This window comes from Ictidomys tridecemlineatus, chromosome 16 (assembly GCF_052094955.1).
Source record: "Ictidomys tridecemlineatus isolate mIctTri1 chromosome 16, mIctTri1.hap1, whole genome shotgun sequence".
Lineage (NCBI taxonomy): Eukaryota > Metazoa > Chordata > Mammalia > Rodentia > Sciuridae > Ictidomys > Ictidomys tridecemlineatus.
In genome coordinates, this window is record NC_135492.1 from 5658609 (window position 1) to 5802787 (window position 144179).

Genomic DNA, 144179 nt, shown 5'->3' on the forward strand with positions numbered 1-144179 from the left:
CTCTCCTATTTATTTGTCTTTAAGATGGGGCTAATGCCACTTGCTTCCCAAGAGTATAGTGAGAATTAAATGAAGTCATAGATAGTTAGCACTTGGTGCCTAGTGAGTGCTCCAAAAGCCAGGGTGAAGACAGGCCTTTGTATTTTTGCTTTGTTGGCACCCAGCTTTAGCTCTTTTGGCAAAGCCTTGGAAAAATTAGCAAAACCCTGTTTCAAAAAAATACAAAAATAGGACTAAGTGATGGGGAGGTTGCTCAATGGTGAAGCATGCTGAATTTCAGTCACTGGTACTAAAAATGTCATTTAATTTAGGACATTGTAATTATTTTATTAGTATGTTCATTTGTGACCTCTACATTTATGTAGAGGTCATTTACCAGTCTCATTTCTCAGGGCCTGAATCATCTCTCTTATTATTTTTTCCATCAGTCTTAACTCAATTATTCTTCCTCTAATTTTTTTTGAAATCCACTTCTTTTTTAACTCCATTTTTCTTTTACCTTTCTCATATGAGATAAAACACTTGACAATTGAATTTCTGCATCTGATTTATTTCATTTAATTTGATGTTCTCCATGTTCATTCATTTCCCACAAATGATATAATTCCATTCTTGTTTATGGCTGAGTAGAAGAGTAAACTTGTGAAAATATGTGTAGATACTATTTTCTGGGGATGTCACCTGCCAGCACACAGGACCTTCAGTGTCCAAGCTCAGCCTGCCGTTGTGTGAACCAGGGAATTAAGATGCAGGAAGCAAAAGGTCTCATGTGAACCATTTGAGGTCTTTAAATCTGTGGCTCTGACTGCTTGTACATTCACCAAACCGCCTGGTAACATCCAGAGTGTCCTTTATTGTCTGCATTGATGACTAACCTGTCTCAGTGGTCTGTTTTCAGTACAGTTTTGTTCTCAAGAGAAGAGAGTCAATATGGAGGTAAAATCTCCTGATTCTCCAGGTGTCAGATGTAGGATTTTGCTCCTTACCTCAATTCTTTCCTTTTTGTCTATTCATGAAACAGCCTTTATCTACTTTACATTAGTCCTCTCCTCATGTGGCACATTTGTATTCATCCTGGCCTTGAGCTCTGATTGGGGGCACAAAATCTAGAGTCAATGCAGACCTGGGCCCACTGGCCCCATGAGCTTAATTATTTTATTTATTTATTTTTTTTTACTTTTCAAGGATTCATGTTTCCCATATTGTGAAGTGGGATTGATAGCTAGTAATGGTGACACGTAATGATGTCAGGAGCCATTGATGAACATGTACTGGACTATTGTTTTTGAGGCTTTTATCCCTGATCTCTTCACTGGCAATAAGAACTCCATGAGAAGAAGCCATGTTTACACCCATCTTGCAGGTAAGGAATGCTCAGCTGTGTCGAGTTAACTTGCTTAAGGTCACACAGCTAGCAAATGGCAGCTTCTTTTTTGCTGTGGGAACAGAGGAAAAAATGCACAGATGAGCATGGTAGAGTATTGGCACAGAATGATCAGGTTATAGAGCAGGAAAATGAGGTACAGATCCAATGGAAGGCCTGGGGTTAACCAATATAAAGGCAGGGCCACTGAGGAGGTGAGAGCAGAGTCCAGAGTGCAGGGTAGAAGGAGGCTTCACTCCTATCTTAAAGAGGTCAGAGAGTAACACCACAGAAGCCCTGGGCCTGCCTTACATGAATGGGGCCAAGTGGGTGGTTCCCAATTTTGACATGAAAAAATGCAGAATATGAGGGTTGGGCTTGGTGGAAAGCCCCAAGCTCCTTGCTGTTTTATGTGCATGTACATAGGCAAATACATGGAGGGATGCCCAGAGAGTTGATAACCTGTGTAAAATTCAGGGAAGAGTTCATATTGAAGGAACAATTGAAAAGACAGAATTATCACTTTAGATATATTTTAGTCTGTTTGTGCCACGACCCCTCGCCAGCAAGGAGGACACGACACAGGATTTTTCTTTCAGCAGTTTATTCAGGCCTTTACTTATGTGTCTCTGGAAGCTTCTACTACTACTACTACTACTACTACTACTACTACTACTACTACTACTACTACTCCCGAGCGCCCCAGCCTTGATAAAGCACATCAAGCACCAATGCACAACTGTCACGTGGACCTTTCTCATAGGGTGTTTTACAGCTACGTGCCATCTCTCCCAAAATAAGGAGTTGTTTATCACAGGCCACGGCGCTTATCAGCGCCATCTTGTAATGGCGACCCCGGTCCGCTGACACGGCTCACCACAGTTCCCCGTTTTTGTTTTATTAAGACAATACAGGCGAGAGTAGAGGTCCTATCCCACTGTGCAGAAGTGGATGCATAGTATGACTCAGTCCTAAGGAGGCGCCTTCCCCAGATCTGACTCCATATCAGCCGACGCCTTTTTTCGTGGGGCGGGGCGTGGATGCGTCAAACCCGCATGCAATAGGACATGCTCTCCTTGAGGTCCCGGTCCACTGCGGGATCACTCAAGTGCAGTGCCTTGCCTCGCATCCTGTATCGTGACGATGTTGAACAAAAGGGGATAGCTGGGACTACCTCTGTAGGACAACCACAATTAAGTTGGCGACACCCTGAGAGAAAAGCACGGGCTTTAAAGCCATAGCTAAAGACCAGTGTGGAAACCCTTCTGCGTGCAATGGCAGCAAGGCCTGCAGAGTGCAAGGGCTTTCCAGCAATAGAAGAAAGACAAAAGAAGGACATGTCGAACCCAGTGCAATGTTAGAATAACTTGGGGTGCAATGACCATGTCAAAGATTTACTGTTTAAGATGCGCAAGCCAGACTTGAGGTGAGTTGCCATTTTCTAAAGCTGCAAGAGCTTGTATGATCATAGCCTTATCGTGATCACTGCGGGCCTTAAGGAGACAGAGAAACCCCAAACAGAGGAACATACCGAAGCAACACATTGCACCAAAAATGCCTACTCCCACCCACTCCTTAAAAAAGGAAAAAGCAGAAGAAATCCAACAGGCAAATTGTCCCAAAGTCACTGGTACGACACGGGTGCTGTTCAAAACAGCTATCTGAGTCAGTTGAGACTGGATCAAATTTTCCGCCACCATGGACCAATTTCCGGCCAAGTACTCTCTGATGATGCGGGAAGCGTTTCTGAAATCATTCAATCTAACAGAGGTTATACACAAATGCGCACTTTGGTCAATGCAACCCAAAAGTACCAGGTCAGACAATTCTTCTCTGAGCTTGAAGTAGATCTATTCTTTGGTTAGCAGCTAAAATCCCTGACAAAAGATGTTGGTTAACTTTATTTTGAGATTCAAGTATGGTGGAGATTTGTTGAACAACTTCATTAACAGTGACAGCAGTTTGCACCTGGCTGGCCATGGCTACTCCGGCCGTAACTGCTGCAGCAGCAAACACTGCTACGGCTGTCACTATAGCTGCTGTGATTTTGAGCAGCCTGTTCTACTGCACCCTCTAACATGAATGCTCTCCAATATAGATATTTTCCTGGGGAGACACAGGCTCGGACTAAACTTGCCCAATCTGAAGGGGTCATACAGAATCTAGTTAGGCCCTCCACCTGAGTAAGAGTGAAAACAGCGTCTATACCATAAGTACGAACGGATTCAGCCAAAGTCTTAATCATTTTAAAATCTAAAGGCTCATGGTACCTTCCCCTATTATTGTCCTGAAAAACTGGGTATGCTAGTCCCATGTCTGTATTAACTGTTCTCCACACTTGGGTATGGAAAGTCCTCCCAGAGCTTTGGATTCCTCCCACGTACGGGGGCAGAGCAATGGGTGGATCTATGGGTGGAACATCAGGCATAAAGCCCTCCTCTAGGTTCTCAACTTCCTCCCCAGAACTGGATTTATTACCCTTCTCACAGCAGGCTTTTACATCTGTTGTTTCCCGTTTTTTCTTTTCTATCTTAGTCTTACATAATTGTTGTAATAACTTGTCCAATTCCTCAGAACTGTCCGAGCTACTTGTGTCCTTGGGAGTTTTTAACTCAGTCAAGTCCGGATAGAGCCTTCTCCTCTGTTTAACTTCAGACTCCCTTGTCTGTTCACCACTCTTACTCCTAATACTTTCTGCTACCTCGCTATGTGACCCCTCCAATTTTCTTCATGCAATTGCTCAAGAACGGCCTGACCCTCGCTCACAGCTTTCTGGCATTTACCATTCATTATACACCCCCTCACTAATTTCCAAAGCGGAATGGTACTGCCCTTTAAAGTTCCTTGTTTGTAAGCGAAATCCAGTGGCTCAAGAGACTGAGGCAGAAGGATCAAGAGTTCATAGTCAGCCTCAATAAAGGTGATGAACTAACAAAATTAGTGAGACTCGAAATAAAATACAAAATGAGGCTGGTGATGTTGCTCAGTGGTGGAGTATCCAAGATTTCAATCCCAGAAGGGCCAAATCAAACAAATAAATAAAAGGTGCTATGAATAAGGCTGGGCCTATGATTCAGTGGTAGCACAATTGAATTCCATGGCATGTTTGAGGCACTAGGTTTGATTCTCAGAACCACATATAAATAAACAAAATAAAGATCTGTCAAAAAAGAAAAAAATTATTTTAAAAAATGGCAATGTATTTCAGTGGGTAACCACCCAAATGGACTAACCCTGTACCTCTTCTCTATCTGGGATTACCACCATAACACATATGAAAAAAGAATATCTCAGCCCGGCCACCTATCCACCTTTTCTCCTTTAGCAGCCCATGTGGACCCATTCGTTACTTGATGCCCATTTTTTCATGCCACCGTGTGACTATGCACTGGGCCTGCACTAAGCATCCTGAGCACAACTGGTTGTTAAGGTCCAGGTTCAGGTATCACTAATTCATTCCACTGGGACCTTATATTTTATAAAATGGGTTTCTAATAATTCAAAATGACAGGATTAAGGCTGAAAGTACAGTTCAGTAGTAAAACGAGTGTTTCCCATGTGACTGGCTCTGGGTTCCTCTGCCACACGACCAGCGTGAGCTTCATGAAAAAAGATTCGGTGCATAAGAAATTGCTAGTGAGTTTTAAATTAAAGAGACTCTAATTACCTTTAGCACAGCTCCAAGATGGCTGTTCCTAGTTCCAGACTCCAGCCACCTAATGTGGTGGCGAGGTTTACAGAAGGGACTAGCAAGAGAGGGAGAGCATGCCAGGGAGTGAGCTTTTATTGGGGAACAAAAAATTCAAGAGAAAATCTCATCCAATGAAGGATAAGAGGGGCAGCATCCCAAGGCCAAGGCTGGAAATTGGGTCTTCAGTTCAGTGGCCAGGCACACCTCTGCATGGACAAGCCCTCGGACCTGGGAAAGGGTGGGGAAGGCTTTTTAACACAGGCTGTGTTTAAGCACCTCTCACCCAGGCAGGGAGTTATCTCAAATCACGTGTAAGGATGGCCTCCCAGATTCCAACTCCAGCATGTAAAAAAAAAAGCCAGGCAGGCCTGGTGGCACATGCCTATTATCACAGTGACTATAGAGGCTGAGACAGGCGGCTTACAAGGCTAAGGACAGCTCCAGCAATGTAGTGAGGCCCTTAAAAATCTTAGAGAGACACTATCTCTAAAATATAAAAAGAGTTGGGGATGGCTTTTCAGTTCTTAAGCAATCATAGTTTCAGTGCCCACAACCAAAACCAAAACAAAACCCAAACTAAAAGTGAAAACAAACTGTATTTCCCAATATCCTTTGAAGGTAGGGGTATCTATGATTCTGTGCTGGCCAATGAGGTATCAGTGGAAGCCACTTGTCCTCTATCTCTTTCCCCTGATTGCTGTATTGAATGGATGGCAGAATGAAAAACAGGAAGGGTCCTGGGACATGTTGGAATAGCTGGATAGCCGTAGCAGCCCAGACTACCAACCACTGGGCTTTTTTGATTTACAAGTAAAAGGAAATCTTTTACAGTATTGTATGGGTATATTTTTCTAATAGTTGAAAGACAGATGCATTGATTTTTCTTTTTCTTTTTCTTTTCTTTTTTTTTTTTTTTTTTTTTTACTTTCGGTTCATTGTCCTCAGGTACAGGAATAATGTAGGCCAAGAGAACACCAGCCATCTTTGTCAACAATTCTTATTCAGGTCTCTGGGGATGAAAAGAAAGTACAACAGAAAACCTCGACTTTACCTAATCTGAGCCCTTGGGCAGAGTTAGGCCTGAGTCATCTCCAGGATCTCCCAACTGCCCCAGAATGTTCTCAGAGAGTGAGTATCTTTTCTTTTGATTCCCACACTAAAGTCCAAAATCTCAGGGCTCCTATGCCTCTTCTGAGAACTGTTCAACAACAGGCTAACACTGGTTCCAATCTCAATTCCTGCACTGATGGGACATTGGGAAAGTGATTTTAAGCAAGGCTTACTGTTCCCATTTTTGAAGTGGGTCTTCTCCATAAAAGACTTGAATCTAAATGAACATAGAAGGAAGAAGCCAGGGTCCAAGGACTGAAGATGATGCTGCCTCCGGAGTAAAATATAGACCTTGATGTAAAACAGTAGCCTGACAGCAAAATGTCAGGTGTGGGCATGGACAAATGTGTGAGAGACTGACTTTTCACAGCCTCCATTATAGGTGAAAATGAGTGCTAAAATTGCAATATGTAACATAAGAAGAAGTAACTATATTTTTTTTCTTTTACTTTTTTTTCTTTTTCTTTTTCTTTCTTTTCTTTTTCTTTTTTTTTTTTTTTTGTACAAGGGTTTGAACCTAGGGGCACATACCACTACCACTGAGCCTCATCCTCAGATTTTTTTAAATGTTATTTTTAAACTTTTGAGACACCTTGTTAATCACAATATTAGTGTATTCTTATATTAAACAAGCACTTTGGTCACAAAATAAATATGTCATGTTAGCAACTACTTCTCTTTTACTGATTTTGTTTTGTTTTTTCTTTAAATTCAAGTGAAAATGGTTTATTTTTATATTTAATAGCTTTTTACAATTTTCCCCATTATTTTATTTTATTTTTATTTTTAAGTGGTGTTGATGATATAACCCAGCACCTTGTGTGCACTAGGCAAGCACTCTCCCAGTGAGCCACAAACCCAACCCACATTTAACCCCATTTTATTCAAATTCTTTTCATTCTTTTGACCTACCCTTGCTTTTTTATTTACCCTCCAATCTATGTGACTAAAAAGGCCCTTAGAAATGATACTACCTAATGTTAATTCTGGTGTTTGGGGCACTGGGTTTTGGCAAGATTCCCACCCTTTGGCCACTTTTTCAGTATTCTACTGTATATTTTGAATTCTTTATAGGAGCCTTTAGCATTGCTGTAGAACAATGCAAACAGTTTCCCAAAATATGGCACTATTTTTGAAAGATTTGTGGACATTGAATGACATGATGAGAAAAGCACCTGGCATGGTGTGGTTGTGTGATTCTGAGAAGACATAAATTTCATTGTGAGGTCACAAATGGTATTCTTACGTATAATTGACAAATGTTCTTCCATTTGTTATTTATTATACTTCAACTCATCCTTCAATACCTACTTTAATATGAAGAATTCATACTCTCAGCCCATACCTATGCCCAGCCAACCAGACCCCTTCTCTGAAGACTAAGAATCTGAGCAGCAACAAAGCAAAAGGAGAAAGGCTTCCAGTGTGCTCATATAGCAGTAGTGTCCAGGAAAGACTATAAAGGGGTTTTGGGCACTGAGATCACCTGGCAAAACCGAACTCCTGGTTTTATTGAATTTTGCCATCAGGTTCCCTTGACCTCCCCAGTGTTATCTAAAGCATTTTTTAAAAAGCACCCAGTTCAGTTTCTGCAGCTTGAAACCCGAGTCCCCAACTGCTGCCCTATCTCTACAGCATTGAGTCAGGCTGTCAGAATAAACAATAGTTATGCATAGGTCATTATAAAGATGCTTTTCTTCTGAGACTCAACCTTGAGAAAGATGGTCATGATCAGACACTTATGCTCCCTCATTCTGAGATCCCCCAGGCTGGCTGGCGAAGAGATCACAGATGACTCTTGTTTGCAAAAAGCTGTGTCCATCCTGTGCTGAAAGGGTAAGATAAGGTGCTTAAGGCCACAGAGCTAAAGAAAAGCAGAAGGCCATATCCTTTGCAAACATTCTATTTTAAAATTCTGGTGGACTCTTTCACATATAAGGCATGGATCTTGCTAGTTTCTTGCCAGTGCCTCTTCTGCATCCATAATACACAGATAGTGTTGAAAATGTGCTCACGTTTATGCAAATAAAGTATTATCATCAGCTGAATTTTGTAAATGGAGATACTCTGACTTAGGTTAGCAGAGTTGTTCAAGGTCAAACATTAAAGATGTGGGGTTCAAAGGTGACCAGAGCCAAAAGGTAATTGTCCCTTAGACTCAGTGATGTCACAACCATGGGCATCTCTGCAAGATCCCATTTTTTAAAATTTCAGATTGAGTTTTCAAGGAGCAGTAGAAAGGCCAGGTGACAAAGGGAGGCTGGTGTAGGAGTGAACTTGATGGAAAAGCATGGATAATGAAGAAGAGCAGAGCCATTTTGTATGTTAGTGGATGTTGGTGGCTAAGCCAGATTGCAAATATTCCAGATCTAGAGGAAAAAACCTGCAATCCAAGAGTGTTAAATATGTCAGTGGAGGCTGAGCCACATGTACAGAATGCAGAGGATCAAGTAGATGGAGTGGGTGTGGCTCTGCATAAGAGAGAAGGTAAGAGGCAAGATGTTGGGTGAAGCCCATTGAAATAAAGTGGAGAGGATCTAGTGGGGTTTGAATGTTTGGCAGAGCTGGTGAGGCAGAGTCAAGCTGAATGAGAGGAGTCCAACCTATAAGAACAGTGGGTGGGGAGGAGACAGGCAAAGCAGATGGGATGCAGCACCCCATCCAGCACTCCTTAGGTGAGCACAGCCTAGGAACCAGGAGGTGCAGTGTTGCAGAACCAGAGGGCATGGTGGGTGTGTGCACAGGAGGAAAATGGAGTCAGGTGAGGCATCTGGAAATTCTGTCAGGAGATACTGTGGACCCAGTGGGGAAGCAGAATCTTTGGACTCTGAGATAGAAATGTGACCTCAGGGTCTGCTCCATTGAGGGTCTCAGTTTTTCCTCTTACACACTGAATCAATGGAGGGAGGCTGAAGATGCCACAGCACAGCCTTTTTTGATTCCTCCCTCTCATGGGATGCTGTGCACTTTCCATATTTCAGGTTGATTGGGTTCCATGGGGTTTCTGGAAGAGGTCCTGGGGGTATCACTTGAGACACTTTGTTTTGGGGAAACAAAAATTTTACTGGCATGTTCACAGAGACTTCTCTTAGTGCCTGCTATGTACATACTGAGACATGGAGGTCCAGAGAGGGTAAGCCTGTGATGCAGCCATAACTTGCTGGAGCCTAGTTTTGATAGTACACTATCACTCATTCACTCAGGCACAGGAAGTGTTTTCTAGCACCTAGGCAGTGAAAAAAACCATAGATGGGGGAGGAGGCCTTCATCTTTTCCAGGGGCAACTTTGAGGAACTCCCTAAATCTGTAAAGTAGAACACGATGCAATGCCTGCCTCTCAGGCTGGTCCAGCTTAATGATTCTCTGAAAGCAGTTTGGTATGGATGGGGCAGGAGATCTATTTCGACAGTATTAACATTTAGGGTTTTTTCTTTTAAACATTTATTATTTAGTTGTAGGTGAACACAATACTTTTATTTTATTTTTATGTGATGATGAGGCTTGAACCCAATGCCTCATATGTAAAAGGGGAACATTCTACATCTATGAAAAACCACAGCCTTCATTTAGTTTTATATATGGTAACATAACCCCTTGCAATTAGAATAAAAATATAGTACCAGGCTCTGTTCTAGGCAAAGAGGACACAGATATGTAAAAAACAGCAAGGAATCTCTGCTCTCATTCTTGTGGGGGCTACTATTACCCTGGTCTGAAGCAAGAATTCAGGCACTAAAGGGACATGGAGTACTGACACCCTTTAGGCATCTGATTTAATATTACCATCCATGGCAATGTTTTGCCTTCTCAATTATTCTAAAACACACCCCTCACCATGTCACTTAGCTGCCCCAATTTTTTTCTACCTGTGAAAAAAAGGCCTCCTTAAGGATCCCTCCCTTGCTGGCTTCTTCAGTGGCATCTCCCCATCCCTCTCTGAGGTTTCAAGAATTCCTGTCTCATCCCTACTTGTACTTTCTGTTCTGCTTAATGTGGGTACTTTCCCATTGTTAGAAGTGCTAACTCCTAATTAGACACTAGACAACGCCAGAACTCTACTTTTGACTTTTTTTTTTCTAGCGTCCACCAGAGTATCTGCATACTTATTGGCTGGCTTGGTTAGAAACATTTTAGAAAGCCCTTTAGTATTTGTTTTACAAGCAGCTTTTTAATTTTTTTTTCATACATACTTACAGCCAAAGACATCGACCAGGGAGTTCATGGAGTTTTTCCATAGCCCCACAATGAGAAAACAAATGGGCTGTTTCCCAGGCTCAGGAACCAGAACCGTTAGTCTGCCTTGGAAGGAGAAGCAAAACAAAAACAAACAACACTGTGCTGTAGTCAGCTCCTTGCCCCAGGGGAGAGCATTGCTCCTCTATTCTCCAATGATGCTGTGTAGGTAAAGCAGCTCTATTAAGCCAGTCAGCATGTCCCACCCATTGGAGCAGCGATTGACTTCCTGATGGTCACATGATATAACCCTCACCCAGCACAGCCAAAAGGAACCATTTTCTAGGTTTTGGTTGGAATTATCAGGGAAGCATACTTCCTTTTTCTGTTGGAATGTGAGAAGATTGCAGGGATGAATTGGGTCAGATTTCTTGTAGTTCATGGGTCTGAGCATGGACTAAACTCAAGGGAGCAGAGCCTAGAAACCCAGAGATATAAGCTCCATCCCTGTGAGGTCATGTGAGTCCTGGATTAAGCTATGTCTGAAGCAGTAATGACCTCTGGATTCTTCAGGTGTGTTAGCAAAGAAATTGTTTTTCCTTTTATTAAGCTTATTTGAGTTAGAGTTTTTGTCATTCGAAGCAGAAAGAATCATAACTAATATAGTTATGGGAAGTTGGGTTTGAGGAAAGGTGTAAGGTAATCTGTAAGATGGAGAGGCTGAACTATAAACAGAGACAGGTTCTAAAACTCCAGTAGAAACACTTTCTTTTTTTTAACTCATAAAACACTTTGCTTCTACAGTAGATATGGCATGCATCACCCACTGCCTTGAATTACAATTACAGTTCTTGTATAGTAAGTACAAATTTCACAACCATAAACTCCGGTGTGCAGAAATGTAACTTTCTTTATTGTTTTATAATTGAGCTTAATTTAGCTCACACACCCTCTTTTCTGCTAATGGTGGAGAACTTAATCTTGCCAATTCTGGGCGATTCTGGCAATCCTGGTTTAAAGTATGGGATCTTTTGCAGGGAATCAGTTGAGGATTCCAAATCACTTTCCCCGGGGGTGATCTATGGGCCTGGCGAGTAAGCAGACCATCTGGTCTGGGCTAACCTTTGACCGTGGAGGGCAGCAGCCCATGGCCGGTCCTTGGCGGTGGCAGCCAGTCCTGGCTGTGTCCTTGCCCATCCCCCAGTTCAGCTTCTGCAGACTCAACCACGTTCTCTGTTGATCTCCAGCTTGGGCTGCCACGTGGTCTCTGGGCTCATAACAAAGACCTTTTCTCTTCAGATATGCCAGCTGTTGACCTTCAGCTGCCCTTGGCATCCCACTCCAACATCTGGGGACTCCCTGGTCTTTCCTAATCAGCAGGAGTGAGGAGTGAGGAGTGAGGAGCAGGGTCAACTCAGCCTCCTCTCTGCCTATATCAGCTCTGCCCCCCCCTTCTCAGCTCCAGGGACCTCTTGTCAACTTGACTGGACCAAAGAATACCCAGATACTTCGTTGGACATTGTCTATGGGTATGTCTGTGAGATAAGCCTTTGAGTTCATGGGCTGAGTAAAACTGACGTCTTTCCCCAGGTGTCATCCAGTATGCTGAGGGTCTTAATAATTTAGAAAGGTAGAAGAAAAAAAGACTGTGTGTGTGTGTGTGTGTGTGTGTGTGTGTGTGTGGTATTTATATCTCTATCTATAAAATCTTTATCGCTGTCTCCTGTCTGCTTGAGTGCTTGAGCTGGGACATTGATCTTTCGTCCTTAGCACTCCTGATCCTCAGATTCTCAGATCTTCAGATCAAGATTCACTCTTATATCATCCCTCTGTCTCAGGCCTTAGAACTATACCACTGACTTTCTTCATCTCCAACTTGCAAATAACAGATCGTGGAACTTCTTAGCCTACATTGTTGCATGAGTCTGTCTATCAATCTATCATCAATCCATCATCTATCTATCTGTCTATCATCTATCTATCCATCTATCATCTATCTACCTACCTATCCATCCATCATCTATTCATCCATCATCTATCTACCTATCCATCCATCATCTATCTCTCTATTCATCCATCCATCAATCATCTATGTACCTGTTCATCTATCATCTATCTCTCCATCCTTCCATCCATCCATCCATCCATCCATCCATCATTTATCTATCTACCTGTCCATCATCTATTTATCTATCTTTCAATCATTTATCTATCTTTCCATCTATCATCTATCTATCCATCCATCATCTATCTTTCTACCCCCCATCATCTATCTACCTACCTATCCATCCATCATCTATCTATATATCCATCATTTATCTATCTATCCATACATCATCTATCTCTCTACCCATCATCTGTCTGTCATCACCTATCTGTATGCATAGGTCTCCTGTTGGAGTTGTCTCTCAGGACACCCTGAGTGATCCACCACCACAGGCTCACCACAGCTCATCTTGATCTCAAGAAAGGTGCAGGGCTCACTCCAACTCATTTCTCCTGCTTTTCCCCTGTGAGCCCAGCAGCCCCTGCGCAGGAATGCCAATTGTTCTCACTGTGAGCTGTGGATTGATTTCTTTTCTTAGGCTTGCTCTTGATTTCACTTGGAATACAATAAAAACCCCTTTTCTCTATCACCTGCTTGAAGCTTTAAGCTGAAAACCTTGGTTTCCCAGACTGTGCCTCTGTTATAGATTCTGAGTTGGTTCTGCATCTTCCAGGGGCAGAGTGGACTGCTTGCTGGAGGTCTCTGGGGGTCAGCTCTTCCCTGCAGCCACTGACAGAACTTCCACTTGCAGTTCTGTTTCGGGGGAGGGGAGACTGTGGGGGTGAAGAGGAAACTGAAAAGAAGAACTTTGGAGGAGGAGGACCGCTTGTGGGAATCCACAGCATGGTCTGGCACCAAGGGGCATCACAGCTGTTTTTCCAGGGTTCTGTTCTTCACATAGAAAGATCACATCTGCCTCCTCTGCTATCTGCCTGACACCCCCTTAGTGGGCCCAATGCTTCCCTCTCTACGGAGAAGCACAGCAGCCAGAGGGTGTCACTTCAAGTGTAAGTGCTCCTTTTCTTTAGCCACTTGGCCCTGGTGATTGTGGTTTTTGTAGCAGCTGAAAGTTGGCCCCAGTGCTTTTAATTAGCAGCCTTATCATCAAGGAGCTAATAGCGAGTTTTCTGCAGTGTCACTGGGTGAGGTGGCCTCTGAGTCTGTTATGGATGTGACCTTGGCTGTTATCCTCAGTGTTTTGGGTTCGATTGTGCCTGCCAAGAGGCTATGTTGAAGTTCTAGCCCCCCTACCTGTGAAGGGGACCTTGTTTGGAACAGTCTGTAAGTAAAGGATCAGCTGGACTAGGGTGGACCCTAAACTTAATGACTGGTCTTTTTAAGAGGGGACACAGATGCAGATATGCAGGGAGAAGGCCCTGCAAGAGTGAACGCAGAGATTGGAGTGGGACATTCTCCAAGGTAAGGCACAGTGGGCGGTGTGGGTTAGAGCCACCAGAAGCTGGACAAGGCTGTGGAGGGAGCCAGGCCCTGCTGACTACAGATCCCCCGCCCCCTAGTGCTGTGAGGATGCTCTGCTGTTTAATCCACTGGCTTCTACTTCTTCACTACAGAACCTCTAGGAGACTAGGACCCCCACCTATTTGGTGACCCCCCTCGGTCACACGTCTTGAGGGTGGCACTCTCTTCTTGCTGGGCTTGAGCTCCCAGCAGCTGTGGTCTGAGCTTCGGATGGTTCAGAGATGTGCTCCTTGATTATCCCTCTCCTGGGATGGAACAAAGCTGCCTCCCCCAGGAGGTCTTGCAGCTCCTTTGGTGGGTCTCTAGTGGGTCACTGGCCGATTTGGTATTCCTCTGCTTTTGGTGGGACCAGCTCTGTGGCACAGTTGGTGCTCTGCTCTGGGGGCTTTCCTGGGAGACAGGCTGAGGTGCTCTCTAGGAGAGGTCTTGTTCTCATTCCCTGTTCTGCCCTCTCCTGCTTCCCTTCCTCTTCCTATAGGAAGTGCAATAGCACTCTGTTGTCCCCGGTTCCTGAATCCCTGTCTCAGGTTTTGCTTCTTGGGATGCTCCCCAGAGGCCTGGAATGTGCTTCTCTGAGGGCAGAGCCTCATCACAGAATGAGGCCTTTGTGAGCTGTGATGGTGGAGCTTTAACCCCCTGGGAATCACCCAGAGAGCTTGTGAACTCAGAGTCAGTCTGGGGTGGAGCCCAGGAGCTGGCATTTGTAACAGACTCTCAGGGCTGCTGGTGGTGGTACCAGGACCACTCCTTGAGACTGGCTGGCCTGAGGTCGTGGGTGGGTGGGATCTCCTTGGGTCTGGGCAGAACTGACCGCCTGAGGGCAGGTGGCTAGGAGAGGTTTGGGGAAGCGAGTTTGCATGTGGGATTTTTGAGATTGGGCAAGGAAGTAAAGGGGACTGTGTGGTGGGTTGGGGATTGGGAGGTGTGACTTCAAAGGCGGATTCCTGGGCCTTACCCCTTGACCTGTGTTTAAGCCTCTAGAAGTCAACAGCTGTGGACAGAATTCTGAAGAGCTGTTTATCTTGAAGTCTGAGGGAAACAGGAGTCCCCAACACCACTCTACCAGGCACAAGAGACATGGCTGGACTCAGAAGAAAGAAGGGGGCACCATCACGTGTGTCTGTGCACATTCTTGCACCCGCAACAGGCACAGGTGAGCCCCAGTGTGTGCAGATGTGAACGCACACAGATGTGGTCACAGTTTCTTGGGTGTTTTCTGCTTTCCCAGGCAAGACAGGTCATCACCAGCAGCAGATTCCAATACAACACTCGACACTCACCCGGGCCTGGATTTGTTCGGAAACCTTCACTCTATGGTGCAGGAACCTATCCTTGTAAGAAGGCTCTCATCTCCTCACTGTGGTTCCAGCCTCGCTGTCCTGCCTTGTGACGTCCTTCTGCAGCCCCTCTCTTCTCTGGCTCTTCTGTGTGGGCCACACAGAGCAGAGCCTAGCACCACCTCTGCTTTTGCTGTTCTCTTTGCCTCCGTGACTGTAGGAACCCTACCTGACAGACAGGGGATCTGAATTCTCACTATAGCCTCTGCCTCTCAGCAAGCCTGGCTTGGGCTGCACTGTGCCCTCTGCCAGCAGGTGGCAGGATGCCCATCCTGTTCACATCACCGACAGGTTCCAGGTACCTGCAGCACCCACCACCCCATGGGCCTCCCTCTCTTGAATAAATTGCAAGGGTGGGGGGATCTTAGGTTCAGAGGTGAGTTAATCCTGTTCTTATTTACAGAACATTACACCCTCACTCTGTCTGAGATGCTGCTCTATTAGACATTCTTTGGTTTCATCCTCATAGCAGTCCTGCTCCTCTCCTGGCCTCCGTGGTACCTGTTGGAACCAGTTCAACCTGTGTTTGCCCTTGACCAGGTGGAGACCCTGACCCTGGCAGCTGGAGTGGTACCACAGACAGGTGCCTTCTCTGGATGGTGACAGCAGCTCTCCCTGCAGGGAGCCACCCTTGGAGGAGGCCCCAGCAACTGCCTGTCTCATAGAGGGTACAAAAGGCCAGCGGCCTGGAAACGAGGGCACTGGGATCTGAGTTTCACCCTAGACCTTTCTGGGCATTCCCCAGGCCCACATCCTGGCTGAGTGCCTTTCCTTGTCCTGTTCTGCTCCTGGCCTGCCCTTTCCCAGGAAGTTCTCCCTCAATGTGTGCTGGCCTCTGAATCCTCTATCAGACTCCAATGACCCTAGCAAGACAGGGCGCCTGGATCGAGCAGCTGTGTGTGAGTATGGCCTCCTTGAGGAGTGTTCTATGCATGCACACTCTCCTTGGCTCCCACACACTGGCATCTGGCACCTCTCCCGGTGTGCTGCACCAACCCAGCCTGCCTCTGCCATCTGTGTCATCTGGGGGCAGCCATTTCTCCAGTGATAACAGGTTGCCTCGTTCTCTGTGATTTCTATAAGTCGGGCATCAGAGGTAGTAGAGAAGATCTTCCTGCAACACATCTTAACTGAGATGGACAAAAAGATGTGATGACATCACCTGTTGGATTGGTGATTATGACTAATTCAAGTAGATGTCAGTTTTGTCCTCTAGAAATTCAAGGTGAGTTTGATTTCCCATATCAGAATAAGATTCAAATGATATCTACCAAGAAATTTGACATGGCCTGTGCTCATCTTTAAACTCAATGCCTCAGGTAGCCTGTAGGCATACCTGGGGAGCTAAGGCAATGTCCCTCCTGGACAACTGAGAGTCATTTGAAGGCTATGAACATGAGGCATGAAAGGTTAGTATCAGCTCTCTTTTTCATGAAACATGATAGATATCAGGAAGGCCTGGAAATAAACTCAGTGTTCATGATTTGCAAAAGGATGATAATAAATCCTGTCCTAAAGGGAAAGATCACAGTAAAATCAACCCTTTCCAGCCTTTTCTCAGGGCACAGGTGCCCCAGAACATCGGCAGCAGAGGCTGCCCTGCCCCACCCACTTCCTGTTCCACCATACTGCAGAGATGGGCAGAAATGACACTCCTCAGTCTCCCTGTGATGCACATGGCCACTGGGGTGATTTACAGGGACCCATAACAATGCTATGGCTTAAAACACAAAATTGTACTGTCTTGTGGTTCTGGAGTCTGGAAGTCCCAGATCAATGCATCAATGGTGCTCCCTGTCTCTTCCAGCTGCTATTGGTGGCCAGCTGTCTTTGGCATTTTCTTGCTGGCAGCACCCCTGGCTTTAGGGTTTGGTCCATTTCTATCACATTCTTCTTTCTGTTCTGTCTCAGCCTATTTCTTCATGGCTTGTGATCAGCTCAATCTGTGCTTCTCTTCAGTTCTCAAAGTTCCATCTGCTCTCCCCCACCTTGGTCGGTTCTGACACCTCTCTTGGGACATCCTCTCCCTACTGGGGATTCCACCCGACACCTGACATCTTCTCGAAACCTCTCCTGACCATATCATCCCTCACGGCTCTTCCCCACTCCTACAACTCCTATTTTTTTCTGAATTGATGGTTCTGGCCTTGGTATCATTATTAAATATTTCATGAATGCTTGTCTTATCTCTCAGAGTTGGGGTCTGCTTATTGAGAACTGCCTTAAATCCTCAATTCCTTTTTCTGTTTGAACTGGAAAAGACACCCTTTCATGGGAATAATAAGAAAGTGCAGGATGAGGAGGAAAATCAGTGTGAGTCAGACTTTTGTTTTGTTTTGTTTTAATTGAAATGGAAGAGCTATGGCTGGCATGGTCCTTGCATCAGAGAACAAGTCTTCAACCAACGAAGCTGTTGGAAGAGGAGGGACCCAGACCAGCCCCTCGGGGCTGCTCAAAGACGTGTTGTCTACATAGGCAAATCATAGCACCTACAGAAGGGGACAGATGTTAGTTAAACAAGACTAGTACGAGGAGCCCTCAGTGGATGTCATGATTCATATTTGCGCTGGCTGGCATGTGGGGAAGAGCAGTTGTGTTGCAGGTGAAGTGAGACAAATGTGGAAAGACATTCCAGTCATTTGAGGGATTTTTGTTACATATTCCAGACAGATGATTTTGGAGTTCTGTCCTTGGGTCTTGACAGATATGCTCCCCTTAGCTTCCCCAAGGTTTCTAGCAGAATGGAAGGAGTGATCTGTAGGTTTTTCCTCCCTATTTAAAAACACTTCCCCAGACTTGAAAAGTTGAGAAAGTATTGCCAACTCAGCATTTGCTGCTTCTTTTTGGTGATTTCTAAAGAGTGTGCAGTGTAAAAATAAAGCCCATCGTCTGGTTTTGTGGGTAACTTGAATCAGGCACAGTTACCCATCTGCTAATGATGGGTTTGCCACCTGCTACAGGCACATTCCAAGGAATATATTGATCCTTCCTTCCTGGATATCCCTTAGGTCCCAAATTGTATGGCATAATGCATTCCTGATGACAAAAACTCAGAACTCAAATCCAATGGCCCAAGGCTTCAGTTCTCCCAGTCTTCTCTGAGAAGGGAGATGTTTAATCCCATGAGGAACCCACCCTTGACATAACATCTCCATTTCCCCAGACTGAATGCCCAGCCGCCCAGCAGGGATTGCTGAGAACAGGACTGCCAAGAGGAGACTGGACCTGTGAATGGAAGAGAGCCCACAGAGCTGGCTGCCATTCCCAAAGGCTAATGGAGGTCAAGTGTTATGCTTGGTTTAGGAGCCCAAGAGCCCTCAGCTCCTGCTTCTTCATACAGCCTTGGGGCTGGGGCCTCCTCCCTGATCCTGGCTCAGACCCAATCATAGCCCAGGCAACAGATGCCATGGACCTCTTGCCAGCCAAGAAGCTCCCCCAAATAGTGCCAAATATGTGATAGTGAGATGCCCTGCAGGTTGAGTGTTCCTAACCAGAAATATATTGGTTTATTGGATTTGGAATTTTGGAATATGTGCACATACATACAGAGAATTCTGGAGACAGATTGCACCAGATTCACTTATGTCTGACATACGTAGCCTGAATGTAATTTTGTACAATATTTTTAGTGTACCTATGTTTTGACTGTGACATAACATGAGATCTGGCATGAAATTTTCCACTGTGGTGTCATGTGGACATTTAAAAAGTTTCAGATTTTGGAAATTTCCAGTTTCAGATTTCCACATTGGTTCCAAGTTCTCTTTTTGTTATGTGTTTTTGTAGTACTAAGGATTGAACCCAAGGTTTTGCAAATGTCAGGCAAGAGCTCTGCTCCTTGGCCACATCCCAGCCTTAGATTTTCTTACTGAGGGAAATGTGCAACCTGGATTGCCAGTTTTGAGGCAGACCTTGTTGCTTATGATATTCAGCTACAGACTCAGCACAGAGTATCTGAGGCGCCCTTTAAGGTGTGCCAAGGACGGCTTCAGTTCTTCAGCTAGGATTCCTGCAGGGGCAGAAATGTTTGCCTTTTCCTCAGTTACTGAAGACAAATGAAGGGTATTTCTCGAGTGGGATAAGATCAGGGTGGGAGTGGACCTACCTTGAGGAAAACATCTTTGTTTTAAGAAAGAGAAGAAGAGAATCTCCCTGGACACAGACAGGTCATGGCCACCATGCCCCATACTTCACGAGCACTTTCTCTCGTAATTCCTTGCAGCTGTCCTTATAAAATAGGTATTATTCCCAAGGATTGGTGGGGAAGACTCAAAGAAGATAAGTGTCTTATGACTGTCAACCAAGAATAAGATCAGTCTCATCAACAGCAAAGAGTATCACATTCATTTGGGTCTAATTAGGATTGCAGTCTGGGAAAACACAGATTTAAGCAATTTTGAAAAGGTTCTCCAAGATTTTATAAAAAAGTGGCTGTATTTGCACCTTTAAACCTCAAGGGGGTTCTGAGTTTATGTCACTTGTTAGTCAGGAGCTATGATTGTATGAATTAAGCTGTCTTTTAAAAAAGGGATTGTGTGTGCTCTCAGTTTCTGTGTGGTCTGGGGAAAAGCTCCTTATACAGAAAGTCAGCAGAAGTTAATACACAATGTTTCAGAAAATTGCTCTTTGGTCCAGTTTTAAGATCTTTGTATATGCACATGTGTATGTGTGTGTCTGCAACACAGCTCAAAGTTCAATTGCAGACATTGTCCTAGACCAGATTTAACAAGTGCCTTGTGACTCTATTTTAAGTGCCCCAAACATTGCTACTCCATTTTGAATTTATTTTGTGCCATTTTTTCATTACTATGACAAAATACCTGAGATAATAAACTTAAGAGGAGAAAAGTTTTATTTTGGCTCAAAGTTTCAGAAATTTTGTTCATGGCTGCTTTGGGGTGGCACAGTACATCATTATAGAAGCATGTGATGGAGGAGGGCTGTTTACCTCATGGAAGTAGGGAAGGCAGGGTGTTGGGGAAAAGAGAGATGAGAGAAAAGGAGGGGCCAGGGTCAAATATTCCCTTTAAGATCATGTCCCGAATGACCCAACTTCCTCCCATTAGGTCCCACCTCTTAAAGGTTGCAGTATCTCCTACAGTGCCACAGGCTAGGAACAAGTCTTCAACACAGGGTCTTTAACATTCAAGATACATGCTAGTATTTCTTTTAAATGACAAAGACCCTACCCTTGACCCAGCTTTAACTTGGCCTTTAATCCCTCAGGGTCTGTTATTGGTCCACTGAGTCAGGTTTTAATTAAGAATTCAACTGGGTCAGTTAAATGAATGTCCCCACCCTTGATATTTGATCAACTCCCTCATCCCGTACCCTCAACATCTTACCAGCCACCTGGCCTTCAGCAACAGTCTTGTCCAATCTGGGATTCTGCAGGCATTTCTGAGTCTTTGTAGATGAGGAAACTGCACTGACTCTTGGTGCCAACATCCTAAGCAATAGCAGACATCTGTGTTCGAGAGCAGGTCATGCATTCTGGCATGACTAAGAACATGAAGAGAATTAAAGTACTATGAGTTAGGAAAGGCCAGTCGGAAGATGGGAGGGACACCTCACCACACCATCGCTGTATTAAACAGCCCAGAACAGAAAGTTAAGTGAAGAACACAAAGGATTTTTATTAGTATTAATGAGAATCCCCCCAAGTTATTCTTAAAGTACTTTCTTTCAACTCCCAATTGATTTCACTAAAACGTTACCAATATCTCATCCCTTCTCATACCCAGCAGGTACCAGAATTCCATGAGCTTCCACTACTGGCTGCTCTAAGCCCCTGACAGAAGGGAAAGGGAGGTTTGTGAATGTGCCTACCCAGAGAATGACTTCAGGAAACAGCCAGATGGCTCCACATGCCTCTGTCTACCTGCCATAAATAAAAACCCTCAGCTGCATGGCTTGCAACAGAGCCAAGTATGTGGTTCCTCCTGCACCACTTGGACCACAGGGGTCAACAGACCCAAGTGACCCACCCAAAGGCCCTCTGAGCTTTCCAGAATCATATTCCTAATTACTAATAGCTTAGCCCCAAATTGGACATAGAGGTTCAATCTGGGATGGCTGCAGGTGAGTTAGTGATGTTACTGCTGTTGGCTGGAGACGAATCCTTGATTAGAAGTTTATTAAAGGACAGCAGAAAAGATTTCTTCCGGAGGTAGAAGGGGACCCAAGAGGTGGAATCCGTGGAAGTGCGGTTGTCTCCCCTTTTTATAGTTTTGGTGATGGAATGTAGGTTGGAAGGCCCGAGGGGTGGGACACAGGTGGGCCAAAGAAGTAATCTGGCAACAAGGACTTCATTAACACTTCTTTGGGATGGAATTTGGCCTAGGGCCTTTTCAGGACTTCATTAACATTGCATTCTTAGCATGGCCTCCATTTTAGATTTCACTTGGTATTAGATGCGATTTATTCAACTACACTTACTACCTTACTTTAAATCTGGCTTCAGTGAGACAGTGTCTGGAATTGTCCACCTATCAGAGCCCATTATCTCCTGCTCTGTTGGAGCCTGGTTCCATGATTTATGACCAATCAGCACCAAGGGAGCCCTGGTTAGAACATAGACTCCCAATCCCCACCTCCCAGACCTGAGGAACTGGTCTGACATATCATGAGCCTCCCTCTTCATGAGGAGGTAGGAAAGGACCACAGAAAGGGGTCAGTGGAAGGACCCAACAGGGGCACAGGGAAGTGGCCTGGGGACACGAAGCAGGACAGCTGGGCTCTTGGGGAACAAATGAGGAATATTTTGCTTGGAAATGGCCTGTCACTATGGATGCTTTCCATATTGGCCAGCATGGGAACAGAAAGATTTTTCTCCTCATAACTCTGTCCCTGTCACAGGCCAGTCACAAACCTATGCTGATCTATGAACAGGGCAGGCTGACCCACCCTTCCCTGACCTCACCTCAGAAGGCCCTGTCCAACATTTCCACCTCCTTCTTGGGCAGATAAAGTCAGAGAAGTGCCAAAACCATCTTATAGGGCAAAACGTGTTCATAAAAGCATTGCCCTGGTGCACAGTATTTGAAAACCCTCTTCCACATCGACCCTGCTTTTCCCTTCTGGTCCTATGAGTAGCTGGGTTCTTGGCCTCTGGTTCCCTGGCAAACCAAATTACAGCACAGGTAATGGCCCTGGTTGTGGTCACTTACATGAGCCTAGAGATATTGCCAGAGGGCTCTCCGGCCAACCTAAGTTCTGCTTTCCTGGCTCCATGACAAAGTCCTCAGACAGCCCACATGCATTCCAGGGGCCAGAAAAAGCCTCTGCCACATGAGGTACCAAGGCAGCAGTAGTGCCCACTTACCCAATGTCCACCACAGCAGGACTGCTTGTCCAAAATTTTGCATACAGTATTGATTGCAAGCCTGTGATATATGCAGTGTTCCACAGCTTAAAAAAGTGGGTTTCAGAGAAATTCAAAGTGCCTCTCCCAAATCCAGCAGCCAGCAAGTGAATTATTGCTGTTCCAGTATTCCAATAAACTAGACTCTTTTCAAGTACTGAGATATGGTAGATGTGTCAAAATTGCTTTACAGCAACAAATATACAATTGGTTGTTGTAAAATCTACTATTTTGTTGTTATAAAATAATGCTGATTTTTTTAAGAAAGGACTCTGAATAACTTTATGAATTTTATTCAAATCAATGACTTAATTATCCAATCAAGGAAAAAAACCCAGATCCTATATTCAAACTGCATGTCTGAACAGGTCTGTTCCTGAGTTGCCAGAATAAATAAATATTACATTATCAGCAAAAGTTTCTATTTCAAGAATAAATCTTAGTCTGCATTTTTAAAGTTTCCAAACAAATGGAACAAAAACAACAGTATGAAATTGATGTAGCCACCTGCCTTGTCTTTATCATCTTCACCTGAAGAAAGCAAAGAGAAAAAAGATCAAACAACACACTCTCAGAAAAAGCAAAAAAAATTTGTACTTAGCTCCTGTCTTCCTCAGATATGGCTGCCAATCAAAAGACCAGAGGTGGGGTGGCTTAAATAACAGACACCTATTTTCTCACAATTCTGGAGGGTGGAAATTCAAGGTCAAGGTGTGGGTGGGGTTGGCTTCCCCTGAGGCCCTCTCCAAGGTTTGCAGATGGCCATGTGGCCTTCCCTGTGCCATGCATGCTGGTTTCTCTTCCTATTCTTCTAAAGACCACAGGCATATTGGATTAGTGTCCCACCCTTCTGACCTTACTTAACCTCAGCTACCTCTTTAGAGGCAATGTGTCCTACTGCAGTGACACTAGAGCTTAAGGCTCAAAATGTGAATTTGGGAGAAGATCACAATTCAGTCTGTAAAGCTCAGCAGTAAGAACACATTCCAAGAAAAAAAGAGTATTCAAACACACCTCTTTACAATGGTCAAATTTGAAATTAGCTGATAATCATGCCATCACCAATTCTTCTCTAATTAAAAAAGGTATTTTCAGCAGCTGGAAGAATTTTCCCCCATACAATCTCTCTTTTTGGTCTTGGGGATTCAACCCAGGAGCGCTTTACCACTAAGCCACATTCCCAGCCCTTTTTACTTTGTATTTTGAGACAGGGTCTCACAAAGTTCCTTAAGACCTCACGAATTGCTGAGGCTGGCTTCAAAATTGTGATCCTCCTGCCTCAACCTCCTTAGTCACTGGGTTGACAATAGTGTGACATCATGTCTGGTTCCATACAAGGTCTTGAATGAATCAGTGATGCAACAATGTATTTTAATATGGCACTTTGAAAAAGAGATCAAATTGGGCTGGGAATACAGCTCCATGGTAAACACTTGTCTAGTACATGCAAGGCCCTGGGTTCAATCCCCAGTACACAAATGATAATAGTTAATAAATTAAATTGAACCAAAAAAAGATAAAATGACATTTTATAAATTTTCACTCTTATTTAAATTATTTTCACTTGGGGTCAATAGTTCTTTATTAATATTTTATTGATATTCATTTAATCTGCTAAGAATTTATATGGGAATGATAAAAATGTTTTACATTTATAGTTTTATAAATTTACATTTATTGCGCATTGCTGCATATGTCTGCAATGTTTTGCATTTGCAAAATTATTAATCAATGTAGCTGGGTTTATTAATAAAATATGGACAGTGTTGGGACACACCCTTCTGCTTCCCACTGCTGTTCTTAGGAGCTGGCTTCTCTTATCATGAGATCAAGTTTCCTGTTCCCCCCAAAAAGGAAACTCCCTTTCTCTGACCTTGGGGGGCCATAAGTTAGTCACTATACTTTTAAATTAAATGGTTTCATGCTTGACTTATGGTTAAATAAAATGCATGGGAAGCCATTATTCACATGACATCTGTGTGGACCCCCGGCAGACCAGACCTAGTGGAACTCAGGCTGAAATTCCATGAAAGCAACCCACACTGAGTTGTTATCAGACCTCCAGATCATAGGACAACCAGTCCCCAAACAGAAAGGTCCTAGCCACAGGAGGAGGAAGCCCCCTCCGCTCTTACCATAAACCAAGCTCTTTCTACACTGTGCAGTTTCCTTGTTTCTGCTCAAGCTGCTCTGCCATGCCCACCAGAACACCCCTCTATTACTAAATGTGATGCCACAGACTCATGAGTTGCTAGTAAAATCTCAAATTTTTAGACTAAATTTGTCAAAATGTTCTTTTTAAACCACCATGTGGTACTATGCAACAGTTCTCAGCACTGAAGAAGTCTATCCTTTGAGGCTGGTTTTGGAGGATCTAAGGAGAAAGCCAGGCCCTTGGGATTGCTCCTTCCTCCCAGTCCAGTCTCTGAGAACTAAATGGGGTGACTGATAAACCTGGGGAAGCTCAGTCTTCTCAGTAAGGAAGGTCCCTTCCACCTAACACACAGCCAGGAACAGAGAAATCCAAATCTCAGCTGCACCCCATCATCAATTAAAAAGGCTCAATGCAGCTCACCCAATTATAGCTAAGACCTTAGGTCAGTCACATCAGCCTGATGAGCCTCAGTTTGGGATAACAATACCTAATAACAGAGTTGTTAAAATCAATTTATGTACGTAAAATGCTGGGGCATGATGCCCTCTTGATAATCAGAAGATATTAACTCCTATTTTATGTCATGTTTAATTTGCTCAGTCAGGACATTGGAAGCCAGATCTTTTTCCTGCCAACTTTGAGAAAGTTACCTAACATATCTTGAGTCTTCGTTTTCTCACAAATGAAGGGATAATGAGTAAAGTATTAGGTATATAATATTAATATTCTCAGGAATGGATTTTTAAAAAGAAGAACTAAATGGAAGGTTCTAGATCCTAACATGATGCCTGGCTCATGGTTATGTTCTCAGTAAACCATTTTTTGAATGGAAGAGTGTTCCAGTCAGTTGTTGCCTTGCTGTGGCCAAAGTACATGAGAAAAACCACTTGGAGAAGGAAAAGCTTATGTAGGGCTCCTGGCTTCAGAGGTCCAAGTCCATAGAGGGCTGACACCATTGCCCTGGGCCTGAGGTGAGGCAGCACATCTTGGGGCAAGGGGCCCTCAGAAGAAAGCTGCTCAACTCATGGAGGGGTGTGGGAAGCAAGGGAGAGAGAAAGGGGCCCTGGGGAAGTAGCAACCTTCCAAAAAATATCCCCAGTGACCTCCAGTCACACCTAGAGTCACCACCCAGTCATTGTGATTGGGATGCACTGATTAGGTCATAGCTCTCAGAATCTGTCACTTCTGAATAATCCTGAACTAACAGAGCTTTGGTGAGACCTCATATCCAAACCATAAGACAAAGAAAGAAGATGAGAAAATCATTTGAAGTCCCACCCCAGTGATGAGGGGTGAAGTCCCCACAGGAAGCATGCTTTTCAGGCACTGGCAGCTCGAGGTCCCTAGGCTGAGGAGGCGTCCTTAGCTGTCTTTTCCAGGGCTCCTTGCCGGCTCTCCAGAGCTCTCAACATGGTGGTAGCTCTCTGGTGTTTGAGTCCTGGAGGGTTTTCCCATCACCTGAGCTGCCCCCCTCACTAAGTACCAGGGCAGGAAGGCCAATCCACGCAGCCCGAGATCCTTTGAGGTAGATGGAAAGGAAGCCACTCAGACCCCTACCCTCTGTGCTGCTTCAGGACCTTCACTCCAAGTTCCTCCAACATAAGTGGGCATATTCTCCTTGGTAAAGCCCAGCCAGAGACGGCAGCTGCTGGCTTAAAAAAGCTAATGCCTTCTTATTCTGTGGCACATTTATGTTATATATATATATATATATATATATATATATATATATATATATATATAGAGAGAGAGAGAGAGAGAGAGAGAGAGAGAGAGAGAGAGATGTCAGACTCCACATTCAAACCCTCCTGAATCCAGCCTCATCCATCTCTGTTGCCAGGCTGCTCTTTTACACGAACACTGCCTCCACCTCAGCTTCATCCATCTCTGTGGCCAGGCTGCTCTTGTACACGAACACTGCCTCCACCTCAGCCTCGTCCATCTCTGTGGCCAGGCTGCTCTTGTACACGAACACTGCCTCCTACTGCTGGCCCAGCTCCGCTGCTCACCAGGTCACAGTCTGCTGTGTTCCCCTCCCCACACTGTCCTCCAGCGTCTCCACCTTACCCAACACCCAATCCCTGGTTAAAATTCTACACATTCTCTACAAACTCTCTGCTCTAGGGAGATCTCACCTATCTCCACAGCAGTTGTGTGTCACATTAGTTCTTTATCTTTGTATTAGTTCTTTACATTTGACACTTAAACCTAGTGTGACTTTTGGTGTTGATCCAAGATCTACATCATTGTAAGATTATAATGTTCTTTAGGGCCAGGAGCACAAGCCTCACCTGTATTTGCATAGTGTACATCCTCAAATATTTGCTGAACTTGGGACCACTTACCTAGATCCAGAAGCCAATCCACAGCATTATTTAAATGGTTCTTTCTATCAAATAGTCATTCAGCAATTGTTTTCTGCACTTTTATTCTGCTAAATTTTTATACTGGTCTTGACAAAATTTCAAGATGATGTTAATGAGACAAAAAATAGAGCTTGATTGAAAAGATTATTGCACAAATGCAGATGCAGGGAGCCTACAGGGAGCTGTGGTCCACAGGAAGTTCTAAGGGAGCTAGCAGAATACCTGTTTCTCCTCACTGTAGTATATGCTCAGAGAAATATCATCCAAAGACAGGATGATATCAAGCTGATTGCAGAGCTGAGCACTGCCTCAAGGTGGTCACCTGCCTGTGGTTCTCAACCCTGGCAGCCCATCAGAGTCACTGACAGGGTTTGAGAAGAAAGTGCTTGCAGGGCCCACCCCAACTCAATAAACTCAACCCTGGGGCTGGACTCACAAGTGGACTTTGTTATGCTCCCTGGGTGATCTAGCACACAGCCAACTTGTCAGTCAGTGAGTTTTTTTAGCATGGGGGGGGTCTCAGGAGGGGCTGAAGCATTCAAGAGCCCATCTTCTTCCTGATTTCTTTCCCTCTATCTTCCTCTTCCCCAGTTCATCCCAACCCTTCCCCAGAGAACTTAAACTCAAGGAGCACAAGGGAGGAGGATGGTCAACTGGAGAGGAGCCCCACCACCACCATTATAGAGGATGTATGGCAATATCTGGAAATGCTCTTAATTGCCACTCCTGGTGAAGCAGAGTTACAGGAATCCAATGTGTAGAAAGCCAGGATGCTGCTAAATATCCAAGAAGGCACAGAACAATCCCCCCTCCTCACTATATCAAATTCGAACAGAAACCTTGGCCTACAGCCAGGAAAGATGCATTTCATGGCTGTGCCCAGGGACTTCTTAATCTGGACACAGCTCAGGGTGGGAGGGGGCTCTTCACAAACTTTGGCTTCCTGTCTGCTTGACCTTGCATGCTATGGCCACTGGAGCCCATCTGCAAAGAATTTCTTTATATTCCACATGGGTTAGTTAATCTGCTCTTATCAAAATAAGTCAGATATGAGGAAGGGCTAAAACCATGAGAAAACAGAATTTCTGAGAGACCAGGGATGAGATAAGAGAGAGTAAATGTTATTTGCAAAGTCTATAAACTCAGCAGGTGTACTATAGCTGTGCAATGCTATTAACCCATAGAAAATTAATTCTAGTTTTCATTCAATAGTAGCAACTGACATTTAAAAAAAACACTCAAGTAATTTTGAACAGCACCCTCCTGGCCAATGCCAATAGTTGACTATCTGGGGAAGGCACTGTCAATCACCATGCCTGCGAAGCAGAAAAAGAGTAATTTCAGAGAGCTTGCAAATAATCCAAACAGCAGCCTGTTTTCTGTTCTCTTTTTTTCCATTTCAAAGCATTCAAGAATCAGCTCTATGAAATTCACTCCTCTGGAAATTTTAAGATAGAAGGTCTATTAGTTCTCTTCAAATCAGAATAGGGGAAATAAGGCATGGGCCACAAAGCAATGAGGTGTATGCTTCCCTCACGCTGTGCCTAATGAATGGAATAGTCAGATGGATCAACCCAGCTGTGGAGGGAGAAGGAGCTGCACAGACTTGATTTGCAGGTGGTAAGTGATGGGTACCAGAGTCAAGAAAAGGATTCTGACTCTTCAATCAATAAAAGCACCTGTCTTTAATGAGAACGGGGATGTGTGTTAATACCAGCTCATCTTGCGGCTCCCATGACTGGGCCTTTGCCTCTTAACAACCACAAACATCCAGTTTACCTGGGAGTTTGGACATCAGGAGGGAAAAGACCAGGGTCCTGCTGCAGGACAGGACCTGCCTGGTCCAAAGGTGTGAATGGGAGTAGGCGAAGATTTTTTGAAGAGCACACTTTTGAGTTGTAACCTCTGGATTAGAAAGGGAACCATTTCCTATGAGGAGATCTTTAAAGACAAGTCAAAACTGCAGGGCCCACAACAGAACGCATCTGAGGAAGGATGGTCAGTGAGAAAGGTCCAGTGCCTCGGTTCTGTCCCGTGTCTCTTTGCTTGCTGTCAGTCTCCAGGGCTTCCCTTCTCACTCCATTTCCCCGGAGTCCTTCTGCTCTTGAGACCACAAGAGAAGGAGCAATTGAAGGTCATTTAATGATGGAATAGATGTGATGCTCACCCTTACAGCCATCCAGGGACACAGATCCATAGAAGCTGCTCTCAGCACTTTGCTCTTTCCTGTCTCCTCTGCACTTACTCTGGGTGTCTTGGAGGTGAGAAGAAAAGGAACCAGAATACCTGGACTTTTGTTTTGTTTCTATTTTATTTTTAATGTGAAATATTAAAATTGTCTGTATTTATGGTGTATTTTGATACGGTTACCCATCTTTGAACAGCTCAATCAAATAAATGAATGAATATAGGCATTACCTCACATGCTTTTTTGTGTTCAAAACACAATCTAGTCTCTTAGCAATATTCAAGTATGCCATAGATTGTTTTTATCTATAGTTACCATGTTGTGTTCTTGATCTCTTGAAACTTTTCTCCAGTCTTCCTGGAGTTTTATGTTCTTTGACCCCAAACTCCCCAAACCTTCTTCCCCCTGCTCAGCCACTGATAGCCACCATCTCATTCTCTAGTTCCAAGCTTGACTTTTTTGGATTCAGGTTATAAATGAGACCATGTAGCATGCCTTTCTTTGCCTGGCTTATTTCACTTAGCATAAAGTCCTCCAAGTTCATCCATGTTGTCATGAATAACAGAATCTCCTTCCCCTTTAAATTAAGTAGTATTTTATTCTGTGTGTGTGTGTGTGTGTGTGTGTGTGTGTACACATTTCCTTATTCACTTGTTGATGGCCACTTAGGTTGATCCTTATCTCAACTATGGATAATGCTGCAATAAACATGACAGCGTGTGTGGATACTTAACCCCAAACTCAGACTTAGCATTTCTCTTTCACATCTGCCCCACCCCCATCTTTGATAAAGAGGGCATATAATTAGACCTGATACTGAGGAGAAGTTGTATTAGTCCAACATAAAGTCCAATGTGGGATAATAGCCATGCTCTTGAGATGGCTTATGGAATTTTCCTTCTACTCTGTAGACTTGGAACAGAATGGAAGCAGTCTGATCCATAAGAATATTAAACCCAGGGTTAGGCACACTTTAATTCCATGGATGAATGGAAAAATAAATAAACAGATTGGCCAGTAGATATATGAACGAATGGAGAAATGGCTCAATGAATAGACCCAGATACATGATTCCACAAGGATGAGAAAAGTACATAGTTACATTGTTAACGACAGAAGTGCTTCATTCTTTGTGGTGGAAGGCAATACAGATGCAGAAGACCTCAAGACAGAGGCTTTATTTACATTTTCAGGAAAAAATGAGATAAGGCAGACTCAGAATGTCAAGAATCGCAGGTTTTCTCTCAAATGTGAAAGCTAGAGAGAAAATAGGAGAGAAAAAGGGACCTCATTAAAATAGAAGAAAGTTCAGTAAAGTGGAGAAGAGGGCAAGGGGAGGGGAAGGGGAGGAATGGGGGAATGAAACAGAGCAGTCAATGCTACATGTGCATACAAACATACCACTATTATGTATAACTAAGGTGCACCAATGACATTTTAAAAAGGATTAAACTTTTAGATAAGAGAAAGAAAAAGCAGAAGTCAAGGTACAAAGAATGATGTGTGGTCTGGGTGGCAAAGGATAGAGGATGGAAGGACACAAGGATTTGTGTAGGAAAGGACAATTCACAAGCCACTTCCGTCACTGCTGGAGTAAGTTCTGGGTTTCTTTACCCCTCAAACACAGTACTGCCCAGGACATGATGATCTCTTGGACTTTAAATTTCTTTTTTTTTTATTTACTTATTTATTATTTTTTTTTTTTTTGGTACTGGGGATTGAACCCAGGGACACTTAACCACTGAGACACATTCCCCAACCCCTTTTATTTTTTATTTTGAGACAGGGTCTTATGAGGTTGCTTAGGGCCTCACTAAGTTCTTCCTCCGGAAGAAGTCTTTTCTGCTGTCCTTTAATAAACTTCTAATTTCTACTCTGACCTTGCCTCGGTGTGCTTCTTTGGTGTTATTCTTCAACATCGGGGAATCATGGACTCATCACCAGCCAACAGCAGTAACATCACTAACTCACCTGCAGCCATCCCAGATTGAACCTCCATGTCCAATTTGGGGCTAAGCTATTAGTAATTAGGAATATGATTCTGGAAAGCTCAGAGGGCTTTTGGGTGGGTCACTTGGGTCTGTTGACCCCTGTGGTCCAAGTGGTGCAGGAGGAACCACATACTTGGCTCTGTTGCAAGCCATGCAGCTCAGGGTTTTTATTTATGGCAGGTAGACAGAGGCATGTGGAGCCATCTGGCTGTTTCCTGAAGTCATTCTCTGGGTAGGCACATTCACAAACCTCCCTTTCCCTTCTGTCAGGGGCTTAGAGCAGCCAGTAGTGGAAGCTCATGGAATTCTGGTACCTGCTGGGTATGAGAATGGATGAGATATTGGTAACGTTTTAGTGAAATCAATTGGGAGTTGAAAGAAAGTACTTTAAGAATAACTTGGGGGGATTCTCATTAATACTAATAAAAATCCTTTGTGTTCTTCACTTAACTTTCTGTTCTGGGCTGTTTAATACAGCAATGGTGTGGTGAGGTGTCCCTCCCATCTTCCGACTGGCCTTTCCTAACTCATAGTACTTTAATTCTCTTCATGTTCTTAGTCATGCCAGAATGCATGACCTGCTCTCGAACACAGATGTCTGCTATTGCTTAGGATGTTGGCACCAAGAGTCAGTGCAGTTTCCTCATCTACAAAGACTCAGAAATGCCTGCAGAATCCCAGTGTGTGGGAATACAAACCATCTCTCTGCTTTCTTTTGGCTTTTGCAGCAGCAAAGATGTGATAATTATCACAGCACAACACAGAGCAGATTTTTCTAGACTACCTCATATCACAGGAAGAGTTGCTGAAAAAAGTCTCTGAGGCTTCGTGTCCCCAGCAGACAGACAAAGAGGTGAGGTTGTGGCTCAGCACTCTGACTTGCCTTTTCAGGAGGCCAGTGTGATTTTACTCCTTGTGACAAACTTGACACTCACCATTCCTGAGCTAGATGGGCCATCCTTCCTGCATACTGTCACTATATTTACTTAATTCAACCTGAAAAAGTGCTTAGTTCCTTGCTCCCTGTGAATTTGATTTAGAGGAGCAGCAGCCTGCTGTTGGACAGAGGTGCTATTAATAAGTTAGGGGTAACAAGCTCACAGCTCAGTTCAGGGGTCCCTCAGAAAATAGAATGATGGAAGAAAGTAACACCATCTTTGGGAGATATGGTGTGTGTGTGTGTGTGGGAGGCATCTCAGCTCTTCTGTCATATAAACATTAAAAATAAAATTAAAGTAAATAGCCCATAAGTCCTCATTCTAGAAAAGCAAAATGAATTGAAAATAATCTCTCTAATTCCTAATAGCTCCTCCCAGAGAACTGCCTCTTTCTATTCATCTGGATGCAGCATATTCCTCAGCCTGCTTCTCAGGCCAAAGTGGATATTCACATCTGGATATTTGCTGAGAGCCATAGCCAAGTAGGAATGACACATGGCATTTTTGGTTGAAAGGTGACCCCAGCAAGCCATTGAGATGATAATGGTTATGTTAAGATGTGTATTCAATTGGAGATTAGACCCGTACTGTCTGCCTAGGCCTGCTACTTTGGAGCTCTCATGGGACTCCAGGAGAGTTCCCATTGGTTGGGGAAGTGCGGTAGGAGGGAATTCTGGAAGAGGGATTTCCTGTTGGTGTAGTGTGTGTCCCTGGACGAGCCATGTGGCATGGTTTGGCATTTTTCCCGGGAGTGTGTGTGAAGTGTGCTGGTGGAGTTCAGAAATAAAGTTTTTTCCTGCTTCAGTGGCTCATGATTTGTGTCCAGCCAGACTGCGACAGATGTTGGCCTTGAATTGTCAGGACTCAGGTATGCAGCTAAGTTCCCAGGGCTCATCCTAGGAATTGGTGCTGGAGAATTCCAGAATAAGTAAGATTATCCAATCTCCAGCTGGGGTATCACCCTTTTGAAGGTATCCTCAAAAGGTGCCTGTTGGAAACCGAACCCCCAAGGCAATCATGTCAGGAGGGCTCTACCAAGATATGATGAGGTCATGAAGGCACAGTGGATATGGTCACACTGCTATCACAGGAATGGATTTCAAGTTGTGAAAACATACTCCTTATAAAAAGACAGATGTTTGCCCCCCTTTTGTCTCTCTATTGCACCGTTTCGGATACTGCTAGAAAAGATTCTGGCTGCTTGACCTGGGGCTTCCCAGCCTCCAGAACTGTGAGAAAATAAAATTTCTTTTCTTTTCAAGTTACTGGATAACTGGACAACAAGGAGAGAAGGTGGAAAGGGAAAGGGGAGCGAGCACTAAGATGGGGGAGGGTTTTGTGCAGCAGCAGATTCCTGTCCTTGAAGGATGCATGGGATTTCATCAGGAAAATGGGATGAACATCCCAGAGGGGGAACATGGAAAGACTTTCAGCCCATCAGGGCAGACCACGCAGCGTGATAAGAGCAAACCTCCATCTCAAGGTAGAGAAGGAAGTGGGAGGTGAGCCCATTCAGGTGGGGAGGATCTCTGTGGGAAGACATCGGGGCTACTAGTCAGTGTTGCTGGACTTTCTGATCATATGAATGTCCAAAAATACAAACACTGCTTTGACACTATTCTGGGCTTACTGAACTGGAACGTTCAGGATTCTCATTTTAAAATTTAAAAATTCAACCCATTGGTCAAGACAAACTCCTCAGGCAAGTTTGGGAAACACAGAGGGTATGTGATGGACAGACACCAAGAGTTTTGAGCAGACAGGAGCAGACGAATGCTGTGTTTTTGGAAGTGATTGATGGAGGTTGGCTGATGGAGGAGGAGGCTGCCGAGGGAATCCAGGCAGGTGGAACAGGCTGGACTCACAGGAGAAGTCCATGGGATAGCACGACCAGTCTCCACACAGAACAGCCAACCGTGAGACCAACCAGAGGAGGAAGTCATTTACAACTGGGTGACTGCAGGAATGGCATAAAAATTTACAGAAAGAATAAAATTCAGGCAGGGGCTATTTGCACAGCGAGTTCATCTCAGAGACACCATGTTTCTGGTGTTTTCCTGGAAAAGTTTATCAGAAGTTGGGTTTTTGGACCTGGCATGCAGGAGATAGTCAGAGCTCGATAGTTGAACTGGCCCTCTCCTGGAGGGCGGGACATATATTTGCAGCCACAGCCACAGCACTCACGTTGGGAGGTGGAGGCTTGAGCTCACTGGGTGAGCATTACACCACCCGAGTTGTTGTGCCTTTCCGCTCCCATTCATCAGCTAATTCCTTGCAGGTACTGTGTCCTGGACTTGTTTTGTTCAAAATACATCTTTTTCCCCCTTCAGCAAAATAGAACAAAGTCGACAAAAAGTTTTGACAATTACTCCCCAGACAATAAATCTCTATGCAGCTGAGCTGTGCAAAGCCCAGGTGGGGCCCAGGTACATTTCAAGAGAAGCCCTCCCAAGACGCATGGCACCGAGTGCTGTGATCACAACTGCGCAGACACGCAGAGGGCGCTGGGCCGGGCTGGGTGCTGATTGCCAGGCCGGAAGGGGTTTTCCAAAGAGCCTCTGAGAGGCTGTCGGAGGAGAGGCAATGTGCCCCTCGCTCTGCAGCTACCTGTCCTTGGGAGACACCCAGGGAATGAGTGAGCACTGCAGGGGTTCCTCAGCCCCAGGCTGGCATTCAGCTGACACAGGGCTTGCCCATGGTGATCAGTGTGGACAGCCCCCATCCATCTCAGGGCCTGTCCTGACTGCTGTCACCTGATTAGACAGGATGCTAATTCACACAAGTATCACCCTGTTAATCTAATTAAGTAAGATTAAACTCTCATATTCTCTAAGCACAGGGGAAACACTAGAAATATAAAAGTAAGTAGCTTTGTGGATTCCTCAAGGAATACATGTGTGTGTGCAGGGTAGAAACAGCCCAATTTCCAACCTTTGGTATAGTAGAAGCACCACTGAGTCCAGTGTTTGGAGGGTGCAGGATACTTTGGGGAGCAGGACACAGTGAGGGGACCTGGAAGGAGTGGGATACACTCCTTGGTCCATTTGGAAAATGGCAGCTGTTTAGATGGGCAACTGCAAGGAGTCCCCGAGTGGTATTACCTGTGCTGAGGAAGTTTGAGATAGCATGAGAGTCTGAATAGGTTCTTGGACCTTGCTAAAATTTTGAGCAACAGAGTGATGAGATCATATTTGCAAGTTAGTAAGACCTTTCCAGCTTGAGAATAAAATAACATAAAAAGGGGCCAGAGAAAGACTGGTTAGAAAATACTATTGGCTCATTCATTCATTCAACACATATTTCTTGAATATCAAATCTGTTCCAGGTCACAGGCAGGATGCTGGAGATAAAGAAGTGACCAAAACAGTTAACAATTCAATGGGAGAGTGGGATTTAAACACAGAGATGCTAAAGTGTGTGTGTGTGTGTGTGTGTGTGTGTGTGTGTGTGTGTGCGCACGTGCGTGCACGTGTGTGTCATTTTAATGAGTGACCAGGGCCAGGCCTCCTTAGAAAATGGCACCTATTCTGAGACCAAAAGGATGGGGAGGACATACCTGGCTGTTTTCCAAAGAAAGACTGGGAGCAGGTAAATCTGTCCAGAAGCTGGTTCCCTGGCAAGGAAGAGGTTGTGGCACTCGGAATGTGGGAAGACAGCTGATGAAAGATGGCTTTTTGGAGAGGAGGTTGGCAGAGCTCCTACAATCTGTTGAGAAGCAGATGCAGCTAGGAAGAAATTCAGGGGAGGTAGTGTGGATTCGAGAGAGATTTAGAGAGGAAAATCCACAGGACTCGGTGATGAGTGGTACAGAGTATAGGCAAGGGGGCCCAGGGTGCTTTCTAGTTCTCTGGCTCAATAGCATGGGTAGATAGTGGCAAGATGGGCCAAAAGTGTAGGGAGGAGATGTGTCTGAGGGGCCTGTTGGTATATCCGGAGATTTCTCTCATTAGCATGCAGGCGAATATCAGGTTGGCAACTGTAGACTAGGAAACAAGTACAAGGGCAGATCCAGAATGTGTGTAAGATTGGGCAAAACCATGGCTGGGTCAGGTGCCAGAAATGTGAATTGATACTGTGGTGCTAAGTACCATCCTTTCATCAAGCATGAGGACAAGAGACAGAAAAGAATGTTGGTGAATTGATGTACAGGGTCACTGTACCCCTGAGCTACATCCCCAACCTTTTTACTTCTTATTTGAGTCAAGGTCTCGCAAGTTTCCCAGGCTGCCCTTGCTTGAGCTCTCATGCCTCACCCTTCTGAGTGATTGGGATTACAGGTGTGTGCCACTGTACCCACTGATAACCATATCCTGTTGCCCTTTTTACTCCCCAAATAACTCAAAGTTGGTGGGCAATCTTGATTTAATGAAACTTAAAAAAAAAAAAATTTTAGTTGTAGATGGACACAATATATTTACTTATTTTTATGTGGTGCCGAGGAGTAAACCCAGTGCCTCACACATGCTAGGCAAGTGCTCTACCACTGAGCTACAGCCCCAGCTTGATTTAATGAAATTTTATTATTTTCATGGATATCCCATTCACTAATTAGCAGCAGTTCTCTCTGGAGAAAAAGATTAGGCAGAGGTGATTGAGAAATTTTTCTTATAAAATTATTTTTTAAAACTTAGGTTTTGCAGCAAATATCACTTATATAAATAACAGATAAATGGGGGGCTTGAAAATGCTTAATTATTATAAAATTGGGTTTTCTTGCTATGTTAAATACACTTGAGATATACAGTGTCTACATGGTTCACTTTAGGTGTCAACTTGACTGCACTAACAGATTTGGCAAAGCTAGAGAGCTGGGTGAGTCTGAGCATGTTTCCCCCACATTTGAATAAGTGGACTGAGAAAGCAAGATCTGCCCTCCCCAGATATTGTCTGGGCACACCAGTCATCAGGGACTGGATAGAACAAAAAAGCAGAGAAAGGTCAAATTCTCTTTCAGTGCTGGAGCCTTCTTTTTCTAGTGCCTTGAACATCATAACTCGAGCTTCTCCATGTTCTGGACACTGAAGCATGCACAATCACCCTCTCAGACTCCTAGGCGTTTGACTTTGGAGTAAGAATTAAACCCTTTGGCCATGTACAGTGGTACACTAATTCCAGCAGCTCAGGAGCCTTTGGCAGGAGATTTCTGAGTTCAAAGCCAGACTCAGCCAAAAGCTAGGCACTAAGCAACTCAGTAAATAAAATACAAACTAGGGTTGGGAATGTGGCTCAGTGGTCAAGTGCACCTGAATTCAATCCTCAGTACGCCGCCCACCAAAAAAATAGAATTACACTATTGGCTTCTCTGGTTCTGAGACCTCTGGATTTGAATGAGCTACAACCAGGTTTCTTGCTTATCATTGACATACTATGAATTTCTCAGACTCTATAATCACAGGAGTGAATTTCTCTAAGAAATCTTCTCTCATATCTTAAGATATAGATATCTATATCTTATATATATCTATATCTACCTATATATATGATATCTATATCTAATATATATATAAGATCTATATATATCTATAAGATATCTATATCTTATCTATATCTATATCTATATCTTATCTATATCATATCATATCTTATCTATATCTACATATTCAGGAAGGTTCTGTGTTAGCAGATTAGACTAAAAAGATTTTTTAAAAGCTGTATCTTTACTGAAAACATGCAGATATTTTTCTTATTTTTTCCTAAATTGCACAGCAAGACAATTATTTACATTGTATTAGGAGTTATAAATAATCTAGAGATAATTTAAAGCACACAGAATGTTCATAAGTTAAATGCAAATACTATACCACTTTATATATGGGCTTAAGCATGCATAGATTTTGGTATCCAGGAAAGGTCCTGGAACCAATCCCCAGGGGTGACTGTAAATCCTTTTGGATCTGTCTCTCTTAAGAACCCAGACTAATACAGTTTTATGACTTTTTATACACAAATTCTCAAAGAAAAAAAAGTAACTCACCCCACCCTCTGTTTAATTCCTGACTTGACTGCCATAAATGAATTCTGGTGAGTTAGAGGTGATTGGGTAAGAAAGGACCCAGGACAATCAAACATTGAACTACAGCAGTCCTGTCTTGCTGGGCACCATCCATCAATTCCAAAAGCAGATTGACACATTCTCAACATGTAGCACTTTTTGTCTGAAGCCACAGATTGTGGAATTTTTGGAGTGAGGAATGAGTGGAGGGAGAGGTGTGAACAGGAGATTCTGTGAATGGACAATCTCTGTGACTCAGGAAACTCACCAGACTCATTTCTCCAGATGGTTTTTATCTTCTTCCTAGGGTCAGGGTTTGTTTTGATGATCTCATTCCTTCTATAAACTTAGGGGGAATATTCAAAGATTGTGGCTGATTACATAATTCATTTTGTTATGACCTAAACTCAGTAACATTCTTAGGGAAAGACAAAATGTGCTAATGAGTTTTTTTTTTAACAAGATAGAAGAGGTCTTTGCAGGAAGGAAGTCAGAGATGGATTCGCCATCGAATAAAAGAGTGAGGAGCAGCAAGCGGTGATCAGCCTGGCCTTCAAGGAGTCCAGGGCTTTCAGATGTGGCTCTTCATCTTGCTCTGTTTTAGTTTAATAGCACGTTTTATTCTTAAACAAAAAAAATGAAAGAAACCTCTTTAAAAGCAGATCAGTGTAAGAAAAATGTATTAATTCCAACGAAATTTCACTTTTCTCTTTGGGACATCTGCTGTATGGGGGCCACTACTGGACAGGTGGGCTGTATTTGGAGAAACAATGAGGAATCACCTGAAGCCAAAGAAAAGTCAGTTGATTGGTTAACTGGTTCTTTGTGTGTGGTTTCTTCAGCCATTGATTTGTCCTGCCTCCGATGTATGTTGATAAGGGTGCAAACCCCTACTGTGTGCTACAGCTCTGGAAACAAAGGGAGAAAAATAAATCAAAGAAAACATCCTTCCCGTCATCTACAAGAGAGGTAATTCACTCAAAATGACTTTTTTTAGACATTTCCAAAATTTCTTAAAATGAAGTAGGCTTCTTGAGAATTGAAGAATATAAATTTAGAAGACTAAAAAAGCTGTAAACCTGGAGGATACTCTTTAAGAGTACATGCGAGAGTCAAAGTCTCACTCCTGAAAGATGGGCAGATTGCATTGAAGAAGGCCAACCACTTGGGTAAAGTACTCTTTTTCACAATACTTATGTTAGTACCACCTTGCAAAATTCTGGATCCACAAAAGCTTTCTCAGCATTAAGCTGGTTTTGGAAGTTGGAGGTCTGGGTCTTATGACCATGACTGAAGTCTTAGCACTCTGGGGAAGTTCATTTTCATCACAGTGGATGTCCCCTGTCTGCCAGGGAAGCTGTCAAATGCTGAAATTTCAGTTTTCTTCCATGAAAAGACTTATGAGGCCACATGAATTTTCTAAATGATCATCACTTGAACTCTCATTCTGCTCAGTTGCAGGAAAACCAGTTCAATTCTCCAAGGATATTGGGAAAGCTTCAGGAAGTTCTTGGATGACCCCATCTCCTTTAGTTGCCAGACCAGCTGCCATCTCTCTCAGGACCATCACTCAATCTGCTTCATTCATGGTCCATGTGGCTGTTCTGAAAGTTGCCTCTACAGCCCTAGAGAGCTTCCTTCTCATGGCTGTTACTCCCCAGCTCCCTGATATCTCTTAGGCTGAGCACCAGCCTCCAACCCTCCAGCACATGTCACCCCAAGTCCCTCTCCTGAAGCTCCTTTCTGTTCTCCTCCTGGGAGTCATCACACTGATAGCCTCTGTGGACAAGGACAAGTCTTGATTTTGACAAAAGATGATGTGGTTTCTCTTGAAGATACCTGGCCTACCTACCATTGCTATCACCTTTGACCAAATACTGGCCTTGCCTGGACACTTGGCCTTTGTTGCTACTGGCATCAAACCCTCAATTCCTTTTTCTGCTGCAATACCATAGCCACCCCCAGTGACTGGGCAGAGCTGCCTCTGTCTAGGGCAGGATGCCCTGGCTCTTCCTTCCTTACACCAGAGGAAGTTGCAAAGGGGGTTGCCTTCCATCACTGAGTGTCTGCCCACTTGACTTCCCAGGTGGAGTGAGCAGCTTCACCCCTCTCCTTCAGAGGCTTTTTCTCCATGTATTTAGAGAATTCAGGGAAATGCCGGGACAGAGCTCAGCAGTGCTTCAGGCTGTTCCCATGTTGTATATTTCATGAGCCAAGTTACCAAATGCTGCCTCTTTTGCAGCATATTGTAGTGTAGTGTTTCTGGCAAGAATCTCACCAGAATCCTGTATCATCTCCAAATAGTCTCATGAATCACCTTGTGGCTTTATTCCACAAAATAGCCCAGGCTAATTGCTGCCTGCCTTCTGAAACTGCAGGATACAGTATCTGGTTACTTAGCTTACATTTATTGGTCCCAGAATGATTAATTCCTGCACCTATTCATCCACTGAAGAAACACTCATTTTAAATCTCCAAGGACTAGTGGTAAGGAAGTGGTAAGGAAGGTACAAATGAACTGGAGACGTGGGGTAGATCTTCCAGTAGCTTCCAATTCAGAGGGCCAAGTTCACATGTGAAACTGTCTCTGCCTTGGGTCACCTGGGAAGGGAGGTGAATGCCACCAAAACATGGACACAATTGACCGAAATGCTGAGAGAACTGAGGCAAGATCTCAGGATGATCCTGCTTGACATGGACTTGGAAAAAAAATAAGACCATGGGTAAGTATGGAATGGGGTGAAGAGATAAAACAGGAGGGAGGAAGGGATGGAGTGTACATGTGGAGGAGGCTCTGGATGTATTTGTGTAAAAGAGATTAACATTGGCCCAGCCTTAGAGGGATGTGGGGCTTAATGGGCAAGAAAGGGCAAATCTGGAAGAAAAGAATACAGGCCTCTAAATGTGCAGAGAAATGCTCAACTTATTGGGAGGTGATGAATCTATCAAGAGTGAAAGATGATAGTTTTGTTGTGTATTGCAGGTCATCTCACCCTGCAGGCCAAGATGTCTTGTCAGTTTGAAGGAAAAAATCACATTGGTTCATTCTGGAATTTCAGCATTGATGGACAGCCATCTCTCTACTTAAATGTGATGCACATGGAGTGGACAGTGATTAATCCTAGAGCCAGAGGGATCAAGGAGAAGTTGGAGAATGAGAAAGAACTGACAGAACATTTAAGGAAGGTCTCCATGGGAGATTGCAATCAGTGGCTCGGGGAATTCTCAGAGCACTTGGAGGAAATGCCAGGTAGAGAGCTGAGTTACTATGAAACTCAGCAGGATGGGAAAGATGTGGGAATTCTCTTTAAAGGTCTGATTACTTCCCTGTAGGGTGTGAGCATGTGCATATAATGGAAAATTTGATGGGCTGAATGACTGACTTCTTCATCGGCTTCTTGACTGGACAATCAGTGATAGCCATGTGGATTTGTCACTAGCCTCCTTTCTCATCTCACCTCCCAAGGTCCCTTCTTTACAGAAGCCCCCATTGTCCATTAATCAATGATGCAGTCATTAATGGTCGGCCAACTAGTTCCCAGGTCTATATATATATATATATATATATATATATATATATATATATATATATATATATATATATTTCTGTAAACTTCCAGGCCTTCTCTTGTTACAACAAATTGGATGGACTTTTGCTGTCCCCTCCAGTTGTAATGTGAGCTGTATAAGGACATAGCACAACCTCTGTTCATCTCTGTACCCCCAGGACCTGGTAGAATAATTGTCCCATGATGAGTCAGTATATATGAGTTGAATGCACTGTATGGGGAAAACAGGTGCTGAACAATGGATATTTTTAATTTTGACAGGGATTTTGCTCTTTTGTTTCTTTTAGCACCAACATCATCAGTCCCAGTTACCAGTGGGTCTCCACGTACCTCATCTGTTTCAGTGACCAGCTTAGGGATCATCATTGTCTTAATTTTAGTAGTCAGTCATCATCATATTCATGCCCATCAAGTTGTATAGGAAATCAACAGACACCATGAAAGGTGAGGAATAGTCTGTCCTCTGGCCTTTGGGTGGTGCTGTCTCAGTCTGGTAGGGCCTTAGGACAGGTGTCCCACCAGTTTCACCCAAGCCCCTGGCCACTGATATCTCTCCACAGAAGTAATGCCCTTCCTTAGCCTTGAGCACTGCCCATTCCACAGTAGTGCTGGAATGATTGCTGCTTAGTAGAGGAGGCCACTGTAGGTAGCACAGCAGTGCAGTGAGAAGAGGGACAAATAGGAGTCTCCTCCTGAGTGGGGCAGTGCCTCAGATCTGGAGAATCTGGTGGGTGTTGGCTCCAGATCTTTGGTTGAGGAGTTATTTGCTCTCTGGGAAAATATAACACAGGTTAATAGTTTTCCTTAATGTGTAGAAGCTGTTCCATCATCTACTATGTCTTCTGTGGACCATGGGAAGGCAACATCATCAGACCACCCTTGGTGGCAAGAAGTGTCCTTAGATGACTGTCTCTACTCTGCCACTCTTTCCAACAAACTTTCCTCCATTTGAGTGGAATTGGAAAGCCTGTAGACATTTTCCTTATTTATAGAGGAAGATGATTTAAAAGGATATTTATCTTGGTTTAATGAGGTTTATCTATGTATTCACACTTATTTTTGTATATAATTAAGTTACTGATGGACAGAAACCACAAGTCAACTCTGCTAACTCACTAGATATTATGAAACAAATGATTAAGGCCATAGAGTGAAGTGACATGTGGATATATTAACATCTTGTTGTGACACCTGGCACAAAAGACTCTTAGCAACCTTCATTGCAACCCAGAGGAACAAGGCATGTTCTGTCCGAGGAAGATTGGATCTGAAGCCCTGGAGGTGGGCAGGAGGCTCTTTCAGATATTCTTTCCTTAAGGGCTCTGCCGCAGCATTGGGGATAAGGGCTGCTCCCCAGACACATCATCTATGAATCTTTAGAGCTGTTTCCCTCTCAATAGATAATCACTGTTAGAATTAATAATTCCTCATACTAAACATTGCCTCTATAAATTACTTTAGTTTTAGTTTCACAATTGGACCTAGAGTGACACCACTGCTCTCCAAATCATTATTCTGTATTATTTTGGCATGGCCAGTGAGTAACTCACCACACAAATGCCCCTTCCCAATGCATACTTCTCAGTCTTCTCTAAAACTACCAGTGAAGTTCCCAGTGACTGGATACGCTGAAGCAGAAGGATCACAAGTCCAAAACCAACCTCAGCAACTTTTTTTTTTTTAAATGGCATCTTTTTTTTCTTATAATATTTTTGTTTTGTTTTAGTTATTTATTTTTAGTATTTTTATTTGCTCTTTTTAATTATACATGATAGTAGAACGTATTTTGACATATCATACATACATGGAGTATAACTTCCCATTGTTGCGGTTTTTACATGATGTGGAGTTACACTGTTCATGTATTTATATATGAACATAGGAAAGTTATGTCTGATTCATACTGTCTTTCCTTCTCCCACCCCCCTCTGTTTCCCCATTTACCTGTGTCTAATCCCGAGAACCTTCCCTTATTGTGAGTCAGCCTGCAGCCTCAGTAGCTTAGTGAGGCTAAGCAAGTTAGGAAGACTGTATCAAAAATAAATAAATTTCAAAGCACTGGCAGTATAGCTCCGTGGTACTGTGCCTTTGGATTCAGTTTCCAATATCAAAAATTTCTATTTCTTAATAAAAAGTAAAATTGTATAAGTAAATATTACCTAATATTTTCAAAAGATTAGTCTAACATTCATGTCAGTATGAAACACATGAGATCATCTGAACAGGTAAATGTTGTTGCCCCTGTACACCCAACATAGGAAGCCTATTTAAGAGCTGGAGGAGCACACTTGTTTCCTCTTGGAGTTCTCACAATTTGTCTTGAAAACTGGTTCAAGAATCTTTTACAAAAAATTATATTTTCCAAGTCTCATAACAAGAAGACTTAGGTAGTCCTTCTAGAACTCTCCTCTAAACCAGCACTTCTCAACTACAGATGATTCTGTCCATCAGTGGAACATTTGGCACTTTCTGGAGGCAAATTAGGCTATTACAACTGGGTAGAGGGTGCGAACTATCTGGCCCAAATGGCAGTAATTATCAGGCTAAGAAATCTCTCAGAATTTGGACTGGCCTGTGCCTATTGCCCATAACACATTACCACACGTCGCTCACATCCTCCTTGGGTGAGGAAGTGGGTACCCATCAGAGGGATGGACTGCTGTGAAATAAAAGCAAAAGACAAGAATTATATATTTTCAAAGCAATGTCATGACCTGTTTAGCTGACCAGAGGGGTCTGACTTCTAACAAAGAAAAAGCCCATGCTTGCTTATTTATAGTGGTACAGAACAAAGGGGATAGATAGAGATTTCCTTGGGGCAGGAAGGTGGACAGGATGAGAGTGGAGACAAACAGGTTGTTTATCCTTGGCAGGTTATTCCTATTTCCAGTGGCTGTGTTTGAACAGGAGCTTAGAGCCAGGTCAGGATCCCAGCATGATCTGGGATATCTCCAACTAGAGAATTCTACCCAGGAGTCCTGGAAGACTGACTTCCCTGCCTTAATGGCTCCAACATTGTACAGTTTGCATACAGTTCACACATGGCTCCTAACACATAACACAGTTCCAACAGTGGCCAATCTTATTGTCTGCACATTCATCAAAGCCCAGGAATGGAACTTATTTGCACAGGAAATTAGAATTTACTAGAATACTGAGGACTGTCATTATCCTGGCTCTCCCCAGGGGCACTCCTATTATCAGGTCTATTCTCTTCCTCTAAGTCCAAGATTCACTCCTTTTGGCTGAACTCTAGAATTATTGTTCAAACTGAAGTAAGGCAGAAAATCATTCAGTGCTTGAAGCTGACAAACATGAATGTCAATACAAAAGGAGCACCCAGTTTGAAGCAAGAGATGGTGATCAGAAAAAAATGGAAAGAACCAGACACTAAAGGGATGGTTTATAACTAATTATTGTAATTTCTGACTGCAAAATTGATTCATACTGATCACAGATTGTTTTAGTCAGCTTTTTCACTGCTATGACTAAAAGACCCAACCAGCACAACTGTAGAGGAGAAAAAGTTTACTTAAGGGCTCACAATTTCCAAGGTCTTATTTCACAGAAGGCCAGCTCCATTCCTCGAAGCTCATGGCACAAGAGTGTGACACAGGGAAGCAGCTCTCATGTTATCAGAAAGCAGAGAGAAATATTTGCCAGAAACAAATATATACCCCATAGCCACACCCCACTGTCCTTCAGTAATCACTCAGTAATCCCATCAGGTATTAATTCGCTGGCTGGATTAAGGCTATAACCCAATCATTTCTCCTCCAAACCCTTTTGCATTGTCTTACACATGAGCTTTGGGGGGATACCACATCTAGACCATAACACAGACCATTTGAAAATCAATAATATATAGCCAGGTGCAATGGCACCTGTAATCCCAGCAGCTCAAGAGTCAAGGCAGGAGGATTGCAAATTCAAAGCCAGCCTCAGCAATTTAGTGAGGCCCTAAGCAATTCAGTAAAACTCTGTGTCTAAAGGGCTGGGTATGTGGCTCAGTAGTTGAGTGCCCCTGGGTTCAATCCCCAGTACCCCAAACAAACAAACAAACTTACATGTATGTTAACTACTCAAAGATAATTAGTATGGGTAGCATCAGGAAGATCGACAAATAGGAGTGCTTCAGCTTCATCCTGCCCCATTCATACAAATTCACCCAGCAAATTTCCAAAGACAAGAACATTACCCTGGGAGTGAGCCTAGACAACGTTTCTCAAGAAATGCAGGATTGAAAGGGTAAGTGAAACAGCTTTTCCCATGCTGTCCGTCCCCCAGCTGGAATGAAACCACACACATCCCCCTACACATAAGAGCTTTTACAGTGGAAAATGTGAGGTGGAGGTGGACATTCAGCTTCACTGATATTTTGGGGCTCTTCACAAGAGGCAGGCCCCTCTCTTGCCACCCCCCCCAAAACAATTGGGAGAACTTGCAGAACTGGATTAACTGTAGCAACTGTAAGCAAAAAAAAAGAGCCCACAGCAAAAGATGTGCATATCTGGGTGGTTGGCCTATGCTTTGGCCCAGGGAACACTATAAAATTCTAATATTTACCGGGCAGCTGTAGCAATCCTGGGCATACAGCGGCACTAGTGGTTCAACAGCTGCAGCAGAGAGACCAATCCAGATAGTCTAATGGGACTTTCTGAATTGAATGCCTCTTGGAAAAACTCACAGGACAAAGTTAACTAGGAAAACTGAAATAAATATACATACCTCAAGCATCATATTGTACATAAAAATACATACAATGTTATCCATTTTTTAAAAATTATAAAAATTAAAGGCTCAGCCAACTAAAAATAAAAAAGAAAGCTGGGTGTGATGATGCATGCGTGTAATCCCAGCAGCTCTGGAGTTGAGGCAGGAGGATTGTAAGTTCAAAGCCAGCCTCAGCAATTTAACAAGGTCCTAAGTAAACAACTTAGTGAGACTCTGTCTCTAAATAAAATATTAAAAGGGCTTGGGATGTGACTTAGTGGTTAAGCGACCCCTGGGTTCAATCCCTGCTACACACACACACACACACACACACACACACACACACACACACACATATATATATATATATATATATATATATATATATATATATATCAATCACATCCTCACATTTCATGAGCAAACAATTAAAATATAACTTATAGTATGCATAAAGTGTCTCCCCCATGCAAGCCTGTATCCTCTGGTATTAGCCACACACTCAAGATAAAGTTTGATTAGATTTTTGTAATCCTCCCAGGAAGTCTTAGCACATGAGAATGTATCACCCCTCCCCCCGGAAGTTGATGAATAATGTCACTTTTCTGTTAAAAATCGTTGTACCAGTTAGCACTCCTAGCATAGTAACAGTTCCACTTCCCTTTCCAAAGCTGGGCCTTAACAATTACAAGTTTTTACAAAAAATTGCCCCGATGAAATGATGCAGTTTTAAATTGGATCAATTTGCACAGCAATTTATTCTAAGAAATTGTATAGAGGTTCATACACATATGGTTATTCCAAAGTTTTGTTTTTTGTTTGGTTAAAATAACTAACAGGAGACTTTCTTTATCTTCATCAACAGACAGCTAGTTACATATAAATTGTCAGTCATTCCATTCATTGCCTTACAGAGTTAAAAAGAAAAGTACCTGTACAACGCGATGGTCTGGGACTATCTTGAATATGTATTATTTTAAGATATAAACTGAGAACAACTGAATGTATATGGGCTCATATTTGCTTTTAAAATAAGCATTAACCCAGCTCTCCTTTTCATAGTGAGAACATTGTTCCTATAACCTATTCCGAGTTTGCCTGTCCGATTGCAGAAAAATAAATGTACTAGTCGTCTACTGCTCTGATTCTGCAGTGCCCAACAGTCAATCAATCTTATTGTCAGATCAGAACAAAAACACAGTCCCAGCCCGGAAGCTTGAAGGAGTCTCTGCTTTGGTGGCAAACAGCTAGGAGTGTGCTGGACCTGACTAAGCAGGGCCGACTTCTCCGCCCCAGCTCGCCTGATCCAGCTTCCAGGCTCGAAATGAGCACTTTCTCCTCGTCCACCTCCCCCCCCCCAGTACAGCAGAGGTTACCCGACAAGACGTCACCACTACACACAAAACTCCTGTGCTTTTTTAAACACACGTTTAAAATGAAGGGGAAAAAAAGCAGCAAAACTCGATTGGAAAAAAGTTGCAAAACATGTTTTTGATAAAACCATTTTCTATGGAAAGAAAAGGGGGGAGACTTGAAACTCGGGTGTAGAAACCTAGGGAAAGCGGCCTCTGTCCGTTAAGTAAAAAGTCTGAAATTTATCACCAAACCTCTGCAGCAAAGGCAGGAGAAGCCTCGGGAAGCTCCGCTCCGCGACCTGCCCCGCCCTCAGCAGGCCTCCCAGACCTGCGACCGGCCCCGCACCCTGCTCCCGCCCCTGTCCTGCGCACCAAGGGTCTACGTGCCAGTCCCGGCTCACCTCACCCCGCCCTGTCAAGCTCCCCGTCCCGCGCGCGGTCCTCGCGCCTCACCTCCGCCCGCCCTTGTCCCGGCCCCGCGCCTCACCTTGCCCCGCCCCTGTCCCGTGCGCGGTCCTCGGGCCTCACCTCGGCCTGCCCCTCTCCCTCGCACAGAAGGATTATGCGCCCCGTTCCGCGCGTGGCCCGCACACCTCGGCACCCTCTTGCGCTCTGTCTAGTCCAGATATGGATGTGGGTACCCTCACCTGGCTCTTTTCTGTCAGCACCAGTGAGTTCCCACATTACAATTTAAAAGGTGTGGCAGAGGATCACTGGGACAGGGTTCCAGTCCAGACAACAGATCACGGGACTGAGCCTGGGTCCCTCCACAGGCCCCTCCACCGCCCCCGCGGGGTCAGTCCCACCTGGTGCAAGTGTCTGGCTCTTCTCCTGAGGAGCGAGAAAGAAAAGAAATAGTAAGGGCAGGAGGTGGGAGAGACAATAGGGAAGGAGACCACAGGCTGGCAGTCTCTGGTGACATCTCGCAGCCAGGAAGCGGAGCCAGAGCCACAACCCCCAGGACCAGGTGTGGTCGTGCACAGGGGCGTGATCCCCCCAGGGTCAGGACAACAGACACTCCCAGACCCAGCTCTGCTCTACAGACTTTCACCCACTGCAAACCCTCAGCATCCCAAGGCTGTTGACTCTTGAACTTCCCACCACACTTTGCCTGGGGATCTCAGCACATGCGCCCACAGAGCCTCACCAGCCAACAGCCACAATCACTTTTCTGTGATTCAGTGAGCCACCACCCAGCTCACCTCCCTTCACTCTTTTTCTCATCTAGCCACGCCCCATCCAGGGCCTCCCTAGTTCCCTTCCTCCTAGGGACCTGGCACCATATGCCTCTGCCTGAGGACATACCCTGCAAACATCCCCCACCTCACCCAAGATCCTAAAGCAAGAGCAGGGGCCCCATTTCTCTAATGACCCTGGTGATGTTATACAGCTGGGGGTCTTCCTAAAAACTGAGGCAGCTGGAAGACCCCCATCTTCAAACCCTGATTCTTTTGATCAACTCAGAAAGGTTTCAGACATTGCTCAAAGTAGGAAAAGGGACATTCTCAAGGGAGAGAGTGGGTCCTCTCAGAGGGGAGAGACAAAGAGCACTCTCCTGTGCTCCAGTTCTTTCTTTGGGGGGTGGGGGCAGGAAAGTTTCCAGAGAGTCCCACCAGGCCCACCTCTTGGCTCTTGACTGACAGCAGGGTGACATCAGAATTTCAAGTCTGCTTTGCCATGACAACTCTGTCACCTTGGCCCATGCTGACTGGTTCTATCTGGATTCTTAATCATTTTTACAGGTTTTATGGTTAGGAGGAATCATCTTTATCTTCCAGAATCTGGTCTGTGAAGGGACACATAACTTGGGTTATTCTTGTCAATGTTACTTCCTGCCTGAATTTCCTTGTAGATAATAGTTTGCTGAAGAATAAGACATATTATTTCCACTTTGGTTAGTCAGGGCTGCAGGTAAATTGGTTTTTGGCAAAGAAAGCATGTGGGGGTGAAGAAAGCATGTGGGAATCAGCACAGTGGGACATTTCATAGAATTATTCTCTAAACGTGTGTTCCCACCCTCCTCATCTGTCTGTCCCCTAACAGCAATGGTACATCTATACATTTCTGTAGTAGCATCTATAGACTTCTGACCTTGGATCCTAGCCTCATCTAACTCTTGAGGATCCAGCATCATATAAGGGTATAAAGTAGGCACAAGTTGTTTACTTTCTCCATAAAGGCAGATAGTAAGGGGTGGCAGGCCTCTGCAGGCCACACTATAACTGTCTCTATATGAAGTACTCATGAGAGCAACTGAAGACTACATGCCAATGAATGGGGCACTGGCATAGTTTTCTATGCCCTAGTTTTCTCACCCTAGATTAGGGTATCTCCTGTGTCTCCAGTGTTGGTGCCCATCCTTATGCTGTCTTTCCCAAGTGATTCTGCAGATGCATATTTTATGCTCCTGTGGCTTAAGATGGTCTGGTGTTTAGGAGGGGTTCCTGTAGATTGAGGCCTACTGTATTCCCACCCACACTCACACCCTTTGCTGCCCAGTGGATTCTTTGGTTCATGTGGATTATAGGGTACACTTTCTAAAGCCACAGGTGTGAGCTCAAGGTGAAGTGATACACTTAGTAGAGGACAAATGTGTGTTCTCCAGGATGGGATACTATTTTAAACATATTGGTCTGGGGAAAGTAGTGTCAGAAGATTGTACTTGACCCTCTCTACTAGGGTATCCCTGACTCCACAGGTGACTCACTAAGTCCATGGATGATTCATTTCAGTTACAAATTCAGAGAATTTGAAATAACCATTGAATGGATCTGTGGCCCCAGACATCTAGGAGAAGAACCTGGGACAGGTCTATTCCTGGCCCCATGTGAACCTTGTCAGAACCAGGGGGCCATCATGATGCTTCTTGAGACAGGGTCTCCCTATGTTGCTTAGGCAGATGAACTTCTAGTCCTCCTGACTCAGGCTTTTGGTACCTGGAATTACAGACACATGCTACCATAACAGGATCAACTTTTAAAAATTTTTGTTATATACATTTTTAATGGTTGATTTTTTTGCCCATTTCATTAAACTCTTATTACAATATGATCATTTCTGTGTTTTTGTTTCTGATATGAGTGAGACATGATCTTTTTGTTACCTGCTCCCCATTCTTGGTATCTATTCCATTGTTGTGTAAGTGATCAATATTTATTAATATTACTTATTAATATTGAGTTGATTTAACAGTTTAGTAACAATGATCATGCAGAAGTATAGAAAAGATGTTCTTATATTAAAAAATAAACAGTATTTTTTAGTGAGATAAGAAATATTAGGATTCTAGTCAACTAGATCAAGAAGGTCATGGAGAGAGTGAATGTCCATTTTAGATTTTCCCTTGCCATTTTGTATAAATTTATTTAGGCTGTAATTCTCTCATTAGCCTGTAAAGGAAGTAGCATTCTCATTTTAGAACTGGGAAGATTAGAGTATTCATGTAAATGTTGAAGTTATTGTTGTAATTGTAGGGCTAGGTTTTGATCTAAACCTTCTACTTTGATCTCCTGCTGCTTCCCCTTTGCTTGTCAGACTTAAGTTCCCACAGTCCTTTTAGTGCCTTGAATAAGACAAACTGTTTCCTACTTGGAACCTTTGTTGTTGCTCCAGCCTGTTCTCTAATACCTGGGAAGCCCTCATGCTAGAGCCACTTGTGGATGATTCCTCTCATCTCAGGTCTTGGCTCAAATGTCTTTTTACAGTATAGTTTTGAAAGGCACCCTGTCTACCTTAGCTACTCCACCAAGTTCTCTCTGCTTTTACACAGCATCCTGTTTGTATCCTTCATACCACTAATCAATCTTACATTATCTTGTTTATTTGTTGGCATATTTATTGTCTACTTTTCCTTAGTAAGGTCTAAGGTCCAGATATGAGTTCTTGATAACTGTGTGTATCTTTAGCACCTAAAACAGTGATTGGAACATTGTGAGTACTTGGTATGCATTTATTGAGATGAAGAAAGAGATAAAGGATGAGAAAGAGCTAAAGGGAGAAAGAATAAGAGTGAGTAATGAGAATCTAGGTACAAGTTTCCAACTTTTTTCTCACTGGATGATTGACTCCTATTGGAATAAGTTATGTAATTACAACCTGTTCTTTTTGAATTTCCTTATTTAGGAATCCAATATGCCATACTCCTTTTAACTCAAATCTGCAAGACTCCAAAATTAAAGTCTGAGTAATTAGAGTAAAAATCATGGGTTGCACAATTAATAATGCTAAATATTCACCTTGAAATAATTGCAGGTAGTCACTAGGAACCCATAAATTGGGGAATGAAACAATAAATTTCATAAAATACTTTTCCAGATACAGATAGAATTGTAGAACATCTGTCTGTAGGCTTACATGCCAGAAAGTAATCAACCAGGACACAAGAGGTGATAGCATTATGTTGTTTGATGACTTCCCTGAGGAGAAAGTCTGCTGTGTGTGTGTGTGTGTGTGTGTGTATGTGTATGTGTGTGTACACACGTGTAAAAATATATATATTTATATATATATGCATGTATATATGTATTTACACATATACAATAAATTTCATCATAAAAGGAATATTAGAATTATAACCTTGCTTCTACAAACCTTACCAGTGTGATAAGTATTGAGGATAATCTACTGAGGATAAAGAATAAGATGTGATTATCTATTTCTCTTTAATTAGTCATCTTCAGTATCAATCTTTTAATTAAAATACTTCAGGAGAAGAGGTATTCTCTTTCACTGGTACCTCATATCACCTAGGACCTTGTACATTGGAAAACTATTTTATGGTTCATTTTCTATGAGGGCTCTGAGACTTTCCTTGGAGATCTTACAGTACTCTGAAAATACTGGTACCTGCAGTCCACAATGGACATTTTTATTTTGCTATGACATTCAGTAGTCAATTGCAGAGTCTTGAAATGATAGTGAAGCTCGGAATTTAAAATACATATATTAATGTGTGGTTAATACACTATAAAATATGATTAAAAGTATCAATTTAAGATATAACATATAAGACTAACTAATATATAAGTCTAAGATTATGATATAAGTCTAATGTTGGTCTATGTATTTTTTCTAGTCCTAAAGAATATTCTCACATATAATAAAGAATTTCCATTTGATGTTCAGCCTGTCCCATTAAGGTAAATAAATAAGCATCCATATTTTATCTTCTGATTTTATTATCTATTTTATGCCTGTTTTTCAAATATTTCTGTATTTTTTCCCTATCAAATTTGGTATTGGTGATATGGCTGATACCATTGGTAGCAATGAGATGATTGACATTGACATTTATATCAACATTAACCTAATAATCAGCATCTTATCTGGGAAGTTAGTGGCTATGAGGGTTAGCTGGTGTATTAAGTGGAGTAGCTCACTAATTTTTCTGTCCTTTTTTATATAGGAGAATTTCAGCCCCTGGTGAGGAAGAGCATTTGGAATTTGAAGAAGATGAAGAAGAAGGTGGTGCTGGAGCAGGGTCTCCTGATTCTTTTCCTGCTAGAGTGCCTGGTGGGTACAAAAAATGTACATTATATAATTCAAGGTCAGGTGTTTGGAACTTACTTTTGTACTTGTTAGTGGCGGGTAAAACATCTCCAGGTTTGCCAATCTTAAGCAAATTATCATGGCCATTCTGATAGCGGTAGCTAATGGTTTATTGTGAAAGTATCTTACTATTTGTGTCAGGGATCCTCAAAACATCCCGTGTTTAGTGATTGGCTAGGAAGACCCACAGGACTCAGCATATAGCTGTACTCACAGTTGTATTCTGAGTCATTACAACAAGAAAACACAAGAACAAAATCAGCAAAGGGTAAAAGCACACAGGCAAATTCCAGAGAAAACCAAACGTCTAAGAGTCCTCTCCCAGCAGAGTCAAATATGTACTTGATTCTCTCAACATTATTTCACACCTGTAAAATGAAAAATATTGTCTATTGGGGAAACACTGTAGAGATTCAGTGCACAAGACACTTATTGGGGTTAGCATGAACCAAAACTACAGACTCCAGGAAGAAAGCAAGTGTTCAGCACAAACCATATTGTTTGCATGGACGGTTTAGGCACAGTGATCTTCTTAACAGGGCATGATGGGAATCCTTCTGAAATCCAGGTTCCCAGATGCTAGCCATGGACCAACATTGTAAGTAGGCTTTCTAGAGTAACTGTTTGCTATGTTAATTCTTTTCTTTATATATCTAGCTGTTCTTTAAATAATCATATATGATTGTGAAACCTGGACCTGGAGGAACAGATACTATACAGTTGCCCTTAACAGGGAAATAAAGAATACATAGCAAGTTCTTTTTATTTGTGGAAGATCTTGACAAGGTTGTAAAATACCCTAGTCAAGCACCCTGAGTGAATTTTTTGCCTCTTCCACTTCTATAATTTCTTCTGTTCTTATACAGTGCACAGTTTTTACTTCTGATGAACTAGTTCATTTTTTTGGAAGTGTGGAAATAACACTGTACTATTGTGATGCATTTTTTATGCATTATGGTATAATTAAATATAATATACATATCATCCAGAAAACTTCATAATTAAAGTCATATTCCAGTAATTTAAATACTCTTTGGTAGAAGACGTTTGAAATATAAACAGTATAGGCTTAGACAAACAAGATACCTGCGCTTTTGAGTCTAACATCTGCCAATCAGTAGTTAAGTGACTGTACTTTTTTCTTTATAAAAGGAGATGTTGACAATGCCTAATTCATAGGGTTACAATGAAAATTAAGGCACCACATACAAAGCATTTGGCATGATACTTTTCATTTGCTGGGGTAGTGGTGGCTACTGTATTTTCATTATCACTTCTAAATGGTGCTAACAGTCCTACACCATAGGGTTATTGGAAAAATTACAGTCACTATAAAATGTTATTGTTAGTGTTTCTTTGATACAAGGTAATTATTTCCAATCTGTTTGTCCTTATGAAGAAAGAGCTATATTTTACTTGTCATATTTGTAGGAAATTTCAAAATTGCTGAGATGATGAGGTAAATAAATTTGCTAAAATTTTTCTGTATTTTTTATTTCCTTTTCAAACCACATGCTGTACTTGAAATAGATTCCAGTTCTATAAATTTCTGGTTTGATTATTTGTTCACTAGCTATACTTCTGTAGCAAACAAGATCCTTGAAGCAGATGATGTAAGTCATGAAATGGACAGATTAAGGTCTTTATTGGTTTCAGGTTGCTGAGTTGAAAAGAAACTCTGTAAATTAAGTCTATTTGCTATGAAAGATTAAGCCCAAAGTAATTAGATTTTTGTATTCTGATATAGCATTTTGGTATTTTATTTCAGAGATACAGAAAGCTCACTAAACCTTTCTATTCCCTGAATTATTTTCCTCAAAGTAAGAAAGAGTACATATAGTTCAATTGGCTATATTTGATTTTCGATCATATTTTCCAAGGCCTGTGTCATTATAAAATTAAAAATGTCATTGAAGGACAATTTGACCTTTAACTTAATTGTAGAATGGGGAAAATTGTTATACTGTGGACATCCAAGATTTCATTCATGATAAGGCTGTTGTGTCTATATTATCATGGCAGGGTGCTCCTAAGAATTATAACATTTTTATTATCTTTATTTTATGTAATTTATATAATTGTAAGTTTGTTGTATTTTTTTTTTGGTACTGAGGATTTAACACAGGGGTACTTTACCAGTGAGCCACATCCTCAGCCCTTTTTATTTTTCATTTTGAGACAGGATTTCACTTAGTTGCTGAGGGCCTCACTGAGTTGCTGAGATTAGTCTTAAACTTGGGATCCTCCTGCCTCAGCCTCCCAAGTCACCTGGATTACAGGCTTGTGCCATAGCATCTAGCTTATTATGATCTTTTGAAAAAATATTAAGATGTCCCTTACATATATAAAGGGCATCTTTTTTTAGTGTGCAGCTTTATGAGTTTTGACAAACACACATGCTAAACACTACTACTGTTAAGCTAATGAGATGAAGTATAATATATGACTATGGTATGACCAAGAGTAGTTTATTCCCATTTAAAATTAAAAATGAATTTTTATCCAACCTTTCTTGAAAAGAATAAAAAATTGTTAAACCTTTCTTTGACATTAATATCATTTTCAAAGCCTTCAATTCTCATAAGACAAACAGTAACTTTTGTGTACTGCTTTAAACACTAACTGGCTTAAGTACAAATAGTAGTTTAATTTTCTTAAGGTAATCTCAGTAGATTTCATTTAAATAGAGGATATAAATTTATAACCTATTATTTATTACCTGAAAAGTTATTTATCATGTTGAATATTAAAGCTTCTAAATGATAAACCAAAGTAATACAAATAAAAAAATAGCTGATCAGGATTATATGCTTATAATCCTAGCTACTTAAGAAATTGAGGCAGGAGGATTGCAAATTTGAGGCCAGTGGGGGCAACTTAGAGAGACTTTGTCTCAAAATAGAAAGAACTAGGGATGTAGCTCAGTGGTAGGGTGCTTGCCTCACCTGTGTGAAGCCCTACATTTGTTTCCTAGTACCACATGCACAAATAGCCATGACACAATTTTAGACAAAATTTAAAAAAACATTTCTGAGTGACCTAAACATAAGCCTAGCAATCTCAACATTATTCTAGATTTGTATTGGTTATTCATCTTTTATATAGTCTTAGATATGTACAAAAACTGTTTTTTGAAACTCAAAATGAAGAGTGAATCTTACTTCTTTAATATCAAGCCTGTACTTGTTTCTTTCCTGCATAAATATTCAATTCTGAGTTGAACTTGAGAGTTAAGCAAATATGGATTTCATTTTCAGCTAAAGTGCAGTGTTTTTTCTTACTCATGCATATAGGAAGTTGAAAACTGCAACAAAATATTCATTGCTGTTCCATGAATATTAGGGCATCCTTATTTCACAGAATTTCAGAATATATTTAGGGTTAAGCAGTAAATACCACCAAAGTGTGCAGTTAAACTCTGGCTCTCTGTGCACTTCCTTTCTCTCAAAGTCTCAAATTCTCAGACTGAGCCGAACAGTCAGAGCCAGAGTCCCTCATCCAGTCATGTACTTATATTGAAAGGAAAGGAAAATACCATTCAATGTTATCTGGAAGTTCTCCTAGCTATTTTTCAATAGTTTTAAGGCTTGTTAATATTCTATTACTCTCAAGCAGTTTTGGAAACATTTTAAGATTTCTTTTTTATAATTTGTCTTGTTTGTTTGTAGTACTGGGGATTGAAGTCTGGGGTGCTCTACCACATAGCTACATCCCCAGCTCTTTGACTTTTTTTTTTTTTTATTTTGAAACAGGGTTTTGCTAAGTTGCCCAGGCTGGCCTCTCCTGCCTTAACTTGCCAAGTTCCTGGGATTACAGGCATGCACCACTAAGTCTGGCTAAGTTTTTTTTTTTTAATCCATGAATCTTGTCACTTGAAGTCAAAAGGTTTTCTCCAGAGCTTTGCAGAAATTGATTTATAGGAAATGTCTATTGAGTATGCTCTTCATCAAGGCTCTAAGCAACATCTGGCCTGCTTTGTCTTGAAAGTCCTCTGGCCACTCAAATTTTTAACCCAACACCTGTAGTAACTCTTCCTTGCATGCTAAATGGCATCTGTGTATGAAGCATATACCCACTGATTCATCTTAGGTTTTGTGAGAGTATTTATTATTTTTTTCCAGATATGATGGTTACACTTAAGAATTCAGCCATTATCCAAATCACATATTTCTGAACACAGAAAAATACATATTTCTAGTACCAGTCAATAAAGAAAATAAAAACAAGAATATATTCATATAACTTATATACAAACAACTTTAATCAGGTATAATTTTTCACAGACCTAGAAATATTATTATTTGAATGCTAATGACCCCTAAGATTTTTATCAAACTTTTAATATAATTTCAAAGTGAACAAACTTCTTATGATTTTACTCTTTATCTTGAAAGGTTGGACCAGTTTCTCAACTACTAATCAGTTACCAACCAAAAGAAATTGTGCATGTGTTTTCATATTTTCACACAATTTGTATGTGTGTACAAATTGCAGATGTGCAGTACAAATTGCAAAATTTTTCTCTTGCTAGATTTTTAAGACCCATTTCATGTTTTGTGCCATTTACAAAATGTTATGACCGAATAATGATTTGATAATACCATTATTTTAAATTATGTTAAAATTATCCCAAAATAATAGAAAATATTATTTTATATATATCATTTTTATTGGATTTTAAAATTACAAAGAAATGTGCACTTAAAAAATGTGTGTGACAGACTTTGAATTGGTAGTATCAAACATCTGAATTTAATTACAAGTATGATAAATCTAAAACAAAGAAGACATAAATATATAATCACACACATATGATAATGCTTAGTTTACATTTTAGATATCAGGTTCATCTCTGTCCTAAAAGTATGGACAACAAATTTTGTACTCCTTATTCATGACATTTAATTTACCAAGCACCAAGGCAAAATGAAGACTGACTCACCTCTTATTGAAGTAAATGCCTGTGACAAACATTTGTACAATATCATGTAAAAAGCAAATTCAAATCAGTGTTTTAAAAAATATAATCTTTGGTATTTTCCTCTTTTAATGTTCTGACCTAGACAATGATGTACTATTTTGGAACAAAGACTGTCATGCCATTTCCAATTTTGGACTAGAAATTGTCCTTATAGTATGATATGAGATATAAACAATAGAAATTTTTAAAAAGCAAAAATAAAAAAGTTGAAAGAAAATAATGAATTCCTCTTCTGCATGTGAGGACAGGGTCTTAAGGATCCCATTGACCTTCATATCCATGTCACTCCAGACTCATCCTCAGGCTGGTGGTCCTTTCATTGTCTGATTCTCCATGATCTCTATGGCCATCCTACTTGATACTTAGACCTTCATTTTTCTCAGCATCCTCTTGGAACAAAGAAGTTATGGGCAGGGGGTGGGGGGTTTCAGATGTTCTCCCATTGTTTTTCTGTACCTGTTGCAGGTAGAGTGGTGCTTCATTGCTTGGTCTGTGTCAGTGCTGTGGGGTGCCCAGCAGAGGCAGAGGCCTTACTTGCACAATTCCCTTTCCTCTCCACAGTGGCAGTGGCTGTAACATTCTTGGCTAGGTCAGACGCTTTTACACAGTTTTTAAAACATTCTTGAGGGAACTTGTCTATGTTTAACAAACAGCCATTTGGGGGATCCATAGCTACCTTCACAAATTGTTTTCCACAGATGAAGCACAATGAAATAGAACAACTTGAGTTTTTACCCAAGTACCACCTGTTAATAAACAGTTTCCATCAACAAGATGGACTTTTTGGTATCCCCTATTACAGTAGTGTGGTAAAATGGTTCCAAACCTTCTAATTCATTGTCATTACTTTATCAGAGTTGTCTTTAGGTTTAGGCTTAGAATCTTCCTCTCGCAGAAAATCACACTGAATTGAGTAATTCCTTCCAACTCTTTTTGACACCAGTGAGAGCATGCTTGCTCTGGTTGGTGCATAAGAGGTGGTTGGGGGCAGATAAGTCAGAAAAAGACATGCTTTCTGTGTTCAGTACAACTTGGGGCTCACCAGCTACCAATGGCTTCCTTTGTCTTGCAGTAAAAACTGAAAGTGGAATTAACCAAATGAACACAGTCCTGCTGCTCACTGCTATATGAGTGTTAAAGACCTATCATATTGCTATCTGGGCTGCTCAGTCTCTGTCCATTCCTGTGAATGTGCATTGCCCAGTGTACAAAGTTCAAATGTTACTCTTTTTTAATCACTCCCTTACTTGGAGTTCTTAGTGACAGCTCAATAACATCCATGGGATGTTATTGAAAACTTGGTTTGGACAGCTGTAGCCATTTAGAGTTTTCCATATTTAAAAGTATGAGGCATAAATAGTGGCCTCACAAAAATGTCTATATTCTAATCCTGGGAACCTGTGACTGTTATGTTTACATGGCAAAAGGAACTTTGTAGAAGCTTGAGATGGGGAGGTTCTCCTGCAGTTCCTTTTAAGGCTTTAGGGACAATTAAAATAAAGATGTTAAAATGAGACATGATGGTTAAAAGCATGGACTCTGTAGCCAAACTTCTGTGTGATTATGGATAATTTGTTTTTCTATGCCTCACTTTTCACCTCTGAAAAATAGAACTAAACTATTGTTGTGAGGATTAGATGAGAGGATTAGGATAGTATGTGGCACATCACAAATACACACAAGTGTTAGCTATTTCTTATTTACATAGCAATTCCATGTGGAAGAACATTTCTTCTGATCTTTGCTCTAGATCTGAGAGCAGATGATCTAGCTGGAATAGCACAGTTTACACTGGATTGTGTGTAGTGATTTCTTTCTTATCCTTGTTAGTCTTCGAATTTTATGAATGTAGTTGACTTGTTCTCATATTACACTATGTAATTGGATATGTTAATTCTTCACTTAGAAATCTTCCTTTTAATGCATTGGCTCAATTTACAACTATCATGGTTTTATCTTTGATGCAAAAACATGCATATAGATGGTATGGTATTATTTTAGCATTTGATCTTCTTTTATGTTTATTATTTCTTCACTCATTGATATAGATTCTCTAGCCATTTGTTTACTAGAGCATGATAACCTCTAGAACTGGAAATTCAGTCATTCATTCAATAAAATATTTCTTCAACAAAGATCTGTTTATTCCTTGTGCATACTACAAAAGGAACAGTTCCCACACCTTTCAGGATGCTTATTGTGTAGTCAGCAAGACAGAGCCAAAAGCACATGATTATGATTAGAGATGTGCACCAATGTCATAGGTTGGCAAAAAAGAAGGGCTGAGGGAGTTCAATAAATCTAGCCAGATTTAGGACTCACTGAGTATGTAGGAGTTGACCATGCAGAGAGAGAGAGCACACCATAGACCATTCTGAAACACCTTAAATAGGCACCTTTCTATGTAATCTATGATCTTAATTACACTCAGCTTCCTTCATCATGGAACACAATGTTTGATATTCTACCTTGAATTAAACAAGAAATTCAGACTTGAAATCACTGCCTCCATATTAAATTATTCGAAGCATAATGATTACATTAAACCTTACTGTGTAGTCTCAGGCAAAAAGATTGTTGGTAAGGAATGTAGCATCAGCCCTACCATTTCAACTGAAAGACCTAGATGATGACAGGTTATAAAATTGACTCACCCCAAAGTAACAACAAGTTTAATATCAACTTGGAAAAAAATAATCTTAACATCAAAAAGACTTTGAAAGTTGTAAAGCAATCATCTTTTGAATGTCAAAAAAGGTAGTAAAGAGGTAATACATAAAAGAAGTAACATTCTTGGGGGTTTTGGGGGTGGGGTGGGGTGGGTTCTTTTTTTGTCTTTTTTAGAACTGGGGTTTGAATCCAGTATTTTGCAAATGCAAGGCAGACACTTTGCCACTGAGCTACATCCCAACCCAACATTCTTAATATATAAAGAAAAATTTTAATTGTAATAACCAAAGCAGAATACGTGAGAGGAACAGACAATATGAGCGAGCGCACGAGCGTGCGCGCACACACACACACATACATTTAAAAAACATCCGTTAAACATAAAAAGATACTCAACTTTATTTTTAATAAAAAACAGAAATTAAAGCTACTGTTGGTGAGTCTTAGGGGAAATAGGTACTTATTAATCACTGGTGGGAACAGAAAAATGGTGAGGTTCCTTTGGAGGGGAATTGAGCATTCTCTAACAACATATAAGTACATATTTTTTCCTTAGCAATCCCATTCCTGAGAATTTACTCTGAAGATGCACCCCCAAAATACAGGAAAAAGAGGAGGAAACATTTGCATATACACAAGATTCTCTGTTTAGGTGTTTTTTATAATGATAAAAAGTTAGAAATAAAGTAACTGCCATATGAAGATTGACTGAATAAACATAGGATGCTGTAGAAAATAATTCAGAAAATCTCCATGAACTAATGAGTGATTTTTCAAATTATTGTTAGCAGAATTTATCAAGGTAGTTCACATTAGCAGATTAAGGGGAAAGATTTCATAAGTTGTCAACAATGCAGAAAAAGTTTTCAGTTAAGTTTGAAATACAGCCTTGATTTTAAACAATTCTTGTCAAAGAACAGAAAAACATCCTTAACCTGATAAAACATGGCTACATGACATTTACAGCCCAAAATCGTTTAATGATGAATTTGAACAAAACAAGAGTGTCTATTACTTCTTTTCATCAGCATTGTTTTGGAAGCTCTAGCTACTGCACTAGGACAAGAAAATGAAATATAAAAGGGGGGATGTTCTTTATTTGCACATTTATGAATATATAGAGAATATATGCAAAAAATCTATTCATAACTCATTAATAAGATAATGTGGTTCCTGGATAGAAAATCTGTACAGACAAATCAATTTTATCTCAAACAAGTAATAGTTGCTTAGAAAATGAACTATTATAATATTTATAGTAGTATTAAATAATATTAAAGACCTTATTATAAATTCAACAAAAGAAATATAAGAATTTTATGTAGAAAATAAACATTTATTGAAAGAAATAAAAGAATATCAAAAGGAAAAGGAAACTGGAGCAATCTTGAAATTAGGGAAAAAGATGGAAGAGTGACTTAATAATTGTTATGGTTGGTGAGATGTTGAATTGTACATTCTCTTTTACTTTTTTCATTTCTCTCAATTGAATTGTTTATGAGAATGCATTTTATAAAAACAGTGAAGTCATTATTCTTTTTTTCATTTGTTCATAATAGTTATTCTTGACATTAGATTCATTTGGACTAATTATAAATGCATGGGATATAATTTGCTCCAATTCAATCCCTTCACCCTCCCCATCCTCCCTCCCACTGTTCCCTTTCATCTACTTTACTGATCTATTTATTTACATTTTTTAAAATTAGTATGTTATAGATATTCAAAATGATGAGTTTCATTGTAGTATATTCACATATGTGCATTGAAAAGTTAATTTGGTTTCATTCCACAGTTTTTCCCTACCCACTCCCAATTCCCTTCTTTTTCTTTTATTGATTTTATTTTTTTTTAAATACACGACAATGGAGTGTATTACAATTCTTATTACACATATAGAGCACATTTTTTTTATCTTTGTATAAAATATGTTCATGCCAATTCACGTTATACATATACTTGTTTTTTTTGCATTACAATTCTTATTACACATATATACCACAATTTTTCATATCTCTGTTTGTATATAAAGTAGGTTGACATCCAATATGTGTCTTCAGACATGTATTTTGGATAATGATGTCCATCACATTCATTCCACATTCATTAGGAGGCTAATCCCCTGCCTCCTCCCTTTCCCTCACTCCCCTCTTCCCTATCTAAAATCCATCTATTCATCCCATTTTCCTCTTCCCTACCCTATTATGAGTCAGCCTCCTTATATCAGAGAAAACATTTGGCATTTGTTTTTTGGGGATTGACTAACTTCACTTAGCGTTATCTTCTCCAATGCCATCCATTTACCTGCAAATGCCATAATTTTATTCTCTTTAAAAAACGTTCATAGTGTATATATGCCACATTTTTAAAAATCCATTCATCCACTGAAGGGCATGTAGGTTGGCTCCACAGTTTAGCTATTGTGAATTGTGCTGCTATAAACATTGATGTGGCTGTGTCCCTGTAGTATGTTGTTTTTAAGTCCTTTGGGTATAGTCCAAGGAGAGGAATAGCTTGGTCAAATGGTGGTTCCATTCCCAGATTTCCAAGGAATCTCCATACTGCTTTCCAGATTGGCTGCACCAATTTGCAGTCCCACCAGCAATGTATGAGTGTACCTTTTTCCCCACATCCTCTCCAATACTTATTGTTGTTTGTCTTCATAATAGCTGCCATTCTGACTGGAGTTGTATCTTAGTTTTGATTTGCATTTCTCTGATTGCTAGAGATGTTGAAATTTTTTTCATATATTTGTTGATTGATTGTATATCCTCTTCTGAGAAGTGTTTGTTCAAGTCCTTGGCCCATTTTTTGATTGGGTTACTTGTTTTTTCAGTGCTTAGCTTTTTGAGTTCTTTATATACCCTAGAGATTAGTGCTCTATCTGATGTGTGAGGGGTAAAAATTTTCTCCCAGATGTAGGCTCTCTGTTCACCTCACGGATTGTTTTCTTTTGCTGAGAAAAAAAAACTTTTTAGTTTGAATCCATCCCATTTATTGATTCCTGGTTTTAATTCTTGTGCCATAGGAGTCTTATTAAGGAAGTTGGGGCCTAACCCACATGATGAAGATTAGGGCCTACTTTTTTCTTCTGTTAGACGAAGAGTCTCTGGCTTAATTCCTAGGTCCTTGATCCATTTTGAGTTAAGTTTTGTGCATGGTGAGATTTATGAGTTTAATTCCATTTTGTTGCATATGGATTTCCAGTTTTCCCAGCACCATTTGTTGAAAATGCTATCTTTTCTCCAGTGCATGTTTTTGGCACCTTTGTCTAAAATAAGATGATTGTAATTTTGTGGGTTAGTCTCTGTGTCCTCTATTCTGTACCATTGGTCTACCAGTCTGTTTTAGTGCCAAAACCAAGCTGTTTTTGTTACTATTGCTCTGTAGTATAGTTTAAGGTCTCATATAGCGATACTCCCTGCTTCACTCTTCCTGCTAAGGATTTCTTTAGCTATTCTTGGTCTCTTATTTTTCCAGATGAATTTCATGATTGCCTTTTCTATTTCTATGAGGAATGCCATTGAGATTTTGATTGGAATTGCATTAAATCTATATAGTGCTTTTGGTAGTTTGGTCATTTTGATAATATTAATTCTGCCTATCCAAGAGCAAGGTAGATCTTTCCAGAAATAGTAAATGAATTCAGCAAAGGAGCAGGATATAAATCAACACCCATAAATCAAAGGCATTTCTGTATATCAGTGACAAAGCCTCTGAGAAGGAAATGAGGAAAACTACTCCATTCACAATAACCTCAAAAAAATGATACTTGAGAATCAATTAAAGAAGTCAAAGATCTATACAATAAAAACTACAGAACCCTAAAGAGAGAAATCAAAGAAGATCTTAAAAGATGGAAAGATCTACACATTCCCTTCTTAAAAGGAGAAAGGGAGGAGGAGGGAGGGAGAGGGGGAAGTTGGGCAGGGTCAGATCAGAATATGATAACCCAAAGGGTGGGGTTTGGCCTGCTGAGAACTTCTAACTGAAGGAGATTGGAATCTCAAAAGCAAGCTCAGCAGCAAAGCCTTTGCTCTCCTCCTGCCCTCCTGTCCGTTCACCCTTCTCTCCCAAAGCCAGTCATAAAACCTAGAAAGTGCTCTCTCTCTCTCTCTCTCTCTCTCTCTCTCTCTCTCTCTCTCTTTCTCTCTCCCTCTCTCTCTCTCCCTCTCTCTTTCCTTCCTTCCCTGCTATTCCCTTCCTGTCCCCCTACCCTCCCTTCCCCCCTTTCTTAAAAACCCTCATTCCAGACAGGATCTGCCTTACGTCCAGAAGGAAAGAAGGCTATACAGAGAGGCCAAGAAGAATCTGACCAGACAGGGCTTGCTGGGACCCTGGCAGCCTTTTACCATTAGCTCACACCCCCTTTTCCAGCCATTTCTACATGGCCATCCATTCTTCATGGAACATAAACATAAAAACAGGAGTTTTCCCTGGATCTCTAGGTCTTTATTTCTGAAGGCTTTTAGGTCAAATAAAATTCTATTAAATAATTGTAATGATTTTTAAAATGTAAAGATATATACTAGTTCATAAATTAGAAGAAGCAGTTTATAAAGATAGACTCTTTCTGAAACTCATCTGAATTTTTATTGCAGCTATAGAATGAAGATACTGTATTAGTGGTAAGAGGATAAACAGTCCAGTAAGACAGAATAGAAAACTCAGAAAGTGATTGCCACATGATTTATGATTGAAGTGGGACTGCAGATCAGTGGTGGAAAATGTCAGTCTTTTTAATGAGTAGTGCTGAGACAATTGAGTATTTATGTGAAATTGAATGAAGTTAAAGCCCCTACTATACACCGCAGTCAATAATTCTGTGTGACATATGGAATTAAGTGTGAATGGCAAAACAATAAAATGCTTTCAAGATAATACCTTTATGATTTTGGAGTGGGGTAAGTTGTCTTAAATATGACATAAAAAGCACTGATAGTAAAGGAAGATATTAAGAAATTTGATATTACTAGCAGTAAGTATTTATCATAATCAGAAGACACCATGGCAGAGAAAAGTCATTCTTAACATTCAAAACTAATACTTGGTGTTAGAAGTTAGCAATGGTTGCTATCTTTTGGAAGAGTGAATTGGATATGGTGGGGGGAAGGACACTCCCAGGAGGCTGATCATATCTTTCCTAGATCTGATACTAGTTATACAGGTGTATTCACTTTGTGGAAGTTCAGCAAACTGTACTAACAATTTGTACATTTTAAAATGTATATGCTCTACTTCAACAAAAAGTCTTTATAAAGGAAAAGTACTAAGAAGCTATTTGTAAAATATTTGTCCAGCAAAATAATAGAGACCTCCTACAGCTCAATAAGATAGATATCTCAATAAAAAATCGAGCAAAATAATTGAACACACTTCAGAAAAGAGGAAATCATATATTTGATTTATTCTAAAAGGTGCTCAACCTTATTAATCTTCAGAGGAATGCAAATTAAAATGATTGATCTCTTTATACCAAAATTGTCTAACATGAAGAATCTGAGAAAACAGTACCTAGTGAGGATGTGGAGCAATGGGAACACTACTGCACTTGGGCTAGGAATAAAAATTGGCACAACCACCTTGGGAAATGGATTGTCATTACATAGTAGGTATGGAGGTAACATGCCAGGTGACTTAGTGATTCCTCTGTTTCAGAAATGGGTGCTTATGGGAACCAGAAGATGTTCAGAAGAGTATTTATTATAGCCTTGTTAACTTTATCCAAACACTTGAAGTAATTCAAATGTCTATCAACACAAGAATGTGTACATAAACTGTAGCATATTTATACAGCCATGTACTACATAATAGAATGAACTTTTTTGCAGAAAAATTCATATATGATATACATACATGTGAATATGTATGTATATAAATATAAATGTATACATATTCACATTTTTCATAAAATTTCAGAGGTGTTTCTTAACTCTCTGAAGTTCATCCCAGATGTCCAGGTACAAGCCCCTCTTCTAAAAGTACCCTCATTTGTCAATCAAAGAAGATGCATAAAAGGTATTATGTATATATTTAATGATATCAGCCTGAGCCCATTTAGATTTGTTAATGCAACAGTGGAATGCAGCCTCCAGGCCTTCCCATTATTGCATTTGTCTTTATTGTCTTCATATTTGTTTAAATTAGAAAGTAATACATTTTTAACAGCACTGTTGAGGTACAATTTGCATTTCATAACATTTCCCTTCTGTAAGTATAAAATTCATCGATTTTTGACACCTCTATAGAGTTTTGCATCTGTCATCACTATACAAGTTCAGAACATTCCCATCACCTCCCAAAATTTTCTCAAGCCACATTTGCCATCAATCAAATGTGTATTTTCAAATGTAGTGTGTTTATTGCTTCATGTATTTCAAATAACTCATCATTAAAAGTAGCATAACACATTGTTGAATAGAAACTTGAAAAACATCAACCAAAATCTTTTGTTAAGTGTATTTTGAGGTTCTGTATACATACTTGATTAAAATCAGCTTATTTGCATCTGTTCTCTATTACTAGTTTCAAAAAAGGGAACATACTGAACAGTTGATTTCTTCCTTCATATGTCCTTGGTGGGTGAATGTTGTCATGTTGTTCTGGGTGGGTTTTTAGTTTTAAAAATTTTAGTTGGTTTTGGGGAAAATGTTCAGTTATACAAATGGCCATTTTATATGGCAGTCTGTATAGTACTAATTTCTGAGAGAATACCTCATACAAAATAGAATGAAGAATAGAAGTTAGACTATATAGTTAAATTAAAACATAAATATCAAATTGTAAATTATTTTCTTTATTAGGAGTAACTAAAGAGAAGAATGTATTGATCAACTCTGATATTAAATGTCTCAGACTTTAGAACAGTATAACAAGTATTTTAAAAGCTTTTCTTGTCTTTGTTCTACCACTTCATATTAAGATGCTGAGTATAATATAGAAGTACATATGGAATATAAATATTATGTGAGCATATTATACAATTATGTATAATTGGGCTTCCTCAAGTAATCTTTTTAACATACTTTTATTATACATACTATATACTATTATTATAGAAATGATTATTTCTGCTTAAAGGTGATTTATGGTTGGGAAATGCAGATATATTATGTGTAAAATTAAATATTTTTCTAAAAAAGTATAACATCAGATGTTCATGAATTTCGGAAATAAAAATACATAATGCCTAGCTAGTTCCTAAGAGGTAGGCTATATCTTCTGTTTGTCAAAGTATTTACTCTGAATTGTTGGTGGAGCTAACTTTTACTGAGGTTTCTCTGTTGCCAGGTACTTTATTACCAAGGTTGCCATCAGAACCGGGAATGACATTACTCACTATCAGGATTGAGAAAATTGGTCTGAAAGACACTGGACAGTGCATCGATCCCTATATTACAGTTAGTATAAAGGGTAAATAACTGGCAAATTGCATTATGTTTTTTCTCATATGGGACAAAGTTTTTGACAGGGGATGGTCTTGTATATGTGACAACTTACTTTAATGCATTCTATAATGAGGCAAAATTCTAGAAGAGATAACAGAACATAGTTCGAAAGACTTACAAAAAATATTTCCTACTTATACACTCAATTTTGCTTTTGAGTTTGTATCGATTTTTGCTCTTCAGATTGCATCTAATGTGCAGACTAAACATACACATTGTCCTTAACAGCAGCTACAGTCTTCAGGATGTAGATTAACAATAGCACCCCTCACCTTCTCCTATCCAGTCTATATTCATTTCTCTCCACAAAGCCCCATGTCCTATTTTCCCATCTCTCCTGCTTCAGCCCCTTCTTCTTCCTGTGCTACTGAGGTATCTACTTAGGTGAATCCTACAGAGGCAGATGAAAATCAGGGGACAGGGAAGTAGGGTGCATCCATAACATCCATGCCCTGAAAGCAATCCCGTGAAATGATGATGTGATTAAGGAATAAATTATACCATTTTACAGAAATAACTATAGTTAGTACAAACGGCTTATTTTAATCTGTAGTTTTGCACCAAAGGAACAGATCGGTGCTTAAATTAAATGGAGGAACTTTTATCAATTGCAGAAATAAAGTCAGATCCATGGGTTCATTAGTGCTAATTAAAAGAAAAATATGACCACAAAGAAAAACATTTATTTAAAGAACGTAATCCACAGCACTAATACCGGTACACTTTTAAATTTCGAGGTTACCAGTTATCAAATATATAGTGTACTGGAAAATATTTACATTGTTTGATAGGCCATTTATAAAACTGCATACTCATTGAGAAAGTATACTTAAAACACAAAAATATTTAATGATGTTGTAAATGTTAAATTACCTTTGCATATGTTATACTGAAATATTTTTATGTAAATATTTTTTTAATTATTAAATGTACTAAATTGTTTTTTGAGCTTTTTGAGACACATAAATGAATAACACATAAACACTGAGGAGTTATTAAATGAGTCCATGTTGAATTTGACTAAACTGAGATTTTTAAACCCGGAAAATTAAAACTATATATAACGTGCCATCTGGTTGTTGTAAATTCAGGGTATGTTGTAAACAGTATAACCAGAATTTAGATAATATATATGTTAAATTATTCATTAACCAAAGGGTTTTTGTTGGCTGTTCTCATCCATTTTTGGTTCTTAACAGGGAAATTATGATAAGGTTAGGTTTAAAGGCTTTTCTAAATAAGTCATATACTTGATCAAAGTTAGAAATTGGTGGCAGAGCTCCATTGTGGCAAATTATATACTCCAGATTTTTTTTGGCATAGAAATATATAGTGGGCTATTCCCTAAGGAAAAAAAAACATGTTTGTTCTTTTTACCACTTCACTATGAAGATCAAGTTTTGTCCACTTGGCCATGTAAAGGCTTCCTACCACTTCACTATGAAGATCAAGTTTTGTCCACTTGGCCATGTAAAGGCTTCCTTGTCCCCTTCATGAGGTCTCCTATCCAGTCTATATTCATTTCTCTCCACATACCCCATGAACTTCAACAACTCTCACATACTTGCTCACTCCAAATAGGAATCTCTTAGCCTGAGAATCTCCTCTCAGCTCTTTCCATGCCTCTTTAGGAATTGTAACCTTTGCAGTTTCTATATTTTCCGTCTGTATATGTGAATGCTCATAAGCAGAAACTTAATTGTTTCTCCAGATCTGAATGACATAGATTTAACTCCTGTGCAAGATACTCCTGTGGCTTCAAGAAAAGAAGATACATATGTTCATTTTAATGTGGACATTGAGCTCCAGAAGCATATTTAAAAATTAACCAAAGGTTTGTAATTATCAGTTACTGACTTCTTAAGGACACAGTACTTATCTGGGTTTGTGTTCATAGTATACTTAACACAAGATCTTATGTCACATAGTTATGAATATTGACTTAAAGTCAAATCAAAAATTTTTTTAAAATATGAGAATTAGCAGTTGCATTATCTAGTTGTGTAATAATGTGGTTAAATATTATTTGATAGGGAAGTTTTTCTCATAATACAGAGTTAAGGAAGCAGGTTCCCTAATAATTACCTTAAGTCCTTTTAGGAACCTAATGATTACTTTCTAACAGTTAAAGAATTATTTTTTTTTCTTTCAATAAGATGCATTGGGTAAAAAGATACTATAACTGGCAGTTAGTTTGTAAGAATATGGAAAGGACAATCTGGGCGTGGTTTCAGGAGGGAGAGAAATGATATAAGGTAGAATTTTTTTTAAAGGAACTCTTAAATTTCTATTCTATCTAATACAGGTGCTTATTGAAACCATTTCTATAGGTACTGCTGATACTTAAGTAACTTCTGTTTTTCTTGTGGTATTTAATATTTTATATTCTTTGGTAGTTTATGATTCTACCTGTGTACATAACTTACATTCTTGCTATACATTTTTGTTGTACTTTGTAGAATTAAATGATATGGAGAAATGTCACTCAGACATGCTAGTACCAGAGCTTGGAGTGACAGCCACAGTGAGTTATCAACAGTTTTGTCATCAGACTGTTTGACACATGTTACTTTGTAAAATCATAGGCTTCTGGTGACACATAAGAAATGTGTGGTCTCTGGCTTATGTTGTTTGTTTTAATTCCTTAGGTGCAGCTATCTTCTTTGAATTCAAACACTACAAGCCTAAAAAAGGTTTACCAGCATCAAGTGTTTTGCTTTCATGGAGATGGATGAGATTAAACCTGGGCCAACTGTAATAGAACTGTAAGTGATATACATATAGGATTCATACTGTTCTAATGGTTACTAGTTCATGTTTCTTCTTAGTCCCTCTTATCGAGAATGTAACATTGGAGTAGATCAATCATCAAAGTATTTTAAACAATGATCTTTCTATTGTGGTTACAGATACAAGAAACCCACTGACTTTAAAAGAAAGAAATTGCAGTTATTGACCAAGAAACCACTTTATCTTCATCTACATCAAACTTTGCACAAGGAATGATTCTGACATGAGTAATGTGGAATTTCTGTGAATTTTACCACTCAGTAGAAACCATCATAGCTCTGTGTAGCATATTCATCCTTCAGGAGGCAGGAAGTGAACCGTATCTATAGGCCAGTGAGTCCATTGCAAAGCTGTACCACAGAACTAAAGTTCAGCACCTCATTGTTATGACTCCTTTGGATACAGATTTATTGTAGATTTTGAAACTTGTTTTTACTTTTCTATTAATTGTGCAATTAATAGTCTGTTTCCTAATTTACCACTGTTCCTACCCTGCTTCCTGGAACAATATTGCTGTGGTAGGTATGCTCATCTTCAAACTTAATACAGCAATAAGAATGTGCTAGAGTTTACACATTTGCTCACTTTTGCTCCAATATGGTCTTTTGATTTGAATTAACTTCAAACTTTTGAATTGAAGTGGGTAGGATAGTACCAGATTGCTTTGAAAGGAAATTGGATCAGTTATGGTCTGTCTTTTAGGCTGTTCCTTAGAGCTGGCCTAAATTCACCCTCATCTGATAGTTCTACTTAGAAATAGTGTGCCTTGATCAGATCAATATCTTATATGGGAGTGTTCCCCAGATTGTAGCTGTGATTTTTTTCCAGATGACCAGATTGTTTTTCTGAAAGTGAGCATATTTTTAGTCATGTTGATTAGTTGTTCTATATCACATTGCTATTGTTTCTATGGTTAACATTAAATGATTCTAGGGTTAACATTAAAACTATCTCTCTCAGAATAATTACAAATTTTTGAGTGGGTTTACATCGTCTAAATAATGTCATCTAAAAATAATTGAGTCAGATGCTAATGAGATACTGCAGGAACAACTGCTGTTTTTCTGACAACTGATTGTGAAACCTTAAAACCTGCATACCTTGTCTTTATAAAGTGATGAGTATGCAAAATCTGGAAAGATATTCTATTTTTTTAATATAGGTAGATACGACTGCCATTTATTTCCTATTTAGATATATTGACATTCATATGAAAATATGCAGGTTATTAGCCTATTATAATTTCACTATTTACATTACTTTTAACTTGATGAGACATAAATAAAACTGTCATAGTACACAAGGTGGATATTTGATACACAGAAAATAAAGATTTGTGAGGAGCTTTTTTGTGGGTTACATGTAGAACCCATGTATTTTAATATTCACTATTTTAAATGAACAATGCATGAAGGGAATGCAATACTTGGCCTATTTTTAAACTAGTGTAAACCCTAATCATACCATCAATTTGCTTTTTAAAAGGAATAACAGTTATTTTAGCCCTTGCACTTCAAGAGATCTAGTCTTTAATTTTTCAGTTGTCTGTTAGGTCAGTTTTGTTTACTAGATGAATGTTAATAAAACTATATGAGCCTGAAAGAATTCTCAACCAAATTTAGTCTTTTCTTTCATCTGGATTGGGTTAATTTCACAAGTGCAAAAATAGTTCAGTATACAGTAGTTCTAGGAAATGAAGAATTTGCCTTAATAAAATGTTCACTCAACCGAAACTCTGAGTAGTCAAAATTTCCAGACTGTAAACTCCTCAAGAGAAGGGCCTCATCTTCTCCATGTCATGTAAACTTTCCAAGGTGCTTGGCAGCACTCTACTCTGTACCCTGTGGAATGCTCAGTACCTTTTTGTTTGATGTTACTGATGTTTGATGTTGCTCCCTTAAAATCTACTATTAAAATGTAGCAAAACTGATACATTGTTCTTTCTGTTTTCTCATACTATAAAATATGTATATCAAAGTGATAATTTAAAAAAAATAAACTTTTTTTGGTTGTAGATGGACACAGTACCTTTATATTTATATGTGGTGCTGAGGATCAAACCCAGTGCCTCACATGCAACCCCAGCCCCTCAAAGTGATAATTTATATGAAGAAACATTTAGCATCCTTCACATAAGAATGCTTTTTTTTTTTAACCTCGATTTATTTATGTGGTGCTGAGGATTAAACCCAAGGCCTTGCCTGTGCTAGGCAAGTACTCTACCACTGAGCCACAACCCCAGATGCCACCAAAGAATGGGGTTATATGGAAAAAAAGAGGATGCTTTATATGAATGTCTTTCATCAGCATTAAACAAACTTAAATTAAACATTGTCGTCAGCTTAGCTTTAATTCAGACCTGATTGACCAACCCCCCCCCAAAAAAGGTGATTTTATCTTGAAGCAGTTAACACAAAGCAATCTGTATCTCACAAATTAGTTGTTTAAATTTACTTTCTAGTGTGGGAGGGGATGAGTCACTGGACAATAATTACAACTATAGCAGTAATACTTTCAGGTTGAAACACTACTGCTTCACAAATGAAATGATTTTAGTAACTAAACTGAAACACAATTTCCTGGAGAGGACTTCTAAAACTTTTGAGATACAAAAGTATAATTGAATCAGGGGACAGTATTCTCTACACAACCTGTATATTGGCAGATACCTTGGGCTTTGCTACAGAAGTGGTACAATCAGATGGATGTAAGGAGAGGCAACTATGGGTGGGTTCAGAACTGCTCAGATAAACTACGTAGAATGCATTATAACTTACTAATAGAATAAATACAAAAAAGGCTTTAGAGGGAAAACTACTGTTGCTTTGAATAAAATAATAAATCTGCCTTTCCTTGAAAATCTATCTTCCTAGCTGACATCACCTTTATTTAAATGCTATTTTAAAATTAGAAGTTTTAGTAACTTCAGCATTGCCTTGTGTCCTGTAGAGGTTGAAAGATACATTCAAAATTGGTGTTTGTGACTTAAATTTTATTTTACATGGTTAAAAATGGCATAAGCTATTATATGGTTTTCCTCTTACACACACAGCTGCTGCTTCTAATATTAAATGGAAGTTATGTAGATTGAATTCTTCCTAAAGGACTCAAATTCTTTTTATTCTGAGTTATCTTCAGTAGTTTAGAGATTTTGTTTCACACTGAAGCTTTTGCCCCTATTTTGAGAATACTTAGGGGACATAAAAAGAACAATGATATGTTATGTTCTAGGTTTCAACAATCCTATTACTTTCTAGAATTTAAAAGAATGGAAGAATATGGTCTAGCAGTAAAAAAAAGTACTAGGCTTTTATAATTTTATTTAAATCTTAAACCTCTTAAAATGTACTGTTAAAATTGCCGTAATTAATATTACAGTTCTGGAGAGCTAGTTCTTAGAAACATTGTTTTAAAGACAGTAGTTACAGATTCAGGATTTGCTTTAATTGATTTTTAAATAAAATATATTTGAGTATCTATCAAAAAAAGAATTTAATTCAGCCCATATTTGCTGATTATAGACATTATAAGTTTATGAGTTTCATTCATTCTTAGAGGATTATACTTTTCTAATTTTTTTTATCATATTCCTTGAAAATCAGTGGCAAGGTATGGGAAAGAGAAGAGTGTGTTATGTACATTTTTAAAAAGAAATTTCCTTATTTTATAGACACAACATACCACCTTATATTTTACTGTTATAATGCAATAATGGCAAAAGCAGTAGAACTTCAGGTCAAACAACTCTTGCTACTAATGTAAACTCATTCTCAGAAAACCATTCTCACATAGACAGTGGTTAGAAAAAAGTACATGAATGTGCTACAAAAATAGAGCCACAAGACTTCTCACAAGTAAAAGAAATCCTCTGTAGAAGTCCACAGTTGACCAAGGTCCAGCCTCCTTAACAGTGAGCAACAGGGAATATGCTGCCAAGTCACCATCTTCAGTTCTGAGAGTGAGTTTACATGCTTCCCCAATGGCACAAAGTCTCATGACGATCCAATGAATCAACAGACACTTGGGAAATATTAATAAACAATTTTTTATGAACTATTACAACAAAGAACTTCAGCAAGAAGGAAAATGAAGTTTATGATCTTTGAGTAAACATTTTTAGCGTAACAGTCTCTGCGACCAGATATTTAAAGAGAAAAAAATCAAGCTTATAAAACACCATTTCTCTGTTATCAACTGGAATACACTAAAAATAGGATAATGGAAATACATGTTTTAAAGCATTTCCACAAGAAATGTCCATAATTATGACATTCTAAATCATTTAGCAATTGTATATGCTACATTAACTAAAACAAAGATATTCCTTATTGCACATTTTAAAATTGGAAGAATACTCTAGCTTAAGTGGGGATATTTAGGGGGAAAATATTTTGGCTCAAAATGTATACTGCGCCAAGGCAGCTTTATTCTAAAAACATAAACCTTTTAAAATAAACTTTTATATTTTGAAGCCAATAATCCTTTAACTCGATGAATAGTTCATAGTCCATTTTCTGACTAAGTGTCAGAGGTTAATTTTACAGGCCCTGTTTTAAGGCCTGTGAACATCCCTCACTACTCTGAGAATCAGGTGTAGGTGGAGCTTCATCTTTAAAGCCTGAAGGCATTAAGTCTTTTGCAGCAGGTGGTGGCCCATAGTCTTGGGGACCATGAGTTGGAGGTGGTAATGGGGCACCAGAAATGAAGTACTCTCTTGGGCCAAATGAGCCTAAAGGTCTAAATGGTGCTGGTGCAGGTCCTGGAAAAAAATCACGAGGGTCAAAAGGCAAATCCCGTTTTCCAGGTGAAACACCTGGTGCATATTCTCTGAAGCCTATTGGTGGACGAATACCAGGACCTGGAAAATAAAAAGGAAGTTTTGTAAATACCCAGAAATTTCTGAACTAGGGTGATTTCAAGTATGTTGATATTATAGTCTTTAATTTCTCTCAAGCTTAGAACATCAACTGGTGAACATCCTGACTTGCCAGATGAGGCAAACTGAAATGGAACAAGTTTAGGTTATAGACTTTGGCCAACCAGCCATGAAGCAACATATTAAGGATTTAAATATGGCTCTACCTAGCTCCAGGCTTGTCGTTTTTCTTTCCCTACTATATAATTGCAGAATTATTTCTATCTCACAAGAGCTCCATTTATATTTGGAAGTACTATATTACCATGAAAAGATGATAGATTATGAAATAAGAACTTTACTACATCAAAGAAATTTTGATAAAAGGAAATCCCACTATTTATTACTCTATCCATTAAAAATTCATGAAGTATTTCAGCATGGACTTTACACATGCCATCAGAATCAAGGTGCAGGCCCTTCAGGAAAAGGCCTTCCACAGCCACCTAATTAAATCAGCAACATTTATTAGGTCACTGTTAAATTCTCCTCTTTAACACTTCCCTCTGACTTTTCTCAAGGTAAGGAGGGTTTGACTTTTCCTTTTCTATATTCTATAACCTACTGCTTATGCTTCCATTATGGGTGATTACAAACTTTATGTTGTAGAATTTTCATATCTGTGACAAAATTTTAAGTTATGGCATGCATCTCATCCACCTTTCCATCTATTGCAGTGCATATCAACAGATTTTCAACAAACATCTGCAGAAGTAATATTTTTGGCTTTTCTGTATATAGCCCCTTATCCTTGTCTATGAGAGATAGCTATTGCCTATCTCAGTATAAGATTATGTAGTGTCCCATATGACCCAGAATACTGGAGGAAAAGTTAAAATGTACTCAGCTTTATCCTTTCATTGTTAAGACCTGAGATAGCAACCAATTGTTTTAGCAAGCAATAGAAGTGGAAGATGAATGTGATTTATAAGTCAATCACTACTATTCAGATCATCATACCAAATGGTGGAGGAATTGGCCGAGGCCCAAAAGGCCCACCGAGCTGAAGTGGCAGTCCATACCGAATGGGAGGTGGTGGAGGCCATCCCATTGGGGGTCCCATGGGGGGGCCCATGAAGGGTACCCCTGAGAAAGGAGGGGGCCCTTTCATAGCCATATGCACCTGCAATTTGAGATTTGAAAGAAGTTAAAAGTTTTAAAATTCCTATATATTAAAACAAAGTACCAACACCGATAAAAGCTAAAACCCAAAACAGGCACCTGTCCAGAGAACACCATCAGTGCAACAAAACTCTACCCACCCCTCCTGTGTATTCCCACTGACAGCTTACAGAAGTTGGAAGGATGCCACAAGAGGGACCAGTTTGTTACTGATTATATCTGCACAGGAAAGGGAAAGGCAAGAGGACTGGCAGAGGTTGTTAACAGAGGTGATTTCTGACCAGTATGTCATGCTGTATTCACTACAATCTATTTCAAAGGGACTCCCCCCTCCCCATCACTTCCCTTTCATCACAATAGCTCATTACTTCCATATTAAGAATGAACAGAATAAAATGAAAAATCCATTCTCTACCCATGTAATAATAGCTACTATTCAGAGTATCTTCGGTAAGTCTTTCATATATTATTCAACCTCTGAGATCTTTAAGTAGACTGTCTTGTTTTAAATAAGAGGGAACAAAAGCAAATGGAATATCATAATTTGTTGAAGGCCACACTGCATATTAAAGAAACTCAATCCCAGGTTTGCCTCCAAGCCATGCTTTTCCCACCTCTATTCCTCTCTAACAATGGGTCTTTGCTCTCATTTAAATCTTCTACTACAAAGGGGTTTGGGGTCTTATCTAAGCTGCCCTTAGATTTCTCCAGAGATGTATATTCCTAGAATATATATACACTGGAACTTGAGAAGTATTTTCCATCACAGTGCTATATACACAAATTAGGAAGAAAAGGCTTTAATATTTACTTTCATTTACTGTACACCATTTGAGATATTGATTTATCATTTCCTATGAGTAGTGGGTTTGAAACTAAACAATTAAAAATTTATTTTATTATAGAGCTGCAGAAGACCTACCAGATATAATAACAACACAGTTACAAGAGAATACACTTATGTGAACAAATGAGACCATTGCTTGGGACTGGCTCAAGAGGTCATTTCAGATTATCATTGTTTCACTGAAACAGTATTTCACTTTCAGAAAATCTGATACCAATCTAATTCAAATCACTCAAAATAGGGTTTGCACAAATGGAGGAATTCTTAAATAACATTCTTCCAAACAAAAATAAAAATGATGAATTATATAATTTATAATGAATTTACTTTGCCTTAGAAGATTCAACACAAAACACCATATAAAGTTAGAGTGATAACTTTTTACATTCTGTAGTTCATTATAGCTGTACACACTTAAGCAACATTCCCAAGTTAAGGAGAAAAGTAAGCTCAATATTGCATGCAGTTTAAAGCAAACAAGATCAGTGTCATGCTCTGAATATCCTTCCCAGAAATGCACAGAATAAAACCCAATTCAGTTCTCAACCTCTAAGTACTTACTCCAACTGGATGCTCAGTCAAAGAAGTAATGGTGGAGACTGAGGGGGTCTCAGGTTCTTGGGGAACAGTTTGCTTTTTAAAAAACAAATGGGATAGTACAAATAGAACACAAAGAAGGATAAAGCAAAGAGAAAGTACTGTAGGAAAGCTACATGTTCCTGCATGACCACATGATTCACAGTAACTACAGAACTTACCTTGCCCTCATTCGTCACCTTAGCTGGAGAAGAACTTCTGGAGCTGCTGTTCATGTGAGCTGGACCACATCCTGGGTCTGTTAGAGATCAAAGAATGGATTCAGACTTATTCTAACATGAAAAGAATAAAAATCCTCCATCCACAATTACAGATTCTTTGAAATTACTTGGTCCTTTACCAGAGGCAACGGGTTTCCCAGATGCCTCAGAAGACCAGTACGAGGTAAAGGTCCATCCATTGACCCTTGGTAAAGAAAGATCAGAGCCCTTGTATGTATTTTTCAGAAGAAATAAACCACTGGTGGACAGGTCAGGGTTCAACAATAACTGGAAAGCAACATTAAAAATGGGTTGCCCAGGGGTTGGGGTCATAGCTCAGTTGTAGAGTGTTTGCCTAGCATGTGTGAGGCACTGGGTTTGATTCTCAGCACACATTTAAAAAATAAATAAAGATATCATGTCCATCTACAATTAAAAATATTTTTTTTTAAAAAATGGGTTGCCCAATACGTAAATCACAATTTATGAAGAGACTTAAGTAAAATAAAGAACTGCCTTGGGTTGATAGAACAGCAGATTAATAAGTACTGGTCCTAAACTTTAAGCTATAGACTTGAAGTATGTGTAGGCTGTTTTTTCTTTAGTCTGTATAACCTGACTTCCAATCTTACCAAGACTACAGTCCTATTTAGAATTGGAAATAAGACTCAGTATTTCATGTTGGAAATATGTATGCTACATAAAGTTTAAGGCTACTTTTATAATATTTTGGAAAGGAACACCATAGAGATTTAATTTAAAGATAAAGGTTTACACTTCACAGTGTAAAATTTAAAAGAAAAAAACAATACAGGGACCTCCAGGAAAAAAAATGTTTTCTATTCTAGAACAGATTTTACAGAAAACATTCACTAAGATAACGTAAGAAATTATCTTCTATGTATTGTACAGGCCCAAATTCTATGTTTTTATTAGAATATTCAAAAGGGAAAAAAAAACAAAACCTTGAAGCAGTTTACTATAAAGCAACATGTGAATGCTCACCAAATCCGTTTCTGGGCATATCTTTTCGATTAAGAGTAGCAGAAGGAGGTCTTCCAGCTGGCTCTGCTGTCAGTGGAGGGGAACATTCTCTACCACTCACGGGGGATGGACCAAAAGAGCCATTATGGTTCAGTGGACCTAAAGACAAAAATGCCGTGTTACTACTTTAAGGTAGCCTTCTCCCTGACACCATCCCTCACCTCCTGCTTTAGCAAATCATTCAGATTATTTCATAACCATTACACACAGAAATAAAAAGTAATTTACATACATTCTGCACCAAGAAATAAAATAGCTCCTTTTACAAAGTGCCCCCTACCTCTCAGAGGAGGATTTTGTAAATTTGGTCTTCCCGGCATAGGTTTTACAATCATGGGTTCATCTTGCTGCATTGCCATCTTTTGGGTCATTTCCAATAGTCTTGAATATTGAGAAAGAATGGGCTGAATTATGAAACAGCAATCTATTCCTTCATAGATAATATCTAGCATATCCTTAAAACACTATAAAACATATAGTAAGATACCAAAATCACATACTTCTGTCTCAAATTAGCAGCTTCTCTTTTCTCTTCAGCTATAGCTCTTTCTGCAGAACGAGATTTGAGCTATTAAAGAGAAAATATTCAAATTCAGTTGCGGTAGGCTATGCACAAAATAAAGAAAAGGGGGAAAAAAATCTTACCCAATTATCATGAGCTTTCTTCTCCTGCACAGCAATCTGAAAAAGACAACACATTAAAAAAATATGTTTTTAGGGACTCATTATAATAGCCTATAATTCTCTGTATTAGATACAAAGAATTCTGCAACTACAGGACAGTATTAATTACTACCTGGTTTTTAAATGAGTGCTCGGTTTTCTGTAGTTCTTCTTCCAGTTCTTCAATTCTCCGCCTAAGAATTACAACAATTGAATAACATTTGAAAAATTCTGACCATTTTCCCTTTATTCCATCAGCTATACTTTTAAAGACTTTATCATACATAAGAAAAATATTTCTATAGTTATATGAATCCAGTGTGATCAAAACTAATACTACAGACCAGGTGCAATGCCACATGCCAGTAATCCCAATGATTGGGAAGCTGAGGCAGGAGGATCACAAGTTCGAGGTCAGTCTCAGCAATTAAGTGGGAACCTATGCAACTGAGACCCTGTCTCAAGGGAAAAAAAAGGTCTAAGGATGTAGCTTAGTAGTAAAGCACCAAAAATAAATAAATAAATAAAATAAAAACCTAATACTAATAACTTCTTTATCATTTAATTGCTAAAGATTCTGAATGATAAATTATAATTTCTGTAACTGTTCATCAGTGTGTTCTCAAGTAATTCTGCTAGAAATATCTTCCTCCTTAAAACATTTTTTATTTTTTTCAAATTATATCCATAGAAGATTTCCAAGGTCTATCAAATGCCACACTTTTGTGGGTCTTGATACATCACACAGCAAACTGATTTCTTAAAGAATTACTACAACAATCAAAACCCCCAGAATTGTTTGCATTGACCAAGTTCCCTATGGTCTTTCCCATTGGGTGTAAGTAAATTTTTTGTTAACATTTTTCATTTGTAAAGTTGAAATTTATTTTTTCTCCTGTGTGAATTGAATGTATTCATATCCTCTCGTTATTTATACTTCCATGCTATTTTCTTCTATCTACATAATGTAAAAAAAAGATTAAAAAAGAAAGCTAACACTAGATCATTAGACATTGACACCCTCCTTTAGAAACTGAACTCACTTGTAATTTTTAACTTCCTGTACAGCGGAAACCACCGTTTCATCTGCAGCTGACAGCCACTGCTCTTTTTCTAGTCTCTCATATTCTTCGTGGCTTAGTTTCCTAAAATAAAGCCAGTTATCATATCAAAAGTTTCTCTTTGTAAATATCACTTCCCACAATTCTATAAAATGCTTAGGCACATAAAATAGAAATTCAAACCTGCAATTTCGTAAATCAAACTCTGGCAAATCACTTACATTTTCTAACTTCTCCTCTTAATTCTCTACTTACCAGTAAATAAAATAAATGTGAAAACAACATGTGCCCCAAGGGCAAGTATCTTGTGTGTAAGATAATAAAAACTCACTTTACTTCAATGTGGAAGATCAGGACTGATCAACCTAACATAATTAAACATATTAGGATAAAGCAGAGGATAATTCTTTTCTCGTTTCTGCCATGGGTAGGACACTAAGTATATCTTTGTCATGGAGGAACTCTTTTCTCAATCCAAGACTGGTACCATAATAAAGATATAGTCAGTCAAAGAAAAAATCTTCTAGAATATGTCTTTTTAGCTATGCAATTAACGACAGAACATTTTTCACACTTTAGATATCTATTTCAAAAGAATTGCAATTAAGCAAAAAGACAAATCTGAGTTTTGATAATGTCTGAAAAGAAGCCAAACTGACCCACGATCAGAGTATTATCTACTGACAAGTTTTAACTCTGATCATGAAACTCAAGATGTTCATCTACTGAGACAAAGGTAGCCACATTTAATGATTTAAAAAATACTATTTTCTGTTATCCTTTTATTACTTTAGCCATAGTTCCAATTCAAAAGATAATTAAATTAAAACTTAATTTTCCATAAATCAGAAGAACTATAGTAAAAAAGGATTATTGATACCAAATAGAAAAAGGGGATTATTATATTCTTATATAGCTTCTCATTTAATTCTTCAGCAAGTATTTTATGAGTGGCTATAATATACTAGTTACCTTGTAAGATGCTAAAGAATAAAAGAGCTCACTGTTTCAGGTATAAATGACACCTAAAGGAATATAATAATTTTCCCCACTGGCTTAAGAAGGAATATGGAGAAAACTGAATCTTGAAGGACAGAGAGAATTTTGTTTCCAATTATCAAAGAGTTAGTCTGAGAGCACTAAGAACAATCAAAACATCTTTATAAGAATATAAAATTGTGTTTGAAAGGATCCAAGCTAAAAAGGCAGTGAAGATATATGTATGTGGCCAAGATCCATTAGAAAAAGGAATCTCAGAATTACAAGTAAGGCTGGCACTTTAAGGTACTTTTCTCCTAGGTTTACCCACATATTGAAGATAACACAAAGATATAATGAGTCTGAACTAAGCCTTCATCAAATTCCTGGGCTTAGAGGAAAAAACAAGTGTTTGGGGCTACAAATAAAGGGACCCTTAATAAAAGCCCTAGCCTTTGAGTTTAGATTAGAAAGTACTGCACACTTAAGTGATGAACAGGCAAAAAATCCAAAAGGAACAATACTGAAACATTGAAAAGACAAGTCATTTTTGAATTATATTAATTGCTGACTAAGTTTAAAGTGACAGACAATCTTACTCAAGTAACCTCAACACTTTTCTATAAAAATATAACTTCATCTTAGTCCTCAAATTTCATCTATAATTATCACAACAATGTTAGCCAATCAAAACTGATCAGGCACTCCATAAGACAAAATTCTGTGAGAAAAAAATCCCACAGAAAAGGAAACCACCTAATGGGGTTATCCGCACATGTTTTAAAATCACTGTGCTTTATATACTCAAAAAAGTAAAGTCAAGATTATGAATTTCAGGTCTGGGAATATAGTTTAGTTGGTAGAGTGCTGCCTTGCATGCACAATGCTCTGAGTTCAAACCCCAGCACCACAAAAGAGGAAAAAAAAAGATTATGAATTTTGTCAAAGGATTAGAAACTATAAAACCAAGAAATAGTTGAGTGTGGTGACCTACCTACAATCGAAGATACTCAGGAGGCAGAGGCAGAATGATGAGATTAAAGATAGCTTGGAAAGCAGTAAGACACTAGTCCCTTATGAGAAAGAGCAAGGAGTCTGGGGAGGTAGCTCAATAGTAGAGCACATGGCTCAAGGTCCTGGGTTTGAGCTGTAGTACTGAAATAGGACTGGGGTTGTGGCTCAGTGGTGAAGCACGTGCCCCACATGTGTGGGGCACTAGGATCAGTCCTCAACACCACATAAAATAAATAAAATATTGTGTCGGGCTGGGGATGTGGCTCAAGCGGTAGTGCGCTCGCCTGGCATGTGTGCAGCCCGGGTTCAATCCTCAGGACCACATACAAACAAAGATGTTGTGTCCGCTAAAAACTAAAAAATAAATATTAAAATTCTCTCTTTCTCTCTCTCTTAAAAAAATTCTATAAAAAATAAAATAAAATATTATGTCCATCTACAACTAAAATAATATTTTAAACCCTGAACTTTTTAAAATCCTAAACTCAATGAATGATTTTAGCAGCAGATTTGGGAAGTAAAATAAATCCTAGCGCTTTTAATACAGGTCAGAAGAAAATATCCAGAAGAAGTAAATCCAGAATGTAGGAGGCAGGGGAAATCAAATTCTAATATGCATTATTATAATCAGAAGAGAGAATGAGGTAAAATCAACATTTAAAAAAAGACTCAAGAAATATTTAATGGTCCCAAACAACATAACTGCAAGAGGAAAAAGTGGGTGGGGTGGGGAAAACTACACCTAGGCACTTCCCAATAAAACTGTTAAAAAAACAGAGAAATGACTACAGGAACTAGGGGAGGGATAAGACCAAACAACAATGATAATGGACTCCTTAAAGAAAAAATTTAGAACAGATGGTAATTAATTGGATATTTTTAAATTGCTAAAAATAGTAACAGTCAAAATTCAGTAGCCAAAAGAGAGATCCTTTAAAAATGGAAACTGGTTTTAACTCTAATCATGAAGTTCATGTCAACCTAATACAGATTATAAAGGTAGCAATATTTAGTGGATAAAATACTATTCTGTTTATCCTTGTACTACTTTGATACACTAATCAAATCTATCATTAAAGGACAATGTTCAAATAGAATGAAAATAATTTCAAATATGAAACCAACAGTGTAAAATGCAGAACTACAGAAACTTTAAATATGTGTATAAATTGAATGAATGTCTTATGGAGTTCACAGTATATGAAGTACTAACATACAATGCCACAACAGTTATCTGATTCGGGAGCTACTTAAAGCCCATAAAAAAATAATAAACCTATTAATCTATGTCAGGTTTTTATTAAATCCAGAATATATACCAAGGCCTTTAAATTATGAGAAGATGAATAAAATTATAATTATAATTATATAATTACAATTATATAATTATAATTCCATTATAATTTATGATTACATCAAGCTTATACAGGGGATGAGGAAAATAATTAAAAATATTTAAACTATTAAAAAGATACAAGGAAGAAAAAAAGAACAGGTCATCAAATAGAAAGCAAATTCTTCATAAACCACAGGCACATATTGACATGGACAGACATATTTTAGAAAGTCCACTCAAGCAGCTATAGAGAAAATTACTAAGAATTTGAAATAAATTATATAAAAATATAAATAATGGAGAATGAAGACAGATGACCTAGGTTAGAAACAGAAAAGATGACACAGGCATGAATTAACATAGTACCTGGGGATGAGTAAAAAGAGTACAAACCACAGATGATGACTGAATGAATTTTGTAGGAGTTGAGGAAAATAGTGCTATAATTTAACTGCATTACAAAGAAAATTAATTGCCATTTAGGTCATTCATATTACTAGTAGGGACAGAGAAAACAAGTGTTCTCTTAAATAAAAAGTGATAAAATGAGAAATGTTTCTTTGAAACAGGCCAGGCATTTAGAACTGGCCTGAACAAAAATTTGAGATTCTAAAAAGGTCGCTTGGAGATCACAGAATTTTAGAAAAGTTAATGGAAAGGTTTCAATATTTAATGCATTAATTAGGCAACAGATGTCAAAATACCTAAAAATAGTTAGGTCTATAAGAAGGTCTGTCTTTGCTTTAACAAGATATATATATATATATATATGCCAAAGAGTAAAATCAGGTGCAAACAAACAAAATCTGACACAAAAAACCTATTTTTAGAGAATTCAAGTATTTTTGTGGATTAAAAACTTCAAATGAACTTTCAAAAAATAACTAGCTCCACACTGAGAAGATTAATATATAAATATATACTACAAACAAGTACTTCTGTAATCATAACTCCTAAGGTCCTTGCCACAGTTCAATTTTTAGTGTGAGCATCTGAGATATTCAAGTCCAAAACTTGTACCATCAATAAGTAAATATTATTCCTTTTTGAAGTTTTTATTCTACTAAAACATGTCATTCCAAATCACTCAGTATTTTTAAAGGTCCAGAGTTAGAGATAAAAGTTCAAAACATTAGAATTACATAACTGATCACAATGAAAGGTAATTAAAATAAATAGTGGGATCATAGAAAGGGCCTAGATCTTTTGAGAGGTATTTCCACATCAGTGACTGTTAATACCAGTTTACCACTTCCTGCCTTCATATGAATTTGACAATTGATTACGATGTCCTCACAGCCTTAGTTTATGGTTCCAACTACCTCAGGACTCTTAAGACTGACGATGGAAAGAAAAATGCAGCTTATAGGAAACAAAACACAAAGGAAAAAAGACAAATCTCTACTTATTACAACTAGAAAAAATTGTAAATAATCTTAAGAAAAGATAAAATTATCTGTTAGTTCACACAGTGATAACAATAACAAACAATGAAAATCTTACTTTTGTAGTGCCATCTCATTTTGCTGGTAGAGTTCATTTAAAATCTCCACTTTCTGCCTAAGAGTTTTGCATTCCTCTTCCAGTTCAGCTTTAGAAGACTGTAGTGAATTGCAGTCACTTTCTAATTTCTTTATTTGGTCTGTAAAGGATAAAACAGCTTATCTCTATATGTGTACAAGGACTTAAGAACTTGTTTGAGGGAGTAGTGCCAAGAAAAGTAAGAAGCATGAAAGCAAGAAGCCATTTTTTATCTTTCCAATAAAATTTTAAGTCTTTTCAACATGGCAATTTCTTCTCAACAAGAACCCACCTTCTAGATTACATATTGTGGGCATCAAGGCGCTTTGCTTAAGTTGTAAAAATTTTAGATCCTCTTCAACTACTGATATTGTAGTTTGTGTCTAAAAATTGCAAAAAAGAGAGGTATTCTTAAAAGTGAGGCACAGGAAGAATTCACAGGCACTATGGGACTCTTACAAAGAACTATACCCGAGAGACATCCATCATCTGCTTAATTTGATCTTTGATCTTCTCGTTCCGATCACCTAAAAAACAAAAGACTTTTAGCTTTTCCTTTCCTTACTTTTAACTCTATATTCTCCTAACTTCCCCAAACTAAAGAATGATTGTGTTCAAACACCGGAAGAAAAGAAATCAATTAAATAATTAAACTGATTAGACTAATGACTTTTAAGAGAATTGCAAGCTTAGATTTAAAAAAAAAGAAGAAAGAGGTGAATTTCAGACTGGGGTTGTGGCTCAGTGGTAGAGTACTCACCTAGCATGTGTGAGGCACTGAGTTTGATCCTCAGCATAAAAATAAATAAAAGTACTGTGTCTGTTTTTTTTTTAAAAAAAGGTGAATTTCTAGTTTGCACAACTAAAATGTTATCTATGTTATTCTTGTAAGATAAAAGCTTTTCTTCTCTCTCAGATCTATCTTCATCTGGGCAAGTAAGTGTCTTGTTTAGAAAGATTCAATCCTCTATTTTCTCCCTGAATCTACTACCAGGTGTGGTTTGAAATACTTGCTATGTAAGCAATATCCAACTTGGGAGAAAACATCTGGAAATATTTTCCTCATCAGTAAACACTGTTACACTCCCTCTCTAGCTTTCTGATAGTCTCTAGCCTCTGTTCTCACAGCCTTAGTTTATGGTTCCAACTACCTCCGGACTCTTAAGACTGACTGTGGACTTAAAACCACAGAGCCATAGAGATGATGAGTATCAAAATCAAGTATCATCTGCATAAGTTAAGAAATAAATTTCTCTTACTGTACAATGTTCAATACTTAGAGGTATAGGATGTGACTATTGTAGCTGCAGTGTACTTACTAGTTTTCAATGGGATAAAAAAAGTCAAGTGTTCTTCACATGCCTATTGCTACATTATACCCCAGCAACCCACCTCTGCCAATGCAACAGACATATCTATAGATCCAGTGATATGTGTCTACAACCCTGAAGCTTAAGAAGAAATTCAGCCAGCTGAAAAGTAGCATCTGTATACTTAATTAAAGACAGGAAAGCAAAAAAGGATTCAACCTCCCTGAGACTGATCTTACCTGCTAACTCTCCATTGGTTAATTCATCTGACTCATCTCGACTTTGATCCTCAGATTCAGATTCACATTGTAACCGATTCAACTGTGTGATGTAATTAGTTAGAGCCTAGAAAAGAAGCAAAAGGTTGGAAGACTCTCGATTTTAATTCAAAGATTTCAGGAGAATTCATGAGATGAAACATGTATTTGGAGTATAAACTTACATTAATAGTATCAACTTTAAGACTAAGCGTTACTTGTAAATCTTTCTGTGACTTCTCAAATGATTTCATTTGTTCACTGAGCTCAGCGTGTGATGTACTCCAGTCTTTCACTTCCTGCTGCAACTGAAAAGTCAAAACACATGAATTCCTATGGGTTAGGGAGGGGTTTCTGCACTGGATACATCAGGACTACAAGACTTAGACAAAGAAATACAGAGCCATACTCCTCGGTGGCCTCCCTCAATCGAGGAGGTTGAGACCTTGGTTAAGGAAGAGGGCAGAGTGGCCTCAACTCTCACAGCTGCAGTAAGAACATCAGAGCTATCAGGAAGTTGACCCTGTTTATTGCATTCCCCAGAAAATTGCTGCCAATTCAAATAATTTACCTCCAGCAGGAATGGCTGGGCACATATGACTGTCTCCTAAATTTAGATTCCTTATCATGTAATCTTCCCTTGGCCGGTGAATCAGTAACTACTCAAAAGAGGATCATAAAATACTTAATTTTCTGGTTTAAAAAGTTTCTTTGAGGCTATGCAAGTTAATAACTGATTGACATTTGATAAGAAAAGCAATAATCCAAAAATCCAAAACAGATGGAGACCATATATATGCACTCAATTTGGGGAGCATTGTTTAAACTTTGCATATCTAGAAAAGGTCCTACATGAATATTCCTTACCTCAGAAACAGATCCAAAAAAGATACAAGATAATGATATTCACTTCTCTAGTTTACATTATGTATGACATCAAATTTTATTTACCTGCTCTTTCTTCTTCTTAAGCATGGTATTTTCTTTCTGAAGCTGACAGCATTCCAACTTCACCTTCTCTTCACGAAGCTTAGCTTCATTAAGGACAATGTGAAGCTAATGCAAAACACTACAGTTAGTGAATTAATTCCAAAGAAAAAACAAAGTTATACTTTCCCAAACCACAAATCATACAGTTCTCATTTTTTGCACATTTTAGCACACCTCAAATTTTTCGTCTGCAACAAAACTAAGATATAGTATTAATATCCGTTAGCAAGAGTTGGCAGCTTTACCTCTGAAAGTTCAGAAGTATTCACTGAAATGACATCTTTAAGCTTCTCTATAGTTTTCTTATTTTCCATTATCTGCCAGGTAAAAACAGAACACAAAATATGCATTAGGATTTCAGTAGAAATACTGATATATATATGTGTGTGTGTGTACACACACTATATATACTAAAAAGATAAACACAACAAAATTTTTGTCAAGCCATCCCATTACATTTCAGGTAAATGCAGGGGATCCAGCTTTGGACTAAGCAAAAAATCAAGAACTGAAAGAGATGAGGGAAAATGAAGTCATAAATATTTCATGACATCCACAACCTTACTGTTTATGAGATAACCAGAAAAAAAATGTCAAAGTATAGAAAATCATAATGCAATAAGTAAATAAAATGTTTTAAAGCACAGAAAATTAACTAATTAATTACTGTTTCAAGTAAACCAGTTCAAATTAGTAATTTTTTTCTAGTGATAGAGAAAAAAATTTCCCAAGATCATTTTTAAAATTTTCTTATCTGAAGTAAAAAATGATAAAATTTAAGGAAGAATAGACTAATCTCACATACAGAAGAAATCCAAAAAATTTATAAATATACCCGCTCCTTAAGGAAGTAGATATAACTCTGCAATCTTTGTTTGCAATGCCTGGGATTGAATCCTGGGCCTCATGTATGCTAGGCAAGTGCTCTACCATGAGCTGCATCCTGAGCTTGTAACTCTTCATACTTTAACTGTGGGCTGTGCATGGTAACTTCCAAAGAATACAATATGAAAAGGATTGGAAAGAATTTTTACAGTGGAGAAATCTGATAAATACTACCTCAGCTAGGTGATCAAGCTTACTTGGGGGTAGGATATTTCAGAACACACTCTCTACTATCTTTTGCAACTTTTATGTAATTATAGAAACTTATAGAAATTGAAAATGAAACATGAATTGAAAATGAAATAAATTTTTTTTAAGTACAGAAAATTGATTAATTCATTACTCTTTCAAGTAAAAAGTAAACAAATACTGTTCAACTGGACAATAGTTTTTTAGTTATTCTGCATGTTTCCAAGGGCAGAGCAAAGCAATATGAAAATTATCCAAGGTTGAGAATAAAAATATTTCCTAGGCCCATAAAAATAATTTGTTGTATCAGTACTTAAAAGTTCCACAAAATGGGCAGAAATGGGTTCAACTTCCTTGGCTCCTAATCTTACTTTAGTTAACAGCTAGACTAAGTTTAACTTAACCAATTTTACAAAATATTTCAAAAGCCAAATTGCAGTAACACTTAGCAGCAAAACTCTTACCAAGTCCTGATTCTTAGCTTTCTGTTCTTTCTCAGATTCTAACATAACATGAAGACTTTTAGCTCTCTCATCCAGAAGTTCATTAGCTTTTTCAAGAAGCTTCATTTTATCCTGGAAAAAATAGGTGTCAAGATTACTCACTCATTACATTTACTTTTGAGTTTAGAATGTAATTTCCCCCAAAGAAGGGATTTTTACCTTGTATTTAGTTGTTTCATCAGAAAGAATCATTTTTTGTTTCATGGTTTCTTGAACCTGTTTCTTTGATTCCTTCACCTATGCAAATAAAGCATTCAGAATTAAGATACACAAATTATAGTGCTACTATACAAGTTACTTCCAGACAAGTGACCCTTTCCTGAAGAAAGCAGTACTTAATACGTGACTGCTTAGAATTTGGATGATTTGTAGGAAATAATGAAAAAAATTTTAAAATACGATTTTTAAATTAAAACAGGTAGAAATGATTCAAGCTAGAACCAAGGGAGAAAGAAACAAAAAAATAATTATACCTTCTGTTCATAATTTGACAATTTCTGCATTAGTTCTTCATTTTCTTTTATGAAATTGTTCACCTTTTTGGAAATTTGCTGTTCATTGACTAAAAGGGGGAAATATACAAGATTATTACAATCACTAAATGAAATTCAATTATTCAATCTACTAAAAGCAAAGACATGTTATATGGTACTATGAGGAAATACTTCTTAGCATAGCTATTATGCTTTTAAAAAGCAATCTATGCTTATTAGCAATAAGAGTATAAAAATTACTAAAATTTAAGAAAAATATAAGAACAATGATATTTTGCTGGGTGCAATGGTACACACCTGTAATCCCAGTGGCTCAGGAGGCTGAGCTAGAAGGATCCCAAGTTCAAAGCCAGCCTCAGCAAGAGCGAGACACTAAGCAACTAAGTGAGACTTGGTCTCTAAATATAGGAGGTTGGGGATGTGGCTCAGTAGCGTGCCCCAGAGTTCAATCCCAGGTACCCCTCCCATCCAAAATGATATTTCAATTTAAGCTTATTTCACAGATGGGAAATACAGTAAAGTGTTGTAGCTTGATATTCCTCCCTTCTCAAAACACTTTCTTTTCAGAAAATGGAATCATTTAATTCTTTGCAAAGAAAAACAGAAATGAAAACATACTGATTCACATTACCATTCTTTAAATTATCTACTCAATTACTTAATGCATGATTAAATCATTAGCATAGAAATACTCTTCAAATGTAATACATCTGCATTATATCAATATTCAAAGTTAATCTGCCCCAAATTAAAACTTATCATCTCCCTATCCACAATTTGTTCCTCCTCTTTATCTCCTATCTCAGAGTTGGAACCATCATCATCTACTCTATTATCCATGCTAGCAACCTAGGAACAGTAAAATTTTCAGGAGGTAAAAAAGATAATAGAAATTAAAAGTCACTGTATCTACTTCTAACATACATAAAACACACATCAAACACCAATACAAAGGGTTATTACAAGTTTAAGAGACCTAAAAATTTACCTTGATATACTCTATCTTTTACCTAGAAGAGAGAAAAAAGATTAAATTTAATATCAAACATCTGCTCAATAGAAACAGCATTCCTAAAACAACAATCAGAATCATAACCAAGTGAGAATTTAATAACATTCTGGTTCAGGATAATAATTTATAGGATTAAAAATAAGTAAAGGTTAACAAGCCTTTTAAATTTAATTGGTAGTGATATTTCATAAATAGCCTCTGACATAAAAACACTAAGATATGCACCTTATTTCACAGTAAATATGTGTGTGTGTATGTGTGTGTGTGTGTGTGTGTGTGTGTACTCAAAATCATTTACTTGACAATTCTAAATAACCAGGATAAAGTCTAGAAACAATGACTATTCAAAAGATATGCCACTTTCACTCACCAGAAAACATCTTAGAACTCCAATTTAAATTTGGCTATTGGCTGAATTTAGAAACTAAGAGGCTACATCATCTTATTTCTGCAAACCACTAAATATATAGCAAGAAATCTGAAAGGGAATACTGCTAGAAGAAAATGCACAAGCAACAAGAGAAATGACAATTAACATTCTGGAAAGGACAAAAACAATCATTTCCAAAAGACAGCAATAAACTACCTGATAATAAAACGTAAGCAGAATTTTTTTTTAAACATCACTAAATTTCTTTGTAACTTAGCATATTAGTTGTCCTTTCAAATGTTATAAATGGTGATGGGATACTCAGATGTGTCCATGGATCATCCATGGGATCTTCGTAATAGGAAATTGCATTCAGAAAACTCCAACACAGAAAGAAATGAACATTTCTTTAATGTCATAGCCTTGCTAACCTTTTACTCAAAATGACAACAAAGGAAAATGGGAAGTGGCATAAAAGCAGTCATCTAAGGTAGGGACTAAAGTTCCAAAGTCAAATGCTGAAACTGAGGAGCAACAAGCTAGGACCCAGATCCCATATAACCTAGTGAAAAGAGAAACAGGTACCAGGGTTCTTGAAATGAAAGAAACAAGAGAGAGAAATATAAAATGTTTTCATGTTTTTCCCTTCTCTTTATCCTTCTATTTCCTTTTTCCTTTTAGCTGAGAAAAAGTTCAATAAGATTAGAAAATTCCTCACAGGAATCCAGGCAAATGATTCTTCTATTTAAGAAGGGAATACTTTTTAAGAGATTTTACACTCAATTGTACAAGGAGAGGAAACTTATCTTAACAATGATATCTCTGATATAATTAAGAAATCAGAAAAAGAACAATCAGATTTGAAAAGATTTGTATCCAATGCTTTTGGCCTCTTTAACTGTTAGGTTTTTCATATGCAAAGTCCATTTACCTAAAATAATTTTCTTCCAATTATGTTAAATAACTATGAAACAGAATGACCTACAGTACAAACATAAGCATGCATAAGTATATATACACACACACACACACACACACACACACACTTATACATATATGTACACACATACACAGAGATAGACTAATTCTGCTCAGGAAAAAAAAAGACTTAATGAACAAAACATTTAATGGATTTTTGGACAACACATAATCTATACTTCCAAATAAAAAGGTATTTCTGAACATATGATCAAATCATAAAATCTGGGAAAAATTTATATAAAAGACTGGAAAAATTATCTCATCTTCTTTTTCTCATTTTACTCTATTTTTTGCAGCATTTCCCCCGTTTATATGTGTTTATATTAATATACAGTTCATCAACATTTAAATCTTAGTTTCTGCTTTTTTTCCCACTTCACATTTAATTGTGAGCATTTTCTATACCTCAAAGCTTTGAAATAAATAAATCTGCCTACTATTCCATTAATCGAACATACAATAACCCCTAAATGAATTATGTTGTGCTATGTCTTCAATCTAATACACTGTTCCATTGAAAAACATTACCAAAATCTTCAAAGCATAGTTATTTCTTTAAGATAGATTACTAGACATATATGCTACATAAAAGGATATTTATCTAATTTATCCCATCTTTTATCCCACTTTTAAGACTTCTGATACATATGAAACTACTGGTCAGGATGGCTGTAAGAATTACCAGTTCTACCAACTGCACCCACACTAAATTATTTTATAAGGTTAGTTTGACTTAAACCACTAATTTGTGTTTTAGCAACTGAAAAAGAAAAAAGGGGGGGCAGTGACTATATAAAATAATCCTTGTGCTTATGTGCTAAGGTATAAGTAAGTTAATTTACTCACAACAAGACCAGTTCTCCAAAAGAAAATGGCAAAGGATACAATCCCAAAGAAAACAGTTAAAACTACAGGCTTCCATGGTAGTCCATAAAAATCAGGCCCAGGTTGAGTATCATCAGGCAATGTAGTAAACAGCTGAAAGAGACAAATTAGAAGAAATGGGAAACCTTAAATTTATAACAAAACAGTCACAAAGAATCATGGTAATTCTAAACCAACCTCCTCATCAGAAATCCACCTCCTCAATATTTTCCAATAGCTTCTTCAAGAGAGAGGATACTGGCAGTCTCATATTTTTTGTTTGCTTGCAGTGTTTTCAAGTATAATGAATCTAAATACTTTTTAAAAAATATTTATTTATGTATCTTTAGTTTTAGGATGGACACATTGTTTTGATTTTATATGCTGCTGAGGATTGAACCCAGTGCCTCATGTATGCTAGGCAAGCGCTCTACCACTGAACAACAACCCCAGCCCGAATCTAAATACTTTAAATTGAGCATACATTTCTAGTTTGTAACAGGCCCTATATCATCACATTGTCTAACACCTGGCTAGAATCCCTCTGGATCATTCTTTTCTCTTAGATAACCTGGTTTTTATAATTTAAAAAATTCATTTAAGACAAAAACTTAAATATATGAAAGAACTAATTAATTTTATGGCAACAAATAAAAACAATGATGATATATGTATAAGATTTTAAATCTTACTTCCATTCCACTCTTATATAAACAGATAAGTGACATGTAATTTCAGACAACTCTTGAAAACTGGCTTAGATAAACTTCTCTGAATTTAACATCCTTCTATAAAATTCAAAGCCTAATTTTAAATGGTTGCTCAAAGGCAGTGAAGTAAACACCTGCCTACTCTTCCCTGTTTTCACCGCCCTCTACACGTAATAGGAGATAACTGTCATTTGGGCCCAATTCCCCAGCAGTCTCCGTAGGGAAAAGACCTGTAGTAATGTTAGCTGTTTGAATTGTTGGCTGCATTTCGGAACATACCATGAGGTTGTCACCTCTATTCCGTCAAAAAAAAAGTGCAAGTGGGGAAAGCTCAAGTACACTCTCACTGGCCTCTCTTAACCATACAGTCACGTCCTGCCTGCCTTGGGCCTGACACTCCATTTCTCCGTCGCGACAGTCAGTGCATCCACTCCTCCAGAACTCAGCCACCCGCCTGCCAGAGCTGGGGTCCCTCCCTGGGAATAATACCGTCACCTCCAGTAGCTTGGCTATGAGGGCTGCGTAGAGCACAGGGGTCCCAGGAGCTCTGGGTCCCCCAGGGAAACAGTGACAGAAGGCACAGTGGCAGGTACTGAGTCCATGGTGTAGGGACAGCTGAGTGGAAGCTACGCTTCCCTGCAGAACAGCACAGGACCCTCTCTTTCACCGTTTCCTACTTCAGTAGGACCCAGCACAGGGGGCGGGTACTGGGAGTGAACTTTGCCTTCCTCCACCACAGGCGCTTTCCGCCCAAGGCACGTAAAAGGCCCTGGGCGGACAGCAGTGAGCAGAGGGAGGATGGCGAGGGGCGGGCCGGGAGCAGAAAGAACGAACTGCGGAGCCCAGCGGGGGGACAGTGCGAGGAGAGCAGAGCTGAAGAGTCCAAATGAAAGGACTCCAGAAGGAAAGAGGCTCACCTGTCCCCGGAACTGGGAGAGGACCAGCGATTTAGAAGGCCCTGGAAGAAGCCTGGGAACTAGCAGAAGGGGATTATAGGCAGAGACTAGGAAAAAGGAGAAAGTCAGGCCTCCCAGCCCCTCCCAGAGCAAAACCCTTTTGTCAACGTGTTGAGACACCAGGTACCTACCTGCCCCCAAAGTGCAGACAGAAGAGGAGAAGCTTCTCCTGCTCCCTTCTAAGGGACTACTGCTCAGACTGGGCTTTCCTTCCCTGCTCACTCCAGTCCTGTTACTTTCTCCAAATGTGGATGACACTCTTTTTAAAAAGCCTTACCCTAAGGAATCATGTTATTATCGCCCCACGCTGGTGGCTTCATTTCTGGATGCCACATTTTAAGGTTGCATGACTTGTGGAAAAGAACAGAATCATGAATAGCCCCCAAAAAGCACGTGCTAAAAATTGAAGAAACTGGGGACGTTTAACTTGGGGAGGGAATGAACATATGTGGATCTTTAAAAATCTGTCGTCAAGTTGAATATACTCAATTCAAAAAAACAAGAATAAGCAGGAAAGCACTGAAAAAGAAGAGCAATGAAGGGTACAGGGAGGGCAGACTATATAATTAATTCATGTACCCTCGTCCAAGCCCAGGAATACATAGAGATTGTGGGACAGAATAGAGAATCCAGAAACAGAACCAACTGGACATTTGGGGTACAATAAAAGTTAGTTTGGGGAAAATAGACTTTCTAATAAGTAGTGTTACCACATGGAAAATTATAAAATTGGATTTTTCTCTACTTATTCAAAAGATAAACTACAAATGGCTAAGAAACATGAATGTAAAAATAGAAAATAAACAAGTAATAGAAAATATTGGGTGAAATTTTCTATGTATTATGAGTGGGCAAAACCTGCCTCATTGAAAAAATCTTTCCTGGCTGTATCTAAACCTGCTACACACACACACACACACACACACACACACACACACACACACACACAAGCAGTTTGACAATGACAACCTGAGAAAAAATATTTGCAACATATTATTTTCTAAAGAATCATGTTCCTGAAATATAAAGTATATTATAAATAAAATGGTCAGCAAACCTATACAAAAATGGGCTGAAGAAATAAACAGATCTCAGGAAAAGAGATCCAAATAGCTATAACATATGGAAACATGCTCTGCTTAGCTCATAATGAACAAAATACAAATTAAACCACACCAAGATACCATTTCTCACTTGTATTGGCAAGATCCAAACGTTTGACAACATACTCAGTAGGTGAGAGAATGTGGGGGAATACAAATTCTCAGACACTGCTGATAAGTATACAAAATGATACAACCCTTATGAATGAGATTTTGCAACATCTCCCAAAACTGCTTATATATTTACCTATTAACTCAACAATCCCACTTTTTTTTAACTTTTTCAGTGCTGGGGAAGGGTATCTAGGGCAAGTGTTCTACTGCTGAGCTATAGTCCCCCAGCCCTAACTTCTAAAGATACTGGGAATACAACAACAAATGTTTAAAACTTGTATTTACAAAACTATGTTATTCAAGCATGAATTATAATAATACAAGATGGTCACAAAAGGCTGAAACAACCGTCATCAATGAAAGTTGTTGAATAAACCAAAAAAGAAAGAAAATAATTTTAAATACTGCTAAGAGCTGGTTTCCAGAATACATTTTTTAAAAATGAAGTAGAGAAAAAATATTTATAGAATACTATTTGTGTCTTAGAAAGTGAAAAAAGATGAATATATTATTTCTTATAGCTTTGAGGTAAAATTGACATGCAATAAATTACATGTATTTAAAGTGTGCAATTTGATAAATTTTAACATGAAATTATGAAATCACCATTATAATCAAGATAATGTACACATCCTTTACTTCCAAAAATATTCTCATTCTCTAGGTAATTCTGCCCTTTGTCACCCTTCTTTCTTGCCCCCCACTTTCCCATTCCTCCAGCAAAATGTCTATCTTAATAGATTGCTTTGTATTCCTCAAGTTTTATGTGTATGGGATAATATATTGTATTTTCTATGGCTTCTCTTATTCAGCATAATTTGAGATTCATCTACATCAGTTTATCTATCATCTATTTTTATTGCTGAGTAGCATTTCATTATATGTAAGTACCACAATTTGTCTATCATCTATTGATAGACATTTGGATTTTTTTTCCAGTTTGGGGCTTTTACAAATAAAATAGCCAAGAACACTGATATAAAATTCCTCCTATTGCTATATAACTTTTCTTTGGAAAAGAATGGTTGGATATGACTGGTGTATGTTTACCTTTTTAAGAAGGTGATTCTACCACTTTATATCCCCACCAGCTGTGTACCCATCCAGTTCCTCCATCTCTTCTCCAACCACTCAGCACAATTGTCTTTAATATTAGATATTTAATAAGTGTGTAGTGGTAACTCTTATGCTTCAAAATTTCATTTCCCTGATAATTATGTCAAGCATTTTTAATGTATTTACTATCTGTTTATCTTCTTTGATGAAGTGTTATTTTACAGGACTATATTTTTTCTAATAAGTTCTAAGAGTTCTTCATATATTCTTTTTTTTAAATATTTTTTTTTATTTTTTAGATATTGGTGGACACAACATCTTTGTTTGTATGTAGTGCTGAGGATCGAACCCGGGCTGCACGCATTCCAGGCTAGCGCCTACCACTTGAGCCACATCCCCAGCCCTCTTCATATATTCTTGATGCAAGTCTTGATAAATGCTTTACATTAATTTCCTCCCAGCTTGTGTTTTGTCTATTTCATTCACTTCAAAGTGTATTTTGAATTACAAAGGTTTTAGTTTGATGAATCCCACATTATCAAATCCTTTTTAATGCTTTTGTGGTCAAATTTAAGAAATCTTTGCCGAACCTAAGTTCAACAAAAATTTTTCTCTTATTTTTTTCCTAGAGGTTTTGTAGGTTTGAGTTTAATATTTAACTCTGTGAGTTAATTCAGGTGTCTAATGCAAGGAATGAATCAATATTTTGCATATAAATATGCAGTAATTTCAGTACCATTTGCTGAAAAAACTTTCCATTCTCTACTTGTCTTTCCATCTTTGTCAATGACTGTTGCCATATATATTGTGTATCTATCTCTGAATTCTTGGCTCTGTTCCAATGTTTTGTCTGCAATCCTGATTACTGTAGCTTTAGAATATTTTTTTTTCTTTTTTTCCTCTTTGTATGGTACTAGGGATTGAACACAGGACCTTGCATATGCTAGGCAAGTTCCCTACCACTGAGCTACATCCCCAGGCCTAGATTAAGTCTTGAAGCCAGGTATTCTAGGTCTTTTGCAATCAGCTTGTCATTTTCTACAAAACTCTGCAGGGATTTTGATTGGAATAATGTTTACTCTGTGATTAAACTGGGATGAATGAACACCTTAGTCTTCTGACTCATAAATTAGGTATATCTCTCCATTTAGGTTCTCTTTAATTTCTATCAGCAATATTTTATAGTTTTTAATATATACATTTTAGTTTTTGCCACATTTATGTTTAAATACTTCATATTTTTATTCTATTGTACATGGAAATCTTTAAAATTTCAATTTCTAATTATTCATTGTTAATGTATAGAAAATATAATTGCATTTAGATGTAAATTTTATCTGTCAACCTTACAATAGTTTTTTGCTAGATCATACCAGATTGTATCTATATATATTCATGTTATCTGAAAATAAAGAGAATTTTATTTCTTCCTTTCTAATCTGAGTGCATTTTATTTATTTTTCTTGCCTTAGTACACTAGCTATTTCCTTACTGTACCCCAGTACAATGCTGAATAGATGTAATGAGAGTGGACATCTCTGTTTGGTTTCTGATCTTGGGGAAAAGTATTCAATTATCAACCATTAAGTATGAGGTTAGCTGTATTTTTTCAGAGGATGTTTTAAGCTCCCTTCTATTCCTAGTTTGTTGTTGTTTTTCTACATCAATAATCAATGCTGAGGGGCTGGGGTTGATACTCAGTGGTAGAGCACTTGCCTATCATGTGTGAGGCAATGGGTTTGATTCTCAGCACCGCATATAAATAAGTGAATAAAATAAAAGTGAATCAACATCTAAAAAATTTTTTTAAATAATAATCAGGGCTGATTTTTTTTTTACATGTCGATGGGATTTATTGTCACCTACTTGTACATGCACACAAAATATCAATATAATTTGGCCAATATTACTCCCCAACATTTCCCCTCTCTGCTATATTTTTTAAATGCTTGTTTTGTATCTCTTGAGCTAAACACAAAGATTGTGCTTTTAGGTACATCAATGTGGTAAATTTCATTGATTTGCAAATGTTAAATAAATTTTGGATTCTTGACATAAATCCCCATCATCAGCCTAGTTTTTGTCTATGATGTATTTTCCTTTTACATATTGTTGTATTTGACTTAAATTTTGGTTTAGAATTTCTGTACAGATTCATTGGAGATCCCATGAGAGGTATGTGGTTTTCTTTTCTTGTTATATCTTTGTCTTGGTTTGGTGTAGTGATAACACTGGCTTCATAAGAGAAATATTTTTTTGCTTTAATATTCTACAAGGGTTTAGTATTACTAATACTATTAGGAATTAGTATCATTTCTTCCTTACAGGTTTAATTGGATCACCAATAAAGCTGGTGGAATGAGATGAACCTCATTACCCGAGGTACATGTAGGACTACACATGTGTTGTGTACAACTAGGAAAAGTTTTGTTCCATTTATATACAATGAATTGAAATGCATTCTGCTATCATGTATAACCAATTAGAACAAATTAAAAAAAAACTCACTGATATTGGCTATCAAGGAATTACTGTTAAGTTGGGTGATGGCCCGTGGGTTCATTATACTATTCTCTATGCTTTTCTTTAAAGCTTTTCTAATTAAATTTATTTTTTAACTAGTACATAGAAACAAACATTATAATTATTGAAGTAGGTAACATGACATTTTGATGCATGTATACACTATGTAACGTTTAAATCAGTTAAATATATCTACCTCCTCAAACATCATTTCTCTATGGTAAAAGTTTCACAATCTTTTCTTCTAGTATTCTGAAATGTACAGTATGTTATGGTTACCTATAGTCCTCTACTATTGTCTCTTCTTTTATTTGAAAGTTTCCATGATAAAAATACTAAAAATAATTTTTAAATTAAGATATAACTTCAAATATTTAAAGGATTTCTATGTAAAAATAATTCAGTTTTATAAAGGAAATCATGTGGAGGAAAATTTGGAGTCAAATACAAAAATAAACTAGACAACAGAAGAACATATAGCCTTGTAAGAGAGTGACTCATGCTAGGAAATACTGGTGTACAGGCCTCATAACTACTCGTCAGGGCCACAGTAAGGAAAATAACAGCAATGAGTGAGAAACTAGACTAACAGCCTTCCAAGGTTTCTTCTAACACTAAGATTCTACTAAAATTCCATTGATCAATGAATCTGATTGGTGCACACCTCCCAAACACATCAGAGCCTATTACTCTCCAGTCCTATCAGATATCATACTACTTGTTTAAGATTTTACATTGACTTGTTCATAATTTTTGCATATATTTGTTAAGTCCTTTTCTTAAGGCTTTCAAAAATCACAATCATGCCTTACACCTGTTAGACTCTTTTAGTCCTTGCACAATGTCCTTTACATACTGGGCCATCAAAATGCCTTTTTGAAATCTCCTTTCAAATCAGTCTCATAACATTGTGCCTCTTCTTTGCCACTCACTTCTATGTCTTACCTATCACCGTACAATCACTGACAATACCTGCACCACATTTGTGTCCCCCAACCTAGACCTAGAGGAGGGCTCTGTGCATACCTAAAAATATGAATACAGAAATCCTTCCCTTATCATGAGGCTGTTAACTTTCCAAGTGATGCTGATTCATTCTGATAATCAAATTATGACTGTGGAAGACTGCTTTAATCACTGGAAATATCATTATTCTAACTGCCTGGCTTGTACATACCCCTTACCCAGGTGGCTGCCACCATCATGAACAAACATGGAGCCAACTGAAAAATGATTTGTTTCTCCCCACCACATCTTTTCCACCCTGGTGGTCTTTCCTCCCCAGGTATTCATTGTCTTTATACCACCTTCTGACTACCTACATGAGAATTAGGGGGTGCGTGGGGGTAAAACCCTTCAAAATGCCAGACACCTCACCAGACATTTTACCTTGTCAAATCATTTAATTCTTATGATTGGAGTAAGCATTATTTACATTTTTCAGATGAAGAAAACTTTTTTCAAAAGTTTAGTTATTTGCCCAAACTTCTAAATGATAACCTTGGGATTTGAAACCAGATCTACCTGGCTTCAAAATCTATACATTTTACAAGGAAAACAACAACATCATCTTTCTTACACAAGCCTTGAAATAACACAACCTACAGGAAACAACTTCAGTTGAGGAGGATTACTGTCACAATGGCCCTAGGACCATCTTATCCTCCAACCTTTAGAGCTTTCTCATTCCTATAATTAAACTCTAAAAGTCCAATATCAACAAATACCAATAGGGGGGAGGTAAGTCCTAAAATGCTTAGATAAGCTTCTAGACAGATTAAATATCTTGTTTGGATCATGATTTTCTTTTGAAAGATCAGCCTTAAGTGACTCTAAGAAACAGATCTAACCTAATCCCTTTCATTCTTAAAACTTTCTAAGGATCCCCACTATTAATGGTCTAATGCTACTTTGGCTCATGACTTCCTTTAAGATTTGCTGGCCTCTCCAACAGGCCCATCCCCCTCCAACTTCACACTTTACAACACCAACTATTCACATTCTCCTGCCCTCCCCAAATATCCTTTCTTCATGTTTCCATTTCTCTGAACACATTTCTTCTGACTGCCAGCTTCCCCCACCACCCCAGCCTGTCTAATCAACAACAAACCACATGTCAGACTCCTGTTTGCCCTTTGCCTGTGCTTCAAACACATCTCAACCACTTTCTGACCTTATTGATCACCCTTCCAACCATAATAAATGCATTTATGGACAATAATGTTCTACCATCGAATAAATACCTCTCTTTCTGCCATTATCTTACTGTGTTTCAAGTGAATGCTGTTATCTCCCTGCCAGAATGAAAGGTTCTGAGGGGAAGAACCAAGTTTTTATAGGTGTGCAAATGTCCAGCCTTGGTAGACAGCAAATCTTCCTCATGTGCTAAACCAAGTAGCCATTAAAGCCACACCCCTATGGCTTTTGTTTCAGGAGCTATCTACTCAAAGGATCAGGAGTAATTTTCACAGACATTTTAAGTTCTTCACTTCATGACCAGAAGCCACTTAAAAACTAATAAATAATCAACATTCTAATTGAAGAAACTATGTCAAACTTACCATCTTAGACAAATAAAGCAAGAATGAATGTAACAAGAAAAGTATGGTGGTGGCATCTTCTGGCTCTTCCACCTTTATCTCTAGTTGGTTTTCTGTATCAGCAGCATCAACAGGAGTACCTTCTGTTATAAGTAGCTCTAAAATTGAAAGGAGAAATGGCTATTTTATTTTATGCTATAGAATAAGAATTGTCTGTCTTCAGTTTCAATATTCATCGAGTGTTTCACTAAATATATGAGTCACAGTGCCTGGAATATGTGGCTCTCCTAAAGACAATTAACACAGAGAAGAAAACTTCAAAATCTTAATTAGAGCTATTAGACCCTTCAATTATAAAATGAACAATCTGCAGTCTACTCTCCACTACTTCCATGGCCATACAACTGCTACCAGAACAATATTTACTCAAGGGAAAATTTAAAACCAGAGATATATAGACCAGGGTCACATTCAACAAACATGGATTTAGTGCTAGTGAAACCTTGTGTTTAAAATTTTAGGAAAGCTGAAAGAGAGGGAGTCTTGGTTTGCAGATTTGCAGGTGGAATGAGCCAAGGCTTAACACAGTATCTGGCACCTGGCAGAGATACTCAACAATTATTTATTGAATGGACAGATGACAGCTATTTAAAAAGAACACAGTAATATCAAGAGAGACTAAAGGAAATTGGATACAGACCTGCATTGAGGCTCTGTGAATGAGGTAGAATTCCAGTAAGAACTGAGAGCTTGTAGGGGTGGAATTTCAGTATGAGTTACAGCCTGGGGTACGTTTGATTAAACAGCAGGAGTCCAACATGCAGTTATTAAGAAGTTGGACCAGTTGCTTCTAAGGTCTTTCTCAACCCTGAGATTCCCATTCACTACTATTTTTTTAAGCTTTTGCCTAATTTTTTTTAGTTTAGTTTTTGATGGACCTTTATTTTATTTATTTGTATATGCAGTGCTGAGAATCAAACCCAGTGCCTCACATGTTAGACAAGCGCTCTACCACTGAGCTACAACCCCAGGCCCTCCATTCACTATTGGTCTATGAATTTGACTGCTGGTGAAGTCTGCACCATTGGCTCAGCATCTCAGCAACCTGAGCGGGCTGGCTGAGGCGCCGGCAGAGCCGGAGGGGACACACGAAGGGTCCTGAGGCTCTGTCACTCCTGCGCCCCACCCGTCATCCTAGGACCCCCTAGCCCAGCAGGGGACCGGGGGATCGGAGCCCCATGTGGCCCCAAAGAGCCACCACGGAGACCCTGGGCTGCCCGCCCACCTGTGCACTCACTGCTGCATTCGTCGTCTGCACAGAGTTTGTGCTTCCACAAGGGCCAGCCGGTGCTCGGGTCCAGTTGGCCCGGCACTCGCCAGGTCAGCCACAGCACGAACAGCAAGAAGAGCAGCACTGGCGCTGCAGCCATGTTGTGGTCACCTTGGGGAGTCGGTGACGGGGTGAAGTAGGCTGTGGCGGGTGTCAGGGGGCAGAGGCGGGGCTCAGGGGGGCGGGTGGGGTGGGTAGCAAAGCACAGAGGGGTGGCGCCCGGGAAGGCTTAAGCCTTTCCCGGGTGACACCTCAGCAGGGATATCTGGGGGTCAATCCACAGACTCTACTGGAGAACACACGGAGCTGGAGCTCCGTCCTTCTCTAGTCAAGACCTTCTCATGGACTGAAGACCTTCTCCTCTAGTCGCTGCCTTGGCAACTAGAACTCTCCTTCTCGTCCAATCACCTGCCTTTGCTTCTGTGCCCTCACAAGCGACCCTCCACATGATTCTAGTAGTCACCCACCCATCTCCCCCCCACCCGCCAACTGGTCCTTTCTGGCTTTCCTTAATGTCTCATTTCTGGTCCATCCTAAACTAGCCCACTCCACTTCACCATCACTCCCATCCCCCATTCCTGGTCTGGTACCTCCTTTTCTGAACTACCAAATCCCACCCATGACTTGTCACAGCTAGTCTATGGTTCCAGGCTCCCTCCCCTTCAATCTCCTTGAGGTTCCTTGAAGCCCCACCCCAAGATCCCTCTGATTAGGAAAGGGGAAGGTGAATGGAACTGTGAGTGAGGGTGTAAACTGGAGACAGTGGCCTGCTTTTGTTTTAAGGCGGGGACAGGTGGGGGCAGAGAGATGGACATTAGTCTTCAGGCTAAGATCTTGAGATTCTTATCTTTATCCATAAGGGAAGAAATTATTTAATTCAAAAGCATATTTTTAATTCTCATTTTGTGCTACCAAAGCCCTAGCATGGTGTGGGAGTGGATGAAAATCAAAAGACAAGATATCTGGTCCTGGTCGGAAAAAGTCCACAACTTAGTGGGAACCAACTGACAAAACCGATTGTCAGAGAAGAAAGCTAGTAGCTAACATTTCTTGAAAGCTTTATGTCCAGTTGTTATTCTGAAGGAAATTTTATTTTATTTTTTCTGACCTCTAAGAGGGATCTTACATTTTTCTACTTCCCTTTCCAAGACTATTCCCTCTTTTGCACTGTGTAATCTTGAATTTAAATCTGAATTAGTTGCATTGATTTTCCCTTGTGTTAATAGTCAAATTATGATACAATTTGAATTATTGAAATGCATATGGAGGGGTTTCTTTTCTTATTTTTAATGAAAACTCACGTTTTTTAAAATTAGCACCTAGGGGACTATAGGTGGAGACTTAATATGTAGAGTCATCAGCATGATAATTGTGATTAAATAAACACAAATCAGTTCATGACAGATGATTTCACTTACTATTATAATCAGCTTTCTCCTCTATAAAACAGCACAATTAGTCCTAAATTAACATTCACTAATTGTATATTAGAGTTTCAAGGAAAACAATGAAGAGTTGGTGACTAGCATAATGATTGAGATGTGTTTTGACATCAGTAATTATTATTATTTTTAAGATGGGGGTCTTGCTATGTTGCCTAACCTGATCTCCAACACCTGGACTCAAGCAATCCTCCTGGCTTGGCCTTCTGAGTAGTTAGGACTACAAGTCACCAAACCAGCCCAGTAATTATTGTTTAGTAGATCTCTTTTTGGACACTAAAATCACTACTAATATGATTGTATATGTTTGAAATTGGTTTTAGGAGCAACATACAGATTTGATGCAATTCCCATCAAAATACCCATGAATTGGTGTGAATATACTTAGTATACAATGAGAGATATGAAAAATTGTGCTCTATATATGTAATATGAATTGTAAAGCATTCTGTTGTCATATATAAATTTAAAATAATAATAATAATAATAAATGTCATTTTTCCAGAACTAGAACAAACAGTCCTGAAATCCATTTGGAAGAATAAAATATTCAGAATAGCCAAAACAATTCTAAGTCAATAAAGCAAGCTGGAGGCATCATCACAATACCTGACTTCAAATTGTACTACAAAGCTATGGAAATAACCACTGCATGGCTCTGTCATAAAACCAGATACATAGACCAATGGGAAAGAAGAGAAGACACAGAAAAAGATCCAACACAGTTAACACTCATCTGATTCTTGACAAAGATGCCAAAAACATATTGGGAGAAAAGACAGGCTTTAAACAAGTGGTGCCAGGAAAATTGGTTATCCATATGTAGACAAATAAGATTAGACCCTGTACAAACTTGAAAGAGATCAAAATCCCAGGAATTAGACCAGAAACTATGCAAATCCTTGGAAGAAAATATACATTTGAGACTCCAGCATATAGGTACAGGCAATGACTTTCTTATTAGAACTCCTAAAGCTCAGAAAATAATAACAAAAGTTAATAAACAGAATGGCATCAAATTAAAAAGCTTCTGCACAGCAAAGGAAACAATTAGTAACATGAAGAAAAAACCTAAGGAATTGGAGAAAATATATTTGCTAACTACTCTTTTTTTTAAGAGAGTGAGAGAGAATTTTTTAATATTTATTTTTTAGTTTTTGGCGGACACAACATCTTTGTTTGTATGTGGTGCTGAGGATCGAACCTGGACTGCATGCATGCCAGGTGAGCGTGCTACCGCTTGAGCCACATCCCCAGCCCTGCTAACTACTCTTTGACACAGGATTAATATCCAAACTATATAAGAAACTTTAAAAAACTTAACACCAAAACCTCAAATAACCTAGCTTAATTGGGCAAATGAATTAAACAGATACTTCTCAAAAGAAGAAATAAAAATGGACAACAAACCTATGAAAATGTTCAACATCATTAGCAATTAGGGAAATGCAAATCAAAACTACAGTGAGCTTTCATCTCTCTTTAGTCAGAATAGCAGCCATCAAGAATATGAACGATATGGGGCTGGGGTTGTGGCTCAACAGCACATTGCTTGTCTAGCACATGCGAGGCCCTGGGTTCGATCCTCAGCACCACATTAAAAATAAATAAATAAAAATAAAGGTATTGTGTCCAACTACTTAAAAAAAAGAATATGCACAATAATAAATGCTAGAGAGAATGTGGAGAAGAAGGGACACTTTTTTCTCTGTTGATAGGATTGTAAATGAATATAACCACTATTGAAATCAGTATGGAGTTTCCTCAAAAGACTAGGCAGGAAACCACCATATAACCCAGCTATACAACTACTCAATGTTTATCCTAAAGAATTAAAGTCATAATACTAGAGTAGTACATGCATACCCATGTTTATAGCAGCACAATTCACAGTTGCCAAACTATGGAACCAAACTAGGTGCTTATCAAGGATGAATAAATAAAGAAAATGTGGCATATACACACAATGGAGCTTTATTCAGCCATAAAGGTGAATTATGTCATTTGCTGGAAAACGGATGAAACTTGAGAACATTCTGTTACACAAAATAAGCTAAACTCATAAGATCAAGGGAGCCTATGTTTTCTCTCGGATGTGGAAGCAAGAGAGGAAAAAGGAAAAAAAAAGTGAAAATCAAATGGAGATCAGTAGAGTGTAGGAAAGGGACCAGGAGAGGGAGGAGTGAAGGGAAAATACTAGGGAATGATATTGGCCAAACTGTAGTGTTATATTGTGCATGTGGAAATATGTAACGAGAAATACTGCCATGATTTACGACTATAATGTATCAACAAAAAAATGGAAAAAATAAAAGAAAGCAAACAAAAGAACAAAATTGCTTTCATGTATATATGTATGTATGTATGTATGTATGTATGTATACAGCCTAGCCAAACATCTATTGTGAGCATAACATTAATACTCTGGAACAGTGTTGAGCAAATCATAGCTGTAAGCCTGACACTGTTTTTTTAAATTGTTCCCTTTATTCCTTTTTTCTCTTTATTTCTTTCTTTCTTTCATTCATTCCTCTCTCTCTCTCCCTTCCCTCCTTCCCTCCCTCCCTCCCTCTCCCTCTCCCCTCTCTCCCTCTCTCTCTCTCTCTCTCTCTCTCTCTCTCTCTCTCTCTCTTTCTTTCTTTCTTATTTCCCAGGCTGGCCTGAACTCCTAGGCTCAAGTAATCTTCCTGCCTCAGCTTTCCGAGTAGTTGTGACTGTTGGAGCACACCACGGTGTCCAACAATGACACTTGCTTTTGTAAACAAAGTTTTATTAGAACACAGAAGCTTATATTATTTACCCATAGTCTAGGCTGTTTTTTGTGCTACACTGGCATTTGAGTGGCAATTAAGATTTGCCTACAAAGTCTAATATGTTTATTATCAGTCTCTTTTCAGGAAAAGTTTGTTGATCCCTGATTAGATTATAGACTAAAGTCAGCAGAATGAATACATAAACATTTCTTTTCTTACGACTAAAATCGGCTGTATGAAATGAGATAAATGATCTATTAATTGCCAAGATATATGTCTCTTCCCTATAGAAAGTGTGTATTCAGGACTAGAAATCTTGGCACTGTGTCATGTCAAATGTAGGAAAAAACCTGGCAGTTCATTTTGATGAGACTTAAGAAATTTCTTTTCCAGGGCATTTTGAGGTGTATCTAAAATTTGTAGATAATACAGGGAAGAACATTTTAATCTGCAAATAGATTATGTTCATTATTAGTTTGTAATCATTTCACAACTATCATATAATATTAAAGCATCATAAGAGACTGCCTATCATAATAGAAACTTTTATGACTCTAGCCATTAACTTGTATTTTTCTACTTATTGTAGACCCATACTTTTAAGCTAGTGCTATTGGTAAAATATATGATTATCTAACTCTGATTGCCTTACTAATTTTGACCAGTTTATTTTTCAGATATCCATTTTGGGGTTTACTCTTTCAATTAATTTTGGGTTCCATGGGCAATGAAATTGTTGTTGAGTATGTAAGATGTTGCAGTTTCTATGTAAGTTCACCTAAGTGCTTCTACCACTATTGATGGGCAAGGATATAAGTAATTTAGTACTTTTACTTGAAACTGTTATAGTTCTACTGTACGGGATTTGTTTTCCTGACACAAAAGAGTATAAAACTAGAAAAACTAAACATTTTCAGGTATTAATTTCAGAGAGATGAAGCTCAAGTAAGATGGTGGTCATACTGAGTTAAGGAGAAAATTATCAAAGTGCAAGATTATCATAGTGGTTGGAATTTTGTGGACAAGAATGTCTGAGCTATTTATGGTGGGTGCAATGTGATTATGTGTGTGTGTTAGAGAGAGAGAATACTAAAAGCCTGGAGGAAATTTATTTTTGATATGAATGTACCAGATGAGACTCTTTAAGGCTTAGCAGAGTTTGACTGCTATAAAGGAGACTGAAGATGATGCTAAATGGCAATGTTGGAAGAAATTAGGTTTCCAGCAGAGTCAGGTTGCAGCAGCTTCACTAATATATCAGGTACTTAATTAATAGTTCATAAATAAGCCTTAGCAAAAAGAACCACACAAAAAAAGAGTAAAGGGAAAATGGTAGACCTAAATTTGAAACCAAAATTGATTCATGCTGAAAATGTATGAGGCAGCCAGAAAGGAAAAAGGAAAAGAAAGGTGTGTGTGTGTGAAAGGAATCTAAGGGCAATCAAAGGGAGATCAGTAGAATAGAGGAAAGGGATCAGGGGAGAGAGGAAAGCAGGTAAAAGAGAAATACTCAAGAATGATATTGGCTAAGTTTTATCACTTATTGTACATATGTATGAAAACATAACAACAAATCCCACCATTATGTACAAGTATAATGCACCATGAAATATGGAAATAAAGAAAAATACCAAACCTAGTGAGGCACGGTGGAATATGCCTATAATCCCAATGACTAAGGTGGATGAAGCAAGAGGATCACGAGCTCAAAGCCAGCCTTAGTAAATAGAGGTGCTAAAGCAGCTCAGCAAGACCCTGTCTCTCAATAAAATACAAAATAGGTCTGGGGATGTGGCTCAGTAATTGAGTACCCTGAGTTCAATCTCTGGAACCAAATAATAATAATAATACCAAATCTAATATGATCAAAACAATTCACCAGTAATTAGCCTGCATGACACATAAAACAGAATATCCTTTATAGGAAGAAAACATAATCCAGACTTCCTATGATGTATCATCTATAAATGACCAGAATATAATTAAAAAAATTTTTTTGGTACCAGGGATTGAACCCAGGGGTGCTTAACCATTGAGCCACAACCTCAGCCCTTTTTTGCATTTTATTTAGATACAGGGTCTCATTGAGTTGCTAAGTGCATCCCTTAGAGGCTAACTTTGAACTCTTGATCCTCCTGCCTTAGCCTCCTGAGTCGCTGGGATTATAGGCATGTAGAATATCATTAAATTTTGCCAGAATGCAAAGAAGATAGAAAAATGAGAACCACAAGAGAAAATATCACATATAAAAAAAGTTCCGTGAGCTGACCCAGATGTTAGGATTAGCAGAAAAAATTTAAATAGTTTTTATAACTAGTTTCAAGGAGTTAAAGAAAAGCTTAATCATATGAATACGTAGATATGGGTGTCAACATATAAATGAAAAATTTCTTTTAAAAGAAATAAAAAGTACGGTATTGGAAACGAAAAATTCATGAAACAAATCTATCATCAGATTGTATAGTGCAAAAACAGCAAAAAATTAACTTGGAGATAGACCAATTAAAATTATCTGGTCTAAAAATCAGAAAGAAAAAAATAGAGACTTGGTTACTATCAGTACAAAGTGACCTAACATACATATAATTACATTTCTAGAAGAATAGAGGCATAAATTGTACAGAAAAAAATATTTAAGACAATGATGACTAAAATTATCCCAAATTAACAAAATAGATGTTAACAGATATAGGAAACTCAGTGAATACTAAGGTTAGTTACAAAGCAAATCAAATCTAGATGCATCAGAGTCAACTGTAAATGATCAATTAGAAGGAAAAAGGTCTTGAAGGCAATTAGAAAAAAGTGGTGTGTTATGCATTGGTAAAAATGACTAAAATGATAGCTGACTTCTTATCAGAAATGAGAGGTTAAAGTTAATGGAAAGGTTTAAGGTGCTAGAAGACAAAAACTGCTAATCCAGGATAAATCTCTTCAAAACTGAAAGCAGAATAGACATTTTAAAATAAATAAAAAGTAAGAAAATTCAATACCAATAGATCTCTACTATTAACAATGCTAAAAGAATCTCTTCAGTATAAAAGGAGATGATCCATCAGGTAGAAACAGATGCACTGTGTGTTTTAGTTAACTGTGTAATAAACTTAATGGTTTAAAATAAAAATTCTTTGTTATTTCTCCTTATTCTATGATTTGGCTTTACATAACCTGATGAGTCCTTTGCTCTAGGTATTTATTACTGCTTATGTGGTTTCCTTTCGCAGGGATTGTTTAACCAAAGGTAGAACTGACAAAATCCTCCTACCTCAGCCTCCTGAGCCACTGGAATTACAGGTGTGCACCACCACTCCCGTCGGAAAGCGAAGCAAAATCCAAAGGACCACCAAGTAAAGTGACATCTTACTCCCCTAGTCCAGCCGCCGTCCCCTCTCCACAATCTCTATTTGCAATAGAAATCTTACACCTTCTGGATGGGACAGAATGATGCAAATCTCTGGCCAAACAAATGGGAAGGCAGCAGCCTATAGTCAGTTCTTGGTTTACTTCCGTTAGCCGGTACCGGCTCAAGGGGCGGGCAACTTCATTCCTACCTTCAAAGGAGGAGTTGGGGCAGGGCTAGGTTTTGCGCATGCTCCCAAGGCAGGTTTTGGGGCATGCTCAGAGCAAGTGCACGCTAACAATTTTCGATGAGAGCTTTCTTCTGGAGTGGAGGCGGTTTCCTGCGGAGCTCCGACGGTAGGTGGGTGAGTGCTTCGAGTATAATTGCGAGCTTACTTGTTTAGAAGACAAAAAGGGTTTGCTTGGATTTACCCGTGTTTTCCTTTCGAGTTTTTTCCCCTTATGCTCTAAAACCTTGGGTTCTGGGAAATGAGAGCCAGCTGGAGAAGCTTTGGTTACTGTGGCAACCATGTGTTACTGATTCTGGTTTTTGAGGATTTGAAAAGAGAATTTGTGTTATAACTCCTCAAAGTAAATGCTGGGTCGCATTCAGAGTCACATATTATTTCAAACTTAGGTGTTTAACCCCGGAAATTGACTTTAAAGGATTTAATTCTGGTAGTAATGTGGAAAAGCAGTATTTTAGGCAGGGTAACTAGTTAGAAAGCTAATGCAGTGATTAACACAATTTCAGGGTGTTGTAGAATTCCAGAGAAGAGGAAATATTGTAGAAATTCTAGGTGGTAGGATCAGAAGCTTTAATGCTTGGGTCGATGTGGGAAATGAGGGAGAGAGACACTGAGCCTCTTGAGGATTAATTCCAAACTCGCTTTGGCATTTGTATTTCTAGTTTCGTTTGCTACCTTCGATATCATTGCCTCCTACCTATCTCTTGTCTTAGTTCTAGTCATGCCTAGTAGTTTTATGTTCTCTGAATTTCCTTGTCCTCATTTTGTGTGTGTGTATGTGACCTTGGACAAGTTTCATAATTTCACTCCCTTAGTTTTTTTCAACATAATGTGGAAGAAAACAATTAGTATGTAGTGTGAGTGTGTGTGATGCTGTGTGGGAGGGATAGAACCCAGGGCCTCATGCACACTAGTCAGGCACTTTACCACTGAGTTACATACCTAGCCCCAAATTAAATAATAGACCAGGTATGTAGTAAAGATCCAATAAATATTAGCTACTACTATTTGTACTGTATTTGTTATTTGCATTTTGTTGTTTCTTTCTCTAGGCTTGAATTTTTTTAAATTAAGGGGAAATATCTTTATGTGCTTGGAACATAGTAATAGTTGAGTAATGGATTATTTATTTTGGCTGCTTCTAACATAATTAAATGCTTTTTGGGTGTGTGGGGGGGTACCAGGTGTTGAACCCAGGGGCACTTAACCACTGAGCCACTTCCCCCAGCCTTATTTTGTATTTTATTTAGAGACAGGGTCTTACTGAGTTGCGTAGGGCCCTGCTAAGTTGCTGAGGTTAGCTCTGAACTGTGATCCACCTGGCTTTAGCCTACTGAGCTGAACAGATTACAGGCCTTGGCAAATTTATTCTTTACTTTAAAAGAACTGCCAGTTGCAGGTTGGAGTTGTTAAATGGGTAGAGTGCTTGCTTAGCATGTGTGAGGCACTGGGTTCAATCCTTAGCATCACATAAAAATAAATAAATTAATAAAGGTATTGTGTCCATCTACAACTAAAATATATATATATATATATATATATATATATATATATATATATATATATATATAATTTTAAAAAACCTACAATGTAATGGATCTTGCTGCTCAAGTCATATTTATTATTGGCTGTTTTTCTGTACAATTCAGAAACTTGTGGATTAAGATATACCAAAAGTAACTGATATTCTCAGTTTGTAATAGGTATGAGTGATTTCAGTGAAGAATTGACAAAGACCATTTCAGAGGATGACCAGGTGGAAACATCTGTGCTCACTGGTACAGGAATGTATTTTCCTTGGCTTCAGAAGCATTTAGAAACTGTAGGTAAGTAAAATAACAGAACCATTTTAACTTTAGTGCAAGGAAGTAGTAGATTCAATATGTATACAAAATGAACCATGCTGGTTTAGTTTTTAAGAATACATAAGTTGTTTTCTTGTTCTGACTATAAGCAGAAAGGGAATCATAAGAAATACTCTTTTTGTTCTGGAATCCTTTTCTTTTGAATTAATATACAGTCTATATTATGTTGCAGCCACATTTTTTTCAGCAGTGCTTTCTGAGCACTAATATCTAATATATAAGTCTAAAATATTGGGGACTTATACATGAAAAAGATAGTCTCTTCTTTTGAGAAGCACATAGCTTTCAAAAAAATAATATTTTCCCTTATTTTTATCTAATGTAAATACAAGCAAAATTTTCTATAGGATACATTTCTTAAAGATATATACAAGAATCAGTTATTTGTACATTGCCATGTTGGGTGGTATAGCCCCAGGAATACGTTTGAATCAACACTTTCTTTATTGCATCAAAATGTCTTTCTTATCCCAGCCTTCTTCCCCCTTTGACAGTGATTCCTTGGATCCTAGGATTAATTCCAAATTCACTTTGGCATTTGTCTTTCTTGTTTAGTTTGCCACCCGACATATCACTGCAATGAATCTTGCTGGTCAAGTGATATTAATCAGATGAAAAGGTGGCTGTTTTTCTGTACAATCTAGAAATTTTTACATTAAGATTAAAAAGTAACTAATATTCTCAGTTTGGAATAGGTATGAGTTATTTCAATGAAGAATCCTAAAGTTTAGCTCCCATTAAAAAAAATTTTACTCTTTTTATTTGATGATCTCAGTTAATCCTCAGTAAATTTATGTGCTAGGCATTTTACTATGAAGAAACTGAGTTTCTCAAACTTATACTCTTAAGTATTGCTATTAGGAATCATGTGTATCTGATTTTAGAGCATTCACTTCTAACCACTGAGATGAAGGGAACTTAACCTGAGTATAATATTCTTTTAGATGAACAAAGAATATTTCAAGGAAAGTGTGTTTTGTTAGTTTTCTGGGCTAGTTGCCAGGGATTGTTGCTGATTAAACAGCTTGAGTATAGATGTTGTTAAATGAAGTCTCTGATTTGGAGATCTGGATGGGGCATTGTAGTCTGCATTTCTAATTAGCTTCTAGGTGATTCTAATGTTGCTAGTTTCAGAACCACATACAGTAGCCAGGCTCAAGATCCCAAGGTGATTTATATGTACCTTATTAGTGATTTATATGTACCTAGATCAATATAGTCTTTGACCTTTTCCACTGTCATATTTCTTTTTTTTTTAAATCTGTGTCCTACTTTGCACAATTTAAAAATTTAAAAATTTGTCTTCTAAAAAGTTTATCAGTTGCAAGAGATAAATTTCCAGCACATGATGGTGTTTTAATTATATTAAATTAAATTACTTTAAAAAGTAGATCTGGTAGAATCTAAATAGCAGAGATGTAATGTCCTTCTATTGCCAACCTTAAAACATTCAATGAAAAAACTTTTTATAAATGGAAATTTTGTATTGTTCCTGTTTTTGTAGTACATTTTACAGTAAAAGTATGTCTGTATTTGCACTTAATTTTAACGTCCTATAAATTTTTTAAGTTTTAAAATTTCTTGTGGGTTGAGATATGTGTTTTAAGTATTCAAGTAAATTTTAATTTTATAATCTTAGCCCGGTTACTTCATGTATCATTAAGAATGTTAACTTTAGAATGAGAAAACATCTGGCATTAATTCTATATTTTAATGAATGTAAACTCTGAGAAACTTTAGTCACATAGGGAAGTAGAATGGAGTTTAGTTAAGCAAGTATCAGATCTTAGACTCATGAGTTACTCACAAAAAAATTACATGTTCTATTTAAAATTATTAGAACATTCTACAGTTTTGATAAAAGAATTGGGAATCACTTGACTTGCAAAAGTAAATATTAGAATCATTCAGTTTTCATCATGTGTTGAAAATACCTTCAGGTAATATGTAATGATTTTGATTGTGAGACCTTGATTATGGGCATAGCACTCTAGGAGATTAATTTCAGGAAACAATATACAAGGAGGAAGAATCTGCAAATTGATTGCTTTAAGAGGATCTTTGCTTTAAGAGGACCTATTGGTCTATTGTATTTGCAGGGCTAAGGGTACCCAGCTAGAAGACTGCTAGCCTAGAGGGATCTGGTAGTTGTATAGGAAGGAAAGCATAGTAACCAGTCACTTATATAATAAGGTTGTTAACTAAGTCCAGATATCCTTAAAGGAATTGCTAATACTTAAGGGATACAAATGCTAATGTCTATAGCTGTTTTAATTTCGTGTGCATTTAATATCATTGTGTTACTGGGAAATTGGTACTTAAAATATAAAAGCCCAGCTAGGTGAGGTGGCACATGCCTGTATTCTCAGATAGTTAGGAGCTGAGGCAAGAGGAGGGCAAGTTTGAGATTCAGCCTAGGCAAGTAAATTAGCAAGACCTGTCTAACAAAAAAAAAAAAAGAAAGAAAGAAGGAAAGACTATAACTGCTCAGCAGTGGTAGAATACTCCTGGTTCAATCTCTAGTACTGTAAAAATAAACAAGTTTATTTGGAATTTTCAGAATATTGGTGGATAATAAAGACTGTGCTTGCATAGGGTGACTGGTGATTTTTACCTATTCTAATTACCAGGGCTTGTGCTTTGGGGGATCTTATTGAGAGATTATCCTCATTTCCTCCATGGGTTGTGTACTTGTTTTCTACTCTTTTGTTCAAAAAATTGCTTAATGCCAAGACAAAAAGATTATTGAATGAGATTTGAAGGATCTGGTGATTGTAGTAGCCCAAGAATGTAATTTAGATTTTTAGAAATTTGCTAAAAAAACAGTATGTGTGTAAGAGTTTGTTTCAAATGAAGTTGACTTTGATACTTGGGGATGGACTGGGTCAAGTAATACCTACTGTTCTATTTATCAGAACTTAAGTTTTTGTAATAGTTGAATTGGAGTCACTGGGTGACCCTTATCCTTCATCTTTACAGTGACTGGAGGGAAAAAGAAGAAAGATTTTGCTCAGACAACAAGTGCTTGTTTAAATTTTATCCAAGAAGCCCTTCTGAAGCACGAGTGGCAGCAAGCTGCAGAGTATATGTACAGCTGTTTGCAGATCTTGAAAGATTCAGACACCTACAAAAAGCATGCTGCACCAGAGGTAAACAAAGTGTGAGTCTGCTGAAAAAAACAGCAGATTTCTGAAAGATTTTGCCTCTAGCTCCATTCACAAAGCTTTAGGGGGATTTCAAACTGAATTTACTAAAAGCTGCTAAAAGTAATGTTGGATGTAGAAATTATATCAAGACTAAAAATAGTCTTGAGTTGTGCATTCTCAAATTTCCCAGTATTCATTCATTCCAATAATAATTCCTTCTTACCTTGTATTATTTTACCCTCTGTATAGGGTAAAATTAACACCTTTGTAGATGAGGTTAAGAAAAGATCAAATGGGAATGGGTGAGCACATCACACAGGAACCCTGATTACAGTGTTTTTTAGCAGAGGAGTGAATGAGGACTTAAGGTTTTAAAAGGTTCACTCTACATCATTAGACATTAGGAAAACAAAAATTTTAAAACCACGATAAGATATCACTTTAAAACCACCAGGATGACTAAAATCAAAAAGAGACAATAAGGCAAGGGTGTAGAGAAGCTGGAACCCTCAACACCTTTCATCTACAAAGGTGTTAATTATTTTTTTTTATTATTAGAAATCATTTTAATTCCCACTTACTCCACAGGTTGTGCACCTGTTTTGTACTCTCGTTCAACAAAACTTGAAAGTTTTTTTCTCCAACCAGAGTGTTCTTTTTGTCTTTTTTTAAAATAGCTTTATGGAGACATTAGCACACCATACAATTCACTGACTTGTACAATTTAATATTTTAAATATTTTCACAGAGTTGTGCAAACATTAGCCACAATTTAAATTTAGGATAGTTTCATCTTCTACAAAAAAGAAAACCTGTACCTATTTGCAGTCTTTCCTCATTGCTTCTCTACTGACTCATAGCCCCTGGAAGCTACTAATCTACTATTTTCTATGGTGAACATTTTATATAAATTGAATCTTATAATGTAATGGTCATTTGTGAGTGATTTCTTTTACTCTGTAAAATGTTTTCAAGGTTCATTTATGTTGTAGTAAAAGTATTCATGCTTTTTCCTTTTTATTGGCAAATATTTTATATGGACATACCACATTTTATATATCCATTCATCAGTTTGTTAGACATTTGGGTTGATTATACTTTTTGGTTATTGTGAATAATGCTTCTATAAATATTCATGCACAAGTGTTTGTATGTGGATGTTTGTTTTGATTTTTCTTGGGTATATTCCTAGATTAGAAATTTAGATCATGTGGTAATTGTATTTAACTTCTCAAGAAACTACCAGACTATTTTCAAAAGTGACTCCACCATTTTATATTTCCATCAGTAATATTTGAAAGTTCCAGCTTCTCTACACCTGTGCCTTGTTGTCTCTCTTTGATTTTAGTCATCCTGGTGGTTTTAAAGTGATATCTTATCATGGTTTTAAAATGATTTTTATTTTCCTAATGTCTAATGATGTAGAGTGAACCTTTTAAAACTTTAAGACCTCATTCACTCCTCTGCTGAAAACACTGTAATCAGGGTTCCTGTGTGATGTGCTCACCCATTCCCATTTGACCTTTTCTTTTCTTAATCTCATTTCCTGTTACTTGCTCACCTGTATTTTCTTTTCCAGTCTTACTAGCCTTGCTCTTATTAGAATAAGCCAGGCATATTCTGCCTCAATCTTTACCTTATTTATTTATTTATTTTACTTGGAAAGATCTTTCTTCAGCTATCATCATGTCTGCCCTTCTGTATGACCACTTTTCTGTGACTTCTGTGAGGTCTACCTTGATTATTTAAAATTACAACTGCATTTCTTGCTTTCTTATTCCTACTTTGTACTGGCACTCTTGAACTCCATGTCCTTCTCACGCTTTTCCAGTAATATTTGTCAATATAATTATTTTTCTTGTCTCTTGTGTGTCTCTCCATATCAAATGTACATTTCTGAGGGAAGGGGTAAAACAGTGCCTGAAATGGTGCCTGGCATATACTGCTAAATTTGTTGAGTAAAAAGCAGTTTCTCCAAAAATAACTTTACTTGACTATTTCAGGTGCTTTTACTAATATAGTAACCAGTGCATCAATCTAATGGAGCCAAAACCAAAAATACCAAATAGTACATACATGCTACTTGGTGTGTGTGTGTGTGTGTGTGTGTGTGTGTGTGTGTGTGTGTGTGTGTGTGTGTGTATGTGTGTAAAAAGAAAATATAATTATTGACAAATTTTAATTTAGGGACTAAAGTTACATATATCTGTAAATCATTAGTAATGATTTACATTACAGAGAGACATTATATACCTCTCTTTTGTTCAGATTTTGTTTTATAAAATGAAGAAATTAAATGAGTGGCTTCCAGATACTTGTTTGAATCCTTTTGAACTACCTAGGGCATGTATTGAAAAATACAGGTTCCATCAGTCACTGTGGAGTACAGCTGAAATCCCAAGCAGCTCGAGGCTGAGACAGGAGGATTGCAAGTTCAAGACCAACCTCAGCAACTTAGTGAAACCCTGTCTATCTATTGCATGCGTGCACGCGTGCTCTCTCTCTCTCTCTCTCTCTCTATATATATATATATATATATATATACACACACACACACACACACACACATACACATACACATATACATACATATGTACGTATGTATATTTATTTTTGGTACTGTACTCCTGGGGCTTTTAACCACTGGCTTAGCCATTTTTATGTTTTATTTTGAGACAAGGTCTCACTAAGTTGCTTAGGGCCTTGCCGAATGGCTGAGGCTGGCTTTGAACTCATGATCTCCTGCCTCAGCATCCCAAGCTGCTGGGATTACGGGCATGGTGGCTTAGAATATTTATTTTTAATAGATGCCCAGGTAATTCTTATGACTGGGTTTAAGAACAACTGTAGATAACTATAAATAATGGATAATCTTTAAGTTTTTATTTTGGTGGTGCTGGGGATGAAACCTAGTACCTGCCTTGCTAGGCATGCTTTTACCACTGTGCTACTCCCCAGCCCTCTACAAGTTTCTTTCAGCTCCTCAATGCTACTTTTGATATTCTACAATGAAGTCGTGATCTTTTCTTTTTGTAGTTGCAGATGGACAGAATGCCTTTATTTGTTTATTTTTTATGTGGTGCTGAAGATTGAACCCTGTGCATCATGCATGGAAGGCAAGCGCTCTACCACTAAGCTGTAGCCCCAGCCCTGTTGTGTTGGGTTTTTTATTTATTTTTATTATTTTTTTAAGAGAGAGGAGAGGAGAGAGAGAGAGAGAGAGAGAGAGAGAGAGAGAGAGAGAGAGAGAGAGAAAATTTTTTTAATATTTATTTTTTAGTTCTTGGCAGACACAACATCTTTGTTGGTATGTGGTGCTGAGGATCGAACCCGGGCCGCACGCATGCCAGGCGAGCACGCTACTGCTTGAGCCACATCCCCAGCCCTTGTGTTTTTTTTTAATTGGAAATATGAAGTTATTGTACCAAACAACCAATGTGTGCCTTCTAGAAATAATTGACTTTGAAGTTCACTTTAAAGTTGGTATGGTTGAAGTACTTTAAATGGGGGTAAGAGAAATAGACATTTGCTTCCATGAAAAAAGAACTCCCAAGTTCTTTCACCAGGATTGGTGATCTGAAGAGAAAATATTTTTTATTAAAATTTGTTTATATTTGATGACAGTTCTCAAATTTGTGTTGTAAATATTGGAATAAATATACTCAATATTGATAAGATCTTAAGAAACTAGTCTGTTGCACTCATTTTGCTGAGAATAAAGATGAGGTTGAGACCAGTTAAGAAGCCAATATTACCAAAACCTAGTTTCTGACTTATTCTTTCTATACTAATTAAGTTTTATACTTAATAATATCTCAACTGCCTCTTCCTCTTTTAGACTGCTAATCTAATAATGGCACTGTTATACTTACCTAGAATTTAAAAACTAGTATTGAAAAGATTTTGTCATGTGAGATCTAATGTTATTTTTACTGGGTAAAGTACGATAACATAGACAATTATGATATCTAGGGAAAGGAATTTTAGGTTGTTTTTATATGTAACCAGAAAAACAAAACTTACAGGAAAAATAGAATAAAAGCAGGGTTGGACTTTACATTGGGTAATAATTTCTGCTTTGACAGGTTATTTGGAGGCTTGGAAGTGAAATTCTCTTTTATCATCCCAAAAGCAATGTGGAGACTTTCAATACCTTTGCTGACCGGATGAAAAATATTGGAATATAGACTTTGTGAACTTATATTTCCAGTGTTCATATTGTTTTCTGAATTGTTTGTATCAGTGTAAAGTAAACAATAATGAAGAAAGGGTAAGATACTGGGATAAATAAGAAAGAAAGCAGTGTTGTGCCAGCCATTCCTTAGTTTCTGATCACCTTCCATGTTGTCTGATAAGAAATACCTCCTCTTTGTTTATCTCTGGTTGCCAAAACCAGTCTATCAGATGTTGAAGTTGTGCTTCTACTGTTTGCCCAAGTTATTTGTGCTGAGTTGGTATTTTTGGAAAAAGCGAAACAAGTGGGGAATTTGAATGTGTAAAAACATTTTAGTTCCTATTTGCATTGAACCTTGTCTCCAAGTTAATGTTTTATTAAAAGTATTACCAAAAGGGCTGAGACATTTCCAAGATTATCTGTCTCTCTCTCTCTCTCTTTCTCTCTCTCTTTAACTAACAGAACACTTTTCAATAAAATTTTATAATTTGCTTTTAATGATTTTTCAAGGCCATAAGGTTTTACTGGAATACAGCCACACACATTCATTTCCATATTGTCAATAGCTGTTTTTTAATGAAAATGAGTAATTATGAAGAAGTCATGTGCCATGCAAAGCCTAAAATATTTACTTTGTAGCTAGTTTTAAATTTTGTTTTGTTTTTACTTTTCCTGTTTTCTGGAATTTTAAATTGTGGTTGTATATAATGGACCATGCTACCTTAACCATTTTAAGTATACAGTTCTGTGGTATTAACTATATTCACCATGTTGTAAACTATCACCACTATTTCTAAAACATTTCCATCACTCCAAATAGAATCTTTATATTTATTAAGCAATAGTTTCCCATTTTCTCCTCCTCCCCATGCTACTGACAGTCTCTAATATCTTTACGGTTTTTATGAATATGCCCATTCTAGATGTTTTAGATAAGTGGAAGCATGCACTTTCCTTTCCATTGGAATTGACATCATTCTCCAACACTCCCTGTTAAGGTATTTTCTTTTGAGCTGATTTAATATATTTAAAATAGTTATATTATTGGTTGTCTACTGTAGCCCAAACTAGGAATTAGTAGTATGCAAAAGTTAAATCTCATTTAATTTTTTAAATTAATATTAAATCTCATTTAATCCTAACAACACCCTTCTGAAGGATTAAGAATTGCCTCATAAAACAGGTCAGACAAAAGGACGAATTAGTTATTCAGATTTATTTAGCATTTAATTGGCATATGAGCCAGGTCACTGTCTTCAAAACCCCTGTTTTTTATTGTTGTTTTTTCACTATTGTATTGTCTTCTGTTTGTAAGTTTACATAATTTAGCTTTCATTTACATAGTGTCATTTCATCTGTCTGTCTTCTTTGTTAGGTTGAAATTGTTGATGACAGGGACAGTGTCTTATCTTTCATATCCAATCAAGGACTTAGTCCATCATATATTTACTGTGTTTTTTGAGTAATGGTTATCTTAATGACTTGAGTGACAGTGGGCTTTTTCTTATTACTGGTGCAGATCTCCTTACAACATGCATTGTACCTTATGCATCATGGAATGCTTGAGGATGCAAACATAAATCTAAGTCAGGCAGAGACATGGAGATATGGTGAAAAATCGTCTTCCCAGGAAATATTAATCAACCTTGTTCAGGCCTACAAAGGGCTTTTGCAGTATTATACATTGTCCAAAAAGAAAGCTGAATTGTCAAAGCTTGGTGAGTGAATATGAATAAATTATTTTCTTATGGTGAAGAGACTGAAGAGCAGAAGGGATCTTAAGGAGTAATCTAGTAATCTATCTACTGACTTCATTCAGATAAATTCTTGATCATCCTTTATGATATTTCTGATATATCATAAAACTTCTAGGTCATAAATGAGATGATTCATTGCTAAATTCATGACCATTTTAATGATTTTTAAAATTTTGGTCACAGGTAAACAGCTGGACCTCAGTGGTGAAAACACATTCAGTAGGTTAGGAGCTAAGCTCCATTGCAGTTTGTATAGAGGCGATTCAGTGTCTTAAATAGAAAAGTTGGGGGGATGACAGTGCCTTGAGTAGAGTAAGAAAAGTGAAAAATTCTAAAGAAGGGCAGTCCATGTGAAACCCATCTAGATTTACTAACTGGGTTTATGCAAGTGAGGCATATACTCTCCCACAGAGAGTCAGGAGCCCTATCTTTAGAAGTGTTGGCTAGAAGAAACTAAATTCTTTAGGCAGCCTTGAGTATACCCTTTAAGGAGCCCTAAGGTTATCCTAGGGATATAGCCTCACATTAGAAATTATCTTAGTGTTTCTTGGGGCTGGGGTTGTGGCTCAGTGGCAGAGCACTTGCCTCACACATGTGAGACACTGGGTTCAATCCTCAGCACCACATAAAAATAAATAAAATGAAATAAAGATATTGCATCCATCTATAACTAAAAAATATTTTTTAAAAAAGAAGAAATAGTGTTTCTTAAAGTCTTTATAGGTAGGCCAGGATTGGGGCATAGTCCAAAGAGAGACTAGGCTTAGAGGAGCTGGTTGGAGTTTGATCTAGGAGAGAGTCTTTGAATTTATGAGAAAGGTTATAAATTTTCTTTAGCAGCCATTATTGCATGTAATAAACTCTTCTTCTTGTGTGTTTAGAGTAGAGTTTAGTGTGTTCCATATTATTGTTCCACAGAATATCGTTTAAAGAATACGGCAAGATAAAAAGTAATTTCTGTACAAAGGTTAAAATGCAATTTTTTTGATTTACTGGCCATACCAAAAATTGAGCACTCAGTTCTCAGGCTGAGTTCCCCTTCCCTTAACCTTCTTTGGTGATATCATCCTCTCCTACTCCCAGCTATACATTCTTTGAAGCTACATGATTCTCTGCACTTTTCTTTCCCTTGTGTAGTTTTCCCTCCATAGCTTCTCTAGAATTAAGTCTTTTCTATTTTCACATCCTTCAACCCAATTTTAGCCCTGGTATTTATCACCTTATAGGTGATAAACACTATTTCCTTATTATCCTTATGTAGTAAGTAATATTTCTTTTGTCCCTAGGCATGTAGATTTCACCAATCTCGGTTTCCATCCTCCTTCTTGTGTTACCTCTTCTTGTCTCCCAAGATTCTTCTCGAAGGCCCTAATGTTAATCTTGTGACATTTTTGCAGTTTCTTCATCTATCATACCCTCTGTCCTTTAAGATTCTTCGAAACCTGCCCTGGCACCTGATTCATAATACTTTAAACCTTCTATATCAGCTGCCTGTTCAGCCTATGTCATTTGGCTTTTCATCTCTTGCTTTTTAATTGTTTTTTCAGGTATATTTTATGCTGTATCTTCTTATTTAGATTAAGCCATCTTTTGATGTCATGTGTTTGTCTTCTATTTCTTTTAACTTTGCTATCATTTCTGATATAATTTTCTTTTTTCCTCTATTTTAACCTTGCTGTCATTTCTGGTATAAATTTTCTTTTTAAAAAGGCTTGTTGATATTAATTTATTAGGTGAGTTTTACAATCATTATTTACTTTTTTATTACACATGGTTAGAAAAATCTTGAGCAAATATTTGACTAAAGCAATTGTAATATGACATTTAGACTGTCACTCTCATGACTAGATTCAGTACTTTTATGCAACTGACATTTTGTTCTCTGGCTATAAGAGATGAAGGTGAGATACTGTATGGAGCAATATGGAGTCCATATTGGTTCACTTAGAAAAGAATATCAACACCTGTTTTTATTGTTGTATTATGTTGTGCTTCTACTACTTGTTGCTGTTTAAACCTTAATGTTATGGAATATAATGTAGACAAGAAAAACATATGAAATAAATGAGTGCTGTAATGCATAAATTTAAAGTTGCATTCCTCTAACTACTATCCAGATTAAGGAACACAGCATTGCTGTCACCTTAATGTAAAAGTTTTCTATGTATGCTTTCCTGATCATACTTCATCCCATTCTGTATCACGAAAATCATTGTAAGGTCTTTTAGGGTTTTCATTCTCTTGCTTTTCTTTAAATGGTAAACAAAATTGGTTTTGCTTATATATGAATTTCTTGGTTATATATAATTTTTTTACTGTGTTTATTTTGGGGGCCTTGCATATTTTATTCATCATTGGTTTAAGACAATTGTATTGTTGAATATAACTCTAGTTTATTTTTACTGCTAAAAAATGTATGTTATCGCACTAATTATTCTTTCTGTTATTGATGGCCTTTAGTGTATTATAGTTTAATGCTGCTTTGAAATTAACCCTTCATAAGCATGCATTGCTAGGAGTAGAATTGTCATAAAGTATATGCATCTTTGTCACTGTATGAAATACCTTAGGAAGCTAACTTTACAAAGAGAAAAGGTTTATTTAAGTTCATAGTTTTGGAGATTCAGTGTCCAAGATTGGGTGGCTCTACAGTAGGTAGAAGCAAGTGGTCACATCTTGAATATGAGTGCCACAGAAAAGGAGGGTGGAGCCAGGCTGTTTCTGTTCTAACAATCCTCTTGTGAGAACACAGGAGGCTACATGAGAATTAGCCTGAGGACCTGAGGACCTCCCACAAAGCTCCATCCCCCACTGTTTTCATCTCCCATAGTACCACACTGAGGCCCAAGCCAGTAATCATAGTGTGTCTTTGGGCAACAAAAACCATGGCAATATATAATATGCTAAACTCTTTCCAAAGTAGTGCCAATTTATATTCCACTGGTAATCTGATTAGGGTTTTCTTTTGTCAATATGTTCCTTAACATTTGTTAATTTCAGAATTTTTTATATCTGTTAGTTTATTGGGTATACTGGTATCATATTTAAAAAATAATAGCTTTATTGAAAATTGAGAATATAGTTTATATGCCACATAAACATACCCACTTAAAGCATATAGTTTTTAATATATTTATAGAGTTGCCCAGTAATCTTTACCACAATTAAATTTGGAATATTTTCATCACCTCAGAAAGAAACCCTGAACTCTCCATTTCTTCGTAAGCTTCTAGGCAACCACTAATCTACTTTCTATCTTTAGAGATTTATTTATTCTGGGAATCTCATGCAAGTGGAACCATTTGTACAATATGTGCTCACTTAGCATAATGATTTTAAGGTTGCAAGTAACTGTATTTCATTCCTTTTTGTTGTTGAATAACATGCCATTGTATAGAGATACCACATTTAATCATTCCACGTTTATCAATTGATAGACATTTGGGTGGTTTCTAATTTTTGAATAATATTGCTGTGAATATTTATGTACAGTTTTATTTTTCTTGAATATGTTCCTAAGACTGAGATTTCTGGATTATATAACTATGTTTAACCTTTGGAAGGAGCACTAGATTGTTTTCCAAAATAGCTGCACTATTTTAAATTACCACCATTATCAATGGAAGAGTACTAAAGTTCATGGTATCTGTGATTTTTATTTGCATTTCTATAGGGACTAATTATGTTGAGCTCTTTTTATGTGCCTGTGAGCCATTTGTATGCCTTTGGAATAATTTTTATCTTTGCATACACTTTGATTAAACCATTAATTTTTAGTTATTGGGTCATGAGTTCTTAATATGTTCTAGACAGAAGTCTCTTAATAGGAGATATTTTCTCCTATTCTGTAGTTTGCCTTTTTACTTGCTTGCTGATGTCCTTTGAAACACACATTTTTTTTTTTATTTTGATGAAGTCCAATTATGTGCTTTTGCTTTTGTTGCTTATGGTTTTGATGGCATATCCAAGAAACCATTGCCCACTTCAAAGACACAAAGATTTTCACTTACAAGAGTTTTATAATTTTAACTCTAGCATTTAGGTCTTTAATCTATTTTGAGTTAACTCTTGTGTGTGATGAGTTAGGAAACAATCTAACTAAATTATTATGCATGTGAATGTCCAGTTGTGCCAACATAGTTGTTGAAAACAAGTATTTTCTTACTGAATTGTCTTGGTACCCTTCTTGAAAATCAGATACCATAAACATGAAGGTGTTGTTTTTCTACACTCAATTTTCTGTCATTGATCTATGTATTTTCCTCCTTACACCTATATCATACTGTCTTGCTTACTGTAGCTTTGTAATAAATAAATCTTCCAACTTTGTTCTTTTAAAAAAATTTTTATTCTATTCTCAGTCCCTGGGATTTTCATATAAATTATAGTTAGCTTGTCTATTTATACAATAAGATTACCTGTGGTTTTGATAGGAATTATAGGACTCTATAGACTAGTTTAACAATAGTGGTCTTCCAACCTGTGTATCTGAGGTGTCTTTATATTTATTTGGGTCTTTTGAAATTTGTTTCAACAATATTACTTTTCAGATGAAACTTTTCATCTCTTTCGTAAAACTTACATCTTTTATTTTTAGTTTTTGATGCTTTTACAAATGATATTGTTTTCCTAATTTCATTGTTTGCTTCTTCATTGTAAATTCATTTTTTGTATTTATCTTGTACCTGGCAACATTGATGAATTCATTTATTAATTCTAATAAATTTTAATGGAATTTTAGAATTTTCTAGACAGAAAATATAGTTTTCCTTTTCAGTCTAGACATCTTTTCTATAATTTGCTGAAAGCCCTAGCTAAAACCTCCAGTATAATGAATAGAAATAGTGAGAGGGGACATTCTTATCTTGTTCTTGATTTTAGGGAAAAAAGCATCCAATCTATCACTACTAAATTTCATGTTTACTGTGGGTTTTTCATAGATACTGTTTAATCAGATTGTGGAAAGTTCCTAGATTGTCCATGGTCACAAGATGATCATGTAGTTTTTGTTCTTTGGTCTGCTGATTTGGTTTAAATCAGTAGATCTTTATTTACATTAATAGATTTTCAGTTGTTAAGCCAACCTTGCATTCCTAGAGTAGATCCCACTTGAGCATGATGTATTATTCTTTTAACAATAGCTCAGTTTACTATTGTCTTAACAGAAGTTCTCAATACTAAACGACTTTTCTCTCTTTTTTTTGTTTTTTTGTGATACTGGGTATTGAACTCTGGGCCTTCACCAAATGACTTTAAAAAATATTTTATCTTCGGGCAGATGAAATGATTATGCATACAGTTCAGCAACTCAAAGTATGCTCAGTGACAGCTGAAAGACATCTGTAAATATTTGTGGATTGATTAAAACTCCTGGAGTTCGGGACCCTTTTGTGAAGAGTTATGTAGAGGTAAGTAGACTTTTCATAAAATTGTATTGGTTTTATTTTTGTCTTAAGCCTATGCGAGATTGCATTTCTAATTATCTTTATTGATCAGGAGGAAATTTAATGGAGAAAATGGTTAGGGGTTAAGGGTTAAGGGTTAGGGGGTGGGGGTTAGGGTGTTAGGGTTAGGGTTAGGGTTTAGGGTTGGTTAGGGTTAGAGGGTTAGGGTTAGGGGTTGGGTTTAGGGGTTAGGGTGAGGGTGGGGGTGAGGGTTTAGGGTTAAGGTTAGGGTTAGGGTCGTTAGGGTTAGGGTGGTTAGGGTTAGGATTAGGGTGGTTAGGGTTAGGGTTGGGGGTTAGGGTTAGGGTTAGGGGCTTAGGGTTAGAGGGTTAGGGTTTAGGGTTAGGGTTGGTTAGGGTTAGGGTGAGGGGTGGGTTTAGGGTTGTTAGGGTTAGGGTTGTTAGGGTTTAGGGTTAGGGTTGTTAGGGTTTAGGGGTAGGGGTAGGTGTAGGGTTGGGTTAGGGTTAGGGTGTTAGGGTAAGAGGGTTAGAGTTAGGGGTGGGGGCTAGGGTTAGGGTTAGGGGTTAGGGTTGGGGTTGAGGTTAGGGCTAGGGGTTAGGGGCTGGGGCTAGGTTAGGGCTTAGGGTTGGGGTTGGGTTTAGGGTTTAGGGTGAGGAGTGAGGGGTGAGGGTTTGGGGTTAGGGTTAGGTTTAGGGTTTAGGGTGAAGGTGTAGGGGTTAGGGATTTGGGTTGAGGAATGAGGGTGAGGGTTTTAGGGTTAGGGTTTTAGGGTTAGGGTTAGTGTTAGGGTTAGTGTTAGGGGTTAGGGTCAGGGGTCGTGTTTAGGGTTAGTTTTAGGGTTCGGGGTTAGGGTTAGTGTTGGGTTAGGGGTTTAGGGTTAGGGTTTTTAGGGTTAGGGTGGTTTTGGTGGTTAGGGTTAGGTTTAGAGTTGGGTTTAGGGTTTAGTGTTAGGGTTAGGGTTAGGGTTGGTTAGGGTTAAGTTGAGGGTGAGGGGTGGGATTAGGTTTTAGGGTTAGGGTTTAGGGTTTAGGGGTTGGGGTTGGGTTAGGGGTTATGGGTTTGGGTTTGGGGTTAGGGTTTGGGTTTAGGGTTAGGGGTTAGGGTTTGGGGTTAGAGGTTAGGGTTTCAGGTTAGTGTTAGTGTTAGGGTTGTTAGGGTTTAGGGTTAGGGGTAGGGGTAGGGGTAGGGTTGGGGTTAGGGTTAGGGGTTATGGGTTAGGGGCTGGGGCTAGGGCTAAGGTTATGGGTTAGGGTTGGGGTTGGGGCTAGGGCTAGGGGTTAGGGGCTGGGGCAAGGGCTAAGGCTTAGGGTTGGTTAGGGATGGGGTTGGGGTTAGGGTTTAGGGTGAGGGTGAGGGTTTGGGGTTAGGGTTAGGTTTAGATTTAGGGTTTAGATTGAGGGTGTAGGGGTTAGGGGTGAGGGTGAGGGTGAGGGTTTTAGGGTTAGGGTTTTTGGGTTAGGCTTTTAGGGTTAGGGTTAGGGTTTTGGGTTAGGGTTTTTGGGTTAGGGTTAGGGTTTTGGGGTTAGGGTTTTAGGGTTAGGGTTAGGGATTTTGGGTTAGGATTTTATGGTTAGGGTTAGGGTTCTAGGGTTAGGGTTATTGTTAGGTTTAGGGTTAGGGGTCAGGGGTCAGAGGTCGGGGTTAGGGTTTAGGGGATAGGGTTTAGGGGTTAGAGTTTAGGGGTTAGGGTTAGGGTTTAGGATTTAGGGTTAGGGTTGGGGGTTAGGGTTGGGGTTAGGTTTTAGGGTTTAGGGTTAGGGGTTGGGGTTAGGGGTTAGGGTTTAGGGTTAGGGTTAGGGTTGGGTGTTAGGGTTAGAGGGTTAGGGAATACTCTCATGGACAAAGCAGATAGCAGGCAGTCTTTAAAAAATTTTTAAATTGAGTTATAATTAGTAAATTGGAATATACGGACAGAATGTGTCAAAAATGCATTTTTGGAGATCTGTCAAAAAAGCAAAGTATAATTCACTGTATCGGTTTGAATTTAATCTTGATTTTTCAGATGATGTCTAAATGTTTATTTTCATAATAAGCTTCAGTTTCTCATTTTTTGTTTTCTATGTGAGGGGAAATGCTGAAATATTTAATTAAGAAAAACACTTTCAATGGAAAAATTTTAGACAACCAGTTTGTATGGCATGCATATTTTAAAACCAACATTGACATGATTCTTGGACATAAAATGATTCAAGCATAGAAACCAGAACTGTTATTACCCAGACAAGGGATTTAACTGCATACTTCCCGTGATACTTCCTAAGAAGTATGACAACTATTTGTTTTCAGCTCTGACCCAGTGTTCAGGAGTGCCTGTTTCTTCAAAAAATCTCCCCAGCCCCTCAAGCAAGAGAATGTTGACCACGAAGGCAGCAAGCAAAGAGCTCAGAAACAGAAATTCAGGACCTGAAAGCCCTCAGTTACATTACTCCCAGAGTGCTAAATACCTGGAGGCCTTTAGGTTACAGGAAGAAAGTTCAGGAGGGCTGCATCCTTTCAACAAGACTGTCAGCAGCATATTTATAACCTGGATTTCTAGTTACTGTAGACCAATAAATAGATTGATGATTTTTTGCAATTAATTATAAAGACCCTGATATAGAGAAAAGAGCAGCCCCATATTAGACAGCACCAGACAAGAATGGTTTAAGACACACTGAACATAACCCTAGACCAGAGTCATTTAAACAAAGACACAAATCCTAGCCCAACCAGAAAAGATACAAAAATATTAGTACAAAGATGTGATTGTACATCATAAAGACATCTCCTGAAGTGGAGGTATTGTAGTGCACTATTCTGAGCAGAGTTGGCTCAGATACCAGCTTTGGCATTTTCTAACTATTGAACCTGAGAACAGGCAACTAGCTATTGTGTGTCTCACAGTGGGACTTACTTTACTTTATTTGAAAGCCTCTACTCTGGTACCCACCAGGTTGCAAATGGACAGCAAGTAAGACCTATTTTTCTTATGTTCCTCATTCTCTTGTTGCCCTAGTTACTCCTTTGAGATGAACAAGTAAGATACTGTATATGGTTTTTATTCTGCAGTGTCACGTTCAAATAACCTTTATGTTTTCTTCCTAACCACAGAGTTTAAAGAACTCCTCTGGACAAAGTCAAGAAGCAAAAGTAAGTAAGCAATACCTACTCCAGAGAGGTGGCCTAACAAACCAAGGTATTTTGGGGGGTGCTAAGAATATAATGTTTAGTACTTAAAAGAGTTCGGGAAACAGGAGATAATTGTTTGAAGTGGGTCACAAAAGTATTACTTTTACTATAATTTCTATATCAAAGAATACTAGACAACAGGATCTTTAAAACATCCCTTAGAAAGGGTTCAATATAAAGTATATAGTGGCACTCTAGATTTATTATATCGAGTATATGTGGAATTGAAAAACAAATAAAATAGGAAATGAAAAAGGAAGTACAAAGTAAGTACATACTGTTTTATCATTCACAATGAAAGAAATGAAAATGATGTCTACCAGTTACAAAATAATCATTTTACTTATTAAATGAAACCATGTACTGGTCTCCTAGTGACACTAAATACAGCTAAATTCCAGACATTCTAGCTAACAGGAAAATAGAAATTATAGCAAAATATTTAAGATTAGGATTATTTTTTAGCTTCTAGGAATCAAACCTGGGTCTCAGGCATGCTATACTAACATTTTTTCCACTGAGCTACACCCCAGTCCCAAGATTGGGACTTGACACTTTGAACATTTTAATGAACTTATGCCATTTAATAAGTGAAGCAGCAGAATTACTGTAACTTCACTTGATCTGGTGCTACTTAAATAAAACATAATTCGCAGGAATGTTTGATTTTCACTGTCACTAAGTATATACTAAGAATATGTTATTCACTTCTGAGAAGAAGGGGAATGAGAGGGTCTGAAGCAGAGGTGACAAACAGCATCGTGAACTGCTGTCACATCCACATCTGCATCCCCTGCTTCCACCTCACTATTACTGTCCAGAAGGGAGAGGTGTCACTGCAGTGAATCATTTGGGCCCCTGAAGCACAATGCTGAATCCATGAAGAGGGTTTTTCCTCCTTGATTTTTTTTGGTCTGATAAGCTCTTCAAAAATAAAATATAAAAAGACAAAAAAATATAAAATACTAGAATAAGTTCTAGATCATAGCCACCATAAAGAACAGTTCTGTGTTGCTGTGTGTGTATGTGTTTCTTATTAACTGCTCTTATGTTCCCATAGGTTGTTTGGTTTCAGATTTCTTTACATATGAAAATCTACAAGCTCAGAGATGGAGATGTGGCTCAGTGGCAAAGCACATGTTTAGCATGTGCAAGGACCTAGGTTTGATTCGCAGCCTCTCAAAAAAAAACTAAACCAGATATAAATACACAAACACACCTCACATTCTATATATATGTGTATATAATTTTAGTTAGCTTTTCCGTTCTTATGACCAGAGATCTGGCAAGAATAATGAGAGAATAAAAAGTGCATTTTGGCTTATAGTTTCAGAGGTCTCAGTCCGTAGACAGCTGGGCCTAAGGTAAGGCAGAATATCACGGTGGAAGGGCATGGAGGAGGAAAGCAATCAGAAAGAAGAGGGTGCATTCTAAAAAAAGAGGGTGCTTACTGTTACCATGCAGTCAATCCATATCAGTGGATTAATCCACTGATTAGGTTATAGTTCTCATGATCTAATCATTTCACCTCTGAACATCCTTGCATTGTCACACACATAAACTTTTAGAGGACACTTCATATCAAACCACTATACACCACACATTTGTAACATATTTTAATAAGCATTTCTCAAAATGGTCACCAGGTTAAACATCAGTGAAGTGATTGTTTTCTGCCCAGTTACTCATACTTTTAGATATCCAATGCAGTGCCACCCTTCATGTTTCTAAAAATAGAGTTGGGGATATTATTATTTTTTAAAATACACCTACAAAAACAACATATGTTTTTACTATGTTGATTGTGATTTGTTACAGAAAATAATACATGTTTTCAAAATTTCTTAAATCTATCAAAGAATCTATAAACACTCCTAACAAATGGAAAAATATGCCTTACTCTCACACTCTCCACAAGCTTCTCACAGATGTTAGAACTAAGAGACTTTTTCCCTGAAATTCTTCAAAGAAAGTTCGAAAAGTTGGGTGAAAATGATTGACAGACTGTTTCCTTCAAAATAATTGACCTCCACATATATCTCAGTGCCATTCACATGGAAAGACCTTAACAAATGCCTATGATGGATGTGTATGTTTTAAGTACATTCTCCATTATGATCATCGATCCACATTCTTAGCACCATAATGCTTCAATTAAACAGGAAGTGCCAGTGTTTTACAATTCTGGTTTAAATTTCAGTTAGTCATCCAGTCACCTGCTATTCATTTATTCATTCAGTGCCTACAATATGCCTTTGGGAGAATCAGCAGTGAATCCAATTGACAGTTTCCATTCCCCTACTGTCCTTTGCAGATGAATGAGGACAGGGGGCAGGGAGATGAAAATAAATGCACCTGTAAGACCATTTGAGTAGTGTTAAGTACATAAAACAGGAAAATAGGATAGAGTAGGACTTGAAGGAGAGGGAAGAACGATTTTAGACACAAAAGTGCTAACTGTGTAAGACAACGAATGGGATAGAGTTCGACTTGAAGGAGAGGAAAGAACCTATTTTAAACTTTCCTCAGAGGAAAAGATTCTGACAGATTGACTTCTGAACTAAATGTAGTCAGCCATTCAAATACCTAGAGAAAGAAGTTTTCAGGCACACCAAAGAGTTAGGGCAAATAGAAGAAAAACTATTTTGAATCTATCTAATTGCAGTGAGAAGACATCTGAGAAAGGATTTTTTAAAATTATATATATTTTAAAAATTATAAAAAATATATAATTTTTAAAATTTATGTGTAGTATATATTATACACACACACAGTGGATTGAACCCAGTGCTTCACACGTGCTAGGCAAGCATTCTACCACTGAGCCACAATCCCAGCCCCTGAGGAGGATTTTAATTCAAGTTTCTTGAAGAATAATTTGCACACATGCAAAAATTATCACACACTGTATGGATGTGATGTGATGAATCTTGTAAACACCACTCCACTGCCACAATTAAGATATAAAATATTTCCATCACTCCAAAAAGTTGCCTCATGCCATTTTTGCAGTCAGTGTCTTCCCCTGCACAAGCCACTAGAAATCACTACAATTTGCCATATAAATGGAATCAAAAAGGCTACCAAATAAATTGCCTCATGTAAGTATACAATGTGTCACCTTCTGGCCTCTTTAACATAATACTTTTATTCATCTTATTGCATAAGATAACAAGCATTGGAATGATATGGAAGAGAGAAAGCCTTTTTGTTGGGGATGTAAATTGGTGTGGCTATTGGGAAATTGTATGGAAGCTCCTCAAAAAGTTAAAAATTGAACCATCACATGATCCAGAAATCCTGCTTCTGGGTATATCCAAAGGAAATGAGGTCAGTGTGTTGAGGAGACAGCTGTGCTTTCTTGCTCACTGCAGTATCATTCAGAATAGCCAAGAAATGGAATCAAACTAAGTAAACATCAGTGGATCAATAAATAAATGGTGAAGTGTTTTAGTCAGCTTTTTCACTGCTGTGACTAAAAGACCTGATAAGAGCAATTTTAGAGGAGAAAACGTTTATTTGGGGGCTCATTCAGAGGTCTCAGTCCACAGACAGCCAGCTCCATTCCTCCAGGATTGAGGTAAGGCAGAACATTATGGCAGAAGTGTGTGGTTAAGGCAATCATCTCACATGATGATCAGGAAGCACTGATAGACTAAATTCAGCTCACCAAATATAGACCCCAAAGACTTGAAACCCAGGAACACATGTCTTCCAGCTACACCTTACCAGCCTACAGTTAACACTCCATTAATCCCTGTTAGGAGTTAATTCACTGATTGGGTTAAGGCTCTCATAAACCAATCATTTCACCTGTGAATATTCTTGCATTGTCTCACACCTGTGCTTTTGGGGACACCTACTATCTAAACCATACCATGATGTAGATATAAAATATTATTCATCCTTCAAAGAGAAGGATATCCTGTCATTGATGACAATATAGATGAACCTGGAGAAGTTTATCCTAAGTGAAATAAGCTATGTACAGAAACACAAATATTGTGTGCCCTCACTACAATATGCCATCTGGAGAAAAAATCATACAAAAGGAGAACAAAATGGTGGTAACAGGGGCTGGTGCTGGGGGAAATGGGAGATGTTCAAATACATACGATTTTCATTTGTCAATCATACTTGAGTAAAGCTAGAAAAGAATATAAGTCTGGGCCTCAGGATAAAGTTAAAATCTAGAGAAAAAAATCTGGAGTCTCAACATCTGGATAGTATTTCAAACAATGGGATTAGTCATTATCCAAGGGGAAAATGGAGGACCAAGTATGGAGGCCTTCAGAGTATTACAATGAGGTCAAGAATCCAGAACATTGGGAAGAAATACCCAGTAAACAAGAAAGAAAATAATGTTAAACCAAAAAGGAAGCATTTCAGAAAGGAAAAAGATTGGTCAACTGTGCCAGTTATGGTGTAAAATGGGTTCTTTTCATTAATTATCAAACTGGAAACTGTCAGTTACCTTGATAAGTACTTTTTTAATATCCCTGTGCCAGAAATTTATTTAAAAATTGAGAAAACTATGGAGACAGTAAAAAAAATAGTCACTGGTTGCTGGGGATTAGAGAGAGGGAAAATCAACAGGTGAAGCCCAGGATTTAGGGCCCATCACCACTCTATGATAATACAATGTTATTTTAAATTTGTCCAAACCCATAAAATATATAGCACCAAGAGTTATCCCTCATATAAATGGTGGACTTCAGGTGATAATGATGTAGCAATGTAGCTTCATCAGTTTTAATAGCTTCATCAGTTTTGGTGGGGGATATTGTTTAACAGGGAAGACAGAGAAAGGCAAAGGATGTTATGAGAAATCTCCATATCTTCCTCTTAGGTTTGTTGTGAATCTAGATCTTATCTAAATAATATTATGCCTTAAAGTTTTTTTAAAAAAAAATAAAGTACTTGAAATGCCACAGCGAATAAAGCAGAAGTGATAATATGTTAGAATTTACAGTCTAATATGAACACCTTCAACTTGGTTATTTAACTGCATACAGAGATTGGGAATTGAACAAGTAGTTAATGGTTCAAAAAAAGTTTAGAAGTTCAGAGAAAATTTGAATTCTTTGGCTTTTCTTCTATTTCCCCCTCAATAAACTTTTAATACAATTACACTAAAGAAAAATAAAACATTATAATTTTTATGTTAACCATAGTAACATTATATTTAAAGAGAGATATTTACTCTTTAGTAAATTAATAATTTAGAATGTATTTGAAGACACAACCAATTAGCTGCAAGTAATTTGCATTTTTGTTTTTATTAGTTTACTAGATTCTTTTTCAGTGTTTCTATAATGTAAATATTATCTTTCAAAGGGAAATGATTTTTTTTTGTATTTGCCTGGTAATGAGCTTTCTTTAATTATCAATTGGCAAATTTCATACATTTCAAAGTAAATATAGCCATTAGTGTTGAAAGACTAGCAAACAAACCCATGTGTATTCACCAGGGTTCTCTAGAGAAACAGAACAGGATATATACAGAGGAATTGATTTTAAGGAAGCGTTCATGAGATTATGCAGACTGGAAAGTTCAAGAGCTGCAGGGTGAGTCAGCAAGCTGGAGACCCAGGAGAGCTGATGGTGGGATTATAGCCTGAACCTGAAAGCCTACGACCAGGAAAGCCAGCGATAGTACAGTTACCAAAAACAGCAGGCTCAAGATCGAAGAAGAATTCATATTTCCATTTGAGTCTGAAAGTAGAAAAAAAAATTAACATCCCAGTTTGAAGTAGTCAGACAGAAAAAAAGTGTTTTCCACTAGTTGAAGGCTGAGCCTTTTTGTCCTAATCAGGCCTTCAATTGATTAGATGAAGACCACCCACATTAGGCAGGGAAATAATCTTTACACAGTCTATAAATTTAAATGCTAATCTTAACCAAAAACACTTTCACAGAAACCCCCAAAATAATGTTTGAACAAATCTGGCAATCTCGTAACCCAACAAATTAATTCATTGAATTAACCATCACTCTGTGCACAGCATTGTTTCGTTCCTTAGCTTAGTATCAAATTATTTTTCCATTAAAATGTGTTGCCAATTTTTCTTATTTCTGTATTTTATTATTGTGATTATTTTTTATTTTATTGCCTTTTTCATTTTTTTTGAGCATCTACACATACTGAACACAGACCAAGAGTCATCTAGCATCAACCATGAACTCCACAAAGCATTGTAGACATGATTTATTTCATCCACACCACAGGGAGAAAAATCTCATTATTCCTTCCACCAAATGCACACAAATTTTTATTCTTGGGCTTAGTCTACCAGGGGCAAAAAAAAAAAAAAAAACCTGAGATGTGTAGAGTGTATTATAAATTTAAAAAAAAGCTTTAAAAATATAAATCCATCATTATCATTAATAAGTGTTTGGCACATTGGAAACTACATTAACCATCTGTGGTTTAATTGTTAATTGTTCAGTAAGCAAACTTTCACTCTAAGTGGTATCTTTAAGCAACTTAGGGGGCTCCTCTAATTACCTGGTTGATTAAAACTGGAAGGCAAAGGCTAGTTACAAATATGTATAGATTTATGTTAACAAAATAAGTCTCCTAGTTCTTTACAGCAGCATAAAAGAGAAATAAAGTATAAGCCAAAATAAAATTTGAAAAGGACAGGCTCTTTACAAAACAGTAACTCAAAATGGATCATATAGACCTAGGTACAAAACACAAAACTCATAGAAGATGACATAGACAAAACCCTAGACAAATTTGGGTGCTGTGATGATTTCTTAGATACAAAGAAATCATCAATAAGCTGATGTAGTTAAAATTATAATTTTAAAAAGTTAAAAGTTGCTCTGTAAAACACACTGTCAAGAGGAAAAGGCTAGCCACAGACTGGGAAAACACATTTACAAAACACATATCTGGCAAAGGACTGTATCCAACATATATGTGAAACCCACCCTCTAACCTATTCAAGACTAATAGCAGATGAACTACTTCCATTCACATGGATTACTGAGAAGCCCAATTTCGTGATTCTGATAGCACTTACCTTATAATAGCCAGTTCTGACCAATCGTTTAATGTCCTCTGCTAGGGGGTTAGCAAAACAGTATCGGGTTTTTTTTCCAAGTGATACATATTTATCTGCTGCAGAAGGAACGTGTTTTTTCAAGGATCCTAGGGATCTATTCTAAATCTCCTATCTGGGGCTTGGCCCAGGCTTCAGTGCAGCCTCCTTTAGCCCCACCCACAGACATCTCTAATACTGTGAAGTCTGCCTGATCATTTGGTCAAACAGCAGTTTCACTTGTGCTACAGCCTCAATGTGCAATGGAATACTTTCTTGCTCTTAGCCCCACACAAATTTAGCTATCTTTCACATCACCTGCAATATGGTTGCAGCAGCATCTAAAGTGCAGAATGTGCTAACTCCAAAACCTGAAGAGGCTTACTAAGTATTATCCTATTATTCATATAGTGGGCCCTGAATGTATTATGTTATGCCTTCCACTCTCTGCAACACAAGTATCTTACTAAAATTTCCAGAGTACTTGCTATCTATAGCTCTTTGATGGTTAATGTTAATGTGTCAACTTGATCAGGCCACAGGGTGCACAGATATTTGATTTAAAATTATCCTGGGTGTGCCTGTGAGGGTGCTTCCTGATGAGATCAACTTTTAAATCAGTAAACTGATTTTCCTCCCCAAAGTGAGTGGTCCTCATTGATTTCACTAAAGGAGTGAATTCAATAGAAAGACTGAGTAATGGAGCCTTCACTCTCTGTATCTGGTGTCTTCTAGCTAAAAGATCAGTCATCTTATGCCTTTGAACATGGACTCAGACTGGAACTACACAACAGGCCTCCTGAATCTCCAGCTTGGTGCAAACTGTGAGACTTAGCCTTCATAATCACCTCAGCCAATTCCAATCAATCAATCAATATTATTGATTCTATTTCTCTTGAGAAGTCTTCCTAATTCAAGGGTATACTCTTACCCTGGAAAAATCTTTTAATCCTGGAAGCACACACCCCTGGAAGATATTTAAATAGCAAATAAAACAAAGAGCAAGTCAAAAAATTGTGGAAGAAAAAAATGGGTTTTTTTCTGTTTTTTAAACAAGAATCCCAGATGTTTTGTTTACCAACACTGCTCGGTATTTCAGTTCTGTAGCAGCAACTCCTGCTGTTAGCTCAGCCTGCAGAAAGAAGTGGCTACTAAGCTTCTTAATAATGCCAAGGTCCCCCTCACAGTGCATCTCTTTTCACCTCAACAGAATATCCCCTGGGCCTCCCAAAGAATACAGTCATCCTGTGAGTTCACTGTGCTTCCATTTTAAAGAGACCTTAGCATGACTACTTCTCTGTGTCTGCTTGAACCCTTCTTCTGTTTTGACATTTCTACTTCATTTCATGAGGACCATCACTTCTTTCAAGCTTCTGGATGTCTACCCCAGCAACATAAAATAAATCATACCCTGGGGCTGGTCATAGTGTCACATACCAATGATCCCAGTTACTCAGGATGCTAAGGCAAGTTTGAGGCCAGCCTCCTCAACTACCTGAGACACTATCTCAATAATTAAAAAAAAAAGATAAAAAGGGATGTAGCTCAGTAGTAAAGTGTCCCTGAATGTTGAAGAAAGAGAGAGAGTGCACCCTTTCCAGGGATTAAATGCTGTATTATGAGAGAATGCCCCCATAATGACAGTTCTTTATTATCCAGCTTTATATTCTGACCCATCAACCCAGAACTCTCAGGAGCCACTCTTGAACATACCCTCCACTGATACAGATGATCGAGGTCCTTTAACAGTCCCAATAATTTCCCAGTTGGGTCTTGTTGAGATAGATCCCTGGTAATTGCTCCAGCAACCAGGAGAAAAGTTGGGAAAAGTCCTGAGAAAAACAGCATAGTTTTATAAAATATTTATTTTATTTGAGGCTTCTCCATATCTTTGAGTAAAGGGATTGAGGGATCCTATCTTCCAATAAAGGGGAAGACCCAGAAGTTTCAAGAAAATCTGTCAGTTCAAGGTTCTCATCATAAACCCTGGGGTATACTCTTCCTCTCAGGCCCTGACTTTGATTCAGTTTTTTAAAAGCTATACCCTATAGAATGCATTCAAACACTATCAGAACTAATTATCATACTTACTGTCAGAAGATCAGCCAGCCGGCAGCTCAGTCTACATAGCTCCATGTGCAAAATTAACTTCTTCATTTGTTACACAGCCGTTGAGGTCTCCTGTTTCAGAGCTGGGTGGCTAACACCCCTACCCTTACAATTACCCAAGCTCAAGGCTCACATTTTTCTTCTGACTCCTCTTTCTTAATCACTAAACTCTCAGTGTTGCACTTCCATTTGTAATTCCTCACAGCCTCTTTGGCAATTTCTCATTGTCATTGTCACTTCTGTCACTCCAAGTTATATTCTTTGTTATTGATTATAATCTCCTTAACTGGTCTTGCTACCCTCTATGCAAGTGTCATATCCATCTCGCGTGTGACTGTCAGATTAGTCTTTCTACAAACCACCTATGTCATAAGATGAGACCTTTCAAAACCCGCCAAGTATAATAAGTCAAGACTCACCCTTTAGAAAGTGACTTGATTTCCTTTATGACCTGATTCTAGCCTAGTTTTATGTTAAAAATTTTCTTATTTACAATGTCTTCTCTTCGTATATCTCTCTTTCTAAATTTCTAAATTTCTGACACCCCATGTTTCCTTCATCTTTTCCTGCTACTATTTCTCTACTTGCTCTGCTAGTTCTCATGTGCAAAATCCACTCCCCTCATCCTCCAGGACACAGCCACTGAGGGATACCACTGTGTGGTTAAATGGCCAGACTCTAAGAGCTGAACTGCAAACTGTTTACTGGCAAGTTATTTAACTTCTCTATGCAGTGGTTTTTCTTAATGGTCAAATAGGAGGAGGGAAGGGGAGAGAATGATAGAAGCTATCTCACAGAGTTTTGCAAGAATAAATTTAGGCTTATAACAAAACAAGCTTGGAATATGGTTAGCAATTAATGGAGATTGGCTATTCCTACTAACTATCCCTTTCTTCTTATAGTTTTCCCTGATGCTTCTAGTAGGAAATAGCCTCTTCCTTTGTATAATAAAATCCTTTCTATCCCTTTCTATCACTTCCTGCCATAGAATGAATATTTATGTTGACAGGCAGCCTATTTCTCCATAGTGTGTGTGTATATATATATTTCAGTTCATCATTGTATATCCCAACTCCATAATTTAATGTATTCACATTTCATTGAGTGAATGGATTTTGGGTTGTCAGATTAAATTTAACCAGGGTAAGATCGATCTCTCTCTGTCTCTCCCTCCCTCCCTCCCTCCCTCTCCCTCTCCACTATCACTACAAGGAGAAAGTATTAGCAAAATACAATAACTATCTGCATGCCCCATCCCTGCCTAGATCCTCTTTTGCAATCTTGTTTCTCACCAAAACTTAGGCTAATTATTTAAAAAAATAGCAGTGAGAGTGAACCAATAAAATGTGGTCATCACCTTTCCTCGGCTCCCCATCCCTGTAAACACTATGGCAAACAAAACAAATATCAATATCATCTGCATTTCTTAATAAATAAATAATAAACAAAGGGTCCAGACATCACGGGTTTTCTCCCTCCATCTCTCCATCTAGTCACAAGCCCATCTAACTTTACCTCTCCAGCTCTCCTGCTTCAACTTTAAACTGCAGCTAGACCCTCCCTATGCCCCAAGTCAGGGCTACTCTTGTTTTCAATCCTTTTTTACTTTCTTCACTAAAAGCCCTCACAACATTTTAGATCCATCTCAATTCTCCTTTGCTCCTGAAAAGTTTCCAAACTGGTCTTGAAAGAACATTCTTTTTTTCTTGTTCCATTACATGCAGTTGCTCAGCATTTAAGAACCCACAGCCTCTTCTTACCACCTGTTTTATGCTTATAATTAGCATAAAACCTACTCTTGAGCTCTCTGGAGAGAAGGGATAAAGCTTGTATGCACATCTAAATATACAGCACCTAGTGTCACCCTAAGCCCTTGAAAATGAGCAATTAATCTACTTTAAGTAGCTTATTATTTTCTTGCTCAGAAGATGGCTCAACAGGCTCATGGAGGTTAAAGTCAGTTTAGACCAACTAAGTTGAAACACAGGTGGGAGGCCATGAATTTTTCCTGTCTCAATGATGGCTTTCTGAAATTGATAGAAGGAGTGGGTCCTTCCTAAGGACACACACCCATGCCCCCTTGCTCCTGATATCCAGATGACCATGTCAGACACTTGACAACCACGTGAGAGGACAGTCATGGTGAGTGGTCCTTGCTAGATCAGAATGTGGGGAAAATGGAGCATCAGAAAACAACTGATAGGCATGGCGATTGGATACCTTCTTCATAGGAGAGCGAGTTCTCACCACTGATATAGCATCTGCAATAACGTTAGCAATATCTATGAAAATGTAAAGTATGGATAGTATTTTATCCTTTATTTTATGTGTCCAACTCTGTTGTGAGATATATTCATACAACTACAGAGGAAGCACCTGTCAATGTATTTATTACACCCCCTTTTACAAGAGTCAAAATTAGAAATTAACTAAAATGCATCAATAAAGTCACTGTGAAATAAAGTAATATCCATGTGATAGAGTACAATGTAGCTTTTTTTTTAAATGAGACAGAGTTTTATATAAACATAGAGGAACCTCAAAGACAAATTAAATAGAAATCAAACAACTTTCAGAGAAATACATATGTTATGGTATAATTAATTTAAAAATACAAATCCAGCTCCCTTACATGTTCTCTGTATACATTTCCATAAATGTAATATACAAAAAATGTCTCTAGAAGAAATACACCAGTGGCTATGTCTAGAAAGAGTTATAGAAGGAGATGGGCTATGGAGAACTTTAGTTTTACCAGTTGACTTTTTCATTTCTTGGAGGGAAATTCTCGTGTTATCAGTATGGATTAAAATTAGGTTATAAGAAATAACTTGAGCTGATACATGAGACTGGAGAGTGTGGACAGATGAAGTGATTTATGCCTGTGGCTTTCTGAGTCATACTCACCCTTCTTGATGGAGTCCATGACCAAAGTGCAGGGAGGTGGGGGTTAGGGGTAATAAAACCTAGTGG

General features: G+C 38.3%; 4 protein-coding genes across 4 annotated transcripts; 2 read left to right on the top strand and 2 right to left on the bottom strand.

Annotated features, from left to right (window-relative positions):
- Positions 1 to 52879: 52879 nt before the first annotated feature.
- LOC144371317 (axin interactor, dorsalization-associated protein-like) lies at positions 52880 to 70303 on the top strand. The gene is made up of 4 exons (XM_078033701.1): positions 52880 to 52968; positions 53235 to 53341; positions 68319 to 68441; positions 70188 to 70303. Exons 1-4 carry the CDS (start codon positions 52880 to 52882, stop codon positions 70295 to 70297), a joined length of 429 nt encoding a protein of 142 aa, XP_077889827.1. The 3' UTR covers positions 70298 to 70303.
- Positions 70304 to 71014: 711 nt separating this feature from the next.
- LOC144371424 (TATA box-binding protein-associated factor RNA polymerase I subunit A-like) lies at positions 71015 to 117562 on the top strand. Its single transcript, XM_078033744.1, has 4 exons — positions 71015 to 71241; positions 112171 to 112240; positions 114227 to 114359; positions 117378 to 117562. The coding sequence occupies exons 1-4, from the start codon at positions 71198 to 71200 to the stop codon at positions 117560 to 117562; spliced, it is 432 nt and encodes a 143-aa protein (XP_077889870.1). The 5' UTR covers positions 71015 to 71197.
- Positions 75296 to 92327, bottom strand: LOC144371379 (transport and Golgi organization protein 1 homolog). Its single transcript, XM_078033718.1, has 20 exons — positions 92181 to 92327; positions 91172 to 91260; positions 90858 to 90935; positions 90660 to 90770; positions 89367 to 89438; positions 89083 to 89187; positions 88317 to 88439; positions 88114 to 88219; positions 87036 to 87091; positions 86857 to 86947; positions 86547 to 86703; positions 81698 to 81799; positions 80788 to 80848; positions 80637 to 80672; positions 80492 to 80559; positions 80272 to 80372; positions 79953 to 80090; positions 78909 to 78985; positions 77142 to 77304; positions 75296 to 76124 (listed from the first exon to the last, which is right to left on the bottom strand). The coding sequence occupies exons 2-20, from the start codon at positions 91199 to 91201 to the stop codon at positions 75805 to 75807; spliced, it is 1995 nt and encodes a 664-aa protein (XP_077889844.1). The 5' UTR covers positions 91202 to 91260; positions 92181 to 92327; the 3' UTR covers positions 75296 to 75804.
- Positions 94366 to 104873, bottom strand: LOC144371380 (transport and Golgi organization protein 1 homolog). The gene is made up of 3 exons (XM_078033719.1): positions 104719 to 104873; positions 103443 to 103579; positions 94366 to 94533 (listed from the first exon to the last, which is right to left on the bottom strand). Exons 1-3 carry the CDS (start codon positions 104849 to 104851, stop codon positions 94366 to 94368), a joined length of 438 nt encoding a protein of 145 aa, XP_077889845.1. The 5' UTR covers positions 104852 to 104873.
- Positions 117563 to 144179: the final 26617 nt, after the last annotated feature.

Excerpts from the sequence above, each read along its gene's own strand:
- LOC144371317 (XM_078033701.1), top strand. The coding sequence starts at position 52,880 with ATGTTGGTCTATGTATTTTTTCTAGTCCTAAAGAATATTCTCACATAT. Across the intron at positions 52,969-53,234 it reads GTTCAGCCTGTCCCATTAAG|GAGAATTTCAGCCCCTGGTG; the intron begins GTAAATAAATAA and ends TTTTTTATATAG. Across the intron at positions 68,442-70,187 it reads TATTACAGTTAGTATAAAGG|ATCTGAATGACATAGATTTA; the intron begins GTAAATAACTGG and ends TTGTTTCTCCAG.
- LOC144371424 (XM_078033744.1), top strand. The coding sequence starts at position 71,198 with ATGGAGATGGATGAGATTAAACCTGGGCCAACTGTAATAGAACT. Across the intron at positions 71,242-112,170 it reads GGGCCAACTGTAATAGAACT|GGATTGTTTAACCAAAGGTA; the intron begins GTAAGTGATATA and ends TTCCTTTCGCAG. Across the intron at positions 114,360-117,377 it reads GAAGCATTTAGAAACTGTAG|TGACTGGAGGGAAAAAGAAG; the intron begins GTAAGTAAAATA and ends TCATCTTTACAG.
- LOC144371379 (XM_078033718.1), bottom strand. The coding sequence starts at position 91,201 with ATGCAGAAATTGTCAAATTATGAACAGAAG. Across the intron at positions 89,439-90,659 it reads AAGCTAAGAATCAGGACTTG|ATAATGGAAAATAAGAAAAC; the intron begins GTAAGAGTTTTG and ends TTTACCTGGCAG. Across the intron at positions 77,305-78,908 it reads AGGTGACGAATGAGGGCAAG|GTGCATATGGCTATGAAAGG; the intron begins GTAAGTTCTGTA and ends CTCAAATTGCAG.
- LOC144371380 (XM_078033719.1), bottom strand. The coding sequence starts at position 104,851 with ATGGCTGCAGCGCCAGTGCTGCTCTTCTTGCTGTTCGTGCTGTGGCTG. Across the intron at positions 103,580-104,718 it reads TGCAGACGACGAATGCAGCA|AGCTACTTATAACAGAAGGT; the intron begins GTGAGTGCACAG and ends TTTCAATTTTAG. Across the intron at positions 94,534-103,442 it reads TGCTTTATTTGTCTAAGATG|CTGTTTACTACATTGCCTGA; the intron begins GTAAGTTTGACA and ends TGTCTCTTTCAG.